This window comes from Melitaea cinxia, chromosome 30 (assembly GCF_905220565.1).
Source record: "Melitaea cinxia chromosome 30, ilMelCinx1.1, whole genome shotgun sequence".
NCBI lineage: Eukaryota > Metazoa > Arthropoda > Insecta > Lepidoptera > Nymphalidae > Melitaea > Melitaea cinxia.
The window spans coordinates 6832143-6951996 of record NC_059423.1 but is presented as its reverse complement, the minus strand read 5'-3'; the positions used below and the strand labels follow the sequence as shown (position 1 = coordinate 6951996).

Sequence of the window (119854 nt, the reverse complement as noted above, 5' to 3'; positions counted from 1 at the left end):
GATGACTGCAAGAGTAATCTTACTTATTCGCAGAGCATGAAAGCCAAGAAGTTTTTACAGCGCTACGCGAATATCTTCTCCAGTCACGAAGGGGACCTTGGAAGAACGTCGGTGGTCCAGCACAGGATAGATACCGGAAGCGAGAGACCAATTCGTCAACGTGCAAGACGGATACCAATCGCAAAGGAAAAAGAAGTTGAAGGCCTTTTGGAGGACAAGAGAAGGAATAAGATTATTGAACCGTCTGCAAGTCCGTGGTGCTCACCTGTTGTATTAGTGAAAAAGAAAGATGGTAGCACGAGATTTTGTGTGGACTATAGGCGTCTCAATGATGTCTCTAAGAAGGACAGTCACCCGTTACCTCGAATTGACGACACTTTGGATACCTTGAGTGGCATGAAATGGTTCTCAACCCTAGATCTAAAATCTGGATACTGGCAGGTGGAAATTCATCCAAAAGACAAGGAGAAGACAGCTTTCTCGACCGGTAAAGGTTTATGGCAATTTAAAGTCATGCCCTTCGGATTGTGCAATGCACCTGCCACATTCGAGCGACTCATGGAGTGTGTACTGGCAGGCTTAGTTGGAGAGGCTTGCTTAGTCTACTTAGATGACGTCATCATTGTCGGCCGTGACTTCGAGGACCATTTGCAAAACTTGGAGCGAGTTTTCGCTAAAATAGAGGGGACCAAATTAAAGTTGAACCCGAAAAAGTGTCGTTTATTCAGGAATAAGGTCAGTTATCTCGGCCATGTTATCTCCAGTGATGGAATCCAGACAGACCCGGAGAAACTGGAAGCAGTCCAAAAATGGCCTACCCCTAAGGACAAAACCGAAGTGCGGGTATTCCTCGGACTGTGCTCATACTACAGGCGTTTTGTTAAGGGATTCTCAGAGATAGCCAAGCCATTACATCGGCTGACAGAAGATAAACGACAATTTAGTTGGGATGGGACTTGTAAAGATTCTTTTCAGAAACTGAAAAAATATCTGTGTGAAACACCAATCCTGGGATATCCACAAACCGAAGGTCGATTTATAGTCGACACGGATGCAAGCAACACGGCCGTTGGAGGGGTGTTATCTCAAAAACAGGGTGAAAGAGAAGTAGTTATTGCATATTTCAGCAAATCTTATTCAAGCCAGAGAGAAACTACTGTGTGACAAGAAGAGAACTCTTGGCTGTTGTAAAGACGCTACAACATTTCAACAAGTATCTCATCGGCAGACAGTTTTTACTGCGAACTGATCACGCAGCCTTGAAGTGGCTACTGCAATTCAAGAACCCAGAAGGTCAAGTAGCTCGATGGATTGAGCAGCTTCAGGAGTACGACTTCAAGGTAGAACACCGCAGCAGAAAGATGCATGGGAATGCCGATGCACTCTCACGAAGGCCGTGTTCGGAAGACTGCAAACATTGTGTTAAGCAAGAATCTAATGAAGTAACATTAAAGCTAACAAGAACAAGTCCTTTGGGTATCTGGGAGAGTGATGCTATGAGGGAAGCTCAAGAAAGAGATAAAGACCTTCGGCACATCATCACATGGAAGAAACGGGGTGACGTAAAACCAATCTGGAGTGAGGTTGCACCCACTGGCGCTGTCACTAAGGCGTACTGGGCTCAATGGGACAGTCTGATACTTCAAAACGGAATACTCTACCGGAAATGGGAGAAGACTAACGGCAGAGAGTTCCACCTTCAGATAATTGTCCCAAGAACGAGAGTGCCAGATGTTCTCCGTGAAATACATGATGGCGTATCAGGAGGTCATCTAGGTGTCAAGAGGACGTTAACAAAAGTGCGAGAACGATTCTACTGGTTGCATTGTCGAGATGATGTACAGGATTGGTGCCGCAAATGTACTACTTGCGCTGCTGTAAAAGGACCACAGACCAGGAGCCGTGGGAATCTGCGGTTGTATAACGTCGGTGCACCATGGGAACGAATTGCAGTTGACGTAGCGGGGCCATTTCCTGTAACGGAATCGGGAAACAAGTATTTTATGGTCGTCATGGACTACTTCACCAAATGGCCCGAAGTGTTCGCCATACCAAACCAAGAAGCTACAACAGTCGCTTCTAAGTTAGTCGAAGAAGTGATATGTCGCTTTGGCGTGCCCCTAGAAATCCATTCCGATCAGGGCAGGAACTTCGAATCGCAAGTATTCCAGGAAGTGTGCAGAATTTTGGGCATGCATAAGACGAGGACCACCGCGTACCATCCACAGTCTGATGGATTGGTTGAGAGATTTAACCAGACCCTTGAGAGGCATTTGGTGAAATTGGTAGACGACAAACAAAAAGATTGGGACAAGTATATACTACTCTTCCTTCTGTCGTACCGAACCGCCGAGCATGAGAGAATAAAGCTACTCCGGCGTGTGTCTATTACGGTAGAGAATTACGAATACCAGTAGACCTATTGACTGGAGGGGCACCGGAGGGACCAAATACCGTACAAGACTATGTCAGCGATTTAAGAGAAAAAATGCGCTATATACACGCCTTGGTTCGAGAAAATGGGTTACATTCAAGCGAGAACATGAAAACCAGATACGACCGGAAATCGAACACGAGCGGCTTCAAGGAAGGGTCACTGGTGTGGCTGCATAACCCAACCCGCCGGAAAGGGAAATCGCCAAAGTTGCAGACCAAGTGGGACGGTCCATACAAAGTGGTTACCCGACTGAATGATGTGACTTACAGGATTCAAAAGCAACCAAGAGGGACATTCAAAGTGGTACACATAGACCGTCTGGCGCGTTACCATGGCAGTAACAACGATGCTCGGGACGAGCATCTCTAAGAGGGGAGTAGTGTTACGAACACACAAAGAAACTAGCGCCATCTAGCGGCAACCATTGAAACCACACAAAGGCAGCGATAGCATGAAACTCTCTACTCAATACTAGATGGCGTTAGAGGAACTACTGTGGAACTATATAAAAGTATAGTCTCGAAAACCGGGTACATGCGCGAACTTTCCAGAATGGTCTGGGCCTCGTCTCGGCCGATATAAATAGCCGCAGCGAGGCGAGCGAGTTCAGTTCAGTTTGAGCGATCTTCGAGGCGACTTCAAGAGTGAAAACTAGTGATCAAGAGTGGTACCAGCGAAACCTACGACATTGGCTACGACATAGGACATCGATAGTGCTTAGTGTTTGAACCTAGTGCTTTGTGTTGGACCTAGTGCTAGTGAATAAAGTCTTGAAAAGTGTCAGCAGGACTTTCTCTCCAAATCCTTCGAACCCTAACACGTAACACTAGCATTTAAAAAAGAAGAAGGAAGGAGATCGAGGCTTTGTATAGATTTTCGCGAATTAAATAAAATTATAGTTCCCCAATCGCAACCATTTCCGCTAATCGAGGATCTAATGGTTAAAACAAGGAAATGTAAATTTTTTTCAACATTCGATATAAACTCAGCGTTCTGGTCAATACCTCTTAAAATTGAAGATAGTCATAAAACTGCATTTGTTACTCAAGAGGCACACTTCCAATGGACTTGCTTACCTTTTGGTTTAAAAACTGCTCCCGCTATTTTTCAAAGAATATTAAGTAGCATTATAAGAAAATATAATCTGTCAAATTTTACTGTTAATTACATTGATGATATTTTAGTATTTTCTGAAACGTTCGAAAAACACATTGAGCACATATCTTTGTTATTGGAAGCAATTTTAAAAGAAGGTTTTAAATTAAAATTCACGAAATGTAATTTTGCACAGGACTCTGTAAAATATCTAGGACACATAATAAAAAACAATACTGTCACTCCATTAAAAGATAATTTGATTACTATAAAAGAATTTCCAACTCCAAAAACACAAAAAAACGTACGACAATTTTTAGGAAAAATTAATTTCAATGGAAAATCTGTGCCAAATGTTTCAAGTATACTGGACCCTTTACATAATTTATTAAGAAAAGGAGAAAAATTTGTTTGGTCAGATAAATGCCAAGAATCTTTTGATACTATGAAAAGATTACTTTGCTCAAAACCTATTCTAGCCATCTTTGATCCAGATTTGCCAATACATATATATACAGACGCTAGCATACAAGGTGTAGGTGCGATTTTAAAACAAATTCAACCCAACGGTGATGAAAAACCTTGTGCATTCTTTTCAAAGAAATTAAATGACTCCCAAAAAAAGAAAAAAGCAATACATCTTGAGTGCTTGGCAATAAAAGAGGCAGTAAAATACTGGTAGCACTGGCTTATGGGAAAAACATTCACGGTTTATTCAGATCACAAACCTTTAGAAAAAATGAATATTAAAGCCAGAACGGACGAAGAACTAGGAGATTTAACATATTATTTGTCGCAGTTCGATTTTAAAATAATATATTCTCCAGGCAAATATAATATAGAGGCAGATACTCTAAGCAGAAACCCAGTGTTAGAATCGTATGAAAATAAAGATAGTAGTTTAAAAATAGTAAATTTTGTAAAATTAGAAGACATACGAAATGATCAAGATAAAAATGAAAAAATAAAACAAAATCTAAATAAACTTATTTTAAAAAATAATATATATTATAAAAAGATAGGAAAAAATGAAAAGATTGTATTAACTGAGGAATTTAGTAAAAATATTATAAAACATGTACATCACTACTACTGTCACATAGGCAGACAACAAATGGAAAACAAGATTAAACCTTTTTATCACGCCAAAAATTTATTGGACAATATAAAAAAAGTTTGCGAAAATTGTGATGTCTGTATAAAAAATAAATCTAGAGTAAAATACAAGTTTGGATTAATGTCTCACTTAGGTCCCGCTACTTATCCGTTTGAAATAGTGTCTATAGATACCATAGGGGGATTTGGTGGTACTCGTTCAACCAAAAAATATTTACATCTTCTAGTAGATCACTTCACTCGTTACGCCTATATTTTGACATCCAAAACCCAAAGTGCGAATGATTTTATAAAAGTGGTCCAAAAAGTAACAAAAGATTATAAGATTGACATGATTTTATTAGATCAATATCCAGAAAAACAAAATATACCTATAGTTTTCACTGCAGTAAATGCACCATTTTCAAACGGATTAAATGAAAGGTTAAACCAAACGTTGGTTAATAAAATTCGTTGCAAGATTAATGAAAAGAAGGGCAAAATTGCTTGGACAACTATTGCTCACGAATGTACAGAAAAATATAACGAAACTGAACATGGTGTAACAAGGTTCTCTCTAAAATATTTATTGGAGGGAAAAAAATTTGACGTTCTACCAGATGAACTGAAGAAAAATACAACACATAATTGTCTTTTGCAAGACCGAAAAATTGCCTTAGAAAATAGTATAAAATCACACAATTATAATAAAAAAAGATTTGATAAAAACAGAAAACTTGATGAATTGAGAATAGGACCTTATGAAATTGTAGACAAAATATCCAATTCAATTTATAAAGTAGACACGGGTCACAATAAGGCAGAATCAAACCTCTTCCATATTACAAAACTTATTCCAGTAGTAAAGTATGACACTAAAACTTTGTAATTTAGAAAAAAAGGGGGGGGGGAGATGTAAACAAAGTGCGTGACACTTCATTTAAGTAGTTATTAATATAATTTGTAATTGTTCTTTGATGGACATTTGATCTGCGAATTGTTTGCTATGGAGCTGTTTTTTTCATATTAAACGATTGTAAGAATTATATTGTAATTGTAAATATTTAAATAATAGTTATTATTAAGAACTGGTGAAGCAATAGCTTTTTGTAAAATTAGTTTATATGTTAAAATAAAAAACTTCTCTTTTCAGAGCAACACAATTATTGTTTTACTGTTCATAATATACAAGAATAATTGTAAAATAAAACATTATATGAATAATAATTATAATTAATATTTAAAGCTTTTGCTCCGGCATTTGTATCGCAAGGTGTCTATCGCAGCAATGCCGGAGGTAGAAGCAGTCAAAACGCTCCGCGATCATCTTCAGCACACTGTTTTGGCTGCCCCTTACTCTACGCACAAAAGATGCGCATCGCTTACGCATGGTGGTGTGGAAGCAGTCGGTTCTTGCGTCTGCAAACATGCCTGAGGCGCTGCAGCATCGGGGCAGCCCCAAAAGTATCCTGAATGCATTATTGTAGAGGACACGGAGGTCACTGTATCTTTTCTTTGTGTAGTCAGCCCATAAGCTACACGTATAAAACGAGGTACAATATGCTCTAAAAGTGTTATCTTTACTTGGGCTGAGCAACGAGCAAACGTTCGAGCTAACATGTTCGCTCTAACTGACAGTGCCCTCCGCTCTCTCTCAATGTCTGCATCATCCTTGAGACAAGTAGTAACTATATGCCCTAAATACTTAAATTGCTCCACCATTTTTAAGGGTACACCAGAGAGAAGCATGGGTGGGCTATTCGGGGGCATTTTGTTCCGATAGCCTCAAAGACCATGCATTGGCTTTTTAAAACGTTATATTTTAAGCCATGATAACACGCGTAATCCTCACATGTCTGTACCAGCTGTCTCATTCCACTGATTGACGCACTCAGCAGTACCATGTCGTCCGCATAGCTTATATTATTTACGCATACTCCATCAACATGACAACCGACATGCCGTCTGCTGAGCGCGACGATCAGGTCATCCATGTAGAGGTTAAAAAGTGTTGGAGATGTTAAGCCCCCCTGCCTGACGCCACACTCGAGCCCATACGGATCGGACATTGTCCCCGCCCACCGAACGCTATTGGTCTGGTTCGCGTACCAATATCGAAATATATTTATAATTCCCTGCGGTAACCCAACTCGCTCGAGTTTCTTCCAAAGTAAATCATATACCACTAGGTCAAAAGCTTTAGATAAATCGAGGAAGCACGCGTACACAGGTGTCTTGCGATTTGTGTAGTATTTGACGGTGTGCTTAAGGCACAGTATAGCACTCTCTGTAGACAGGTGAGGGCGAAAACCGAATTGATTATCGTGCAGCTTTATGTGTTTTCTCAACTGCGCGTTAAGCAATCCGTCAAACACCTTGGCCATGATAGTGGCAAGCGATATAGGCCTGTAGTTATGTCTGTCAGCAAGGTTACCAGTTTTATTTTTCACGACAGGAACTACTACCGTTTTCATGAGATCATCCGGCAGGTAGGAATGACCCACGCAGAGTGAATAAAACAGAGCCAATAGCTTAAAAATAAGAGGTCCAGCGTGCTGGAGATGCTCAATGCTGAGTCCGTCGTGGCCTGGAGACTTACCTCTGTCCATTTGCCGTATAACTTTATATATATCTTCGGGAAGGAATGAGATCCTATCACCTTTCTCGTTCATGTCAGCATTGTGCACCTCCATCATAGACCCACATGTGACTTAACACAAAAATTTGCCCTAAAGATGTTAGCTATGTCCTTGGGCGCGCTTGAGCCATCAACGCTCACCGGTAGGCCAGGCCGTAAATTCGTTTTACTTGTCTCGCGCCAGAATCCACGAAAATCACCATTACAGTGTTTCTTAACAAGAATATCCATTTTTAATTGCTCCTGGTGATCTTGGCACCATTTTAATTGTGATTTAAACTTTCTTCTACTTTCAACCATCTCGTGATAAATAAGACCAGATTTAGGTTTACCACACAGCACCCATTTCGTGAAACTAGTCCTGGCCACCCTCGCTGACGTGCTTGTTCCATCCCACCACGCGCAAGCCACCACCGAACCGTCTCTTACTCCCACGACTCACTAACGCCACGTCTCTCAAAGCAGACACAATGTCCGAGTAAAAACCGTTCAGAATACGCCTGTGATCATGGCTTTTACAAAAACAGTTACAATTTAAAAGGTCCGAAGTAATGTCAATCATTTTTAATCGATCGTTGCACTCTTTTGTATACATATCCACTTGCTTCTTATCTCGAACACCCCATAAAATATTTGTGTTAATATGTTCAATGTCCGGTAAAACCGTAGGGGTGAGTGATGTTAAGTTACATGTTATAACAAGTGGATAGTGATCAGACCATTGATTGTCATATTTAATGTCTACATTTATCACAGATTGTTTAGCCGAGTAAGTTGTTATACAATGATCTAACCAACTAGTAGTTCCGTGCACGTCACTTATATAAGTGAACGTATTCGAATCCAAACCTAGTATATCTACGTCCAAACATGACCACTGTTGTTCGTTACAAATATTCGTAAGTTCATTATAAAAAAAAACTTACCCGGATCCGCATTGTAATCACCCATTATAAACACTGATTCAATTCCCTGCTCGTCAATAATGGCATTAATTACACTTAAACAATTTATAAATTCGTCCAGATTATCATCAGAATTTGTAGGCATGTAAACACAAATTATTAAAATCGGTGTGACAGTGATTATACTTGTTTTTTTTCTGTTTGAGCCACCCCTGCATTAAAGCATGCAAAATAACTAAAGAAATCAATTCATTATCAGCCAGCCTAACCATATTCAAATGCCTTCTTTTCAATTTTAACAGACTTTAAAAACGGACTTCTAATTCGCATGCTTAATGGAATACTGACTTAACTAAAAAAACTCATATTTTGGGAAATCTCAAGAGAAGATTTTGCTAAGACGACTTATCCTACTTGTTGATGCATAAAATGAATACTGATGATTAATAATCACGACTGATTGTTTTTTTTAACTTTTGATAAAATAGTGATCAAATCTGCGTGAAAGAAATGCCAAAAATATTATATTATGATATCATTTTTTTTATTAACAAAAATAGTTTTTAAGTTAAGTCAGTTTTTCATTAAAAGTAAAGCAAATATTTTTAATGCAATTGTTCTATTAACTTTTAAATTTGTTTCATTTTAAAATATTTATTTTTTATAATGACTCATTTAGTATTTAGTCTGTACATGATTAATATAGTAAAACACCTTCAGATATTGTGACACTTTTTTCAAAATGAGCAGATAGTGAATAACTAAATATCGGCCATTTTCAATTATTTAAATAAAATACATAAGTGTATATATCTATATAGTCTTTTATTGCAGTATTCTTCAAAACAACATAGAAATAGAAAATAAAAAAAAAACATAAAAAAAACTTCTAAACAGCATACATTTTTTCAGTCTTATTTATCAATATCAAAATGTCGGTTAATTACTGAATTTATAAAACAAAATTGCCTGCCCTATTTAAAAATCTAGCAGTTCTTATAAAATTACTTAAAATATACCCACATTTGTTATCTTACAAATTAAATAAAATACTAATGTCATGATCAGTCTTAATTAAATCACTAGAAAACATAAAATAAAAATTTCTAAAACGAAGATACTTAATTAAATTAAAGGACCTTTCTCTTTGGATTAACTTTGGTAGTAATAACCAATATCAATCAATATTAAAATTGCTATGTTATATAATACTATAATGTAGGTACTATTAAAGAATAGAGTTATAAAAGTCGGAATAAAAATTTGGGATCAATTTTTTTTCCAGTAACTCTCTCAGATCATTCTTCTTATTTTCACTTAGCTCTAGCTTTTGTGTGTAGACATTGGTAGGTATAATTTCACTCAGAGGCAGTATTTTCTATCTTTTGTTTCTAATGCTTACTTCCTGGTATTCGCTTTGTTTGTAAGAATTTTTGATGAAAAATGAAAAAGGTGTATCTCTGTTAACTTTTATCACCTTCAGATCATTCCATAATACAGTTCTTCCGTCTTTGATTTTATTAAAGTTGGGACCCCAATCTTCTTGAAGTTTTTTCAAGTCTATAAATGACTCGAATATCAGTTCATGTACTGAAAATTTCTTGCCAGACTTCTTTGCATTTTTTATTATGGCTATATATTGGCGAGGAGAATATATTGGCCCAGATTTTAAATTTTTTGCTATCTTTTTTTCTATGAGGCTGTGAATATTATCACCCTCATTTTGAGTATGGCCTTTTATTAGGAATTTATGAGTGATAGATTGAATGTTAAGATGAGTGACTGCAAATAGGTAAAGAGCTACTATGAATTTATTTTTATTTTGACCGAAACAATTATCTGAATATAGAATTAGGTTACACCTATTATCATTTGATGATTCAGCTGACAACTTTTCAAAAACTTTTAGTAAACAAGATCCGATTTCGTTGGCCCCGCGCTTAGCATCAGTCTCATTCCAAAAGAAACATTATACATCATCATACGAATCTTTCAGCTGGCCGTCAACCTTTTTGTTTAAAGACGTGACTGTGAAGTTATAACTATTTAATTTTGATCTGTAATAAAATCCTGATGTATCTCCTGTAGGATACTGCAGAACAGCTTGCAAATCGAATACAAAAACTTTATTTTTATTATCTATTTTACAGCGATCATTGTATTTTTCTCGGCGGCTTAATGTTTTTTCTTCTAAGTGGGTATCATACGACTCATTAAGTAATAATTTCTGTTCTGGCGTAGAGTTCGTATATTGTAACCACAAATCGCATTGATCTTTTCTTGGTCGGAAGAATGATATATTATAATCATGTGTAAATATTTTATAAAATGTACAGTATTTACCAGCTGCTTTATTATTTTTATTTTGAGCTTCTACAAAGTTCCTGAAAAGATCTGAAATTGTTTTCCATCCATCAATGTACTCATGAGTAGAATATTGCCTAATATAATGGGATTCAATCCTCGGTATCCCATCTATGAACTGTTTAATATCGGAGATTAGTTGTTCATCAACCTTTATATGATTGCTGTACTGTCCTCTCTGATCTTGTGCTAAAATTCCGTGTTTATCTATTTTCTGTTTTACAGTACGTATTGACACGATCCGAAATATCTAAAGTTTTAATAAAAAATGTTTTACAGATACGTACTGATTGCCCGTTCACTAAAAAGTGGAATGCTTGATTGCAATTCCTGGGATTTGTATATTTATCATCATTACAGCCTAAACAGTCCACTGCTGGACATAGGCCTCCACAAGTTTACGCCAAAAATAACGTGAACTCATGTGTTTTGCCCATAGTCACCACGCTGGGCAGGCGGGTTGGCGACCGCAGTACTGGCTTTGTCACACCGAAGACGCTGCTGCCCGTCTTCGACCTGTGTATTTCAAAGCCAGCAGTTGGATGGTTATCCCGCCACCGGTCGGCTTCTTAAGTTCCAAGGTGGTTGTGGAACCTTGTTATCCCTTAGTCGCCTCTTACGACACCCACGGGAAGAGAGGGGGTGGCTAAATTCTTTAGTGCCGTAGCCACACTGCACATGTATATTTATATCTTTGGGTTATATTGCTCATACAAGACATAATAAAGGATCTTTGAGCATTAACCTGGCCGAGATTCCAGTACATATCAAGAATTATCTGTCTTTGTTCTGCAGTTATTTTTTCATAGCATTTGAGCCTACATTTAACACCACAAGGTGGTTGAACAGATCGAGATTTGATTGTTTTATTTGTCTTACTAATATATTGTTTTCCAGTATTTCTTAGACTTTTTGCTTTATTCGGTTTCCAGTTTTCTTCATTTCGCTTGCGTTTTCTTCCTTTCTTTGTTTCTTCTTGTGATGTATTATTTGCACTGAATTTTTGATTTATTGAAATATCTGTCGTTATAGATGCATCGGTGTTTCTTTGCTCGGATTCCTTTTCTGCGGTTAACTGAGTGATGTTTACTTGTGTTTTACTCTGTCCATTAAAGGATTCTGTATCGGAACTATCACTGTAAGATTTTGAAGACGTTGAGGACGAGGAAGAAGAACGAAGAAGATGATGAACTACTTGATGACTTTAACGGACTAGGGTGTACTGGTATTTTTTTTTTGTACTTGGAACTTCGTATGTTAGATCTTGATCACTTAAATCGATATCGCTTTGTTCAGAATATATTATCTCGCCAGTGCAATCATGGACTAATGTTGTGTTATGAAGGTGATTTTCATTATAGACTGAATGTGAAGTTGCCGAAGAATGCATCATAATATCAAAATAATTCTGAAAGTTTGAGTAACACTGATTTTCGGGCTTGTTTGTTATATCACGTAACATCTACAACAAGAAATAAGTATTTTAGTATAAAAAAAAAAAAAAAACAAATATCATACACACAATTTTTGAAGTCTTGAAGTCATTTAAGATAGTTACCGTAACTTTAGTTGTTGGCATTGATTCGTGTTCTTCAGATTGTGTTGCATGATCTGAATGATTTTGAGCCTCAACAAGCTCTATCATCTTTCTGGACCTATTGAATGTGTCATCCTATAACATAAACAGTAATATTATAAGTCTTTTGATATACTTTTATCGTAATTTGTTTTTAATAGTACACAGACTTATTATAAAAATTTGCAGGCAATAAAAAAAAATATGCATTACAATTCATTAGTTTTATTCAAACAAAGACTCAACTAATATAACGGCTCCTAAATAACAATAACTTTTAGTAGTAAACAGACTTATACTTGAATGTCACAAAGTATTACATTAAATAATGGTTACATTTTAATAGCAAACTGCCTCAAGTCGTAATGGGCCACGAAAAATATAATAAAGTTTAATGATAAACTGTCTTAATAGGTAATGTTCCATATAACTTATAAATAAAATTAGCAATAAAGTAGGCTAAAATTTAATTCGTCAGTACTAAATTACGAAATTTGATATAACTTACCTTTAAATTTAGTAGTAAATACGCTCAAGAACGATTCGGTCTTCGTTCAATAAAATAATAACAACCTTGTTCCGCAAGAGCCCGACACAAACTGGCATGAATCGTTGTTCCGCGCAAACACAATGAAAAATCCCAAAGAGTGAAAGAGACGGATATATCTACGGAGCGTTGAATATTCGTAACTTCGACATAATTCAAACGGTAGACGATAGATGGCGTTTACAGAAGCCTGTCACTGTACATAACTTAATTCTGACCTATGTACTAATAAGTCAATTTTCCATTAAGCATGCGATATATATATATATATATATATATATATATATATAAATTATCTTTTTGTGTGTTGTTAACTCATAACTTTTTACTAGTCTCTGGTCTAGTCTGGTTACTCATATATTAATGTCATGAAGCAAGTATAATTAAGATTACATCACATAAAAATTTTAAAAGTAAAAAGTAAAAATTGTACTTATTAACAGTTATCCAACTGAGGTAGGGCACAGCAGGAATTTCCTGCTCAAAATATGGAGCAGCCCGACTGGGGTAGTACCTCGACCTTACAGAAGATCACAGCAAAATAATACTGTTTTCAAGCAGTATTGTGTTCCTGTTGGTGAGTAAGGTGACCAGAGCTCCTGGGGGGATTGGGGATTGGGTCGGCAACGCGCTTGCGATGCTTCTGGTGTCGCAGGCGTCTATAAGCTACGGTAATCGCTTACCATCAGGTGAGCCGTACGCTTGTTTGCCGACCTAGTGACATAAAAAAAAAGTTATTAACAATAAAATTCATTTTAAAAGATCATGAATCAAATTTATATAAAAAAAGTCAAAGGTAAGTCAAGAGAATATTAATAATCAAAGAGAATCTAGAATTCAATAATAATAAATTCAATAATAAATGGATAACTAAAATTTAAATAATTATATCAACATGTAAAAATACAATAATTGCTATTTGTAATTATTTAAAAAATCAAAAGGAAATAAAATGTCATTGTAATATCATTGTCAAATTCATTATACACAAATTGTCTATCAGGTCAAAAAAAAAAGAAAGAAAACAAATTGGTTATAAAATGGGTTTATTAGGACAAAGAGGAAAAAAGAGGGAAAAATATATCTAATTACAGCCCGCTATTGATTTCAGTATTTGAAATTTAAATTTACGCAAAAATCGCTAAAAATGTCCACATCTGGCGCCCGGCTGCACAGCTCGCCATATTCCACGCAAATTCTGTTAACGGGAGAATGGCGTCCTAGATTGGTCCTATTACGAGAACATTCAAAAATGTGAGAGAGAGGCTTGCGAGGAATATTATAAGGGACACATAGATTCACCCGAGACAGAATACCAGCAGAGTCCATGGAACCATTGATTACCTTATACAGGAACAGAAGGTCGAGCAGTTTGCGTCTGTCTCTTAACGTAATTAAGCCAAAGTGATCTAAGTGCTGATCATAGGAACTTCTATGTGAAATTCCTGGAGACGTGAAAGCCAGGTATCTAGTGAAAGCTCTCTGGATACCCTCTAGCCTCTGCGAATGCACAACACACGACGGGCTCCACACAACACTACCATACTCGAGGTGACTACGAACCAGGCAATCTCCAGCATTTCTCTTGACAAAACCCAACATCCTAGCAGCTTTACAAGTTACACTGTTCACATGATGTCTATGTTGATGTCTTTGTCTATAATGTCTAGTTGTTTAAAAAAAAAGTTATGATTTGTTATTCAAACATATTGAAAAAATACACACAAAAAAAACAATTTATTTAACAAATAACTATATCCAATTAAAAATCTTGAATATTTATATCTTATAAAATAAGATACGCATATAATTTATATACGTATCTCATTTTACTAACACAATGTACAACTTTTAATGATTTTAAAATATATATCTTTTCTTTTTGTAACATGTGATATAATCTTTACAACCAGTAATGCTATTTTAAGCAATGTATATAAATAAACAGGAAAGACTAGATAATGTATATATTTTAAAACAGTCTGCTTGCTTTGAGCGTACTTTCTTAGTTTGGTGTCATCTTTGACGATGAATCTTCCTATGCCATAGGCCCATATATAATATAGTTCACGTGCATTTACAGACGCTAAGTCACAATTGTAAATCAATTTGTCCGTCTGTGACAAGCTGTTGGACATGCTGAGGGTGTTAGTGTCTTGAAATACCCAGTCATTATTAAGGAAGTACTGGAGAACCGATGACAGTGAGGACACCTTTTTGTACACTTGGATTAATCTGAAATTTTAATAACGATTGTAAATAGTTCTTTCTAAAAAAAACGAAAAATTAGCATACCAGTACCTTGGTTTCTGTCCAAATAACCTGCAGATTCCATCGACCATGACAGCAGGCATGTAATGCAAGATCCACGTTAGTATTCGATAAATGAACTTGTAGGGCGTCCCAATTCCGAAACAGTACCAAATAGTTTTACTCGTAACGATATTCCTCGCTTCATTACTCAGAGCTGCGTTAAATACACCTGAAGTAAAAAAAAAAAAAAATTTTTTTCTAGTATTTGGGGTCGTCCATAAATCAAGTGAATTTTTTTAGAAAAATTTTGACCCCTTGCTCCCACTGTGATAGTCCTCATATATTTAGTCCCCCCCCCATTCAAGTTATTCTGTCTTCTAGTATTTTGATCAAGTATTAAAAGATAAAATAATTCTCACCAAAAGGAACCGGAGTTCTAGATTTAGTTGCAGCATAAATATTTATTTGACGTTTGCCCGAAGCGTATTTATTTTGCGTCTCGTAAGCCGCCACAATGATGATATTGTTAACAATGTCAACTGGTACAAAATCTACATTAACACTGTTTTTCACCAAAAAAGTATGCAGAATACCTAGAGTAACTCCGAGCACAAGCTGAAATTTAGAAAAAGGTACATATAGAAGTTTAAGGTACGTCACATCAGGATATGGATATGATGTAGGATATCCTGCTCAAAATCTGAAGCAATTGACTGGGGAAGTACCTCAACCTTACAGAAGAGAACGTCAGGATTATTGTAAACGTGTTGCTGAACCTATCTTTATCCTTTCCACAAGCTATGGCTTCATCTTACTCACTACAGGGACACAACACTACTTGAAAGCAATAATATTTAGCACTGTGTGTATTCTTCTGGAAGGTTGAAGTACTTCCCCAGTAGGGCTACTCTAAATTTCATCAAGATATTTCTTCTTGTAATATTACTAGTAATATAACTAAGTAATATTTTGATATTTTCTTACCCCGCTAGGACCATACACATTTTTGACGTCAACCCAACCAGGACATGGTTCTCTGTACGATCCTACCACTGGAAATCATGGAAACGCAATATATTATATCTGTTTTACTATTATTCTACGATCGTCAGATGATTTAAATACAAATCAAAAGAATTGAAAATAATGTTATCTTGTACGATTTTTTTTTCGTGTTACCATCATCATCATATCAAAATCGACCAATCGACCGTTCCAGCGGGGATCGAACCTGCATCTCCGACTGACCGTGTCGGTGTTCTAGCCAATTAAGCTATGAAACGATGTGTTACCCGCTAGATCGAAATTTTTGATATGATGATTTTATATTCGGTCTAAGCGAAAATTGTTATCGTTAATTCGTTGTTTTAAAATTAAATTCAAAACATACTTTATTCGAGTAGGCTTCAAAAGCACATATGACTCTTACAAATTAAAATTTTAAATATTGTTAGAAGTAGCTTCGGAATGTAGATTCTGCAGACAAGAGTCAGGAAGAAACTTCGCAATAACTCTTTTAAAAAAAGAAATTTTAAATCTCGACCACACAAATAAATATGGTATATCGTAAATTATTACTAGTTTTTAACACATAACCCAAAATACTACCTATGGCTGGTCGAATAATGCAGACAGGCAGTCCTCTTCCTTGGACTCTTATGAGCTCTTCCGCGACTGCTTTTGTTAATGTGTAAGTATTAGGCCATTCTTTGAGGAGTCTGAAATACATATTGCAGTGCTAAATTTACAGACGCGACTTTGTATCGCCTAGAAGATCATAGTTAAATTATCGTAAACTCATAATTGTTTACGATACGATACGACGAAATAATTGAATAGATGAGGTAGGCCACAGCAGGAAATATCCTGTTCAAAATATGGAGCAGCCCGACTGGGGCAGTACCTCGATAGACCTTACAGAAAATTTTATTTTATTTTATTTTATTTTTATTTTATTTTTTTATATTATTTTTTATTCGGAAAACAAACAGTGTTTTATTACAAAAAAAAAAATATCCAAATTAAAACTAGACACCAATTACATGTTTTCACAATTAAGTTACAAAAGCTTGTTCACTTGATACAGTTGTATTAAAATAATAAATGCCACCTACGGATCAGTTCGAGAGCCGTCAAACCAAGTGTTCGTCAAAGTAGTTTTGAAATGAAGTGTTGAAGAAGTAAAGAGATCAAGCTGAGTGGATTAAACTTTTAGCGGCACGAATAAAAAAAGAGTTTTGTCTATAATTTGATGCGGACTGCGGAATGTCCAAACATAAAGGTTCTAGATGTTTTATAAGGCACCCTCAAATTAATCTTTGAGAGTAAATGTGGAGAATCTACACGGTTTTGAGCAATTTTGACTAGGAAGACAACGTCGGCAATTTGTCACCGTTCCCGTAAGGGTAGTAAATGGTGTCTACGGCACCTTGCCTCATAATTGCAATCGTTGATTTCCAGCCTGTACTGTAGATATTTCAAAAATCTACGCTGTATGGACTCAATCCTATCAATGTAGACATTATATCGTGGATTCCAAACCTGTGAACAATACTCGAGAATACTACGCACCAAGGAACAATAAAGGACCTTAATTACCTTTACTACCTTACCTTTACCTTACTATTAAATTGGGAACTTGACCGGCAACACGCTTGCGATGCTTCTGGTGTTGCAGGTGTCTATAAAAAACTACACATTCTAAATCACAGAAAGAGTAAGACAAGCGCGCTGCTGAAATTCTACTGTCGACACTTGGGAACCCTGAAAAGGCATCAAGATCTCGGGGTACTTTACTCACCACAAGAACACAATACTACTTGCTTATTTAAATGATATCTCCTATAAGGTTGAGTTCCCTGCTGAAAGTTCCAGATAGTTGAAAATAAAAAACGATGATTGATGGGAAGTTTTTTTTTTATGTCACTAGGTTGGCAAACAAGCGTACGGCTCACCTGATGGTAAGCGATTACCGTAGCTTATAGATACCTGCAACACCAGAAGTTATTGTAATACTATGGTTGAGGTATTTTATAATCAGCTACGGATTCTCATTCGAAAACATATGCCATTATTTAAGCCCAGAAATCACAAATATCCATTTTGGTTTAGTCAAGGCCTAATAAATTGTATAAAAGAGAAATATAAATACAGAATAAAAATACGCTAATATAACAACCCCCGCGATGTTTTGGTGTTGGAGCTTTTGAGAAAGCGATGTGCCAAATTACTAAAAGAATCCCACACTAAATACATGGAGCGTTTAGAACTATCGCTGCGATCGAATCCGAAGTTGTTCTGGTCCTACCTAAAGAAGCAAAAAGAATGTAATTTTTATCCAGCTGAAATGTAGCTTAATGACTCAGCGGTTGCCCGGGGTGCGAATATATCTAACCTCTTCACTGACCACTTTTCAAATGCTTATTCCACTACACCATTCTCTTCTTTGGGTGTTTGTGGGTATAATCCTCCTGAATCACAGCCATGTAGTTGTTTGAGCTCACTATCTTTTTTCCACCGGCCAAGTCCTTCGAGTTTTAAAAAGACTTGATGTCTCAAAAGGAGCCAGCACAGATGGTATTTCCGCTTTGTTTGTGTCAAGGTGTAAAGTAGGTTTGAAAAAGCCGCTCACGGTCATTATTAACCGTTCCTTGAGCACAGGTGTCTCTCCCACAGCCTGGAAGGAAGCTCTAGTGATTCCACTTTATAAAAGCGGTGATCGAAGTCTTATTAATAACTACAGACCCATATCAATAATTTCAGTGTTCGCGAAGGTATTTGAACTTCTTTTGTACCCGATCTTCTTTTCACAGTTTAAGACAACTATTGCTCCTGAGCAGCAAGTGTTTTTGAAAGCTAGATCTACTACGACCAACCTCACATCATTTGTTGAAGACCTTACTGAGGAAGTTGATGGTGGCGGCTCAGTTGACGCTATCTACACTGATTTCAGTAAGGCCTTCGACAAAGTTAATCACACTATACTATTACAGAAGCTTGGGATGATTGGTGTGACTGGCATTTTGCTAACGTGGTGCAATTCGTATCTTTGTTCCAGAAAATCTGTCGTTGTTGTTAACGGATACTATTCTAGTCCTTTTCTTTCCTATTCTGGGGTACTCCAAGGATCTCACTTGGGGCCTCTATTCTTTAATATTTTCATTAATGACATCAGCAAATGCTTCATAAATTCCAAGTGCCAGTTATACGCCGATGATCTGAAGCTCTATAGAACTGTTTGCACTGATTCAGATGCCATCTGTCTTCAAAATGACCTTAACAGCCTGGCATTGTGGTGTCAGACAAATTGCATTAGTCTTAACACTACAAAGTGCTTTGTAATTAGGTTCAGTAGGAAAAAGACTACAGTTAATAGAACGTACTCAATAGAGGGTATACGCTTGCAGAGGTTGAATATATCCGTGACATTGCTGTCACACTGGACGCCAAGTTGAGATTTCACCTTCACGTAGATGACATGGTAAACAAGGCGTTTAAGACTCTAGGATTTGTTTTGCGCAACTGTAAGCACTTCAAAAATGCTCAGACTAAAATTGTGCTATTTACATCACTAGTGCGCAGCATCCTAGAATACGGTAGTATAGTCTGGTTCCCTCACTACGAAATTTATAAAAAAAGAATCAAAAGTGTACAAAAAAGGTTTCTATGGCACTTATCTTATAGTCTCAACCTGGCCAAAGAACTACCAAGCTATGAAAAAAGGTTATCTTATTTTAGGCTTCTTTCTCTTGATAGAACCGCAGACGTATATTAGACAACACTTTTCTCTTTAAGCTCGCTAATGGTTTAATAGACTCTTGTTATTTATTGACTAGAATTATGTTTCGGGCTCCAGTGAGATCCGTTAGAAAAGCAACTTATCCACCGTTTATCGAGAGATTCACGTTACGGTCGTCACTCGCCAATAAATAGAATGATCACTAATTATAAATAGCATGTACAGACATGTGAATGCTTCAAATGGTAAGAATAAAAACCGTAAACATTGCTCAGCAGACGGTTTTGACCTCGACATTTTTGGTGATAATTTAAGGTATTTTAAGAAAAAAACAACAATGTATTTTATTAATAACAATGACATATAACACTTTGACATGTAATTATATTTGTATAAAATTACTTTTTTATGTACTCAGACTGAAATCTGAATATTTGCAATATTGTAACTTGATAATTTTATAGCTTACTAGCTTAATTTGAATTAATTTATTTTGTAAAGACGTAATTTATATTTATGCACTCGCACTAAATGTTAACAAACTTTGGATGTTTTTGACTTTTTGTTTTAATATTGCTCTCTGACATTAATGTTGATTTTATTTTGTATATTTATATTGATGTGTATTTTGAATTGTTACTGTTTTTACATGGTCGGTTGTTTGTTCGGTTTATTTTGCGTTTTTAACATTGTAAGTAATTTACGAACACCTGTAAATAAAATTAGACGATCTTCTAAATTCTGTTGATGCTAACTTTTGCTATATTTTTCTTAAATGTTTTTGACGTCAGTTTTTTTAGAATTTGCTTTTCATAATTTAGTTTTTGACAACAAGTTCTGAATTTAATCTCGAATATTTATTACTGTAAACTAAATGGACAATTTTTAATTTGACTTATTTTGATTTTGACGATATTCTTAGTAATTTAGGAACACCTGTAAAAAAGTAGACAATTATCTAGATACCGATGTTTACAACTTCGTATTTGTTGTTGTACTACTTGTTGGTGTTGACTTATGAATAAATAAATAAATAAACTATTATTCATTTGAAACAGGGAGTCCAAATACTTTATTTTTCTTTGATACGTTAAAATACAATTTTTATCTCGGCATTTTTCGATCCAGATAGATCTATCAGGATCCTCAATGGAACTTAACATTTTATATCTGAGTTTTTCCACAGGGTTACTTTCCCAACAAAGCTGTTCCAGATTTTTTGCGAAATATTTCCTACTTTGCCCTACCTTAAAAGCCTCTACCTATCTTCGGTCTTATTTCGGAACTTCTTATTGACGACAGCTCTTGTGTAATGGTGTGCGTGACGTGTGGGTAGCGACTAAGCACCGACGGTCACGGGTTCCATTCCCACTCTGAATGAATATGTTGTTAAGTGTGTTATGTATGTTAGTCCTTGTGGGTCTCCCCACCGTGATTCGGAGTGCAAGTTAAGCTGTCGGTCTCGGTTGTTATCATGTACAAGTGATAGCTATAGTTACTCATAGTAGGTATATCTGCCAACCCGCATTGGAGCAGCGTGGTGGATTAAGTGCTGATCCTCCTCCTACATGTGGAAAGAGGCCCAGCAGTGGGATATTACAGGCTTAAGGGTAAGTGTAAGACTAGAGGCTAGATAGAATGATCAGTGACTAATAACAATGACTTACGGCCAGTTTCAATTTCCTATATATCTCCGAACTTGCTTACTAGAAAAAGAATTTTGACGTAAACGCCATGCAAATTGTGTCCAAAATATATTACTGCTAAGAAGCAAAACCAGAGATCGATAGATTATTGAAAACGGCCATTCGACAGTTATCAAAATTCTATAAAATTGTCGACCAAAAATTGTCTACTTTTTATATTGGTAATATACTCGTATAACAAATTTGAGGCATAAGTGTCTTACTTTGAAAAGAAGTCCCAAAGAATATAGAAACAGACATATTGATAAAATTTAAATAATTTTAGACGTTTACAATGTCTCCTGACTTACGGAGCTATCATAGCGGCGAGAAGCTCCTTATCCATGGTCTCAGCCAGTTCTATCAAGATGTCTGGTGATATTGGACTTCCGTAGAAATCGTCTTCAACCATTTTTCCGACGCGACTTCTTGTAGCGTGCGAGTAAGCTGTTGACAAGTGCACCAGAGATCTGAAAATATTGATTGAAATATTATATATACATATTTACAATTCATAACTTAAGAATTAAATATTTACAGATAGATATGCTATAAATCATGTCCGCGTGGAATCGTGCCAAGAATGCTGGCAGCATTTCCCCTTTGATTGACTTGATTGAATTAAAGGCATTTTTTATATCTATCGTTGCTACCAGGCAGTACTTCTTCGTACCTCCCTTCCATCTGGTTCCAGCGATTGCCTCCTTAACTGTATTAACGACAATGCTAATTGCATCCAAAGTAGAGCGTCTTTTCCGAAAGTCGTATTGGTTGCTAACAAGAAGCGGTTCAACTGCTGCTTCAATCCTTCTGTGTAGTCAAGTATAGTGTGTACGTTCAAGTATATTGCTAAGTTAAGTTAATTTTTTTTTAAGTTATTTTTTTTTAAAGTTAAGTTTATTTTTTTTCTGTAGTATCTCACATATATTAATTTATCTTGCATATTGTCTCATTTTGATAAATATAGCATATTTTTTTTATTTATTATATTTATATTTATCGTTAATGGATAGCGACAGCAACAACTCTTTCTATTCCTTCTCTTCCTCCTCTGAGGTACACAGTCTAGACTGTAGTTTTCAAAGTATTCCATCTCTTTCCGATAATCTTGTTTCTCAATTTCTCGATGTTCCTAACAATCTTAATGTCGTACACATAAACGCACAAAGTATTCCTGGTCATTATCCTGATCTTCTATCTAATTTTCAAATAGGGAATATTCATGCAATCATGGTATCAGAATCCTGGCTTAAACCTTGCTTAATGTCCACGTCCTATTCCCTCCCTGGATTCCATCTCATTCGCAACGATCGTGTTGGACGGGCAGGTGGCGGCGTTGCCATCTATCTCCGTGATCACATCCCATATTCAGTCGTTCATAAGTCTCTTTCGAACGATGGATGCGGGCCAGATCATCTCTTCCTCGAAATTTCGTTATCACGTACCAAGATTCTTCTGGGCGTGTATTACAACCCCTCATTGACTGTTGACTATTTCTCGTCTTTTGAAAATCTTTTAGAGTTGTTTACTCCTTTATATAGTCATACTGTAATCATGGGGGATTTTAATACGTGCCTTCTAAAATTCGACGGGAGATCTTCACGTCTACGCTTCGTCATTAATTCTGCCAATATGCACATCCTCCCCCTTCAAGCCACTCACTCCTTTCCTAACTGTGTTCCATCTCTTCTCGACCTTATTCTTGTCTCCTCACCTGACCACGTTGAAAAGCATGGCCAGTGCTCTGCGGATGCATTCTCATACCATGATCTCATTTTTGTTTCTTATAAAATAAAACCCCCTAAAGCTAAGTCGAGAATCCTCCTGCAACAATTTTGGTGGTATGGACATGAACAGACTATGCGAAGATGCTGCTAAGATTGACTGGTCATCAGTACTTGGTGCGACTAGTGTGGATGATAAAATTGCCATTTTTAATTCCCTACTTACCCATCTTTATGATGCTCACGCCCCGGTTCGTCCCGTGCGTGTTAAGCATCTTCCAGCTCCATGGCTTACAGCTGATATTAAAGCTCTGCAAGACCAGAAAAACAGGGCCAAAGCGAAATACAAGTCCAGTACAAGTTCGTCTAATTGGGAAAGGTATAAGATAGCTCGTAATCGCTGCAACAGGGCATGTAGAGACGCACAACGACGCCATATTCAAAAATCTGTACTCGAAGAAACAGACCCTGCTAAGGTATGGAAATTTTTAAAATCACTTGGGGTTGGCAAAATCAAAGAGACCTTTTAATTCTTTCGACCTCAATGGTCTTAATAATCATTTCACTAATTCGTGTACTATCGATTGTACCACCAAGTCAAATACTATTGCACACCTTTCAGCCATACAAACTCCATTTGAATTTTCTCCCTTTAATTTTTATCAATTATCCGAGTGCGGTGTTCAGGAGAACGTACTAGCAGTTTGTTCTAGTGCAGTGGGCTGTGACGCCGTCAGTCGTAAAATGATTATCCCTATCATTGATCACATCATTCCTATCATAACACACATATTTAACGAATCCTTCTCTTCCAGTACTTTTCCTTCCTGCTGGAAAGACGCTCTAGTAATTCCCTTACCCAAAAAACCTAATCCATCTGAGTTTTCCGAATTTCGCCCCATCTCCATCCTACCTTTCTTGTCCAAGGTTTTAGAGTATCTTGTACATCAACAGCTAACATCATTCCTTTCCTCGAACAACCTCTTAAATCCTTTCCAATCCGGCTTTCGGAGGGGTCATAGCACGGTTACTGCTCTTGTCAAAATTTCTGACGACATTAGACATGCTATGGATAACCGAAGTCTTACGGTGTTAGCATTACTTGACTTCAGTAATGCCTTCAACACTGTGGATTTCGATATTTTGCTTTCTGTCTTGCGTTCCTTTAATATATCTCCACCGGTCATTGATTGGTTTCACAGTTACTTGTATGGGCGCCGGCAACGGTTGCGAGTTCAAGATACTTTCTCTGACTGGGCTAACGTCGTTGCCGGCGTACCGCAAGGTGGCGTGTTGTCTCCTCTCCTATTTTCTTTATTTATTAATTCAATCAGCAAAAACATTTCTTCTCTCTACCACCTGTATGCGGACGATCTTCAAATTTATACCCATTCTAAGCTGGCTGACTTACCCTCAGGTATCAATCAACTTAATAATGACTTAAATAACATTTACAAATGGAGCAACTCGTTCGGGTTAAAAGTCAATCCTTCAAAGTCCCAGGTCATTATTGTGGGTAGTCCAAAGTTGATTAGTTGTATAGACTGGTCACTTATACCACCTGTAGTATTTAACAATACAATTCTGAACTACAGCAAGAATGTTAAGAATTTGGGAGTAACTCTAGATCAGTTTCTCTCCTGGTCACCTCAATTAACAGAACTTAGTAGAAAGATATTTGCAGCCATCGGGTCACTTCGTCGTCTTCAGTTCTTTCTTCCTTTGCCTACTAAAATTGCACTAGCCCAATCACTCCTTTTACTGATTCTTGACTATGCAGATACATGTTTCTTAGATCTTACAGAGGAGCAACTGAATAAGCTTGAGCGACTCCAGAATCTTTGTATAAGGTTCATATTTGGGCTTCGCAAATACGACCACGTCTCCGATTTCCGCAAGAAACTCAAGTGGCTCCCGATTCGTTTTCGCAGGAATACTCATGTACTTTCCCTACTTTACTGTGTACTTTTCAATCCTGATGCCCCTCAATATCTTAAAGAACGGTTCGCGTATCTTTGCAATTCCCATGAGCGATCCCTTAGATCTGATTCCAATTTACTTCTAAAAGTTCCGTCCCATAAATCCTCCTTCTATTCTAATTCCTTCACTGCTAAAGCTGTCCGCCTTTGGAATTCTCTTCCGCTTTCAATAAGACGTGCTTCTACTCCAGCCTGTTTTAAGCAACGTCTAAAGAAGTACTATATGTCCCTTAACATATAATAATATTCAGAATTTTAAAATGCATATTTTATATTATCAATATATATTTTACATTTATACACGTATATTAATACTATTTTGATTATTTATGTATGGATATTTGTACTTATATGTGTATTTATATGAATTAATGAATCTATCATACACTATTTTTATTCATCCTTAAGAATATTGTACACTTCCTATCCGTCACTACTATTTCATGTCCTGTGCCCAAAGGTTATCTGGAAGAAATCGCTCTTCAGCGATAAGATCGCCGTTGTACATCTTTTTTTTTTGTAATTACTACTGTTTATTTATATTTTGGTGTACAATAAAGAATATATTATTATTATATTGCCCACTGTATCCATCATGCAGAGCGGACGATACGATGTTGGTTCTTCCGAAGGTTACTTTCCTTTGGGGAGGAGGACTAACCTCTGCTGTTCCCACATCGGTTCTGTGAGGCATTTATTATAAACGTCAAAAAATATTGTAGGCACTGTTTTAATGTCAGCTTTCGTGCAGTATTTGGAATTCTATCTAGGCCCGGAGCTTGCGTATTCCCTACTTTAGAACATACTTCGAACAGCGGATTTTCTGTGATGGGTGGAAATTCTTCTGTTTCATATTACTCTTTCTGGTGATGTAATTGCATTTGTTGAGGAAACAGCGTGGGAACGACCTTGTCTAAGAGTTAAGGACAAGTGGGGGAAGGCATTGGTTGGCTTTTCAGAGGAATCATGACTACTTTATACGGCCTGCCCCATGGGTCGTCTTCTACCTCAAGAATCAGCTTATTCCAACATCGTCTTTTGCTGTCTTTGATGACTTTATAATAACAACGTCACAGGGTCGTCGGGTAACCATATCTGACGAGCTGCCAAAAAACTGGGCGTCTTCTCGAAGGTGAGACAGTACTTCACTCCGGAACAGCTTCTAATTTTATATTAAGCGCAAGTTCAATCATGCATGGAGTACTGCTCTCATCTTTGGGATGGCTCAGCTAAGTACCAGCAGGAGCTTCTAGTTAATTGACAGGCGAACCAAGAGAGGTTCATCGGTGATGATGCACTGGTCGCTGCAAAGCTGCAAAGCTTGCAACATCGGCGTAAGGTGGCCGGCCCGTCGGTTTTTTATCGGATATACTTCGGAGAGTGTTCGCAGGAACTGAATGACCTGATTCCCCCTTCCCCCTTCCATCATCGTACAACCAGACGCTCTGTGTTACGCCACCCTTATATGGTTGACATTCCCCCTACATGCACTAAGCGATTCACTAGTACATTCTTGATCCGTACGGCAAAGAATGGAACTCTCTACCAGCGTCTGTGTTTCCGGAAAGCCTGGGGATATTTAAGTCGCGAGTGAATAGGTTACTTCTAGGTAAGCGTGTATTTATGGGTACTGCTGTGTAGTTACGCCAGTAAAGAATATAGCCACCCCCTCCCCCGTGGGTGTCGTAAGAGGCGACTAAGAAATAACACAGTTCCACTATCGCCTTGGAAAAGCCGACCGATGGCGTAATAACCATCCAACCGCTGATTTTGAAATACACAGGCCGAAGACGGGCAGCAGCGCCTACGGTGCGACAAAGCCAGCTCTGCGGTCACCAACCCGCCGGCAAAACACATGAGTTCACGCCATTTTTGGTATGAACTTGTGAAGGCCTTTGTCCAGCAGTGGACTGCAATAGGCTGAAGTCTGTGAGTGAAGTGAAGTAAGTGTTTAGTCTCACATAATTAAGGAAATGGAAATTACAGTGGTATTTTAAACAATGTTTAAATAGGTCAAAGAAAGACCTTGTCGGCGTTTACATATGCATTTATTTAATTAACGTAACCGTGTGAACTCGTGAATATTTTTATATGATAAAAGTAGTAAACAAGTGTACGAAAGGACTGATGGGAAGCGGTTACCTATAGACGCCTGCAACACCAGAAGCATCGCAAGCGGGTTGCTGACCCTACCCCCGACCCTGGCCAGCAGCTCACCCTACTCACACAGGAACACAGCACTGCTTGAAAGCAGTGTTATTCAGCTGTGATCTTCTGTAAGGTCGAGGTACTTCCCCAGTCCCGCTGCTTCTGATTTTAAGCAGAATATTTTCTGCTGTGTCCTGCCTAATAATAACTTCGTACATATTTTTAATACTGACACTAGCTGACCCCACAAACGTTGTTTTGACATATATATTATTAACCCCCTTATTCCCCCCCCCTTATAATTTTCAGATATGAAAAATAGATGTTCGATTATCAGACCTACCCAATATGCACACGAAATTTCGTTTCGGAGGAGTTTAACTACAAACACCGTGACACGAGGATTTTATATATTAAGATTACGAATTTATTAATATTATAGGCACAAAAATAACCTTGTGTTTGTTCTTTTTTCTATTTTTTTCAAAATATGTTCGAGATTTATTATTTATTTATTTATTTACTAAATTACGATATATTTTCCGAGTTCCATAAATTTTGCGAAAATAATATATAAGTAAAGGTTTTAATATTAAGTTCATTTTATTTATGAAACTAATTTTAACATTTTTAATTATAGTTCTCAAATAATATAATAATTCGCTTACCTTAAGTTTTTGCAAATTTTTGCTAATTTTAGTACTTCTCTTGCTCCCCGTACGTTGATTAAAGTAGCCGTTTTAACTGTTTCCTTAAAGTTTACCGTAGCAGCGGCGTGGACTATTACATTAACCTAAAACAATAGTCAGTATTAATAAAATCTAGTTAATTTATTACAATGTAAAATTAGAATAAATATAAAATTAGACGCCGCATTGGCGCAACGGTTACAGCCATGGATTGTACCCGTTGCGTTGTCGGTTCGGGTTCGATCCCCGCACATGACAATCATTTGTATTGGCCACACAGGTGTTTGCCGTAGTCTGGGTGTTTGTGCAGTCCTTGTGGGTCTCCCCACCGTGCCTCGGAGAGCACGTTAAGCCGTCGGTCCCGGTTGTTATCATGTACACCTTATAGCGATCGTTACTCATAGTGGGGAATATATCCGCCAACTCGCATTGGAGCAGCGTGGTGGATTAAGCTCTGATCCTTCTCCTACATGGGGAAAGAAGCCTATGCCCAGTAGTGGGATATTACAGGCTGAAGCGAATGTAAAATTCATTAAGTATTTTAGACTTTAGCTGAAAAATTCTAAACTTTTTCAATGCTTCAAGGATGGCAAACAAGTAAACGGGTTGATGGTAAGTGTTTACCGTTTTTAGTACCGGTTTCTTAGTACAGGAACACAACACTATTTGTGCCGTTTTATCTGTCTGTAGGCTGAAGCCACAAAGTAAGGTTGATGTATTTCGCGAATCGGGTTGCGCTAAAATTTGAGTGTAGAACATAAAGGCTACTTACTAACCGGGACTATTAAAATGGTACAAAATTAAAAAAAAATTGAACAGAAGATTGACGATGATGATCTGACATAGTTTAATTGTTTTGTGTCTCCGAGCCCCTTACACAAAGTTTCAAACGTTTAGAGTCCGATTAGTGTGAAGCGCAACGTGTATTTACAATGAAATAAATAAAATAAAACAAGAATCGAATGAATAATTCTCAAACTTGCCGCCACAAGTGAAGCAGATGTTGTGACAAATAGATTCACATCTTTACCTCCTCGGCAAGTGTTTTCCAATTCTCGTCATCAATTCCCAATTTCAGAGACTCACTATCACCTTCTATTGGAACTATTTTATATACAAAGTTAGGTTGTTCCTTATGAAGGTCGTCATACACCTGAAAAAATGCATACAAATACAAGGTGTTCGACTCCTAACTGCGTTGCTTACTTGTGGAACGAGTCTATCAAAGTAGCGCATCTATTTGAGCGAAGTCAAATTTAAAATTGGGCTAGGATTTTTTTTCAGGAGGAACGTGATTATAACACCCATAGAACCCCCCATATGTAGGAACACAATTAGGAGTCGAACGACCTATGACGACTTGATTCCCAGGAAACGAGAGTTATTGTGGACAAATCCTGCATGGACATGCAAGCTCCACTTAATGTCAAGGAAACATCATCAGGAGTGGGAGCCGCTGCTGTAAACTCTTAAAAGGCTAAATGATATAGTTTAAGATCAAAACGGTATAACGTCAATATGCTACGGTACGGTATGGTCGTAAACGGTAGTTTGAAGTTTGCGTACAGAATAAACTAATGTTCAAATCTTTTTAAAGCCTTTTTTGACGTTTAATAAATCAGTGAACTTCGGCAGCATGTACGAAAAAAGATGACTCATTGCGTTACGCTTATTCTCCCGTTACGCTCATTGATAGTATATGGAATATAAATAGATGCAGCGTCATTATTAATTGTTATCTCTTTAAATTATAAATTATAAAACATGATTAATTGTCTGTTTTATATGTAATTAATTATACTTTATAGCATGCTTTTATTCTTCGAAAAGTAAAAATCCAAATAATATTATATTATTTAATATTATAAATTGTTAATTTTTTTGTGTCATTATCATTATTTAATATTATAAATTGTTAATTTTTTTGTATGTCATTATCATTATTTAATATTATAAATTGTTAATTTTTTTTTGTATGTCATTATCATTATTAAATATGTTTTGATACTCTTTCAAAGAAATATTATACGTGTTAATAATTCACAACTTAATAACTAAATATTTACAGATAGTTACGGTACAAATCATTTCCGCGTGGAATGGTGCCAAGAATGCTGGCAGCATTTTCCCGTTGAATCGCTTTGCCGGTTATCTGGGTAAAAAATGTACCAGCTTCCTTGTCACCAGTGGAGGCAATAAGGCGAGGAGATATCTTAAAAAAAAAATAGCACTGCTACTCCAAGGTCCAAGCGTCTCGACTGTAAACGGCACAAAGATGTAATTTGGAGTTAGTGAAGAATATTTGTGACGTTTAGTTGTTTCAGCTTTTTCCGTAGCGTTGTTAAATTTTACTTTGTCTTTTTATAATATGTACTAGCGACCAGCCCCGGCTTCGCACGGGTGCAATGCTGATACTAAATATATACTTATAGCATAGTTATTAATATAATAACAACAACATTGAAATATGCATCGTTAGATTACACGTTGTTACAGAATGCGTTGAAGAAATAAAGGTTCACTGCTCGTTCCGCGTAGGCGATAGCGTGATAATATGTAGCCTATATGTTGACACGACTTCTTAATAATATTCGTGACAAATTTGAAGTAAATCCATGCAGTACTTTTTAAGTTTATCCCGGGCATACATACAGACAAACGGAAAAACAAACAAACAGACAAAAATTCTAAAAATTATATTTTTGGCTTCGGTATCGACTGCAGATCACATCCCAAGTATTCTTTTAAAAGAATATTCAATGTACAGTTTTGACTTTCCTACCATTTTATTATATGTATAAATTTGCTTGTCTGTCAAAGGTGAAATGTCTGAAATGCTCTGTAACTGTACGCATTATCTGTAAAACGACATTTCTTGTAAATAAATAGTTTGTTATTATTTTATTATTAGTATTGAAAGTTTTTTTAACTACCAATCTGTAGTCGAGCGTGTTACAGATTGAGCTAGATTTACTAGAATTGAAGATAACGAGAAGAGACAGACCCTTTTGCCGTGAGACATTTTAGTTTTTCTATATTTTAGCATATATACCATTACGTACCGGATCGTCCAGAAGAGCCTTCAGTCTCTCTTCAACCGTTTTATTCTTCTTCACTCGTAATAAAATATAAATTTTCATTATATTACATGACCTGAAAACCAATAAACAAATCATGACAAAATTTCTCGAAAGTTAAAATTATGTTTCTTTGCTAAAGTCGTAATAACTCTTCTCATCAAGTGTCAAAAAATCATACAGGTGTTAATACATAAAATTGAATGGTATTAAGACATACAGTAATACAACGCCTACAGAAACATCAAGCTTATTATACTTTATTTATTTACTTGGAAAACCAACAGTTTATATATACAATTTTTGTCTAATAATATAGCCAATAAGAGGTTCTCTTAAGGTTAATAAATTGGTGTTATAAAGATTTCGTTGAGAAAAAACAGAACAACAGACACAATCAGTGCATTCTGATACATGAAATATGCTTATAATAGAATTTTTATGTCGAGACAAAGTTAACTAACACTTAGCAATACAGATAAATAAATAACATATGTAAAACAGATATACTAGATCGTTCAATAAGTCCCGAGACTAACCTGGAAATGGCGCATATATTACAAACTCTTTTGATTTTTAAAAAGTACTGGCTAGCAATACGTGTCAAATTTTTAAAAATGGAACAATAAAATTATTGATTTTGAAACATTTAAGTGACGCTACGGTTGTAATTTCGATACAATGGAAAAAAACGAGTTTCGCGTGTTGATAAAACATTGTTTTTTAATGGGAAAAAATACCGTTGATACACAGCAATGGCTTATAAAATGTTATGCAGGATCAGCTCCCTCTAAAGCAACCATTTGTCGGTGGTATGCCGATTTCAAACGCGGTCGCATGGACACCAATGATGGGGAACGCTCAGGTCGTCCAAATGAAGCAGTGACTCAACAAAATATTAACCAAGTCCTCAAAATCGTATTGGAAGATCGGAAGGTAAAAGTGCGAGAGATAGCCGAGATAGTGAAGATTTCAGCTGGTAGTGTTTTCACTATTTTACATAAAAATTTGGCCATGAAAAAGCTTTTTTCTAAGTGGGTGCCGCGTTTGCTTACAACTAATCAAAAGGAACAACGTATCAATGATTCAGAGCGATGTTTGGCGCTGATGAATCATAATAAAAAGGATTTTTTACGTCGGTATGTAACAATGGATGAAACCTGGATATACCATTTCACTCCGGAATCCAATCGGCAGGCAGCGGAGTGGAGAGCGGCTGGTGAAAGCCGCCCGTAGCGTCCAAAGACTCAGAAATCGGCCGGTAAGGTTATGGCGTCTATATTTTGGGATGCGCATGGAATACTTTTCATCGACTACCTTGAAAAGGGGCAAAATATAAATAGTGACTATTACATGTGCTTATTGGAGCGATTGAAGTACGAAATTGCGGATAAACGGCCTCACATGAACAAAAAGAAAGTGGTGTTTCACCAGGACAACGCGCCTTATCACAAGTCCGTGAGAACGATGGCCAAAATTAACGAATTGGGCTTCGAATTGCTTCCTCATCCCCCTTATTCGCCAGACTTGGCCCCCAGCGATTACTGGCTGTTTGCAGACCTCAAAAAAATGCTTCAGGGTAAGAAATATGACTCAAATAGTGAAGTTATCGCAGCAACGGAGGCTTATTTTGAAGCCAAAGACAAATCGTTCTACACACATGGGATAGAAAAGTTAGAAAAGCGTTGGAGGGACTGTATCGCTCTTGGAGGAGACTATGTTGATGAATAAAAATTAATTTTATAAAAAAGACCTTTTTTAGTACTTAGTCTCGGGACTTATTGAACCACGTGTTACATATATTTAACTACACGTCATAAATGTACAAATACATATTGACTTATAGCTTATATATTGTTACGGTGACACAGATAGTATTTTAAAATTATTGGTTTTAGTTTATTTTTTTTTTTTAGAGTTTGTGAAGATGTCGTCGTTTTTAATAATATACGTATGAGGAAGTCTCAGTAACAGGGAAGTTTCTTTTAATATTTCGAATAATGTTGAAGAACTTGTAACATTGACGTATTACGGGTACGATATTTAGGAGTTCCAAAACTTATTTTAGATACTAGATACGGGCAATCAATCTTACTATTTATTATATCGTAGAGCAGATCCACGTACAAAAGAATACGTCACTGCTCTAGCGAAAGCATTTTATGTTCCGCGCAACGATAGTTTAAATGTTTAATGAAAATGGAGAATGCTAGTAAATATTTTCTAATGAAATATCATTACAGCCTATACAGTCAACTGCTGGACATAGGCCTCCACAAGTTTACGCCAAAATTAACGTGAACTCATGTGTTTTGCCCATAGTCACCACGCTGGGCAGGCGGGTTGGTGACCGCAGTACTGGCTTTGTCGCACCGAATACGCTGCTGCCCGTCTTCGGCCTATGTATTTCAAAGCCAGCAGTTGGATGGTTATTCTGCCATCGGTCGGCTTCTTAAGTTCCAAGGTGGTTGTGGAACCTTGTTATCCCTTAGTCACCTCTTACGACACCCACGGGAAAAGAGGGGGTGGCTAAATTCTTTAGTGCCGTAGCCACACAGCACAATGAAATAATAAGCACCGAAATCGCTACAGCGCACTGAGATGGTGATGAGATGACACACACCTAAAATCACAGTCATCTTTAGAACTTCCGCCTTTTTTGAATCCGATTAAAAAGGGAATATGAACATGGTACCGAATTCCCTACTCAGGCCTGGTTCGTTTTCAGGAGCACCAATACCATGCACTGTATTCTATCAATCAATATACTTCCAATTTAAAATAACACGATTATTTCTTGGGCTTTGCCAATAGTTTCGGTCACAAAATCTTTTTTTTTCTTCATTAAAATAAAAATATTTATTTGTTACCTCTATGTAAACCTAGACGTGCACCAAAGGGTACTAAAGTAAAATAAAATAATTGTGTTTGCTCGCAAACGAAAAAAAAAACCGACTTCAATTACATCGACGAGTAATACAACGTATATCGACGAAAAAATAGTCAAGCAACTACGCGTTATCAAAGATTACTCAAAAAGTAGTTATCAGATCTCGATAAAATTTATATGTGACCACATGATAAACATCAGCTTTCGATTAAATTAAAAATTATTAAAATCGGTACACCCAGTAAAAAGTTATTCCGAATTTTCGAGAGTTTCCCTCGATTTATCTAGGATCCCATCATTAGATCCTTGTTTCCTTAGGGTGGGTGCATGGTATCAAACTAGGGATGTCCCCTTTCCAACAAAAAAAGAATTATCAAAATCGGTACATCCAGTAGAAAGTTATGCGGTATAATACAACGTAGGTCGACGAAAAAAGCGTCAAGTAAAAACGCATTATTAGATATAACTCGAAAGTAGTAGTTAGATCTCAAATAAATTTAAATGGGACCAAATGACACACACCACCTTTCGATCAAAAGAAAAATTTTCAAAATCGCTCCACCCAGTCAAAAGTTCTGAAGCAACATACATAAAAAAAATACAGTCGAATTGAGAACCTCCTCCTTTTTTGGAAGTCCGTTAACAAAACGTTCATTCAGTCAACTATTAAGGTTCGATAGATTTGTTTTGGATTCTATGTATTACACGATTTTGTAAGATGGTTTAAAAGATTTTGCATCGTCCTATTTCATGTGTCTACTGCACAATACTGTAACAAGTTGATTTAAGATAAACAAATATAAACTTACCTTAGAAGTTTTTCAATCAGCTGTTTGCCAATGAATCCTGATCCGCCAGTGATGAACACTACAGCGTTATCATAAAACTTCTGCACATTAGAATCACCACTTAATATCGCCTGTTTGATCGCTGCATTCTCGTTCAGTGCTTCTGCATTTATCTCATCGATGTCTCGCATTGTGTTTGAAGCAGATCTATCCATGAAAAACATTAATAAAGGACAGAATTAGTTGTAATATCATAGTAAATGTAGCTTGGTAACACAATGTAAATTTACGATTTCATTTTAAGCTACTAACTAGCTAACTCGGCAAACGTTGTCATGCCGCTAAACGCTATTTTAAAATAGGGGCTGGTGGTAGAAGGGTGTGGGTTGTATGTATTTTTCAACGCCAAATCATGATAAAATAAAAAATAAATAATTTATCTAAAAATTAAAAAAAAATTTGGGGTGGACTTAACATTTAGGGGGATGAAAAATAATAATTAATTGTAATAAAAAAAATAATAATTGTTCGATTCTCAAACCTACCCAATATGCACACAAAATTTCATGAGAATCGGTCAAGCCGTTTCGGAGGAGTTTAACTACAAACACCGTCAAGTCAAACGTCAGATTTTATCGTATATCATTTTATTTTAATAATGAAATTTAATAAAAATCAAGCGTCAATCAAGCGTTCCACAATGAAGGATTTTTGGTTCAGCTATCTTAATAATTTGAATCAATGATTTACCTTTTACAATTTTATTTTATTTTTTATAAATAATATCGCTAAGAAAACGTAGTGCTTTGAATCGCGGAGGTTAGGAGAATAACATAACCTACGCTTTAAACTGTACAGTAAATAGGTAGTCTAAATTAAAGTAAAAAAGTTATACATTGTGTAAAATTAAAGGTTATGATAGTTCAAATAAATGTAATATTCATAAAACACGTTAGTTAACGATTATTGATTTTAAATGTAATGTTCGAATTAAGAATATTAAAAAATTATGTGGTGTCATGGGACACCAGGTAGAAACGAAGTTCCTTCGGATAATATAGAAGCAAAACAATTTGAAAAAAAATTTTTTTTGAATTTTATATATATTTTCTAGTTCTTGATTTTTTTTTTAATTTTGTTGATTGGTTTTTATTGAGTACATTAAAGTATTTAGGAAATTTAGTATTTTAGAAAATAATAATAATAATAATAACGCCGCCTTGGAGGTTCAGGGACAATGCGCTCCCACAAGAAATCCCGCTGCCGGTGGTGCTGTGCGCCGCATGAGATGGACTCAAAAAATGAATGAGAGTGTCATGCGAGCGTACTATGAGGCAACAGGTGGGGGAATTAACCTCACTGCGTATCGTTCAACGATGTTGTCTGTTTCAGGCGCTTGAACCAACCGTCACCGTAACCGCACAACGACTATCGGATCAAGTACGAGCCATTCAGCGTTGTCACCTCCTGGATGAATCAGTACTTGAGCGGCTGCGTACAAATTTACCACAACTTAATACTGTTAGTCACATTCGTGATATACAAACATCACAAAAAGAACAAAGCGAGGTAATAAATTTTAATATAAATCATATATCTCCTAACAGTGTTGATTTGTCGGTAAACGAACAGGATAATGAGCCTATGAGGAGAGCTTTGGAGGATGCTATTTTGAAATATAGATCCTTGCCACCAAATATTAGGCCACAGCTACCTCGTTTGCCTATTCACAGACGTAATTTGGCTTTAGTAGGTGTTATGGATAAAATTTTACAACAATATTTAGACAGCACTCAAAATTTATCCGATACTCACTCACTTCTGTACTGTGGAGCTGAAGCTGTTTGTAATGTAGCTAATGTGAAGTTTAAATCAAATAAAATTACTTTACCATCCCATACAGCTCCAGCTTAGCAGGCCAGAATTGAAAAACGAATAAATTTAACCAGAAGACTAATAGCCAAATTAACATGTTTCAGGGCAGGTAACAGGCGTCCAAAAATCATGCGGTTTGTACACCAGGCTTTTGCGGGTACAAATATAAGATCTAACGAGTACATAAAATCAGTCTCAGACCGCATAGATTTTCTGAAGCAAAAACTCTGTGCATGGGCAAAACGTATTAAGAGGTATAAAAAACGCAGGGATCGACATCATCAAAATAGCATATTTCAAAGCGACCAACGAAAGGTATACAGGAATTGGGAACAGTGCACTACTAATGTGGTCAATGGTAATTTACCGACCCGAGAATCGATAAATAATTTTTGGCGAAATATTTGGTCGAACCCCATTGACCACATTGAGGGTGATTGGATGGATGTTGTCAGGAGGAGGTGCAGCTCACTTCCACAAATGGAACAAATTAAAATAAATTCAGAAGATATAAGTTATGCAATCCGTTCAACGTCGAATTGGAAATGTCCTGGACTGGACGGATTGCATAACTTTTGGCTTAAATGGTTTCATAGTTCGCACCCCATCCTGGCATCACAATTTCAAAATGCAATTTCAACTAATACTTTACCAAAATTTATGACGACTGGTACCACATTCCTGTTATACAAATCGGGATGTACCGCTGATCCTAAAAACTACCGCCCTATAACTTGTTTACCCACCATCTATAAGCTACTTACATCTGTTCTCGTCACAAAAAATACAAAATATATTACTACAAATAATATTTTGGCTACGACTCAGAACGGATGTAAGTCTGGTAGTCGCGGTACCAAGGAACTTCTCCTCATAGACATGACCATATGCCAACAGGTACGTCGAAACCGGAAAAATCTGGCTGCTGCTTGGATTGACTACAAGAAAGCGTATGATTCAGTGCCTCATACATGGCTTATGAAAGTAATGGAGCTATACAAAATTGATGCTGCTTTGTGCTCTTTTCTGAGTACGTGTATGAGACAGTGGAACACTTTTTTACGTCATCCGGGTGCGGTTGATGTTTCAGGATCGACTGAACCGATAAGGATTATGCGGGGTATTTTTCAAGGTGATAGTTTAAGTCCATTGTGGTTTTGTCTAGCCTTGAACCCTTTAAGCACTTTATTAGAGGATTCAAGGTTGGGCTTTCACCTTCGTAAAGGAAGCAAAGCAACCTACTTTATATGGATGATTTAAAGCTTTTCGCATCCAAACTACCAGACTTATACAAGTTGTTAAAAATAACAGAAACCTTTAGCACTTGTATAAGAATGGAGTTTGGTGTGGATAAATGCGCTGTCATCCATGTAGAAAGAGGTAGAACTGTATCATCACAAAATTTAAAACTTAACAACTCTTTGTCTTTTAGATCTCTCAACGAAAGTGAAACCTATAAAAATCTCGGAATGTCAGAGGCATTGGGCGTTGATGACGGAACCATGAAACAACTGGTAAAGGAACGATTCTTTGGCCGGCTGAGGAAAGTTCTCAATAGCTTTCTTTCGGGCGGTAACAAGGTACGTGCCTTTAACATTTGGGTTATGCCCTTAATCGTCTATACCTTTGGCATTTTGAGATGGACTCAAACGGAATTAGATACCCTTGATCGCCAAGTCCGTAAACTGTTAACAACGTACCGAATACACCATCCTCGATCGTCTGTGATGAGATTATACATCCCACGAAAATGTGGGGGTCGTGGCTTTTTAAACGCTAAAAATCTCCACAATCGTGAGGTGTATAATCTCAGAGAGTACTTTTTAAATATGAAGAGCGATATGCACATGGACGTTGTTGCAGTTGATAGGGGCTTTACTCCGCTGTCCTTAGGCAAAGAGAAATGGCGTAAGCCTATAGTAATGCGTACCGTTGACCGCGTGGCCGTATGGAAGAGCAAGGAATTACATGGCCGGTTCTACAAAGTTCTGACAGACCCAGATGTAGACCAGCCCAGCTCTATATCCTGGTTACAACACGGGAACCTCTTCGGAGAAACCGAAGGTTTTGTCTGTGCAATTATGGACGAAGTTATTAAGACGAATAACTACCGGAAACATATCATGAAAGACGGAACTCCAGACATATGCCATAAGCCTGGAGAATCCATTAGACATGTTGTTTCCGGTTGTAGTCATCTTGCTAACGGTGAGTACTTGCACAGACATAACCAAGTAGCCAGGATTATACACCAACAACTTGCTATTCGATACGGCCTCGTTGAAAATGAGTTGCCTTATTATAGGTATAGCCCAATGCAATTTCTTGAGAATGGTCGTGCATTGCTCTACTGGGATCGATCTATTGTCACTGACAGGTTTATTGCAGCCAATAAACCTGATATAGTGCTAGTAGACCGATCAGCGCGCCGAGCAATTATTGTTGACATTACAGTTCCACATGACGATAATCTCGTAAAGGCCGAAAAAGAAAAATTAAATAAATATTTAGACCTTGCCCACGAGATTACCGGCATGTGGAATGTAGACTCAACAATAATTGTTCCTATTGTTGTATCGGTTAATGGTCTATTGGCGAAGAGTTTCGACCAACACCTTAAGAAACTCTCACTTGACTGTTGGATCAGGGGTCGGATTCAAAAGGCAGTGTTGCTTGAAACGGCCCGCATTGTGAGGAGGTTCCTCAGCCTGGAACCTTAACTACCGGTGGCCTGGGTCTCAACCTGCCACCGGAGGACTACTATTTTTATATTTTTAAATATTTTTATTTGTCTCTTTTATAAATATATTTAAAAATGTAATAATAAGAAAATATATTGAATAAAAGAAATAATAATAATAATAATTTTATTTCAGACAAAGTCCATACAATGAAACAGCAGTATACAAACATAATTAAGACACAGAGAAAAAACCAAAATAAAACCTAGGAAAATAATAAAACATAGGATAATTATATCAAAATACACACACATATACAATATTCATAACCGATTAAATAAAATTCATGTCAATAATTTATTAATGCCAATAATGAGCAAAGTCAACCTATTAAATTAAATAATTAATTAATAAACAAAAAAAATAATAATTTTTAATACATTCAGATATTATTTAAAACACAATGCAATGTCAAATACATAAAAGAACAAGAAGTCACCTTTTTAATCGACTTCCAAAAAAGGAGGAGGTTCTCAATTCGACTGGATTTTTTTTTTATGTATGTTACATCAGAACTTTTGATCGGGTGGACCGATTTCGACAATTTTTACTCTAGCTCACCCCGTTTGTTTTATTTTTTATTTATTATTTATTCTTGGGTCAAATTTAGTAATTCAAATTTCACCTTTTCTTCCTGTCAACCGATTAATCTGAAATTTTGTATACACTTTGGATTTTGGTGACAATACAATTATGTTTATTCATTATCATTATAAATTCAAGATGGCCGCCGCTACAAAATGGCGGATAATTTATGTTTTATTAATCCCATCAATATGGGTATCAAATGAAAGGGCTCAACAAGCAGAATACAATACACTATAAAAAATTGAAATCCAAGATGGCGGCCGCTACAAAATGGCGGATAACGTAGGTTTTATCAATCCCATCAATATGGGTATCAAATGAAAGGGCTCAACAAGCAGAATACAATATACTATAAAAAATTGAAATACAAGATGGCGGCCGCTACAAAATGGCGGATAACGTAGGTTTTATCGATCCCATCAATATAGGTATCAAATGAAAGTGCTCAACCAGTATAATCAATGTACTATATAAAATTAAAATCCAAGATGGCGGCCTCTACAAAATGGCGGATAACTTAGGTTTTATCAATCTCATCAACATGGGTATCAAATGAAAGGTCTCAACAAGTAGAATACAATTTACTATGCAAAATTGAAATCTAAGCTGGCCGCCGCACAGTGGGACAGAACCGTGCGTACCGTCTCAAAAATAGCTTTTCGTAATGTTCTATATTGAATATTTTGTTAATGCATATGTCTAGCTGAATGTTCAATGCATATTATATAGCAGTTGAAATACACTATTCCTCATTTTTTGTATTAGAATAAGGCTTGCAAGTTGACGCTCAAAATTATGTCAATTATGTAGAACACAATTCCGCCAGTTTACATGGTCATATTTGCATTACTTTACCAGCAAATTTGTAAGTGTGATATATGGTTAGAATGGTGATGAAGTACTCTATTTAAAAATAATTTAAGTGAACCATTATGTGAAACCTGGGGAGGTAAAGAATTTTTATTTCAGGACCTAATATTCTATCCTTATTAGAAACTTTGCATAGACTTTTGACAGTTAGCGGTGTCTGCCCATGTCGTAATTTTTATAGCATCGTATAGAGCAGCTAATGTAAAGGTCAAGGCAAAAAAAATTGAGTGACCGAATCTGCCCCCCTTGAAATGAAACGAAAAATGGCTAATGGGGAGAAAATACAAAATATTCCAAAAATTATTTTAGTTCTGATTAATGAGATTTTTGTATATTAAGATCACTTTTGACCTTTTTTTATTAAACAATATTATCTATTTACTCAATCTTTAGGTAAAGTGGGAGTTTTGGGTGATGTATTAGTATGTAGTATATTTTTTTTATCGTGCGGTCAGATGTGGTTAATGTTTTGTTATCACTGTGTGAATTACACGTTTCTCATATAGTTTATGTATTTCTCTATCGTGGTGAAGGAAAAGGGAGCAAGTGGTATCTAGTTATAGTTGTTAGTGTACATTATCAGTACCTACCTACGACTAACCACCTTCATAGATAGTGGTTAGGAACTTGATAATGACACTAGATAGTAATATTTTTTCACACGAAATTTCAGTATAAAAGTTATTGATTTACGTGGTCATTTACCAGTAGGTACTTTAGTGTGCTTTAACGTAATATAGTCTTCACCATTTATTCAGATTGCATCAAAGCCAGATAATATAAATGCTTACGAATACGGTTTTTCTACGTTACACGCGTGGATCTGGTGCATAGAGCTAATTTTACATATTTCATATAACCTTTCATTTCAAAAATGGGCTGCGAGAACTTCGGAAGATAAAAAAAGTAAAGAAGACAAGAAAAAGCTTGTACAAAGTTTGTTTCGAAAGTGGATGGGATTGCACGTTGATAAGCCCCGACAAGGAAGTGGAAACAGTAATGACGGCAATACAGCTCGGCGTTTTTTTGAGAACTACTACTGCGCTTCAGAAATTACAGGGGTTGACGAGGAACTTATTAGAAGGTTCTATGTTATTCTGCAAACCATGGTATTGCTGTAAATCCAGAAAAATTTGGTGAATATACTCGTGCAACCGCACAACTGTACGTAACAAAATATATGTGGTATAATATGCCTTCTTCAGTACATAAAATCTTAATACATGGGGAAAGTATAATAAGACATTTTGCTGTTCTGCCCATTGGTCATTTATCTGAGGATGCCCAAGAATCGCGTAATAAAGATTACAAAAAATTCAGATTGCGTCATGCTAGAAAATGCTCTAGGTCCGCAACAAACGAAGACGTATTTCACGGTCTTCTATTTACATCAGATCCTTATATATCAAGTATCAGAAAACTATCAGTCACTATATCCAAGAAATTGTTAGAGGAAGCTAAGAACCTCTTAGCTATTTAAATCGAAATAATTTCGTACATTATTTGTAAAATATATTTTTGGAGTGGGTTATTATATATTTGTCATTTGTTTTAAATGTAAGATTCATATGTAATATATGTGTATGTATTCTTTCACTTCTCTACTGCGTACTGTTTAATCCAAAGACGCCTTCCTATTTAAAAGAGCGCTTTGAGCTACTATCAAACTGTCACGATCGGTCTCTTCGATCGGATAATAATCTTATTCTTAAAATTCCTTCTCATACTTCTTCTTTTTATACTAACTCTTTTTCGGTACAAGCTGTTCGGTTGTGGAATGCTTTACCCGTAAATATAAGGCGGGCACAATCACTAGACACTTTTAAAAGTTACTTAAAGAAACACTATTTAAACTGATGAGTCACATTATAAGTTTATAAATTTAATTTACTACAAATATTACTGACAATGACTTTAGCCGGTCCTTCCTCTCTTCTGTCGTATGTATATTTGTATTTTCATATTCTTTATATATTATGTTTATATATATTTGATATATATATGTGTATGTATATGTGTATGTATGTGTGTATGTGTATATATATATATGTATGTATGTATGAATATGTGTATGTGTATGTATGTATATTTACGTATTATATGTATATATTATGTATGTACACCTCCATGCCGTCTAATTCTTTAGTCATGTCCTTTTCATGCTAGAGGTTGTCTGGAAGAGATCGCTCTTTTAGCGATAAGACCGCCTTTTGTACATGTCTATATTTTCTTTTACGGTGTAAAATTTTTCTCTGATAGTGTACAATAAAGAGTATTTGTATTGTATTGTATTGTATTGTATTGTATGTAATTTAAAATAACATAAAATAGGTTTATTAATATCATAAAACTGTAAAATTATAATTCAATAAGTTAACCAAACCATGGTTTAATATTAAAATAATACATTTTTATTTAGTTTTATTTTATTTTATATTATTTATTAAACATTTGACAATGGTACATTAATTATTGGATTGTATGTACTCTGGAGACACTACATACCAAATTTCAGCGATTTACTTCAATCAACAAAAAAGATACAGATTTTTGAGACGGTACGCACGGTTCTGTCCCACTGTGCGCCGCTACCAAATGTCAGATAACAATTTTTTATCAATCCCACCAATATGGGTATCAAATAAAAGGGCTTGACAAGAAGAATACAGTGCACTATACAACCTCAATATTTAAGATGGGCCTTGCAATAATGAAGCACTAAATGAATTAAACAGAATGCGAAATAAAAACTAAAAACTATAAAATAAAAATAGGTAAAAAAACTTTTTAAATTAAACGGTTTTATGTTAAACATACATTGCAATGTTTAAGATAAATGTACTAAAAACCAAAAAATAATAAAATAGATACAGTCGTGGGAATTATGAACATATGCATAGACTAGACTAAAATAAAACCGTGGGGCACGTCAATTGTCTACAAATTATCGACTTAATGTGCGATAGAAGAATCGTTTAATTCGTCGTTAAAATAGGCAGTTGGCCCGCAGACGGTGAGGAAATTACTTACTATTTTCTTGCTCATGGAAATTCAAATAGTTATACACTCCATGTAAATAAAAGAGATGTTTCAACTAGTTTATCGTTGGACATTCACACTGCTGGCTGGCGAGGAATCGTTTCACTGCTCGTAGTTTGTCTTTAATCGACAAAACATATGATAAAAGTACTACTCGCTCACCACTATGAAACCCTAAAATTCGCTTATAATCGAGCTTGCTATCTTGTTTCCACATTCTAGCCCTACTTATCACACGTCCATCTTTGTCGGTTGAACAACTGCCTAATTATAGTGTAACATTACAAAACAAACATTTTAATCAACGATTGTAGACAATTGACGTGCCCCACGGTTTTATTTTAGTCTAGTCTATGCATATGTTTATAATTCCCACGACTGTATCTATTTTATTATTTTTTGGTTTTTAGTACATTTATCTTAAACATTGAAATGTATGTTTAACATAAAACCGTTTAATTTAAAAAGTTTTTTTACCTATTTTTTTTAAATCGAAAGGTGGTGTGTGTCAATTGGTCTCTCTGAAACTCTCGAAAATCCGCATAACTTTTTACTGGGTGTACCGATTTTGATAATTTTTATTATGTGGTCAAATTTAAATTTTATTGAGATCTATTAAATACTTTTGGAGTAATCTTTGATAATGCGTATTTACTTGACTATTTTTTCATCTACCTACGTTGTATTACTTATCGATATAATTGAAGTCGTTTTTTTTGTTTGCCTGCAAACACAATTAGTAAAATAAAAATAGTTTGAAATTCAAGTTTTTAGCGACTTTTTTTTTGGTTTGAATTAGCCAGTACAACGAAACGGCAATTTCATAGTTTAAGACCTAATATATATAAATGTAGATAAATTTCTAAAATAAAAGTAGCCTAAGTTACTCCTTGCTACATCAGCTATCAGCCAGTGAAAGTCCCGTCAAAATCGGTCCATCTTCAATAATTTATAGCAATTACCTGCTTTTTGAACTTAATTCATTTCTATTGATGAGAACTTTGCACCTGTATGAGTTATAAGTGCCATTACAGTCTGATGATGAAGACAAAAGATGGTCGAGAGAACTCTTTAACGATTTACAGAAATTACCTGCTGTTTAAACTTAATTTGTTTCTATTGATGAGAACTTTGCATATATATAAGTTGCAAGTGCCATTTCAGTCTGATGATGGAGACGAAAGATAGTCGAGGGAACTCTTCAACGACTTATAGCAATTACCTGCTGTTTGAACTTAATTCGTTTCTATTGATGAGAACTTTGTACCTATATGAGTTACAAGTGCCATTACAGTCTGATGATGGAGACGAAAGATAGTCGAGGGAACTTTTCAACGATTTATAGCAATTACCTGCTGTCTGGTCATCTGTGTCGCAGGACCAGGTTTGATGATGGAGACCATAAACACTCGAGGGAATTTCTCAACAATTTACAGCAGCTTTGAAATACACAGGCCGAAGACGGGCAGCAGCGTCTTTGGTGCGACAAAGCCAGTATTGCGGTCACCAACCCGCCTGCCCAGCGTGGTGACTATGGGCAAAACACATGAGTTCATGTAATTTTTGACGTAAACTTGTTGAGGCCTATGTCCAGCAGTGGACTGTATAGGCTGTAATGATGTAATGATTACAGCAGTTACCTTTTGTATTGGCCATATAGATTTTTGTCATGATCTGGGTGTTTGTGCTGGTGTATTGTGTATGTTTCCGAACCCCCGACACAAGAGAAAAAGCACCCTTGTTAGGTCTACCCATCACTAAAAATTGTAAAATAAAATAATTTTTAACAAAAAACCGACTTCAAACAGGAAACTAAAGAGTGAAAAATAAATTTACTTAGTGCAAAGTAATTCGTATTTTGATTTAGTTAATCAGAAATGATTAAATAAATATTTTATCATTTTGAAGTCGGTGCCAATAAGGCTGATTTCAAGGAAAAGGATTCTGCTGTTTCGGAATATTGTCTTGAGGAGTAGACAATTTTGTATGGAATATTAGCTCGCAAATAAAAGAAAACTCCGCCACCTCTCTTTCCAATTCTGTCATTTCTTATTAAAGTAAAACCAGGTAGGGTAAATCAAATAAATAAGTAAATAAGAAGGCAAGGGCTTAGGTAAGTTTCGGAAATTAAAATGGCGTCAAAGAAGATCAGAGTAATATGCAGGGATACTTTATGTGGATAACGTATAAATTAGGAGGTGTAGTGTAGTAACATTTAGTTTATAAGACATGTATTTTCATTATATGTAGGCAGAATAAATCAGAGCGTTGTCCGGAACACTTGTGCGCCTTTTACTGTATCTCCCCGTACCTCACACCTCATGGCGACCCTGCCATGCCGTGGCGGTTGCGAGTGTCGGGTGACCGGCGCAAAACGCAAACGCGACGGATTCCAGTGTGCCTCGGTGCAACTTTTAAAGAATTTATAATTTATAACGAGCAGTGAATAAAGTGAGACCTTCATTAAAACTATATCTAATTAATAAATAATATGGGGAAAAATTACTCGAAAAACGAAGATAAGGAAATATTAATAACGCAGAATGCCGCTGCAGGGAGTAACACTGGAGGAATTACAGAAATCGAAAGTAACATAAAAACGAGTAATATTTTAATCACCGTGGCCCTAATAATTTTTATTTGTACTATGGTTTACTTGGCATGGAAAAGCTGGAGAAATAAAGAAAGAAAATGGATAGAAAAAAGAATGCAGTCTGAATTTTTTACGAGAATTCGGCAGAGGTTTTCTGGCAGATTCAACCCTACAAACGCTGACGGAGGAGATACGGTATAGTGAAAAGTGAATAGTGAAAGTAAAAAGTTAAAAAATTTCATACCATATTTACGTAAAATATGTAAGAACTATGTGTAATATTGACTGTAAGTTTAAAACTATATGGAAAAAGAATTAGAAATTATTTTAAATAAGTTAAGTGAAATTCAAATTGATTTAAGGAAATTAGGTCCCACTAGAAGATTACAATATACAGGTAATGTGAATAAAAAAATTGTAAAAGCTGAAAAACTATTTCGTGAATATAAAGATATTATTAATATTTTTAACGAACAAAAATGTAAAGTTGAATTAAAAGATTATGTTTATGGAATATTAGAACGCATTGAATTAGTATATAATAAAATTTTAAGTTACAAAATTAATTGTGTGGATAGTATAATGGAAAAATCGGAAATAACAAAAATGGATAGGTTCGACTTAAAAACTGCTACTTCTTTAATTCCCGTAATGGATAATACGGAAGAAACTACTGAAAAAATTATTGACGGAATTGAAATGTATGATGAATATCTTGTAGATTTCACACAGAAAAAATTATTAATTTCATTTGTATTAAAAACCAGGTTAACTAAATGTGCTAAATTAAAATTAAAAAGCGAATATAGTGATGTAAAGAGCTTAATCCATGATATTAGAAATTCTTTATTAACAAAAAAATCAGCAAATGCGATACTTAGCCAATTAAATAACTTATCTCAAAATAATATGTCAATTCATGAGTATGGAGATAAATTATCTGAGTTATTTGTAGGCCTCACTATAGCACAGAGCAACGGAAACCCGAAGGCTTGTGAGATATTGAGACCTATTAATGAAAAATTAGCGATTAAAAGATTTGCAGATGGATTACGTAATAGGCGACTCAGCACAATTATATCAGCTCGAGACTACTCCGAGTTGAAGGATGCAGTCCGTGCTGCTGAAGACGAGGAGTTGGGACAACCTTCATCGTCTAACAATATATTCAACGCGCAAAGAAGAGGTAATCGAATTCCCTACTATAGGTCTTCCCAAAGAGGCAGAGGCGGACGAACCAATAAAACTAATTTTTACTCGCATCGTGGACGGAACAACAATCTCAATAATACCCCTCGTACAGGTATGTATGTTAAAAATAATTATAATAATTCAGGATATTATTCTAACAAAAACCACTCGACCCCGACTCGAGGTCCCCGTCGAGTTTACAATAGTAGCGGTAACCGTAGTAAGCAAAATATTTGTTCGGTACAACTTGAAGAAGAAAAAACTACTGAACCGAAACAGTTTTTTCGGGACTAAAAATTATATTTTAAATTACGAAAACAATGTAAAATACATATTCTTAAATATCTATAGAAAAAAATGTTCGTGGTTACTAGATACCGGTGCATCTTTATCGGCTATTCGTAGTAGTATATTATCGAAACATACACCGATACATAAAGACCCTATAGTCATTAACGGTATAGGTGGCAAGACATATTCAGAGGGTTATGTTTATTTAACTTTACAGGCGTTAGATGGAACTAATTATGAACACAAATTTTATTTGTTTGAGGAATTACCTTGTAAATCAGATGGAATAATTGGGTTAGATTTTCTAAACAATTTTTATTCGATTATCGATTTAGAGAAAAATATATTAATGTTAACAAATGAAAAACAAAGCCAGATACCATTATATACTTCACCTAAATTATGTACAGACTATATAACGATACCAGCACGATGCGAAACTATTCATTATATAAAGTTAAATTCAGATGTGAAAGAAGATAGTGTGATTGTACAGGAAGAATTACAAGAAAATTTATTTTTAGCTAGTTTAATAGTAAAACCAAAAAATAACATAATACCTATTAGATTAATGAACACTAGTGACAAAGAAATTATTATTCCAATTTTTCAACCTCAGCTATTACCATTAAAAGAGTATAATGTTTGTTCTTTTGATAAGTGTACTTCGAACTCTACACGTGCAAAAACATTGTTGCAATCTTTGAAACTTGATCACTTAGGTACAAGTGAACGTAACAGTATAGAGAGTATTTGTTCAAAGTATGCTGACATATTTTATTTACCCGGTGATAAGCTTACGACTACTAACTTGTGTGAACAATCAATTAATTTGAAACGAAATGTAAATCCAGTTTATATAAAACCATATAGATTACCACATAGTTTAAAACCTGAAGTAGATAAACAAATTAAACAAATGTTAGCTGATGACATAATAGAACCATCACAAAGTGAATGGTCCAGTCCGATATTGTTAGTACCCAAAAAATCAGATGACAAAAATAATAAAAAGTGGAGATTAGTTATAGACTATCGAAAGTTAAATGAAGTAATACAGGATGATAAATTTCCATTACCAAACATAACAGAGATATTGGATTCGTTATCAGGCGCAATTTATTTCTCTCATTTAGACCTAAGTCAATCATATTATCAATGTTCATTAAAACCCGAATCTAGACCAATCACATCATTTACAACTAGTACAGGTCAGTTTCAAATGAAACGTCTACCTATGGGGCTAAAGATCAGTCCCAGCGCTTTCTCTAGAGTCATGTCAGTAGCTATGTCAGGTCTTAACTATATAAATTGTTTTATTTATTTAGACGATTGTGTTTGCTTCGGAAGAAATTTAGAATCACATAATAAAAACTTAATAGAAATTTTCGAACGCTTACGTAAAGTCAATCTCAAACTAAATCCGAGTAAATGTCAATTCTTAAAAACAGAACTATTATATTTAGGCCATACGATATCCTCTAAAGGAATTCAACCAGACCAAGACAAAATTAAGACTATTCAAAATTACCCAATACCGACGAACGTCGATGAGTTGAGACGTTTTGTGGCAATGTGTAATTACTATAGAAAGTTTATTAAAAATTTTGCTGAATTAACTAATTGTTTAAATAAACTTTGTAGGAGGAATGTCAAATATGAGTGGACTGAACAGTGTGAGATATCATTTAATATTTTGAAAAATGCTTTAATAAATCCACCCATTCTACAATACCCTGATTTTTCAAAAGAATTTATATTACAAACTGATGCTTCAGGGACAGCAATAGGTGCAGTACTTTGTAATAATAACATGAGAGCTGTAGCATATGCTAGTAGACCTTTGAATAAAGCTGAATTAAATTACCCAACTATACAGAAAGAACTACTTGCCATAGTTTGGAGTGTAAAATATTTTCGACCATATTTATTTGGACGTACTTTTACTATTATGACGGATCATAAACCCCTTATATACCTATTTGGACTAAAAGACCCTTCAAGTAGACTTTTAAAATTTCGGTTAGCACTAGAAGAGTATGATTTTAAAGTAGTATACGTGAAAGGTAAAGAAAATGTAATAGCGGACGCTTTATCGCGAATAAGTATGACTTCCCAAGATTTGAAAGCTATGAATGAAAGGTTATTAGCAGTAACAACAAGAGCACAGGCTAAGAAAGTAAAAGAGGCAGAAAGAAAGAATGAAAGTGGAGATGATAGAATGATAAGCGATATTCCAAGTATTGACCCGAACAATTGGCCTGATCAACCAAGTGTTGTGGAAATACTTAGAATACCGAGTGGATCAGTTGAGTTAAGTTTAATACAAGGGAAAGAACTAAGAAAAATGAAAGAGAAAAAATATATGGATGTCGAATCTGAATGTTTCGCATTCAATAAAAATAAAAATATATTATATGTTAACCTTGATTTTAAAGCACATTATACGCGAGACGTTTTTGTGGAAAAATTGAGGAAAATATGTGAAAAGTTAGAAATTAGAGAAATATGCATTATAAAGAAAGAAGATAACGCGTTATTTATAAGGAGTCTTATAGAAGAAATAAAAAGTAAAAATAAATATAACGGTCCAAGGATTTGTATTTTGAAAGGTATAAAAAGAATAGATAGTGACGAGGAAAAACAATTTATTATGAACGACTATCATCTGCTACCCACAAGCGGACATGCTGGGATTCGCAGAATGGTAAATAACATAAAACGTAAATTCTACTGGCCAGGAATAGAAAATGATGTTAAGAGTTACGTTAGAAAGTGTGAAAAATGTCAAAAAAGTAAACATTCTAGGCATATTAAGGAACCCCTACTTATTACAACCACAGCTAGTTCTGCTTTGGAAAAAGTTTTTCTAGACATAATAGGTCCATTAGATAGAGATTTAGAAGATAATAAATATATATTAACAATACAATGTGAATTAAGTAAATTTGTAGAGGCATATCCTCTTAGAAATAAGGAAACGGTAAGTATAGCTAAGAATTTTGTGAATAATTTCATTTTAAGGTTCGGAATCCCAAAGGTCATCACTACGGATCGTGGAACTGAATTTATATCGGATACAATGGAACAGGTTTGTAAGTTACTAAATATAGAAAAACTAAGTTCTACTGCATATCATCATCAAACTATTGGTTCTCTTGAAAATGCACATAAACATTTAGGTTCATTTTTGCGCATACAATGTGATAACCATCCAGAGACATGGAGCCAATGGCTACCATTTTGGTGTTTTACATATAATAATACAATTCACTCAAGTACAAGATATGCACCATACGAGTTAGTTTTTGGAAAATCATGTGAAATACCTAGTAGAATTTCTTCTGACATTGAACCTTTATACAATCCAGACAATTACAGTTTAGAATTAAAGTACAGGTTACAGACAGCTAATAGGGATGCGAGAGAAAATTTGTTAAAGTCTAAAGAGAAAAGAAAACAGAAATATGATAAAAAGGTAAATAAAATAAAATACAAACCAAATGATATGTTATTAGTAAAAAATGAAACAGGAGGAAAATTAGATACCTTGTATAATGGCCCGTATTTAGTTATTGAAGAGCAGGAACCGAATGTAAAAATTTTGAGAAATAATAAAATTGAAATTATTCATAAAAATAGAACAAAACTTTTTGTAAAAGATAAATAATTAATGTTTATTTCTAAATCATTTCAAATTATTGTATACTATATTTAGATACATACTAATTGTTTTATTACTATTACTTTTACTTATTAAAACTTTTCATATTTACATTATATACTTATACAAAAAAAAAAAAAAAACTTAATTATGTAATTAATTTTTATTTTTTTTATTTTACCCCGGTGGTGTAGTGTAGTAACATTTAGTTTATAAGACATGTATTTTCATTATATGTAGGCAGAATAAATCAGAGCGTTGTCCGGAACACTTGTGCGCCTTTTACTGTATCTCCCCGTACCTCACACCTCAGAGGAAAAGGTGCAAAGAGAACGACAGAATCATTCTGAAATAGTCGTCAGAATTTTGTTATTACTAAAATTATTTTACTAGCCCGTTGTTAGCGCAGTTTGTAGTGGCCCTGCTTTTAGTTCCTCAGTTCGCAGGTTCGATTCTCGCCTAAGTCTGTGTAATATTTGTATTTATATATTTATATATGTAATATTTCTATGTATATTTATAAAAAAAACAAAAACAAATATATTTAGTTTTATCTGTCGGCTATTACCTATAACACAAGCATTAGGTTGCTTACCATAGGAACAGACGATCGTGTATGTGTGACGTTATAAGATATTTACCTATATTCATTTATATTTATTCAAAAATGGGTTATTTACCATGTTTTTTATTTTAATTTTGTGGAGTTCCATCTTTAAATATAATCTACGAGTGTCTCGTGAACAAGACATTTCACTTTGCCATTAAGAAAACATTTATTCTCTGATGATAGCAAACTGAAATACACTGAATGACCACAACACACACATACACAAATCACAGAATAAATTTTAAATTTTTCATACTTTGGGAATTTGATTCATTCTTAGCCTAGCGTTGGAAAGTTATTCAGTCTACTAGTGCATTGATTAAGTTGAGTTGAGAGAAAGTCATCATCATCATCATCATTTCAGCCTATTACAGTCTACTGCTGGACATAGGCCTCCAACAATATACGCAAAAAATTGCGTGAACTCATGTGTTTTGCCCATAGTCACCACGCTGCTCAGGCGGATTGGGGACTACAGGGCTGGCTTTGTCGCACCAAAAATGCTGCTGCCCGTCTTCGGCTTGTGTATTTCAAAACCAGCAGTTGGATGGTTATCCCGCCATCGATCAGCTTTTTAAGTTCCAAGGTAGTAGTGGAACTGTGTTACCCCTTAGCTACCTTTTACGACACCCACGGAAAGAGAGGGGGTGACTATATTCTGTAATGCTGTAGCCACACAACAGAGATTGAAAGTGTAAAAAGGTAAATAACCTCACCGTAAGAAGTACTGTGTGGCTACAGTACTAAGGAATATAGCCACCCCCTCTCTTCCCGTGGGTGTCGTAAGAGGCGACTAAGGGATAAAACAGTTCCGCTACCACCTTGGAACTTGAAAAGCCGACCCGTGGCGGGATAACCATCCAACTGCTGGCTTTAAAATACACGGGCCGAAGACGGGCAGCAGCGTCTTCGGTGCGACAAAGCCAGCCCTGCGGTCACCAACCCGCCTGCCCAGCGTGGTGACTATGGGCAAAACACATGAGTTCACGTTATTTTTGGCGTAAACTTGTGGAGGCCTGTGTCCAGCAGTGGACTGTATAGGCTGCAATGATGATGATGATGATGATGAAGAAAATAAGACTCCACAAGCATCGCAATATAAAAAGCCACAAGGGCCAGGTCTGGGAAATACGGTGGCTGAGGGAGTAGATCGTACCACCATAATGCCATAAAAATCGTAAAACTAATATACATAGCCCTCGGAAATTCAAAGTTCGAGATACAGATAGTTTTTTAAAAGACGATCTTGTAAGTTCCATTAAATCTGAAGGTGGAATGTTTATATCTCACTCGAAGCTAATATTTGTATCTGTACAAATTATTGTTTTTAAAAACATTTTTGTAGGCAAACCATGGGAGCTTTTTTTAGATTTCACGAAGGTCCAAAAGAATTTACTGTTACGTTTAATATTATGTTCTGCATTGGAAATGTAACTATCATAACAAGTTTGTTGTACTCGTTTCTCGCGTTCACGAAGCAGGCTAAACGTAACATAATCACTGCTTCTGCCGTAAGTATTCCATTTTTTATGAGCTTTTAATTTTGCTTTGGCTATTTTTATGAGTGCCCTAGAGTACCAAATAGGGTAACGGTTATTATTCTCGTGTGAGAACACGTCGAGTCGGAATACTGTTCGAAATTACATTAATAACAATGTCATAATAGTAGATTATTAATCAAGAGGATAAAGCAGTGTCTTCTGTCGCGGGTGACGTAAATCGCGAGCGTAACGAAGGACTCGAGGTTTAATCCCGAGCGTAGCGAGGGTGTTAAAAACTTAAATCACGAGCGAAGCGAGAGATTTAAGACGAGTCCTGAGTGTAGCGAGGGATTTAAGTTCACCCAAGACTAAGACAGCTTTACTACTGGGGAAAATACTCTACTTTTCGTACTATTTGCGAAAAAATTAACACAATATGTAACGTTATACGTACATTATTTATACTAGTAAATTAAAATATGCTTAAATTTAATATTTAAAATACGTGAAATCATTTTTTTTTTAAAAAACCTTTATTTTTTATAATTAAATCTTGCATGAAAATCTACAGTAATTGATAAAACACAATTTTATCATAAATTTTTTTTTTTCTACAAACAAATAATATAAATTCATCAACCGGCATTTATATTTCTTTTTAAAAATTCAAATAGATCTTTTGTCTCGGGTTATAAAAACGGCAGTACCGGTCGACGCCGCGTCATTCATTTTTTGAATTTTGGCTTGAGAAAATTAGTTAACGCACATCACATTTTTTTATTACGGTCTCTTATACGGTGTCGAATAATTATATATTTAAGCATCGTAAGCGTAATCTCTAAAATTAGTGTGATCCTTGCTTAGCGTTGTCTCGATTAAACAAATATAATTATAGTGTCAGTGTTCATCGCCCCCAAACTGGGTAAGTGGTATTTTTATATCGCAGGCAATTTATGTAGTTGTAATGCAAGTAATCATGCCTAATGTAAAATCTAATATTTGTATTCAGTAGCATAAATCTCATTTAAATTATTTTCTTAGATTTCATCATCTTTCAAATTCTACCCTCATATTTAATATTTTTTTAAAAATTGTAAATTTCATTATCAGTTAACCTTCTTTTTAAAAATATTACTCTCCGCTTCTGGCTTTATGATTCCACGGCACTACTGCTACAATTTAGGTGCTTTCTTTTATAACGCAGTGCCGTGGATATTTGCAAATAGTGCTGGAATGCTTATTGTTATATTTTGATGGCGCGTTCCAGGGTTTGACGTTTAGGTCACCAATTCGGACGTTTTCATCCAACCCTTTCACCCAACAACGAGAGTGCTCTCCGCCGGGTTTTGAATTACCCGTTCCTGCCGCCTCCGGTCGATAGCGGAATCTTGCCACGCGACTCCTGGATTATCACCTGCACGGCGAGACAGGAGAGTACCTGAGCCGAACTGCATTAGAGCTTGTGTGAATTAAGTGCTCAACCCCGCCCATATATATATTTTTTTATCTAGCTCACTGGGTTGAATAATATAACAATTTTTTTTTTAATTCATGGTATCCTGGTTTCATTTACGTCCTTAATAGACCAGGGGAACCGTGACAAATAATAATATGAGATAAGCATTTATTAAAAATAATAACAATTAAAAGTAAAAGTTAACATTCGAAACATTGGTCCAATTTAATAACCATAACTGCATAATAAATGCGTATTCCTTTTTCAAAAAGATGTCTAATGCTTTATATCCAAACTTAATGGTGTAAGCACAGATGTAGTTCAGTATAAATTTCGGTAAGTATTTAAATCACATTCTCCCCCTAGAGGATGAATGAAATTCAGTACATCTTTCTTTCCCTGTTTTTAACAGATTAAAAATGACTATTGTTATGTTCGCTTTTTGTAGCATAGAATGTCACTTTTTTCAGCAAGTGGTACGAAAAATGATTTTACACATTGGTCAATATCATTCGAACTATAAACACGGCTCCACTCAATTTTCGACAGAGTTTCATTGATGGCTTCGTAATCTGCTCGATGATATAAATGAATAAGACGAGGTTGAGATGATAACGAACTATTACAATAGGCATGCAATGTGACCTCCAGGGTAGGATGATGACTATCTTCCGGAACCATTGGTCTCTCAGAGCGAGCAACCTCACAAACGGTATTACTCATAACAAGGTCGAGTTGTTTTTGGTTGACATTGCGAGTGGTAATGTATTGTTTGAAATTTGTGACACAAAGAAAATTATGCAATAAACTTACTGAATCCGCATTCTTAGATTGATTTACCGAGAGTAAATTACCAACAGAGGACCACTTTGCAGCTGAAATATTAAAATCTCCAACTATTAAATAGTCATCATCTAGCTGATTGAGAAAAACATCTGTTACCTGATCAAAAAACTCACCCAGAGCAACAGTATAATTTTTACTGAGAAAAACATCTGTTACCTGATCAAAAAACTCACCCAGAGCAACAGTATAATTTTTACTTTGTGGAAAATATGTACAGACGATACGGAGACGGAGGCTTTATTTGATATTACAATTTTAAGCGCCTCTGCTGTACAAGTGGTGAAAGGCAAACAGACTGAACTATGGACCTCGAATTCCTGACGCACAGCCACTAATACGCCACCACCCAGCTTATCTCCACGATTGTCGTAATCTCGATCACATCGATAAATCAGAAAGCGATCATCAAATAATTCAGAGTTAAATATGCCAGGAAGAAGCCATGTCTCTGTTAGACAGATTATGTCATAGTTATTTAATAAAAGATTTCGATAAAAGACTAGTCTTGGTTCGCAGTCCGCGTACATTCTGATAATAGACGAGAATGTTTTTAAGTGACGGCATTATATATATATATAGATATTTATATGTTAGCAATAGCCCCTTTGGATATGAATTAATTATTAGAGCGCTCCCAAACGAGAATAAAACATTAAGGTTTAAACTATTATTATGTAAACTAATTAAGTTAAAATAAAGCGACAACTATTACCGGGCTCGAGTCATTTTTTCGTGCGAAGATAGTGCAATTTTTAACCCAAACGGAGGCAAATAATTTTTCTTTGGCTACAGATTTAGTACGATGTAGTAAAGCCTTATTTGCGCCATCATTACAGCCTATACAGTCCACTGCTGGACATAGGCCTCCACAAGTTTACGCCAAAAATAACGTGAACTCATGTGTTTTGCCCATAGTCACCACGCTGGGCAGGCGGGTTGGTGACCGCAGTACTGGCTTTGTCGCACCGAAGACGCTGCTGCCCGTCTTTGGCCTGTGTATTTCAAAGCCAGCAGTTGGATGGTTATCCCGCCATCGGTCGGCTTTTTAAGTTCCAAGGTGGTAGTGGAATTATTTTATCCCTTAGTCGCCTCTTACGACACCCACGGGAAGAGAGGGGGTGGCTAAATTCTTTAGTGCCATTTGCGCCAGTCAAGTGCTTATTTATATATATCGGATTTTGACACTCGGTAAATCCAATATCGCTAGCTTTTAGTTTAAGCTGTTTAGCTTCAGAGAGAAAGTCATTCGATTCTTGTAGCGTGCCAAAAAACGTACCACGATAGGCTTTATTCTTTTATTTTTATCTGATTGCTTCGGCGATACTCTTGTTATAAAATCTATATCTGTTGTTGGGTCGATCTTGCAACTAGTACGTACTGAAATATTGTTAAGGATTCGGAACAGGTTTTCATTCTTCTTCTCAGGTATGCCATATATCTCAACATTGGATCTTCGCAACCATTGGTCATTGATGTTATTTCGGCTTTCCAAGGTCGATACTGTTGCCTTTAGCTGATTCAATTCGGAAGACATCGTCTTAAAAGATTTCAATTCAGCTTCATCCTTGACAACTCGCTTTGTTAAGTCCTCAGATTGTTGGTTGAAAAAACTGAAGGATTCTTATCTTCTATGATTGTGACCGCTGCGCTAACGCGGCGTTATGCGCCAACGCGGCGTCAAAGCCGCATAAGCCCTTAAATTCAACAGGCCCAACAACACTTCTTTTTATTTCCAACAGCATACGATAACAATAAAAAAAGTATTCCACTATTGTGGATATTATGTTTTATGTCCTAGGCATTTTGCAATGGGGCAATGCAGATAATATTAACGCTGTATTTGTTCTGCAGAAATGGCCAAGCGGGCTATCCGTTATATAAAATCCGTATATAAAATGGGGTGTAAAGAATCTCTGACAGAGAATAATAAAGATAACAATATACGAGTAGACCTTTGCATCTGTGTATATGTATGAAAATATTATGTGTATACGTAGAAATAGGCATTTGTTTGTTAGCCGTAGTGATCGACATACCTTAAGTAATGTAACACTCAGGTATCCCACATACTAAGATTTCCTAAATGCCGACTTATAAAAAATGTCATTATTTTATAGGAATGTCTATTTTGATATACCTATAATAAGGTTCCGGCTGCGTTTCAATCTCTGCTTTTACAGATGTTTAAAAAAAAACTACTACACTTTTTTATACAAGTACGCACACACTACTACGCTTTTTTATACAACTTACTACTTGTATAGAAGTAGTAACTTGTATAAAAAAGCTTATACGATATCAATGAATACCTTAACTATGAAAAGGTATGGCTTTAAATTAGGCTTGACCAGGCTTTCTCTATATACCGCCGGGGCGAGGTGGCGAATGCTAGCGCGACCCCATCTCGCCCCACCCAGGCGGAGGGCTCACACGTGATGGTTTTTTAGTCAGTAGGAGTCCGACATAACCCTCTGGCACCCCCGCGCCGGAGGGTATCCATGATGGATTTTCCCCGCGTAAAAAAAGGCTTTTTCTATATCCCGCCATGTCATTAGATATATTTCCAAATAATGTAAGCGTTTCGTGATTTCGGCTCACACGATTGGCTGTCTCGTGTTTGTCCTAGTCATTTAGGAAAATTATAATAGAAAAATTTAGGAAATATAGGCGATGTGTCGTCACGGCAACTCGCTGATGCGCTGGCAGGTACGGATTAAATCGGGGTTAACGTTCAAGTACAAGCTGTTTAGTATTCAACATTTATTTTATGCGCATCTATAATTCAATTATAAATTTAATCAAATACCTTTAAACGACGAATACTTTATACATATATTATATTATATAATCTGAAAATTGGAAACGGCTCCAACGGTTTGCATGAAATTGAGTATGCAGGGTGTTTCAGGAGCCATAAATCGATCTAGCTAGGATTTATTTTTAGAAAATGTCGTTTGTTTGTATTTTCAGGCAATAAAAAACTGCCACAATATTGTTAGAATACGAAGGTAAATTTTGCCATTGTTTTCAAAATAGCTGAGGTGGGCAATCGGCCGGTACCGTAACGAACCAACTTTGGTTCAAACCCATGTCTCCAGATCGTTTTCTTTCCCTTTTTTTCTTATTGCACCCGTGATTTTTTATTTAAATAACCAGTTCAAATTTTTTATTGTTATTTCGGTAATATCGAAAAATATTATTCATATTTCATCAGTATGATATTCGTTTTTAAATATGATTTCCAAAAAACACGAGTTACTAAAAAACCGACTGAACCAAGTTACTACACACAGTCACCCAGGAACTAATCTTAATTCAAATATTACATTTACAAGTAATAATCGTTAACCAATGTGCTTTATGAATATTACATTTATTCGAACTATCGTCACCTTTGCATTTTGTAACATGGCGTATAGAATGTTACTAAATTTTTAATTACCTCTTTATTTCATAGTTTAAAGCATAAGTAATGTTATTCTTCTATGATCCGTGATACGAAAAACTACATTTTGTAGCGATATCATAAGGTGAGTCATTTATTAAAATTATTAAAATAGTTGAACCAAAAATCTTCCCTTGTGGAACGCTTGATTTTTATTAAATTTTAGCATTAAATTAAAAGAATTGACGATTAAATCTAACATGAAATAGTAAATTTATATTGTGTTACCAAGCTACATTTACTATAAAATAACAAAACTACGTTGTGTTGCAAAGACACATTCAGTCCTTTATTAATGTTTTTCATGGATAGATCTGCTTCAAACACAATGCGAGACATCGATGAGATAAATGCAGAAGCACTGAACGAGAATGCAGCGATCAAACAGGCGATATTAAGTGGTGATTCTAACGTGCAGAAGTTTTATGATAACGCTGTAGTGTTCATCACTGGCGGATCAGGATTCATTGGCAAACAGCTGATCGAAAAACTTCTAAGGTAAGATAATATTTTTTTATCTTTTAAACCACCTTACAAAATCGTGTAATCCATAAAATCCAAAAAAGTCCATCGAACCTTAATAGTTGACTGAAAGAACGTTTTGTTTTATTTTACTTTAGTACCCTTTGGTGCACGTCTAGTTTATCATAGAGATAACAAATAAACAAATTAAAAAATATAACAATTATTCTACTTGCAACTATCTATGTGCGGAGAGTTATAAAAACATAGTAAAAAGTTATGAAAATATAGTTAAATGCACCACAAGTTTTAAAAATTATTTTCTACTTTTTAGTTCGATTAGCTATAAAATCGTAGTTTTTTAGTTTGTTTAAACTTTTTTTTAGGTCGACTTTTCAATTAATTATTTGCGGACATGGGATGCGCAGATAGTGCGCTAGCTTTAATCTCTCTTACTTCCTTACAGAGGATCCACGAATGAATTTATTAATCCTAGCGGTCCTAATAAGGATGTTGGGAAACTGTTATTAAATTATTGGATTGTCATCGATCCTTGATACGAGTGCAAAGTTTCAAATTAATAAAACTTCTGGAAATTGGTGAATATCGTGCTCTGAAGATTCCATTACATACAACCCAAGCTAATAAAAGCGTGGTAAAAATGATATTGTGACCGTCAATCTTGAAATAGACAGACAAAGCGCTCAACGTACGACTTAAATTAGTGAGATATAACGTACTCGTAGGCTGAAGATTTTCTTCAGACCTAATAGGGAAACTATGTGCAAAGGCTAAGAAATAATGGTGTTATTTTAAATTGGAAGTAGATTGATTGATAGAATACAGTGCATGGTATTGGTACTCCTGAAAACGAACCAGGCCTGAGTAGGGAATTCGGTACCATGTTCATATTTCCTTTTTAATCGGATTCAAAAAAGGAGGAAGTTCTAAATATGACTGTGATTTTAGGTGTGTGTCACCCAAGTGTCGCCTCATAACATTGTACTGGGTGTGCCGTAGCGATTTCGATGATTTTTATTTCATTTGAAAATAATTATTAAGCATTTAAGCTTTCGCCGTCGTAAATTTTGTGAGATTCATGAAGATGGTTGTACGGAACATAAAATGCTTTCGCTAGAGCAGTGACGTATTCTTTGGTACATGGGTCTGCTCTACGATATAATAAAAATAAATAGTAAGATTGATTGCCCGCATCTAGTATCTGCAATAAGTTTTGGAAGTTCCTCCACGTTATTCAAATTATTTAAAAATCTCGCTGCTACTAAGACTACCTGTTGGTTTTCTAAATAAATAAAGTATTAGCTGTATTAATACCTGTGTGATTTTTAACACTTGATGAGAAGAGTTATTACGACTTTACCAAAGAAACACAATTTTAACTTTCGAGAAGTTTTTTCATGATTTGTTTATTGATTTTCAGGTCATGTAATATAATGAAAATCTATGTTTTATTACGAGTGAAGAAGAATAAAACGATTGAAGAGAGACTGAAGGCTCTTCTGGACGATCCGGTACGTAATAAATAGTAAATGCTAAAATATAACAACAGTAAAATAAATTCTCATGTCTAATGGGTATAGAGTTATTCTCCTATAAAGTCCCTCTCTCTTCTCGTTATCTTGAATTCTAGTAAGTCTAGCTTAACCTGTAACACGTTCCACTACAGACACAGAAGTGGTTAAAAAAACTACAATTTAACAATAAAATATGAAATAATAATATTTGAATTTTTTCAGGTATATGACGACCTTCATAAGGAACAACCTAACTTCGTGCATAAAATAGTTCCAATAGAAGGTGATATTGAGTCTCTGAAATTGGGCATCGATGACGAGAGTTGGAAAACACTTGCCGAGGAGGTAAAGATGTGAATCTATTGCTCGCAACATCTGTATCACTTGTGGCGGCAAATTTGAGAATTATTCATTCGATTCGCGTTTTTTTTTTTATTTCATTGTACATACACGTTGCGCTTCACACTAATCGGACTCAAAACGTTTGAAACTTTGTGTAAGGGGCTTGGAGACACAAAACACTTAATGCCAGATCATCATCGTCAATATTTTGCTGTTCACGTATAGCTTCTGTTTAAATTTCTAAATTTTGTACCGTTTTTAATAGTTCCGGTTAGTAACTAAGTACCCTTTATCTTCTACACTCTACAGTGAAATATCCCTAATCGAATTGCTTCAAGCTTTGCAGAAGGTTACAGACAGATAACATTGCTCACACAGCCGTTTGCCAGTTTGTCATCCTTGAAACAATAAAAAAATTACAAAATATTTCAGCAATTTCGGAATTTGTCTAAAATTCTTAATAAATTTTCCATAGTAATAAAGTTGTTAGTTTTTATTAATACTATTGTTTCAGGTTAGTGTAATAATCCACGCCGCTGCTACAGTAAACTTTAACGAAGCAGTTAAAAAAGCTACTTTAACCAACGTTCGGGGAGCAAGAGAAGTACTAAAATTAGCGGAAATATGCAAGCACTTAAAGTAAGCCAATTATTATATTATTTGAAAACTATAAATAAAAAATTAAATATATAAAAAAGAACACAGCTAAATAATAATGCTCTCAAGCAAGGTCGTGTTCCTGAGGTAAGATAGAGAAATTCTGGGGAGGATCGTGGGTAGGGTCGACAACACGCTTGCGATGCTTCTGGTGTTGCAGGCGTCTATAGGTAACCGCTTCCCATCAGTCCATCAGATAGTTAATTAAACGTGACATCTAAAAACATATCTGTTTACGCTACAACGTTTCGATCGACGGTCTGCGGTCTGCGGAGTGCGGGGCGAGGAACGAGCCTAGCGACGCAGGCGGCGGCCACGGCGAGACACTCCCAATCTGACACCGCGGCGAGGAACAACACGAGATTTTTACTCTTCTCCCAATCTATTATCACGGCGAGGAGCAACAGTGGTCCTTCAAATCTTATATATATAATAATAATAATACTCTTTATTGCCATGAAAGACTAATACAATGAACTTATTTCTAACGGCATCTGCACTAAGCACAGCTTGTATCGCAGAAGCCAGGCATGCAATTACCAGAAGAATAGTTCTTTAGGCACAGCACGAGCCGATATAAACTATTTTATATACAATTACTAAACAAAATAAATTAAAATAAAATAATAAAACCATAATATTAAATGAAATAATAACTTATTCTCGTTGTGTCCGTGTATTTTGCTACGTGTTAAAAATTGCTTGCCGGGTCAGAGAGACACCCACAACTCCTAACACGAGACACAAGAGAGAGAGTAAAAAAAAAATCCTACAGAAACTTAATCCTCTTTTTCAACAACTCACAAAATCAACTTACACTTAAGCAAAGCTTATAACATAAGAAACTACAATGACTCACCCACAACCAATTGCACTCAGATCTTAAGACGGCGAGAGAATCCAACCCAAAAAAAGAAAAAGAGCAAAGAGCAAAAAAGGCCCGCAACACACGTCCTGAGCCTTATATACAGCAAACCCAGTGTGTCGCGACACCACTACCCCCTAAGGTGCACCGCAACGTAATACGATACGAGGGTATTTCAAAAAATTAAATCAGTCGCCTAGAAAAAGTAAATAGCAACGCTAGTGCATAACTGTGCTATTATACATCAGCAGGAACGAAACTATGTGCTAATAAAAATATATGCTACAGTGAGAGCGTGTACGTGTGTGTGCGTGTGTGTGGGTACAGAAGTTTTCCCCATTATTTTTTATAGTAAGTTTTCTGTTTCTGCATAACCCAGCCCCAACAACCAGTGTTCAAGTACTTCTTTCAGTTCGTCAGTTGTGAGGGCATTTATTTTTATTTTACTGTGTACGCGGTTATATAGGCGCGGTAAAAAGTAGTGAGGACAGTGTTGCCAACTTTATTTTTACCAACCCACCAAATGAAGCCGTGTAAACCACCAGAAACCACTTAAACTTATTGGCCTCTCAAACCACCAGAATTCCATAAAAAAATCAAAGACAACGGCTACCTACCTAAATATAATTTGAAAATACAGCAACAGCAACGTAATTATCATCATGAAATAAAATAATAATTATTTAAGTTACGTACTACAGGAAACAATAATTAATGTAACTACAGAAAAAAAAGAAACAATTATGTAAGTACATAACTACTAAAGAAGATCGTCTTCTGATGAATCAGCTTCATCTCCAATTTGTAATGGAATTACTTTCTGCTTTAGTAACAAAAAAGTAATATAAACAGATAAAAAAGTAATTTTAATTACATGCTCCGATTCATGCTTAAATAAATTTTGTTAAATGGATTCCAGAAAAAAAATTGTTAGAAACAAATCACAGAGAATTTAATTATTAATAACATTGCTCTCTTTAACAATCTTGATAAAGTTAATAGTTTTTAAGATAAATGATAAATAATGATTCAGGACACAGAGAGGCTGGTGCAGCGAATACTTGTGAGAGCGCGAAATTAACAATTAAAAAACAAGTATACACAATGAAATTTCTTAAAATCTCTATTAAAAATATCATTAATTATTGTATAAAGAACTTTTAAAAAATATATATTTTATATTTTAGTTTTTTCTTTAATATATTTTTCATCACCAAATTTAACGCCACCCAAACCGTGCCCGAAAGCTAGTTACTAGCGACGACTGAGTAAATAAATAACAACTTGGTCTTTCGAATCAAATCAAACTTAACCCAATAGTTGAACATATAAAGTTTACGTTCATTCAAGAAATTCATAAACAACTTTCCTTTTCGTGTTGCCTACACAACAAAAATATACCATTTTTGCCTTTTGTGTGTGCCTGTAAAAAAAACCTAGAAAAATACTAGATCATTCTTTAGTGGTAAGCTATGAAGCTTACCACTAACTGGAACAAACCTAAACCACTGAAAAATCCACTAGCCACTAAAACCAATTTTTTCCCGCCAAAAGGGGTGTCTAAACCACCAGATCTAGTGGAAAATCCACTAAGTTGGCAACACTGAGTGAGGATGTCGTTTAGTAAAGGTTGTTCGTGAAGAGGGAACCGGAATTCGGTATACTCGCTGCTTAAGTCTGTGCTCGTGATATATATATATATATATATATATATATATATATATATATATATATATATATATATATATGAAAGCGAAAGGTCACTCACTTAACACGAAATCTCCGAAATTATAACACCTACAAACTTGAAATTTGGCAAGTAGGCTTCTTATAAAACGTACGCATCCGCTAAGAACGAATTTTACGAAACTCGACCCCTAAGGGGGTAAAACGGGGGTTGGAAGTTTGTATGAAAGTCCTAAGTTTTTGAAGTAAGAGACTTGAAATTTAAAATTTAAGCTCTATAGATGGTGAAAAGGTGTCCAAATAATGTAACTTTAAAAATCAACTCCTTTTTGGGGTTAAAACGGGTAATCGTAGGTAGACTCACTGATCATGAAATCTCCGAAACTATAACACCTACAAACTTGAAATTTAGCAAGCAGGTTCCTTATAAGACGTAGACATTCGCTAAGAATGGATTTTATGAAACTCGACCTCTAAGGGGGTGAAACGGGGGTTGGAAGTTTGTATGAAAGTCCTATAATTTTAAAGTAAGAGACTTGAAATTTAAAATGTATGCTCTTTAGATGGTGAGAAGGTGTCCAAATACTGTATCTTTAGAAATCAACTCTCTTTTGGGATTAAAGGGGGGGATGGTAGGTTAACTCACACATCACGAAATCTCCGAAACTATACGCTTCAGCCTGTAATATCCCACTACTGGGCATAGGCCTCTTTCCCCATGTAGGAGAAGGATCAGAACTTAATCCACCACGCTGCTCCAATGCGGGTTGGTGAATATATTCCCTACTATAAGTAACGATCGCTATCAGGTGTACACGATAAAAACTGGGACCGACGGCTTAACGTGCTCTCCGAGGCACGGTGGGGAGACCCACAAGGACTGCACAAACATCCAGACCATAACCGAAACTATAATAGCTACCAACTTAAAATTTGGCAGGTAGGTTTCTTATAAGGCGAAAACATCCGCTAAGAACGGATTTTAGAAAACTCGACATATATATATATATATATATATATATATATATATAAGAGAAAGGTCACTGACTCACTCATCACGAGAACTCAAAAACCGCTGGATGGTCCATCCATTATTTGGCAGGGAGGTAGATTATAGTTAGTAGACGTCCGCTAAGAACGGATTTTGCGATATTCCACCGCAAAGGGAGTTTAATTGGGGTTGATAGTTTGTATGAAACATAAACAGCAGCTATTAGTTCGCCTGATCGGTTATTTATACTGCAGCCTGAAAATAAAACTAAAAATGTGGTGTATAGAGAGGTTTTATAAAAACTATTAAATTATACTAAATTGTGCCTTTTAAAAAGTTCTCAGTGTGATTGAGCATTTCAAGTCACTGAAATAAAAAAATAATTTGCGTTAAACATCTTAATAGTAATGCATATCTTCATAACCACGCGGACGTAGTCGCGGGTAACAGTTAGTGTATTATAAAACAAAATACCCAAAAATGTGATCGATTCCCTTAAAATCTGCTTAACGGATTTTCATGCGGCTTCACCAATGAAGACAGGGCTTCAAGAGGAGGGTTTACGGAACGGCTAAGCCGATTTTGATGAGAGTTTCACTGGAAGTTTGCCGGCGAAAATTTGTGGTACACTGATTTCAACGCGGGCGAAGTCGCGGGCACAGCTAGCAATAGTATAAATATATATGTACTACATGGGTGAAACCGCATGAAAATCCGTTCAGTAGATTTTGAGCGAATCGATCACATACACTTTTGGGGACCTTGTTTTTTTAATACACTAACCGTCGCCCGCGACTACGTCCGCGTGGTTATGAAGTTATGCATTACTATTACTATAAAGATTTTTAACGCAAATTATTTTTTTTATTTCAGTCATTTGAAATGCTTATCACACTGAGTAACTTTTTCAAAGGCACAATTTAGTATAATTTAATAATTATTTTTATAAAACCTCTCTATACACCACATTTTTAGTTTTATTTTCGAGCTGCAGTATAAATAACCTGTCACGTGAACTTATAGCTGCTGTATATGTTTCATACAAACTATCAACCCCAATTAAACCCCCTTAGTGGTGGAATATCGCAAAATCCGTTCTTAGCGGACGTCTACTAACTATAATCTACCTCCCTGCCAAATAATGGATGGACCATCCAGCGGTTTTTGAGTTCTCGTGATGAGTGAGTCAGTGACCTTTCTCTTTTATATATATAGATTACGATGCATTATTTGGACAACTCCTTACCATCTATAGAGCATATATTTTTAATTTCAAGTCTCTTACTTCAAAAACATAGGACTTTGATACAAACTTCCAACCCCCGTTTTATCCCCTTAGGGGTCGAGTTTCATAAAACCCGGTCTTAGCGGATGTCTACGCCCTATAAAGAACCTACCTACCAAACTTCAACTTTGTGGCTGTTGTAGTTGCGGAGATTTCATGATGAGTCAGTCAACCTACCATCCCCCGTTTGAACCCCAAAAGGGAGTTGATTTCTAAAGGTACATTATTTGGACACCTTCTCGCCATCTATAGAGCTTAAATTTTATATTTCAAGTATCTTACTTCAAAAACATAGGACTTTCATACAAACTTCCAACCCCCGTTTTACCCCCTTAGGGATCGAGTTTCGTAAAATTCGTTCTTAGCGGATGTCGACGTCGTATAAGGAGCCTGCCTGCCAAATTTCAAGTTCGTAGGTGTTATAGTTTCGGAGATTTCGTGATGAGTGAGCCAACCTACCATCCCCCGTTTTAACCCCAAGAGGGAGTTGATTTCTAAAGATACATTATTTGGACACCTTCTCTCTATCTATAGAGCATACATTTTAAATTTCAAGTCTCTTACTTCTAAAACATAGGACTTTCATACAAACTTCCAACCCCCGTTTTACCCCCTTAAGGGTCGGGTTTCGTAAAATCCGTTCTTAGCGGATGCTTACGTCTTATAAGGAGCCTACCTGCCAAATTTCAAGTTTTTAGGTATTATAGTTTTGGAGATTTCGTGATGAGTGACCTTTCGCGTTTATATATATTACTAGCTGTGCCCGCGGCTTCGCCCGCGTTGAAATCAGTGTGTCACAAAGTTTTCCCGGCACACTTCCAGTTAAACTCTCATTATAATCGGCTTAGCCGTTCCGTAAACCTTCCTCTTGAACCGCATGAAAATCCGTTCAGTAGATTTTGAGGAAATCGATCACATACACTTTTGGGGACTTTGTTTTATAATACACTAACTGTTGCCCGCGACCACATCCGCGTGGTTATGAAGATATGCATTACTATTAAGATGTTTAACGCATTTTTTTTATTTCAGTCATTAGAAATGCTTATCACACTGAGTAACTTTTTAAAAGGCACAATTTAGTATAATTTAATACTTGTTTTTATAAAACCTCTCTATACACCACATTTTTAGTTTTATTTTCAGGCTGTATATGTTTCATACAAACTATCAACCCCAATTAAACCCCCTTAGCGGTGGAATATCGCTAAATCTCCCTACTCTACTACTATTATCTACTAACTATAATCTACGATGGACCTTCCAGCTGTTTTTGGGTTCTCGTGATGAGTGAGTCAGTGACCTTTCTCTTTTATATATATATAGATTACGATGTATTATTTGGACACCTCCTCACCATCTATAGAGCATATATTTTAAATTTCAAGTCTCTTACTTCAAAGACATAGAACTTTCACACAAATTTCCAATCCCCGTTTTATTCCCTTAGGGGTTGAGTTTCGTAAAATTTGTTCTTAGCGGATATTTACGCTCTATAAGGAACCTACCTATCAAATGTCAAATTTGTAGCTGGTATAGTTTCGGGGATTTCGTGATGAATGAGTCAATGTACCATCCCCCGTTTTAACTCCGAAAGGGAGTTGATTTCTAAAGATAAATTGTTTAGAGACCTCCTCACCATCTATGGAGCATACATTTTAAATTTCAAGTCTCTTACTTCAAAATCATAGGACGTTCATACAAACTTGCAACCCCCATTTCACCCCCTTAGGAGTCGAGTTTCGTAAAATTTGTTCTTAGCGGATGTTTAAGCCCTATAAGAAACCAACCTGCCAAATTTCAAGTTATTGGCTATTGTAGTTTCGGAGATTTCGCGATGAGTGAATCGACCTACCATCCCCCGTTTTAACCCAAAAAGGGAGTTGATTTCTAAAGATACATTATTTGATCACCTTCTCACCATCTATAGAACATACATTTTAAATTTCAAGTCTCTTACTTCAAAAACATAGGACTTTCATACAAACTTCCAACCCCCATTTTATCCCCTTACGGGTCGAGTTTCGTAAAATCAGTTCTTAGCGGATGTCTACGTCTTTATAAGAAACCTACCTGCCAAATTTCAAGTTATCGGCTGTTATAGTTTCGGAGATTTCGTGATGAGTGTATCGACCTACCATCCCCTGTTTTAACCCCAAAAGATAGTTGATTTCTAAAGATACATTATTTGAACACCTTCTCACCATCTATAGAGCATACATTTTAAATATCAACCTTCTTACTTCAAAAACATAGAACTTTCATACAAACTTCCAACCCCCGTTTTACCCCCTTAGGGGTCGAGTTTCGTAAAATCCGTACTTAGCGGATGTCTACGCTCTATAAGAAACCTACCTGCCAAATTTCAAGTTTCTAGGTGTTATAGTTTCGGAGATTTCGTGATGAATGACCTTTCGCTTTTATATATATTATAGATATTATAGATTATAGATAACATACACACATGATAGTCTGTTCATAAGATAAACTATTTAATGCTTGTAATATAGGTAACAGCCGACTTATATTATTTTTATACTATTAGTAATTGTACCTAAGTACACGAGATGTATGTATAAATCCAGATGTCACCCCATCTTCATATTGTTACGAACACACAAAGAAACTAGCTCCATCTAGCGGCAACCATTGAAACCACACAAAGACAGCGATAGCATGAAACTCTCTACTCAATACTAGATGGCGTTAGAGGAACTACTGTGGAACTATATAGAAGTATGGTCTCGAAAACCGGGTACATGCGCGAACTTTCCAGAATAATCTGGGCCTCGTCTCGGCCGATATAAATAGCCGCAGGGAGGCGAGCGAGTTCAGTTCAGTTTGAGCGATCTTCGAGGCGACTTCAAGAGTGAAAACTAGTGATCAAGAGTGGTACCAGCGAAACCTACGACATTGGCTACGACTTAGGACATTGTTAGTGCTTAGTGTTTGAACCTAGTGCTTTGTGTTGGACCTAGTGCTAGTGAATAAAGTCTTGAAAAGAGTCAGCAGGTTTTTCTCTCCAAATCCTTCGAATCCTAACACGTAACAACTGGTGTCGGAAGTGAGATTTGGAGATGCCATTGACTCCGAGAGAAGACTTTAAGGACTTCAAGGGCGTCAGGACAAGGGCGCAACGAGCTGCGGAGGCCACACCTACTGGGGACCAAGCTCCGCCTACCGCGGACCAAGCCCCGCCCACTGACCCCACCTATCATGCCCCGCCCACTGACCACGCCCACCAGGCCCCGCCCACTCGGGCTCAGGCCCCGCCCACTCGGACGCAGGCCCGCCTACTCAGGCTCAGGCCCCGCCCACTTTGTCTCAAGCCCGTCCACTGGATCCGCCCACCTTACCACGTCCACCAGCGACACCGTAGCTTCTACAGACTCTCAAGTGGTTCTTCAATTAGGAAGTTTAATTAAATTAATGGAGCAACAAAAGGCTGAAATTCGTGGTGCTTTGCAAGAATTACAAGAGCAAACAAGTTTAAAATTGCAAGAATTACAAGAGCAACAAAAAGAGCTCCAAGAAAAAACGCTTTGGGCTATAAAAGATGTTAGTGACGCGGTGACTAAGCTTCGAAAAGACGTCGACGTAGTGGAAGAACGAGTTACCGGGTTAGAATTGGATCTTGAAAATGTGAAAACCGGCCTCACTGAACTACAGAAGAGAGTAGTACGCCTTGAAACCATGGGAATTGCAATGTCTAGTGGAACTACCGGACTGGCACAAGGACCAAAAGTGAAAGTGCCTCCATACGACGGCACTACTTCGTGGAATACTTATCGTCGACAATTCCAGGCTGTTGCTACTGCCAACGGATGGACGGAAGAACAATACCTGACCGCTCTCACTGTTGCGCTCAGAGGGCAAGCTTTGTCGGTTCTGGAAGCACCGCCACATACAGGAAATGGGTTCCAAGACTTGATGGAGGCACTTGAATCCCGATACGGGGATCGACATCTGGAGCACGTGTTCCGTGCCCAACTGCGTGACAGAGTTCAACGCCCAGGAGAAGGACTACAGCAATGGGCGTTGGAAATCGAAAAACTCGTTAGGAAGTCACACCCAGGAGCAGACACCAAGATGGTAGACACGATTATTGTTCAAGCATTTGTCGACGGAATCAAAGACCTGGAGGTCAGAGCTGCAGTGAGGCTTCGTCACCATACATCGTTAAAGGAAGCATTGGCGCATGCTTTGGAGGTCGAGGCTGTTCGCCATGACATACGGCATAAGATCCGCGAGGTTTCTGAGGAAGTCAAGGTAGTTAAGGCTCCTACGAAGAAAAGTTCTGGAGTCATGTGCTACAAGTGTGGCGAGAGGGGCCATCTTCAGCTCAACTGTCCGCAGAAGAAGACCCAGATAGCAAGGATGAAAAGGATCGAGGAACAAATAGAGGAGCTGAAGAAGCAAGGGGTTTCGCCTCCTGCCCGGGGTCAGGAGTATGACTTCAAGACGAAACACCGAAGCGGAAAGTTGCATGGGAATGCCGACGCACTCTCACGAAGGCAGTGTTCGGAAGTCTGCAAACATTGTGTTAAGCAGGAATCTAATGAAGTAACATTTAAGCTAACAAGAACAAGTCCTTTGGGTATCTGGGAGAGTGATGCTATGAGGGAAACTCAAGAAAGAGATGACGACCTTCATCACATGGAAGAAACGGGGTGACGTAAAACTAATCTGGAGTGAGGTTGCACCCACTGGCGCTGTCACTAAGGCGTACTGGGCTCAGTGGGACAGTCTGATACTTCAAAACGGAATACTCTACCGGAAATGGGAGAAGACTAACGGCAGAGAGTTCCACCTTCAGATAATTGTCCCAAGAACGAGAGTACCAGATGTTCTCCGTGAAATACATGATGGCGTATCAGGAGGTCATCTAGGTGTCAAGAGGACGTTAACAAAAGTGCGAGAAAGATTCTACTCGTTGCATTGTCGAGATGATGTACAGGATTGGTGCCGCAAATGTACTACTTGCGCTGCTGTAAAAGAACCACAGACCAGGAGCCGTGGGAATCTGCGGTTGTATAACGTCGGTGCACCGTGGGAACGAATTGCAGTTGACGTAGCGGGGCCATTTCCTGTAACGGAATCGGGAAACAAGTATTTTATGGTCGTCATGGACTACTTCACCATACCAAACCAAGAAGCTACAACAGTCGCTTCTAAGTTAGTCGAAGAAGTGATATGTCGCTTTGGTGTGCCTCTAGAAATCCATTCTGATCAGGGCAGGAACTTCGAATCGCAAGTATTCCAGGAAGTGTGCAGAATTTTGGGCATGCATAAGACGAGGACCACCGCGTACCATCCACAGTCTGATGGAATGGTTGAGAGATTTAACCAGACCCTTGAGAGACATTTGGCGAAATTGGTAGACGATAAACAAAAGGATTGGGACAAGTATATACCACTCTTCCTTCTGTCGTACCGAACCGCCGAGCATGAGAGCATAAAAGCTACCCCGGCGTATGTCAATTACGGAAGAGAATTACGAATACCAGTAGACCTATTGACTGGAGGGTCACCGGAGGGACCAAATACCGTACAAGACTATGTCAGCGATTTAAGGGAAAAAATGCGCTATATACACGCCTTGGTTCGGGAAAATGGGTTACAGTCAAGCGAGAACATGAAAACCAGATACGATCGGAGATCGAAAACGAGCGGTTTCAAGGAAGGGTCACTGGTGTGGCTGCATAACCCAACCCGCCGGAAAGGGAAATCTCCAAAGTTGCATACCAAGTGGGACGGTCCATATAAAGTGCTTACCCGACTGAATGATGTGACTTACAGGATTCAAAAGCAACCAAGAGGGACATTCAAAGTGGTACACATAGACCGTCTGGCGCGTTACCATGGCAGTAACAACGATGCTCGGGACGAGCATCTCTAAGAGGGGAGTAGTATTACGAACACACAAAGAAACTAGCGCCATCTAGCGGCAACAATTGAAACCACACAAAGACAGCGATAGCATGAAACTCTCTACTCAATACTAGATGGCGTTAGAGGAACTACTGTGGAACTATATAGAAGTATGGTCTCGAAAACCGGGTACATGCGCGAACTTTCCAGAATAATCTGGGCCTCGTCTCGGCCGATATAAATAGCCGCAGGGAGGCGAGCGAGTTCAGTTCAGTTTGACCGATCTTCGAGGCGACTTCAAGAGTGAAAACTAGTGATCAAGAGTGGTACCAGCGAAACCTACGACATTGGCTACGACTTAGGACATTGTTAGTGCTTAGTGTTTGAACCTAGTGCTTTGTGTTGGACCTAGTGCTAGTGAATAAAGTCTTGAAAAGAGTCAGCAGGTTTTTCTCTCCAAATCCTTCGAACCCTAACACGTAACAATATTTACTATAACTAGATAGGAGTCGAGCCGACGATTACTTATCGGAGAGCAGAGTTGCTGCCAATTGCGCCGATTCTGCCAATGAATCAATCGAGTCAATTTTAAATATTTTTTCCAGGGTCAACTACTATAGTATTAGTTCTTAATATTTTTAAGCAATTTATATTTTCAGATCTTTAGTGCACTTGTCAACAGCTTACTCGCACGCTACAATAAGTCGCGTTGGAAAAGAGGTTGAAGAAGATTTCTACGAAAGTCCAATATCACCAGACATCTTGATAGAACTGGCTGAAACTATGGACAATGAGGTTCTTACCGCTATGATAACTCCGTAAGTCTGGAAACATTGTAAACGTCTAAAATAGTTTCAATTTTATCGATATATCTAAATCTTTTAGGACTTTTCAAAGTAAAACACTAATGTCACAAATATGTTATATATTATCAACATAAAAAGTGGTAGAAAGTATCCGCCAACCCGCATTGGAGCAGCGCGGTGGATTAAACTCTGATCCTTCTACCTCCTACATGGGAAAAGAAGCCTATACTCAGCAGTAGGATATTACAGACTGAAGCGAAGCAAAATAAATAAAAAATTGACAAATGTTAGTCGAAAATTTTAGAGAATTTCGATAACTGTCGAATTCGACGACTAGTCGCAGAATATTCCTTTCTAATGCCCGTTTTCAATAATTTCTCTATCTCTGGTTTTACTTATTACTAATAGATTTTTGACGCGATTTGCATAGAGTTTACGTCAAACTTCTATCTGTAGTAAACAAGTTCAGAGATACGATGTTGTAGCTGGCCGTGGGCCATTTTTATTAGTCGTTGATCATTCTAACTAGCCTCTCGAAGTCAAGTGTGGTCTTTTCGAAAGAAGACTGAAGATAACTAGGGGCTTTTAACGTAGGGCATAGGAAGAAATCTTTTTCTCAAAATCTGGAGCAGCTTTTTTGGGGAAGTACAATTATCTTACACTTACATCAATCTTACATAAGATATCAGTTAAATATATCGTCTCTCAATTATTATTGTGTTCCTGTGGTGAGTAAAGTAGCCAGAGCTCCCGATGCTATCTCAGGGTTGCCTTGCTTGCTTTGATTTAGAAGGTGTATAATTCTTCTCTAAGATCTTATACGCGATATAAGGTCGCGTTTGCAAATTTAGTGCGATATATATTTCAGACTCATGAAGGACTGGCCTAATACTTACACATTAACAAAAGCAGTCGCGGAAGAGCTCATAAGAGTCCAGGGAAGAGGTCTGCCTATCTGCATTGTTCGACCAGCTGGTGGTATTGTTTTGGATTATGTGTTATAACTAGCAGTTTCTTACGTTATACCATCTTTATTTATGTAGTCCATATTATCTAAAATCTCTTTTCTTTTAAGAGTAACTGTCGAGTTTCTTGCCAATTCTTTTCAGCAGAATCAACATTCTGATTCGGTGGCAGAAGCTACTTTAACGATAATGGTAAAAAAAAAATATTCAGGCTATGTCGTTATAGCAGCAAAGAATATAGCCAGCCCCTTTCTTCCCGTGGGTGTCATAAGAGGCCACTAAGGGATAATACAGTTCCACTACTACCTTGGAACTTAAAAAGCCGACCGATGGCGGGATAACCATCCAAGTGCTGACTTTGAAATACACAGGCCGAAAATGGGCAGCAGCATCTTCGGTGCGACAAAGCCAGCCCTGCGGTCATCAACCCGCCTGCCCAGCGTGGTGAGTATGGGCTACACACATGAGTTCACGCTATTTTTAGCCCAAACTTGTGAAGGCCTATGTCCAGCAATGGACTGCGATAGGCTGATGTGTGTGTGTGTGTGTGTGTGTGTGTGATGATTCAGAGATGTCTTTGTCTTTGACTTGAGTGAAGTTACTTTGATTTTGATTTTGAAACAACGAATTAACGATAACATTATTTTTAATTTTTTTGATTTGTTTTTAAATTAACTGAAGATCGTAGAATAATAAATAATAAAACAGATATAATATATTGCATTTCTATGATTTCCAGTGGTAGCATCGTACAGGGAACCATGTCCCGGTTGGGTTGACGTCAGAAATGTGTTTGGACCTAGTGGGGTAAGAAAATATCAAAATATTTTTTTAATTACTTATAACACACGCAACACAAGGCACAAGAATAAATATCTTGCTCGAAATTCGGAGCGACCCGACTGAAGAAGTACCTCCACCTTTCAGAAGAATAAACACGTAGCTAAATATTATTGCTCACAAGTAGGATTGTGTTCCTGTGGTAAGTAAGAAGAAGCTATAGCTTTTGTGAAGGGTCACAATAGGTTCAGCAACACGTTTACAATAATCCTGGTATTGCCTTCTGCAACGTTGAGGTACTTCCCCACTCAAACTGCTCACAATATTGAGCAGCGTACATTTATCCTCCTGTGCCGCACCTTAAACTTCTATCTACCTTGTCTTGTACCTTTTTCTAAATTTCAGCTAGTGCTCGGAGTTGGGTTAGGTGCTCTGCATACTTTGCTGGTGAAAAATAGTGTTAATGTAGATTTTGTACCAGTTGACATTGTTAACAATATCATCATTGTGGCGGCTTACGAGACGCAAAATAAATACGCTTCGGGCAAACGTCAAATAAATATTTATGCTGCAACTAAATCTAGAACTCCAGCTCCTTTCGGTGAGGATTATTTTATCTTTTAATACTTGATCAACACACTAGAAGACAGAATAACTTTAATCTTCGACGCAAAAATAGGTGTGTTATAAATTTGACACCAATCTTGAATCCTCACCTTGTACATTGCATCGCATGTCATCATCTAAGAGACGGTCAAAAACATACGATATGATTCAGCGTGTAACATGCCACTGCTTGGCATAAGTCTCTTTCTCCACGTAGGAGAAGGATCAGCTTAATCCACCACATTGCTACACTGGGGGTTAGATATATTCCTTGCTATGAACATCGATCACTATCACGTTTATATGACAACAACCGGGACCGATACCTTAACGTGCTCTCCGAGGCACAATGGGATAGCTCACATATAAAAACATACTTTAGATAAATATTTTTAAATAAAAAGCAATAGCGATAGTTGAGTTAAAACTATAACAGTGTCGAAGGTGGCTCATTTCAAAGAGTATAGAGAAATGTTTAATACGGCGGTGGAGGGATATAAAATCGTAACTTAAGTAAAGGTAATAAGTTAAATTTTACTTCGAGGTTTTAAATTTTCATTTCTGTACTAGGCATATTCGGTGTTAGTCATTTTTAGCTGCCGATATTTCAATACAATTCAAAGCGCCATTCTTACGGGAGTAGTGCAGGTCGTGACCTTTCAATAAATATCCAGTTTTGCGTTTATATCTTCAAGGGACGTCCATAAATCACGTGAGGCTCTAAGTCAAGAAACAACAACAAACACGCTGCAACCTTAATGCTAGTCTAGAAAATTTGCAAAATTTAATCAGCTTATCAGTCAGCGTCAGGTGTATTTACAGATAACATTTTTTGAAATTTTAATTTATTTTACACAAAAAAAAGTAATTTTTGGTTATGGAGGGGAGGGGACTGTACAAGTGGGGGTAAGGGATCAAAAAGTTGCTAAAAAAATCACGTGATTAAGAGCCATTCCACAAAAATCGGTAACAATCCGCGAAATTGTAATATTTTGACGTCGTTAATCTCAGTGTTGGATGCAATAATGTAATTTATATTCTTGAAATATAATAGAGCAACCTTTGTTGCAGTCCATAGTCAGATCAGAATTTTGATTTATATTATGTGTATAAAATTATTAATCTTTTTATCAGCCTCCTCCTTGGGTAAACGGTCGCAATGTATACTTTGAAGTCCTACTTTTCAATAACCTCTACGTTGAAACCATTTTAAAAAAATACGTAATATTTGAAATATAATTTTGTTGAATAATAGAATAGTTTTATTCCATTTGTATCTCTATTAATCGATAAATAAAATTAAAGTTACGAATATTTTCCAAATAAGTACAATTTTAAAAGCGATATTTTTTTTAGAAAACTAAGAAATTTTAACGAACTATCTTCATCAAAGTAAACTTACATCATTAAGAAATACAAAAAAAATATTAAAAGATGTAATCATTTTTAATACATTTTATATTAAATAATAAAAAGATAGTATATATTACCACACATCAAGCCCAGTAAATCAGTCGAGCGCTAGCGCTCTTAGAGGTAAGGTCCATGCCAAATTCTGCGCAGCCATCTCTTTCGCTCACACGCGCCAAGCGCCTTTGTTATAGTGGATAAACCGCATTTGATACTTTCATAATAAAATATAAATAAAATAAACACGAATTTACGAAAATGACTGTAAAATAATATAATGATAATTTCTGTAAACAAATGTATAATTTAATTTTCTTTTCTCACATTATCAATACAAATAGGCATTTCAATCTGTTTGTCTTGTTATTTGTTAATTAATATGTTTGTCGGTGTCGATGTCATAAAATGCTATTTCATTCATATCGTAAATATTAGATTCATTCGTAAACTGAAAAAACTAAATCAATTTAAAAAAAAATTGTTTCATAAAATTGATTTTTTATTTTAAATTTATTGACTATTGTTATATAACACACTTGAAATTTTTAACAAATTAATTATGTAAAAAACATTTTATACCATAGTTATTCATTTTTATTGTACATTAGAAAATGAGCAAGATGGTCTTTTGGTTGTCACACTATACTTACTAGCACAAAGATCGCGCGGCTCGTACGACTCGCGCGATGCGACCAAATTTACCTAAACTTGCAGAGCGTAAAATTGTGAAATGGCTCTTAATGGACGACCCCTAATACGAAAACACAAATTTTTTGCATTTCAGGTGTATTTAACGCAGCTCTGAGCAATGAAGCGAGGAATATCGTTACGAGTAAAACTATTTGGTACTGTTTCGGAATTACGACGCCCTACAAGTTCATTTATCGAATACTAACGTGGATCTTGCATTACATTCCTGCTGTCATGGTCGATGGAATCTGCAGGTTATTTGGACAGAAACCAAGGTGAACTGACCAACTGACATGCTTATTTTTTGTTCTCTTTTAGAAAAAAAACATGTTTTTTACTAGACAATTTACAATCGTTATTAAAATTTCAGATTACTACCAGTTTACAAAAAGGTGTCCTCACTATCATCGGTTCTCGAGTACTTCCTTAAAAATGACTGGGTATTTCAAGACACTAACACCCTCAGCATGTACAACAGTTTGTCACAGACGGACAAATTGATTTACAATTGTGACTTAGCATCTGTAAATGCACGTGAACTATATTATATATGGGCCTATGGCGTAGTAAGGTTCATAATTAAAGATGATTTCAAGCTAAGAAAGTACGCTCAAAGAAAGCAGACTGTTTTGAAATACGTTCATTATCTAATCTTACCTCTTTATTTATATGCGTTGCTTAAAATAGCATTGATGGTAGTAAAGATTATATTACATGTTACAAAAATTGATAGCTATATATTTTAAAATGTTCAAAAGATGTACATTGTGTTAGTAAAATAAAACACAAACAAATGTTCTTAATGTTAAGTGGAGGCGGTTATTTGTTTAATAAATTGTGTTTCCTGTGTGTTATTTCATTATGCGTTTGTTTGAAACGTTATCAACATATTTTTTACACAACTATGTAGTTCAGCAAATAAGCGTACGGCTCACCTCATGCTAAGGATACCGTAGCCTATAGACGCCCGCAACACTACAAGGAAGCGCGTTGCCGACCCTACCCCTGACCCTCCCCAGGAGTTGTTTTCAACTCCTCTAAAATCCACACATAGACAACTGTATGTCTAATTCGATGAGATGGGGTATACATGAACCACACTCGTTTTATTTTATCACCACTAACACGTTTACGAAGTACCTACTCGAAAGTCCTGAACGAGCCCAGAAACTGGTCACCTTACTGACCACTGGAACACAGCACTGCTTTAAAGCAGTATTATTTAGCTGTGATCTTCAGTAAGGTCGAGGTACTACCCCAGTCGGGGCTGCTACAGATTTTGAGCAGGATGTTTCCTGCTGTGGCCTACCTCAGTTAACGTGTAGTGAATTACGCATTGATTACTAAGATTCGGCCTGGAACTTTTTCCGCCTGAATTTACTCCCGTTAAAATATAGCCTCTGTAAATCAGTAGTAACTACGAAAATTAAAGATTTTACATTTATATTCATGTAAAAGTTCCGTTTCAAATCAGTCTAGAAGCTTTTGAATTATCCATTGCTAACGAACAAATAATTAAGTTTTTCCGTTTATTAAATTTGTATAGATTAATATAAATAAGTAGCTGACATAGTGATTCCTATCTTCATATTCTATTGTTGCTTTTTATTTCATGAAATAAAAGATAAATTAAACGTTACTTTTATAACTAAGTAAAAAAGTCTGTAGTCGGCTAAAGTGAGTGTTCCACAAGGATCAATTGTAGGTCAGTCTCTTTTTCTAATATATATCAAAGCTAATGGTGGTATTCCGTTGTTTATTGATAATATATCGCATACATTTTATAAAAAAAAATATCACTTCACGACCAACAACTTTGTTTTAGACGCCAAGACAACTAAACGTGTTGTCTGTAAAACGAGACACACTTTTTATAACACTTTTATTCCAAAATTTTTGTTGATATAAAAAATATTTGCTTTAATTAAATTTTTTGCATTAATTAATTTTAATTACTTCCATATATTTGTGTTATAACTCACGCTTCGCGCTTCAGCCTGGAATAAAGCTTCAGCTTGAGCATAGGGCTCCTTCTCCATGTAGGATAACGATTAGAGCTCAGTCCACTACGCTGCTCTAATGCGTATTGGCAAACATATTCCCTAATAGGAGTAATGATCGCTATCAGGTGTACATGATAACAACTGGGACCGGCGGCTTAACGTGGTCTCCGAGGCACGGTGGGGAGACCCGCAAGGACTGCACAAACATCCAGACCAAGACAAATATCTGTATGGCCAATATAAATGTTACAAAAGTATTTTATTAAAGATTTAAAATTTGACCAAAATATATAAATACACACACACACACACACACACGTATGTATATACCTAAATATATATATATTATATATATATATATATATATATATATATATATATATATATATATATATATATATATATATATATATATATATATATATATATATATAGTGAAATGATGTGTGTGGCTACGGCTTTAAAGAATTTAGCCACGCCCTTTCTTCCCGTGGGTGTCGTAAGAGGCGACTAAGGGATAACAAGGTTCCACAACCACCTTGGAACTTAAGAAGCTGACCGATGGCGGGATAACCATCCAACTGCTGGCTTTGAAATACACAGGCCGAAGACGGGCAGCAGCGTCTTCGGTGCGACAAAACCAATACTGCGGTCACCAACCCGCCTGCCCAGCGTGGTGACTATGGGCTACACACATGAGTTCACGCTATTTTTAGCCCAAACTTGTGGAGGCCTATGTCCAGCAGTGGACTGTGATAGGCTGAAATGATGATGATGATGATGACTTTCTTTCAACTCAACTTAATCAATGCACTAGTAGACTGATAACTTTCCAACGCTAGGCTAAGAATGAATCAAATTCCCGAAGTATGAAAAATTTAAAATTTATTCTGTGATTTGTGTATTGGTCATTCAGTGTATTTCAGTTTGCTATCATCAGAGAATAAATGTTTTCTTAGTGGCAAAGTGAAATGTCTTGTTCACGAGACATTCGTAGATTATATTTAAATATGGAGCTCCGCAAAATGAAAATAAAAAACATGGTAAATATTCCGTTTTTAGCCGACTTCCAAAAAAGGAGGAAGTTCTCAATTCGACTGCATTTTTTTTATGTATGTTACATCAGAACTTTTGACCGGGTAGACCGATTTCGACAAATTTTGTTTTAATCGAAAGGTGGTGTGTGCCAATTGGTCCCATTTAAATTTATTTGAGATCTAACAACTACTTTTCGAGTTATATCTAATAATGCGTTTTTACTTGACGCTTTTTTCGTCGACCTACGTTGTATTATACCGCATAACTTTTTACTGGGTGTACCGATTTTGATAATTTTTAATTTAATCGAAAGCTGATGCTTATCATGTGGTCACATATAAATTTTATCGAGATCTGATAACTACTTTTTGAGTAATCTTTGATAACGCGTAGTTGCTTGACTATTTTTTCGTCGATCTACGTTGTATTACTTGTCGATGTAATTGAAGTCGGTTTTTTTTTCGTTTGCGATCAAACACAATTATTGAATAAATATAAACAAATATAAATATAATGATAAGCAATCTAATGCTTGTGTTATAACTAAATATATTTGTTTTCGTTTTTTTTTTTATAAATATACATAGAAATAATACATATATAAATATATAAATACAAATATTGCACCGACTAAGGTGGGAATCGAACCTGCAAACCGAGGAACTGAAAGCAGGGCCACTACAAACTGCGCTAACAACGGGCTAGTAAAATAATTTTAGTAACAACAAAATTCTAACGACAATTTCAGAATGATTCCATCGTTCTCTTTGCACCTTTTCCTCCTAATTTATACGTTATCCACATAAAGTATCCCTGCACATTTCTCTGATCTTCTTTGACGCCATTTTAATTTCCGAAACTTTCCTAAACCCTTGCTTTCTATTAGGTTTACCCTACCTGGTTTTACTTTAATAAGAAATGACAGAATTGGAAGGAGAGGTGGCGGGGTTTTCTTTTATTTGCGAGCTAATATTCCATACAAAATTGTCTACTCCTCTGCAAGACAATATTCCGAATCAGCAGAATCCTTTTCTTTGAAATCAGCCTTATGGGTGTCCTTTACAGTACTTTTATCCATACGATCCATTTACATTCTGAAATTTATTTATTTATTTATTTATATATACATACATATTTTTATTTTAACAGTAATAATGCCATTAAACCCTTATTGGGTTTGTCTTGGCATTTACATTCGAAGTTCTATATTTTAACACAATAAGAAAAGAAATATATTAAAATATTTGTGTGCGCTACAATCTAGAAGTCAAAGTTGCTCTCAGTATTAAGTACAGGAATACAAATCAAAATATAAATAAACAACAATTATGCAGTATATAGGGTAGGGTAACAAAACATTTGAGAGATGCAAGCATAATGTTTGTGCGCAAAATGCGGGTACATGTTCAATACCGAGCGGACAACACGCTCACTGACAGGTTTATAACCATATACAGTCTGTTTACTGATTCGATATAAGTTAAAAATAAAAATAAAATAGCTGTGTAAATTAGTTTTTTTTAATATGTTATTTTTTTGTTTATTGTATATATTTATATATAAAGAGATACATTAAATATTACAATTTTACAATACGGCAAACTAGAAGTAATAATATATAAAAGTAATAAATAAAGTAATAAATATTTTCACCTTTTGTGAATTTCTTACTAGAACCCTTGATTTTTGGATACTTCACTAATAATGACTGGGTATTTCAAGGCACAAACATTCTTAGCGTGTAAAATAACTTGTACGAGGGAAAAATTTACAATTGTGACAACGTCTATTGATGAACGTGCGCTTGTATATGTTACCGGCCAAACCCGATTTCAGGACAAACTAGTTTGGCCTGGCTTAAACTGGTCTATCCTATCGGGCTTAGGACAAATTAGTTTGGACTAGCCTAAACTGGTTTATCCTATCGGGTTAAGGACAAACTAGTTTTGCCTAGGCTATACTAGTTAATCCTAACACGTATAGGAAGAACTAGTTTAGCCTAGGCAAAACTAGTTTGTCCTGAAATCGGGTTTGGCCGGTAACATATACACATATATGGGTCTATGGCCTCGGAATATTCACAAGCAGACTATTTTAAAATATGTTTATTATATTCTTTGTTAAAAATATCATTGATGTCTTATAAGATTGTAAAAAAATAATAAACCCACCTGCGTGAAGAACAACTAATAGAAAATCAACTACAAAAGCTGGAAAAATTTAATAATCAAACAAAGCCAGCGAAATAAATCGAAACAATATCAAACATTATGTACTGTACACTTAAAAATATCAATAATCGGTAGTCCTTCGAAATTTTATGCAACAGCGTACATAATATGCAACAGCGTACATAATATGCAACAGCGTACATAATATGCAACAGCGTACATAATATGCAGTTGGAGCATCTATGAATCGGAGGCATGAAATTGAAGGATAAGTTGAATCATTCTTTATTTCATTCATTTTTCATTTGATAAATTGTGTAATTGGCGTGGATTTCGTTACATGTGTCCGAATTGTTAGTTATAAATTGTTATAAAAGTCGAAATTGTTGATAATTGCAATAAAGATCTAGCTGACGCATTGATCATAGAATCTCCGTGACTTCTTTAATATTTTAACTAGCCATAATAAATTTCAATCAACCTTCTTACTTGATCTTCAATTTAAAAGTTACCATCATTACATTTTCTATTTACTTTTAGTTTTACTAATAATTTCATTAGTTTTAACTGACATCGGACTGCCCTCTAGTGTTAACAAAAATAATGATGTGACATTTTTGTTTCAATAAAATCCTGTCCGTATTGCGTTTAGACTCCAAACAGTTTTGTAACATGACACTAGATGGCGGGAATAGTTTAAAAAAATACGTATAGAAGGAGTGGGCTAATATTATTAAATTAATAGCATTACAATGATTATACTTGTTTTTTTCTGTCTGAGCCACCCCTGTATTAAAGCATGCAAAATAAATAAAGAAATGAATTCATCATCAGCTAGCCTAGTTATATTCAAATGCCTTCTTTTCAATTTTAACCGACTTTAAAAACGGACATCTAATTCGATAGTATTTTTTTTTTTATTTTGTAATATATTATATTATTTTTTGTATATAGGTTATAAATTATCTTTTTGTGTGTTGTTAACTCATAAGTTTTTACGAGGTGGACCGATTTTCTTTTCTTATTTGCAAGCACGATTTACATTTAATCAAGGTCCGACGAGTACTGCAATTGTCTGTGTATAACTTATGACCTACTTGTCATAAAAAACTTATGCTACATGGTACACTCATGAGATAAGTTTAAAAATGTTGAACTATATAAAAACACACAGAAACAACACACCTTGTACTACTAACTCAATATTTATTAAAACTGTCCCGTTCATCTATAAAAATAAATTTTTAGTGTCTGTTTGTAATATTAAAATAACCGCTTTTACTTAATGCTGATAACTGAGGTAGGGCACAGCAGGAATTTCCTGCTCAAAATATGGAGCAGCCCGACTGGGGTAGTACCTCGACCTTACAGAAAATCACAGCTAAATAACACTGTTTTCAAGCAGTGTTGTGTTCCTGTTGGTGAGTAAGGTGACTAGAGCTCCTCCCTCCCCCCCCCCCCTATACATGATGGCAGCACAGACTACGCAAAGACTACCTCAGGAGGGTACCGGTCGCAATAGCACCGGAGAATCCCTCTCTGGACTTCTGGGCTCAGGACCTGCACCTGATTCCAGAAGCCTAGGCAGCCCCGCGAATTCTGGGGGGGGCAAATCTGTGCTCAAAACATTAACTGCCTGGGGTAAACGGAGCAGACGGCAGAAGTCTCCTACCACTATGACTGTGGATTTCTGTAACATCAGAGGGCTTCATACTAATCTTAACGCCGTCCACTACCACCTCCAGACGGCGAAGCCGGCCTTGCTCTTTTTGGCAGAGACGCAGATATCCTCTCCAGCTGACACCTACTATCTCTCCTGCCCGGGGTACAAATTAGAACACTTTTTTGTACCGCGGGCTGGAGTTTGCGCGTACGTCAGAGAGGATGTCTGCTCTCGTCGCCTCGGCAGTCTTGAAGGTGGGGACCTTTCCATCCTGTGGTTGCGCATAGACAGCGACGACCATCCCCGCGTCTATGCCTGCCTATATAGGTCCCACAGCGGTAACGACGAAACTGATCGACTCATGGAGCACATACAAATGGCTACAGACACCGTGCTACAACAGATCCCATCCGCAGAGATCGTGATACTTGGTGATTTCAACGCCCATCACACCGAGTGGCTCGGGTCGCGTACAACCGATCATGCGGGAAGATCTGTTTACGACTTTGCCTCAGCATATGATCTGACACAATTAGTAGCATCACCAACGCGTATCCCTGATGTGGAAGATCATACGCCTTCCCTGTTGGACCTTCTGCTGACGTCTCACCCGGACAATTATGTAGTTTCCGTGGACTCTCCACTTGGCTCGTCGGACCACTGTCTGGTCCGGAGTTCTGTGCCAGTCACACGCCCACCATGGCCCCGCTTTGCGGGCAGCCGACGCGTTTGGCACTATAGGTCAGCTGATTGGGATGGAATGCGATCCTTCTTCGCATCCTACCCATGGGGGCGAATCTGCTTTTCGCTGGATGATCCAGACATCGTTGCTGATTCTGTCGCCGAAGTGGTTCTGCAAGCCATGGAACTTTTTATTCCGTTCTCTGCGGTGCCTATAGGTGGCAAATCCAAGCCCTGGTTTGGTCGACCTTGCAAAATAGCTGCTCGCCATAAGCGGGAAAGATACCGAGCTTGGGCTAATGCGTCGATGTCCCAGGATGTTAAGACCAGCGCATTAAAAAAGGAGTATAACTTTGCCTCCAGGTCCTTCAAAAGAGTCATCGCTGAGGCAAAAGCGCAGTACGTGGGCAGAATTGGGGAGACATTGGTTCGACTTCCTTCGGGAACTCGTGCATTCTGGTCACTCGCCAAAGCTGTCCAAGGGAATTTTTGTAAGCCATCCCTACCATCATTGCACAGGAGGGACGACTCGTTGGCCCACACCGCGAAGGAGAAGGCCGATCTTTTAGGCTCTCTTTTTGCGTCCAACTCGACTTTGGATGATAGCGGAAAAATACCACCGACGATCTCTCGGTGTGATACAATAATGCCGGAAATAATTTTCCAACAGAGCTCCGTACGCAAAGCCCTTTTTTCGTTGGACATCAATAAATCGAGTGGGCCCGATGGCGTCCCTCCGTTAGTGCTACGAACTTGTGCTCCTGAGTTGGCACCCGTCCTCACGCGTCTTTTCCGGCACTCTTATTCTTTAGGCGTTGTCCCACGCTCGTGGAAGATGGCTTTGGTGCACCCGATCCCTAAAAAAGGGGACCACTCAGATCCGTCCAATTATAGACCAATTGCTATAACTTCCTTGTTCTCAAAGATTATGGAATCCTTAATCAACTGCCAGCTCCGGCGGTATTTGGAGGAGCACCAGCTGATTAGCGATCGCCAATATGGCTTTCAACGGAGTCGCTCGGCTGGTGATCTTCTAATATTCTTAACTCACCGATGGGCGGAGGCGGTTGAGAGCAAGGGAGAAGCGCTGGCGGTTAGTTTGGATATAGCGAAGGCCTTTGATCGGGTGTGGCATAGGGCACTTCTAACAAAGCTACCATCGTATGGGCTTCCCGAGAAACTATGTAAATGGATCACCAGTTTTTTGACAGACAGGAACATCAAGGTCGTTATTGACGGTGCATGCTCGGACCTCAAGTCTGTCAATGCTGGTGTTCCCCAAGGCTGTGTACTATCACCTACTTTGTTCCTTCTGCATATCAATGATCTGTTACAAACTAGTGGCATTCATTGTTATGCTGACGACAGCACCGGGGACGCCTTATACACAGGCCGTCCTAATATTTCTCGGGAACAAGTCGATGAGTGTCGGAACAAACTTGTGTCTGAAATCGAGTCTCTTTTAGCCAAAGTCTCGCAATGGGGACGACATAATCTGGTCCAGTTCAACCCTAATAAGACACAAGTTTGCGCGTTTACCGCAAAAAAATCACCCTTCGTCGTTCCTCTCAAATTTGAAGGCACTCCCCTAACAGCCTCGGCCAGTATTGGGATACTAGGCGTCGACATATCGAGCAATGTGCAATTTCGTGGTCATCTGGAAGGAAAGGCTAAACTAGCCTCGAAGAAACTTGGTGTGCTCAGTAGGGCGAAGCAGTATTTCATGCCCTGCCACCGCCTACAATTATATAAGGCACAGATCCGGCCCCACATGGAATACTGCTCTCACCTATGGGCTGGGGCGCCCCAGTACCAGCTCCTTCCATTTGACCGTGTCCAACGCCGAGCGGCTCGAATCGTTGGCGACAAGATTCTCTCCGATCGGCTCGATTCTTTGGCGCTGCGTAGAGATGTCGGGTCACTCTGCATCTTCTACCGTATTTACCACGGGAAGTGTTCTGAGGAATTGTTCGGACTAATACCTACAGCAGAATTCCACCACCGGGCATCGCGTCAAAATTCAAAATTTCATCCACATCACCTCGATGTCTGGAAGTCGACGACAGCTCGATTTTTGCGCCATTTTCTGCCACGCACGACCCCTCTTTGGAACCAGCTACCACCTACGGTATTTCCGAACAAATACGACCTAGGGACCTTCAAAAAAAGATCATATTCCTTTTTGAAAGGCCGGCAACGCGCCTGCTAATCCTTTGATGTAGCGGGTGTCTGTGGATGTTGTTTTCACTTACCATCAGGTGAGCCAACTGTCCGTTTGCCCCCTCTTCTGTAAAAAAAAAAAAAAAAAAAAATGCATATAGATGTATACAGATGGATGATTTGACGGGACTTTCACTGGCAGATAGCTGAGTTAGCAAGAAGTAACTTAGGCTACTTTTATTTTAGAAATTTATCTACATTTATATAGGTCTTAAACTATGAAATTGCCGTTTCGTCGTACTGGCTATTTCAAAACTAAAAAAAAAATCGCTATGAACTCGAATTTCAAACTATTTTTATTTTAGAAATATGGAATTCTTTTTTGTAATTAGTCGTTTGTTCAATCGTATCGTAGCGTTCTGTTTACATCGCACTTGTACGTTTTTCGTCATCATGGATATGTTAAAAATTCGAGTGATTATGGAGTACGAGTTCCGTAGTTCCAAAGCGGCAAAACTACAGCTGAATTAGCAGCAGCTTTCGAAGTAAGCATTAAAACAATACTGGTCCATTTGCATCGAATTGGTAAGGTAAAGAAGCTCGACAAATAGGTGTCTCACGAATTGAATGAACGCCAGCGCGAAATACGCGTCGAGACGTAACTTGCACTGCTCAACAGCCAGACAAACGAAGGCATATTGAACCGCATTGTTACTTGTGACGAAAAATGGATTCTATTCGACAATCGTAATTGCTCAGCTAGTTAGTTAGATCCTGGTTCAGTACCTAAACAATGCCCTAAACGAAAAATGACCCCTAAGAAAGTGAGTACTGTGAAGAACTAAAAATACTGTGAAGAACGAAAAATGACCCCTAAGAAAGTGTGTACTGTGAAGAACTAAACATAATAATGGGGAAGCTACGTCTCCAACCAGCTTTGTCAATCACTCGGCTCCGCTGCTCTTGCACGACAACGCGCGACCTCATACTGCACAGCAGACGGTCTCCATGTTACAAGAGTCTAGAGTACTGCAACAGACTACTAGTACAGAGAGTCTCCATCATCCACCCATAGATCAAGTAAAAAAAATAGATAACGCACTTAGAACAAAAAAGTGAAGCCACTTTCTCATACTGCACAGCAGACGGTCTCCATGTTACAAGAGTCTAGAGTACTGCAACAGACTACTAGTACAGAGAGTCTCCATCATCCACCCATAGATCAAGTAAAAAAAATAGATAACGCACTTAGAACAAAAAAGTGAAGCCACTTTTTAAAATATGTGTGAGTGAGTGAAGTGTTGACACTTTTTAAAAAAAGTCCCTGAAAATTTTGTTAAGTGGGATTAAACACAATTAATTTAATATAGGTAAAATGGGTATGCGAAAATAAAAATCTGTTTATAGTTTCAAATATATTTACTCCTTTTTTTGCTTCAAATTGTTAAATAAATCTATTGCAGCCATATTTTGATTTAATGAATTATATAAATCTTTGTCAATAAAAATTGCGTTTTTAAGTAATTGATGATTCCTCTGAAGGGCAAGTTCCTGTTTTAAAGACGTCTAACTCTTTACTGTAATGATTTAATTTTTTTACGTTTTTTTTTTAAATATAAAGTTCCTGTTTTTTTAACTGTTCTCTTAGTTTATGTTTTCTAGGTGTATCAAAGATTGAATCTTGGTTAACGACTAATTTTAGACTCATCCGGTAGGTCCTAGAACAAAAAATACAACATTAAAATACCTAGTAGTAAGTAGTAGTATATACGTGATGGTACTCTGCGAAGTCCACGTTTTGTACCGTACATGTCAGCTTTATCAAAATGGTTTGAACAAACCACACTAGATGAGGATGGCTTTCGTTGTAGTTCATTTCAGCTCAGTCGCACAGCAGCTACCTATTCTATCTATCTCCTATTAAAATATTCGTTGGAAACCTAAAATCATGATACTTAGTAGTAAAATATGAGTAGTTAATTCACAAATTTAAACAGGCACAAACGAGTTAAAAATTCATATTTACTTCAATTTAGGTAAAACATAAAATCACACGATAAAAAAAAAACAATAGATAATGATGTCCACTTTCTACTTAATTATTTTTCTATGATTGCCTACAATTTACTTACCCGCATTTTGGGCTAATGGAAATAAGAATTACTGGTAACACTCCCTCGGTACGTCATTTCGGGGCATAGAAATTATAAGTTCCGAATAACCTCAATATTATTTTGGAATAACAAAAAATATAAAGTTTTGTATGGACTTACGTGTGAAACGATATTTCTTCAGACTTTTTGTTTACTTTGGTATTGTTTTTGCACCATTTAATTACAAAAGAACGGCATTTTCTAGGCAAAGTTACTGTACGAGGCCCCGTGAGATACTAACGAAAATGAGCGTAGTTTGATGCATATGTGTGCGTGAGCGCGTGTGTTTACTTGCAGGAGCCGAGTTTTGTCGCTTCAGTAACAACAAAGGCCGCGCATTATCTACTTTTTTTTACTTCATCTATGCATCCACCGTACTCGCCAGATCTTGCCCTCACAGACTTCCACTTTTTCCAGAATTAGGATAACTCTTTGGCGGGAAAAAAAATAATACCCGAGAGGCAGTACAAAATGCCTTTGAAATGTTTGTTGCCTCCTGGCCAGCAGAGTTTTTAAGAAAGATATCAATAAGTTACCACTACGTTGGCAACAATGCATTGATTCCATGGGTAATTACTTTAAATAATAAAAATAAAAAATATAGAAAAAAAGTGCGTTAACTTATTTCATCAAAAACGGCAATTTTATAGGTAAGGTAGTCCTATTACTCGTGTATGAGATTTTCACCTATATATTGACTCATCACGACATCTCTGTAACCATAAGGCGTAGAGACTTGAAATTTGGTAGGAATATTCCTTTCGCCGAGTAAAGGTTAGCTAACAACGGATTTTAGAAATTCCACCCACAAGAGGGGGTTGCGGGGGCCTTAACAATGGAAAATCCCCGTTTTTAAACTATAGCTCCTATCGACTCCAAATTTGGTAGGAATCTCCTAAATGTGTAGAAATGATCAAAGAGTGGATTTTATGATCTCACGTTCCCAATAAGAATTTCGGGAGGGAGAAGTGTCAATGAAAATTTTAAATGTATCTAACTCCGAAACTATTGAACCAACTCTTATAAAATTTTGTAAGCTATGTAGTAATTTATTCTAACTTGAGAGATAGGGTGGTTTTTGTCTCAATTGAACCTGGTAGGTGGCGCTGCTATCGGTATGTAAGCTATCAAATTTGGTAGCTGTTTTCTTGGCAGGACAACGTCTGCCGGGTCTGCTAGTGTATATATACTAGCGTACTATACATTCAAGTATAATCAGCATTTATTTTTTACTTATTTATTTAATATTTTTAATTCGAACATTACATTTAAAATCAATAATCGTTAACTAACGTGTTTTATGAATATTACATTTATTTGAACTATCATAACCTTTGATTTTTTACAATGTATAACATTTTTACTTTAATTTCAACTACCTATTTACTTTACAGTTTAAAGCGTAGGTTATGTTATTCTTCTAACCTCCGCGATTCAAAACACTACGTTTTCTTAGCGATATTATTTATCAAAAATAAAATAAAGTTGTAAAAGGTAAATATTTATTCAAGATAGCTGAACCAAAAATCCTTCCTTGTGGAACCCTTGATTGACGCTTGATTTTTATTACATTTCATTATAAAATTATATAGGACTAGCTGACCCGGCGAACTTCGTATCGCCTAACAGTCGATTCTTTAATTTTATTAATTTTTTTTTTTTAGAATTTTTCTCTCCGTAAGAACCACCCTTTTACTTCAAGGAATATTTAAAAAAAAGAATTAGCGAAATCGGTCCAACCGTTCTCGAGTTTTGCGCTTAGCAACACATTCAGCGACTCATTTTTATATTATAGATTAAATCTGACGTTTCTAGAATCAAACTCTTGTTAGTTGTTTAAAATGAAATAGTAAATTCACATTGTGTTACCAAGCTACATTTACTATGATATAACAAAACTCTTGCAAGGACACATTCTGTCCTATATTAACGTTTTTCATGATTAGATCTGTTTCAAGCACAATGCGAGACATCGATGAGATAAATGCAGAAGCATTGAACGAGAATGCAGCGATCAAACAGGCGATATTAATTGGTGATTCTAACGTGCAGAAGTTTTATGATAACGCTATAGTGTTCATCACTGGCGGATCAGGATTCATTGGCAAACAGCTGATCGAAAAACTTCTAAGGTAAGGTAATATTTTTTTTTTATTTTGTATCAACTTGTTACAATATTAAGGACGATGCACAATATCTTTTAAACTATCTGACAAAATCTTGTAATCCATAAATTCCAAAAAAAAAATTAAGAGGAAATCCATCGAATCTTAATAGTTGACTGAATGAACGTTTTAATTTTACTTTGTTCCTTTTTTTCACGTCTACATTTACATAGACATAACAAATAAATATTTAGAATTTTAGCTGTGTATCAACATCAAAATATTCAATTAGAAGCACTTTTGTGTATCGGAAAGTACTGATTGTGACTGTTGATTTTTTTTTTTTTTCTTAACGATATCTCCATAATACCAATTTACTAACCTCAGGGATATTGGCTGTTATTGGCTACCTATATTATTTGTTTATGCTGTGTGGTTACGGCATCAAAGAAAAAAGCCACCCCCTCTCTTCCCGTAGGTGTCGTAAGAGGCGACTAAGGGATAACAAATTCCACTACTACCTTGGAAATTAAAAAGCCAACCGATGGCGGGATAACCATTCAACTGCTGGCTTTGAAATACACAGGCCGAAGATGGGCAGCAGCGTCTTCGGTGCGACAAAGCCAGCTTTGCAGTCACCAACCCGCCTGTCCAGCGTGGTGACTATGGCAAAACACATGAGTTCGCGCCATTTTTGGCGTGAACTTTTGGAAGCCTATGTCCAGTAGTGGACTGCGAAAGGCTGCTGTGCTGTGATTATGATTATTTGTTGTATGCTATAGGTATCTAAGACAAAAATTGTATGTATAAGCCGTTGGTTTTCTAAATAAATAAAGTATAAGCTTAATGTTTCCACAGGCGTTGTATTGCTGTATGTCTTAATACCATTTTATGTATTAACTAGCTGACCCGGCGAACTTCGTATCGCCTAACACAAACTTTATCGTATGGTATTAAAGTTCAAATTGACTTTTAAGTATTATCACAAATCTTTTGTATGGGAGTATAGAAAAGTGTTGTTTTTAGACTTTTTCAGGATATTTAATTTTTTTTTTTGTTTTAGAATTTTTCTCTCCGTAAGAATCATCCTCGTACTTCAAGGAATATTTTTAAAAAAGAATTAGCGAAATCGGTCCTACCGTTCTCGAGTTTTGCGCTTAGCAACACATTCAGCGACTCATTTTTATATTATAGATAACTGTATGATTTTTTAACACTTGATGAGAAGATTTATTACGACTCTAGCAAATAAACACAATTTTAACTTTCGAGAAGGAATGTCATGATTCATTTATTGATTTTCAGGTCATGTAATATAATGAAAATTTATATTTTATTACGAGTGAAGAAGAATAAAACGATTGAAGAGAGACTGAAGGCTCTTCTGGACGATCCGGTACGTAATAGTATATATACTAAAATATAGAAAAACTAAAATGTCTCATGTCTAAAGGGTCTGTCTCTTCTCGTTATCTTCAATTCTAGTAAATCTAGCTTAATCTGTAACACGCCCGACTACAGATTGGTAGTTAAAAAAACTTTCAATACTAATAATAAAATAATAACAAACTATTTATTTACAAGAAATAATACGTACAGTTACAGAGCATTTCAGACATTTCACCTTTAACAGACAAGCAAATCTATACATATAATAAAATGGTAGGAAAGTCAAAACTATACATTGAATATTTTTTTTAAAGAATACTTGGGGTGTGATCTACAATCGATACCGAAGCCAAAAATATAGTTTTTAGAATTTTTGTCTGTTTGTCTGTTTATCTGTATTTATGTCTAGGATAAACTCAAAAAGTACTGCTTGGATTTAATGACATTTTGTAGTATATTTAGTAAAAGCATTGCACCCGTGCGAAGCCGGGGCGGGTCGCTAGTTTTATATATATTTTCTAGTTCTTGTTTTTTTTCTTCTTCATTTTGTTGTTTGGTCTTTTATAGTAGTAGTGTTTTTTGTAAAGGTTTTATTTTATATTATGAATATTTCTGAATATCAATTCCACCCTGAACACTCTTAACGCTATCTCATTTAATATGAAATAACTTAACCTTTTATAAAGATGCTTGTCTGTTTGTCTGTATATATGTCCGGGATAAACTCAAAAAGCACTGCATGGGTTTACTTCAAATTTGGCAAGAATATTATTAAGAAGTCGGGTCAACATATAGGCTACATATTATCACGCTATTACCTACGGGGAACGAGCAGTGAACCTTTATTTCTTCAACGCATTCTGTAACAACGTGTAATCTAACGACGCATATTTGAATATTGTTGTTATTATGTTAATAACCATGCTATAAGCTAGCTTCACACTAAAAATAAAGACATTCTGTAGTATATTTAGTATCAGCATTGCACCCGTGCGAAGCCGGGGCTTGTACGTATTATAAAAAGACAAAGTAAAATTTAACAACGCTATGGAAAAAGCTGAAACGACTAAACGGCACAAATATTCGTCACTAACTCCAAATTACATATTTGTGCCGTTTACAGTCGAGACACTTGGACCTTGGAGTAGCAGTGCTAAAAAAAATTTAAATGCGATAAATCCTCGCCTTATTGCCTGCACTGGTGACATTCTGTGTACCATTCCACGCGGACATTTTTGTACCGTAACTATCTGTAAATATTTACTTATATTAAACATGTATTTCTTTAAAAGAGTATCGAAACATAATTAATAATAATAATGACATACAAAAAAAAAATTAACAATTAACAATATTAAATAATATAATTTTTTTAGGTTCTTACTTTTCAAAGAATAAAAGCATGCTCTGAAGTATAATTACTTACATATAAAACAGAACAATTTTTTTTTATTTTTTTTTTTATCCCTTAATCAAAATTTAATTTTAATAATTTAAAGCGATAACAATTAATAAGGGCGCCGCATCTATTTATATTCCATATTCTATCACTGAGCGTAACGGGAGAATAAGCGTAACGCAATGAGTCATCTTTTTTCGTACATGCTGCCGAAGTTCATTGATTTATTTAACGTCAAAAAAGGCTTAAAAAAGATTTGAACATTAGTTTATTCTGTACGCAAACTTCAAACTACCGTTTACGACCATACTGTACCGTAGCATATTGGCGTTATACCGTTTCGATCTTAAACTATATCATTTAGCCTTTTAAGAGTTTAGAGCAGCGACTCCCACTCCTGATGCTGTTTCCTTGACATTAACGGCCGAACCCAATATTCAATCTAAAGATAGAGATAGGTAGTTATCATCGACTGCTAATAACTAACTATCTATCCTTCGTAGTTGTCCCAATAATTCGCATAGGGGACTACTATCTCCAGTTAGCTGTAGATAGACCGGCTACCTGAGCTCTCCCTTACATTCCAGTATACGAAGCGTCACAGACGGCCTCAGTTATGTTACATAGTTGTTTTGTAGTATTTAAATTTGTCATACAAATTTTATTCATATTAAAGTAATCTTGTTTTATAAAAATATGGACAAATTAATTTTTACACAGACTTTTTAATTTATAATAAATGATATTATTTTAATATGGAATGCACGGTAAATCTAGTAACGGAACGTTTTAACACGACACGAAAAGACGCTACGAGGCCATTACGCTTTATTGAATCGTCGTTTCGTTTATTTTTATCATTATTATTATTATTTTTTTATCATTGCAAATTATACAATCATTCACCAAATTGTTTGTTTTATTCACAAGATGAGTAAAGTAAGTATTATTTCACAAGAAACTTATTATTTTTATTCAAATAATTGTTGCAAAAGAGCAATATAACTTGAACTTCTACTTGAACTTGAGTCTGCCATTATTTTTCACTCGAAATTAATTTTATTTTAAACAAAGAAAATACTTTTGCAATTAATAAATCTTAGTTATCCCCCGAAAACTATAGATCGGATATTGTTGTTACTAAAGATAGCCAACGTTACTGACAGATAGAACTCTATTATTATTGGGACGCTTACACTGTCATTTTCATACGAACTGTTATCTCTGGTAAGCTATCCTCCCTCTCGTCGATAGATAGCTTTGAAGGATAAGTTTGCCTATCGTCGCCAAGTTTATTGGGTCAGTAAAATAAATGATAGATAGATATTTCTGTCTCTAGTAGGACATAACCAGAGATAGACTGAATATTGGGTTCGGCCGTAAGTGGAGTTTGCGTGTCCATGCATGATATGTCCACAATAACTCTCGTTTCCTGGGAATCAAAGTCCGTATATATATAGGTCGTTCGACTCCTAATTGTGTTCCTACAAATGGGGGATTCTGTGGATGTTATAATCACGTTCCACCTGGAAATAAAATCCTAGCCCGATTTTAAATTTGACTTCACTCAAATAGATGAGCTACTTTGACAGACTCGTTCCACAAGTAAGCAACGCAGTTAGGAGTCGAACACCTTGTATTTGTATGCATTTTTTCAGGTGTATGACGACCTTCATAAGGAACAACCTAACTTTGTATATAAAATAGTTCCAATAGAAGGTGATAGTGAGTGTCTGAAATTGGGAATTGATGACGAGAATTGGAAAACACTTGCCGAGGAGGTAAAGATGTGAATCTATTTGTCACAACATCTGCTTTGCTTGTGGCGGCGAGAATTATTCATTCGATTCGTGTTTTTTAACCAACTTAAAAAAGGCGGAGGTTACTAAATTCGACCGTGTGTATATATATATACATATATATATATATGTATATGTATGTATGTATATATATATATATATATATATATATAGGATAAATATCGGCTTTCGACTAAATTAAAAATTATTAAAATCGGTACACCCAGTAAAAAGTTATTGCGAATTTTCAAGAGTTTCCCTCGATTTCTCTGGGATACCATCATCAGATCCTGGTTTTCTTATCATGGTACTAAACTAGGGATATCTCCTTTCCAAAAAAAAAGAGTTAGCAAAATCGGTACATCCAGTAGAAAGTTATGCGGTATAATACAACGTAGGTCGACGAAAAAAGCGTCAAGTAAAAACGCATTATTAGATATAACTCGAAAAGTAGTTGTTAGATCTCAAATAAATTTAAATGGGACCAATTGACACACACCACCTTTCGATTAAAAAAAATATGTCGAAATCGGTCCACACGATCAAAAGTTCTGATGTAAATACATTTTTAAAAAAATACAGTCGAATTGAGAACCTCCTCCTTTTTTTCAATTTTCAACTAAAGTCTAAAATACTTAATGAATTTTACATAGTAATAAATTAATTAGATTTTATTAATACTGACTATTGTTTCAGGTTAATGTAATAGTCCACGCCGCTGCTACGGTAAACTTTAAGGAAACAGTTAAAACGGCTACTTTAATCAACGTACGGGGAGCAAGAGAAATACTTAAATTAGCAAAAATTTGCAAAAACTTAAGGTAAGCGAATTATTATATTATTTGAGAACTATAATTAAAAAAGGTAAAATTAGTTTCATAAACAAAATGAACTTAATATTAAAACCTTCACTTATCTATATAATATTATTTTCGTAAAATTTATGGAACTCGGAAAATATATCGTAAATTAATAAATAAATAAATAATAAATCTCGAACATATTTCGAAAAAAATAGAAAAAAGAACAAACAAGGTTATTTTTGTGCCTATAATAATTATTAATAAATTCGTAGTAATAATTACGTTAAATCTAATATATAAAATTCTCGTGTCGCGGTGTTTGTAGATAAACTCCTCCGAAACGGCTTGACCGATTCTCATGAAATTTCGTATACATAATTGGGTAGGTCTGATAATCGAACAACATCTATTTTTCATATCTCAAAATTATAAGGGGGGGGGGGAATAAGGAGGTTAATAACATATATGGCAAAACAACATTTTCGGGGTCAGCTAGTATCAGTATTAATAATATATACGAAGTTATTATTAGGCAGGCCACAACAGGAAATATTCCGCTTAAGATAAGAAGCAGCGGGACTGGGGAAGTAGCTCGACCTTACAGAAGATTACAGCTGAATAACACTGCTTTCAAGCAGTGCTGTGTTCCTGTGTGAGTAAGGTGGGGAGCTGCTGGACAGGGTCGGGGGTAGGGTCAGCAACGCGCTTGCGATGCTTCTGGTGTTGCAGGCGTCTATAGGTAACCGCTTCCCATCAGTCCTGTCGTACGCTTGTTTACTACTTTTATCACATAAAAATATTCACGAGTTCTCGAGGTAACAACAAATGCGTTATGTTAATTAAATAAATGCATATGTAAACGCCGACAAGGTCTTTCTTTGACCTATTTAAACATTGTTTAAAATACCTCTGTAATTTCTATTTCCTTAATTATGTAAGACTAATCACGATTACCATTTTTATTTTTTATTTTTATACAATGATAGGCTTGCGCTTGCGTTTGACCACTAATTCACCTGATGATAAGTGAAAACGCTTCTAAGATGGAGCACGCTTACCTAGAAGTAACCTCGCTCGTAATCTCGCGACTTAAAGATCCCCAGGTTATAGCTTTCCGGAAACAGAGACGCTGGTAGAGAGTTCCATTCTTTGGCCGTACGGATCAAGAATGTACTAGCGAATCGCTTAGTGCGTGTAGGGAGAATATCACCCATATAAGGCTGGCGTAACGCAGAGCCTCTGGCTGTACGGTGATGAAAGGGGGAGGGGGGAATCAGGTCATGGAGTTCCTGCGAACACACTCTGGAGTATATCCGATAAAAAACCGACGGGCCGGCCACCCTACGCCGATGATGCAAACTTTTCAGCTTTGAAGCAACCAGTGCATCATCACCGATGAGCCTCCTGGCTCGCCTCTCAAGTGACTCAAGAAACTCCAGCTGGTACTTGGCTGAGCCATCCCAAAGATGAGACCAGCACTCCATGCATGATCGAACATGCGCTTGATATAAATTTAGCAGCTGTTCCGGAGTGAAGTACTGTCTCACCTTCAAGAGGACGCCCAGTTTTTTGGCAGCTCATCAGATATGGTTACCCAACGACCATGTGACGTTGGTATTATAAGTCAGGAAAGATAGCAAAAGACGATGTTGGAATAAGCTGATTCTTGAGGTAGAAGACGACCCATGGGGCAAGCCGTATACCATAGTCATGACTCATCTTAAAAGCCAGCCAATGCCTTCACCTACTTGTCCCAAACTCCTAGATAAGGTCGTTCCCACGCTGTTTCCTCAACAAATTCAAATATATCACCAGACAGAGTAATATGAAACTGAAGAATTTCCACCCATCACAAAAGATCAGCTGTTCGAAGCATATTCTAGAGTAGGGAATACGCAAGCTCCAGGCCTAGATGAAATTCCAAATACTGCACTAAAGCTGACATTAAAACAGTGCCTGTAATATTTCTTGACGTTTATAACAAATGCCTCACAGAACCGATGTGGGAACAGCAGAGGTTAGTCCTCCTCCTCAAAGGAAAGTAACCTCCGGAAGAACCAACATCATATCGTCCTCTTTGCATGATGGATACAGTTGGCAATATACTTGAACGCACACACTATACTTGACTACACACAAGGATCGAAGCAGCAGTCGAACCGCTTCTAGCCAGCAACCAATACGACTTTCGGAAAGACGCTCTACCTTGGATGCAATTAGCGTTGTCGTCAATACAGCTAAGGAGGCAATCGCTGGAACCAGATAGAAGGGAGGTACGAAGAAGTACTGCCTGGTAGCAACGATAGATATAAAAAAATGCCTTTAATTCAATCAAGCCAATCAAAGGGCAGGCTGGCAGCATTCTTGGCACGATTCCACGCGGACATGATTCAACGCATATCTATCTGTAAATATTTCATTCTTAAGTTATGAATTGTAAATATGTATATATAATATTTCAATCAATATTTTCAGATCTCTAGTGCACTTGTCAACAGCTTACTCGCACGCTACGAGAAGTCGCGTCGGAAAAATGGTTGAAGAAGATTTCTACGGAAGTCCAATATCACCAGACATCTTGATAGAACTGGCTGAGACCATGGACAAGGAGCCTCTCGCCGCTATGATAGCTCCGTAAGTCAGGAAACATTGTAAACGTCTAAAATTATTTAAATTTTGTCAATATATCTATTTCTTTGGGACTTATTTTCGAAGTAAGACATTTATGCCTCAAATTTGTTATCTATAATCTATAATATATATAAAAGCGAAAGGTCACTCACTCATCACGAAATCTCCGAAACTATAACACCTACAAACTTGAAATTTGGCAAGTAGGCTCCTTATAAGACGTAAGCATCCGCTAAGAACGGATTTTACGAAACTCGCCCCCTAAGGGGGTAAAACGGGGGGTGGAAGTTTGTATGAAAGTCCTATGTTTTTGAAGTTAGAGACTTGAAATTTAAAATGTAAGCTCTATTAGATGGTGAAAAGGTGTCCAAATAACATATCTTTAGAAATCAACCCCCTTTTGGGGTTAAAACGGGGGATCGTACGCTGACTCACTCATCGCGAAATCTCCGAAACTATAATAGCTACAAACTTAAAATTTAGCAGGTAGGCTTCTTATAGGTTGTAGACATTCGATAAGAACGGATTTTACGAAACTCGACCCCTAAGGGGGTAAATCGGGGGTTGGAAGTTTGTGTGAAAGTCCCATGTTTTTGAAGTAAGAGACTTCAAATTTAAAATGTATGCCTTATAGATGATGAGAAGGTGTCCAAATAATGTGTCTTTAGAAATCAACTCCCTTTTGGGGTTAAAACGGGGGATGGTAGGTTTACTCGCTCATCACGAAATCTCCGAAACTATAACACCTACAAACTTGAAATTTGGCAGATAGGCTCCTTTTAGGGCTTAAACATTCGCTAAGAATGAGTTTTACGAAATTCGACCTCTAAGGGGGTAAAACGGGGGTTGGAAGTTTGTATGAAAGTCCTATGTTTTTGAAGTAAGAGACTTGAAATTTAAAATGTACTTTCTTTAAATAGTGAGAAGGTGTCCAAATAATGTATCTTTAGAAATCAACTCCTTCTTGGGATTAAAACGGGGAATGGTAGGTTGACTCCCTCATTAAAAATCTTCGAAACTATAACAGCTACAAACTTGAAATTTGGCAAGTAGGTTCCTATAAGGAACCTACTTGCGTAAATATTCGCTAAGAGTTGATTTTATGAAACTCGACCCTTAAAGGGCTAAAACGGGGGTCGGAAGTTTGAATGAAAGTCTTATGTTTTTGAAGTAAGAGACTTGAAATTTAAAATATATGCTCTATAGATGGTGAGGAGGTGTCCAAATAATGCATCGTAATCTATATATATAAAAGAGAAAGGTCAGTGACTTACTCATCACGAGAACTCAAAAACCGCTGGATGGTCTATCCATCCAGGTTGGACAAAGATAAAGTTTGGCAGGGATGTAGATTATAGTTAGCAGATGTCCGCTAAGAACGGATTTTACGATATTCCATCGCTAAGGGGGTTTAATTGGGGTTGATAGTTTGTATGAAACATATACAGCCTGAAAATAAAACCAAAAATATGGTGTATGAGGTGAGATGTGGTGAGAGGTTTTATAAAAATAACTATTAAATTATACTAAACTGTGCCTTTTAAAAAGTTACTCAGTTTGATAAGCATTTCAAGTGACTGAAATAAAAAAATAATTTGCGTTAAACATCTTAATAGTAATACATATCTTCATAACTACGAGGACGTAATCGCGGGCAACAGTTAGTGTATTATAAGTCCCCAAAAGTGTATGTGATCGATTCGCTCAAAATTTACTGAACGGATTTTCATGCGGTTTCAACATTGTAGAGAGGGCTCCACCATTGGCAAGAGGAAGGTTTACGGAACGGCTAAGCCGATTTTGATGAGAGTTTCACTGTAAGTTTGCCGGCAAAACTTTGTGACACACCAATTTCAACGCGGGCGAAGCCGCGGGCACAGCTAGTACGAGTATATTACCAACATAAAAAGTAGACAATTTTTGGTCGACAATTTTAGAGAATTTTGATAACTGTCGAATGGCCGTTTTCAATAATCTATCTATCTCTGGGTTTACCTCTTAACAGTAATCGATTTTTGTTACAATTTGCATGGCGTTTACGTCAAAATTCTTTTTCTAGTAAGTAAATTCGGAGATATACACTCATACTCATCTCTATTGTAAAATTTGTCAAAATTATCTAGTTTGCTGTTTTATTAAAAAAAAAAAAAATCTTTAAAGTAGTTCAGTTTTCTGTTGAGTTCATGCTCAAATGTTATCCAGTATTCGCATTAAGTAGTTGTCTTCATTTTGGTGATTCGGAAAACTGTTATACACACACGAAGGGGAGTGTTGATTCTTTAATCGTGCATAATAAGGACTAAACATTATTTATATTATTTAACTTACCGTTTGGCATTCGTTTTGGAGTGTTTGCAGTGAAGTGTTCTAAAATTGTTCGTCCTAAAGTCTTTAAAAGTGAATTTAGTGATATTAAGTTGGTTATTATCGATTCATCTAGAAGGTGTTCAGAAAAATTTCTTTTGAACTCAACCTGCATTAATAAAATTTATTAGATTCGATATTCTAGTGATAGATAATTTTGATGTTCTTTTTGATATATCGCTTTGGCCCATTACTTACTACGCCTGCCTAGAGATATAAACTTCTCTGGGATCAAACCCCACGTTCGAATAGTTTTTTTTTTTTCTTTTTCTCGTCTTTTTATTATTTTTATTTTTTTAATTTTAAATTTCCTTTTTGTTAGTTATATATAGGATTTTTTTTTTTAATTTAATATACGTAAAATTTAAAATTATATTATACATATAATTTTGTTGTTTTTTTTTTTTCTTTAATTTTCTTACACTATCATTATAAATATATAAAGTATGAATAAATTCGGTTGTTGCACATCATCTGAAGCTGATCGTGTAGGCACTTTAGCTTGTAACCTTTGCCGAGTCTCATATCACTACAAATGTATTTTTCCACATAAGGAAAACAAAATGCTATCTTCGGATCTGGTGTCGAATTGGATTTGCCCCGATTGCTTACAAAAAAGTCGTGCTCGAAACAATCGCAATAAAGATAATACACCTGTCCGCTCAAATCATCGTGACCCAAAGGGAGTTGTAACCGAAGATATGTTAACCTTGCACCCCAATTCAAATCAGGATGTGGTCGATCAATCTCTGCCTGTAAATTTCCAGGATTTCATAAAATCTGAGTTCCATGATATGAAACACGATCTCACCAGTATCTCGAAAGATATCACATCATTAAGGCAAGAACTACAGGACATAAGAATTGCTATGGGTTTTATTAACGATGAACACAATAAGATTAATGAAAAAATTGCGAAAATGGAATCAAAGTTTAAAGCTTTTGATGCCTTGGTGACAACTGTGGAGCACTTGAGGACGGTTAATGAGAAACTGGAGGCAGACTGTAACGCTAAAGACCAATGGGCAAGACGGTCCAACATCGAAATCTGCGGAATTCCTGAAAAGAAAGGCGAGAACCTTCTCCGCATTACTGAGGAAATTGCAAAAAAGCTGGATTTGATCTGAAAATGACAGAAATTAATTTTGTTACGCGAGTTTCCTCCACTAAAGTCAATAAACCTAAGCCTATAGTTGTCCGTTTGCAGTCTCGCTATAGAAAAGATGACTTTTTAGCCTGTCTGAGAAAATTAAAAGTTATTTGCCAGGACCTCGGCTTTGCTAAAAATGAGTCTCGGATTTATTTTAATGATCATTTGACAAAATTTAATAAAATGCTTTTACAACGTGCTAAAGTTTTGGCTAAGGAGCGCACTTATAAATATGTTTGGGTTAGAAACTGTACAATTATGGTCAGACAGAACGACACCAGTCCTGTTATTCACATTGCGAATGTTGATGATTTAAAAAAGATCAAATAGGCATCATTTACTCTCTATTTATAATTTTGTATTGTATGATTTATGTAAATTGTTGTATCTCATTTATGTATTTAATATGCTGTTATGTGTTTAGGGTTCGGCTATTTTTTCGGAGTGCTCATGTATTCAGGCTCTACTTGACATTCATAATTAGGATTTTATCTTTTACCGGGTTTGGGTGTAATAACGCTTCGGTTCTGGATGTAACGATTATAAAAAAAAATGTATATTTAATTTTTATATTGTATGCAATTACTATGTTTGATCACAATAGTTTAAGTATTTACTACCAGAATGTTCGTGATTTACGTACCAAAACTAACTTATTTTACAACAGTCTACTTCTCAATGACTTTGATATAATCTGTTTAAGCGAGACATGGTTGTTGGACTCCGTTTCTAGCTCTGAACTTTTTGATTATCGTTATACTGTATATAGGTGTGATCGTAGTTATGAGTCTCGTGGTGATAAGCTTGGTGGTGGTGTACTTATTGCTTTGCGTCGCGAGTTTCAGGTTGTTTCTTCGGAGAATATTACCTTCCATAAATTTTCAGCTGAAACTGTCACTGTTACTATTCACCTTAAACACTCTCGCCTTTTGAAGATTTACTGTTGCTATTTCCCACATTGCCCAGAACAAGAAAAATCTGAGGCTTATTTTTTTGACACAGTTTCTAATATGATTGTCGATAGACCTAATGATGTTTATTTGATTGTGGGTGATTTTAACATAAGTAATGGAATTTGGCTTCAAGTGCATAATTATTCAGAACTATGTGACTCTTTTCGGGGTTCTCTGGTGGGCACCCTGCACCACTTTCTTTGTTTTTCTGATTTGAAGCAGTATAATACTATAAAAAACTGTAATGAGCGTTTATTAGACCTGGTTCTATGTAGTACTGATTGTGTCGTTTCTAGGAGCTCTTATCCTTTACTCGATGAAGACAAGTATCATCCTGCTTTAGAAATTAGCCCACTACTGGTTAGACATAATATTTTGCATTTACCTTCCCGTATTATTCGCCTTTATCACAGGGCTGACTCTAGGGCAATAATTAAGTCTCTTGGTGAAATCGATTGGATTAATCGCTTCCTTAACCTCGATATTGAAGCCGCCACTACTTCTTTTTATGATACTATCTTTAATATTATTGATAAACACATACCATCAAAGGTTGTGCATCAGTCACGTAAGTATCCTGTTTGGTATAATGGGCCTTTGATAAAGATAATTAAGGAAAAATTAAAATTTCACAGGAAATGGAAGACATATTGTAGGATTTCAGACTATGATACATTTGTGCTTTTACGGAAAAGGCAGAGAAAGGTTGAGGTCGACTGTTATAATGCTTACATTGATAATGCTGAGAGAGAAATTAATCGAAATAGTAAATATTTTTGGTCATTTATAAAATCTAAGAGGGAGGGGTCTAATGATCTACCTAATCGTATGTTTTTTGGTGAGACTTCATCATCTGATGGCGAAGAGATTTGTGGCTTGTTTAATTCGTACTTTCAGTCTGCTTTTGAACCGGAGATGCGTGTGAATGGAGTCTTACCCGACAGTCAACCCTGTGTGGACTTATGTACAATCGAACTTACTACTTCTATAGTTGAGAAATATCTTAAAAATCTTGATGTTGACAAGGGAGTTGGACCGGATGCTTTACCCCCCCCCCCCCCGTTTTCTTAAGCAATTTTGTGATGTGCTGGCATTACCTATATTTTTGTTGTTTCGCTTATCTCTGAACACCGGATGCTTACCAACTTTATGGAAAAAATCCTTTATAGCCCCTATATTGAAATCCGGTAATAAACATGATATACAGAATTATAGGCCTATTTTAAAACTTTGTTCCATTGCAAAGTTGTTTGAGAAAATCATTTACGATACTATGTTTCCAACTATACGTTCTTATCTGCTAAATCAACAGCATGGATTCATCAATAAACGTTCAACGGAAACCAATCTTTGTGAATTTATACATCGGGTTTCTAGTTCTATGGATCAGGGACATCAGGTTGACGTCGTATACACGGATTACTCTAAAGCCTTCGATAAGGTCTCACACAGTCTTCTTCTCCTTAAGCTAAAGCGTTTTGGAATACACGGTGATCTTCTTCGTTGGTTGGATTCATATCTTCGCAACCGAAGTCAGGCTGTATCTATTAAGGGTTACTTATCATCGTTTATACCTATTACATCAGGTGTGCCCCAGGGCTCTCACCTCGGTCCTCTACTTTTTAATATATTTATAAATGATATAAGCAATGTGTTTGTGTCCTCTGAATTCCTTTTGTACGCTGATGACACTAAAATATTTAAAACTATCAAATCATTAGCTGATTGTTATGATCTTCAAACCGATTTAAATAGTCTCAAAATATATTGTAATTCTAATTTGCTTCATCTGAATATTATGAAATGTAGTATAGTTTCTTTTTCACGTAAACTCAAACCTTTAATTTATAAATATACTCTTAACAATACTTTATTAACCCGGAAATCTGAGGTGAGAGACTTGGGCGTTACACTAGACTGTAAACTTACTTTTGGGAGCCATGTTAACAACATTTCAACAAAGGCCTATAGTTTGCTTGGATTCATTATGAGGGTTGGATCTGAGTTTAGGAGACCTTCCACGCTTATTCTTCTTTACAACTCCTACGTTCGCTCTGTACTTGAGTATGCCTCTACGGTCTGGAATCCACAGTATGACGTTTATAGGAATCGGATTGAGAATATTCTTCGACAAATACTTCAGAAACTTATTATAATTATTATAATAAGTTTCTGAAGTATTTGTCGTATAAATTTACTGACTTACCAAACAAGCCATTGAGTCTGTCTAGTCGCCGTTCTGTTCGAGACCAAATATTTTTATTTAAAATTGTTAATAGTCACATAGACTCTTCATTTTTACTCGGCAATCTACTTCTGAACTGTCCACGGTCTGGTTCACGTCATCCGAGGTGTTTTCATACTCCAACCTGTCGTACATCCTATAACGCTAATTCTTTTTTGATCAGAGCTTGTCGTGAATACAATGAGCATTTTGAGAATTTTGATTTATTTCATTTATCTTTGCCTGAATATAGAAAGCAGTTGTCGAATTTCATTGAAACAATTTAATGTAGAATGAATTTTATATCGTTCATTTGAGCTTTTTTTTTTGAGTTTTTGATGTTGATTAATTTATTAAAGCTTATCATTACTTTGGAGTGCTTTTATGAAATAATAATTGGTGGAAACTTTGCTGGATTTTGTAAAATTAATTTGTGTTAATATTTTTTTATTATGTATATCTGTTAGTTTCCCAAATATTAAATAAATAAATAAATATATGGGATATTGAAACTGGTCGTAAGTCATTGTTATTAGTCACTGATCATTCTTTCTAGCCTCTAGTCTTACACTTACCCTTAAGGCTGTAATATTCTACTGCTGGGCATGGGCCTGTTTCCCCATGAAGGAGGAGGATCAGAACTTAATCCACCACGTAAATCTAATGCGGGTTGGCGGATATACTCCCTACTATGAGCAACTATAGCTATAAGTTGTACATGATAACAACCGGGACTGACAGCTTTACGTGCTCTCCGAATCACGGTGGGAAGACCCACAAGGACTAACATACATAACACACTTGACAACATATTCACTCAGAGTGGGAATCGAACTCGTGACCGTTGGTGTTTAGGCGCCACAGACACGACAAGCGCACCATTACACAGACCAGAAGATAGGTAGAGGCTTTTAAGGTAGGGCAAAATAGCAAATATTTTGCTAAAAATCTGGAACAGCTTTGTTAGGAAAGTAACCCTGTGGAAAAACTCCGATACAAAATGTTAAGTTCCATTGAGGATCCTGATAGATCTATGTGGATCAAAAAATGCCGAGATAAAATTCTATTTTAACGTATCAGATTTGAATAAAGTATTTGGAATCCCTGTTTCAAACAGTAGTTTACAATAACTTCCTATCAATCATCGTATTTTATTTGGAACTATCTGGAACTTTCAGCAGGGAACTCAACCTTACAGGAGATATCATTTAAATAAGCAAGTAGTATTGTGTTCTTGTGGTGACTAAAGTAGCCCAAGCTCTTGATGCCTTTTCAGGGTTCCCTTGTGTTGACAGTAGAATTTCAGCAGCGCGCTTGTTTTACTCTTTCTGTGATTTAGAATTTGTATTTTTTTATATAACCAGGTCAGCAAACAAGCGTTCACCTGATGGTAAGTGGGTACCGTAGGTCTCTAGTCGTAGTATCGTAGGCTCTATAGCTCCGCAGAAGCATCGCAAGCGTGTTGCCGACCGATATTCAATTCCCCGTAGGCGCTCTGATCACCTACTCACCAACAGGGACAAAACACTGCTTAAAAACAGTATTCATTAGCTATAATTTTCTGTAAGGTCTACCGAGGTACTGCCTCAGTCGGACTGCTCCATATTATGAACAGGATATTTCTTGCTCTGGTTGACCTCATCTATTTAATGATTTACGTAGAAGATCTTACACAATTATGAGTTTAACTATGATCTTGTAGACAATAAAAAGTCGCGTCTGAGCACTACAATATGTATTTCAGACTCCTGAAAGAATGGCCTAATACTTACACATTGACAAAAGCAGTCGCGGAAGAGCTCATTAGAGTCCAAGGAAGAGAACTGCCTGTCTGCATTATTCGACCAGCCATAGGTAGTATTTTGGGTTATGTGTTAAAAACTAGTAATAATTTACGATATACCATATTTATTTGTGTGATCGAGATTTAAAATCCTTTTTTTTAAAAGAGTTATTGCGAAGTTTCTTCCTGACTCTTCTCTGCAGAATCTACATTCCGAAGCTACTTCTAACAATATTTAAAATTTTAATTTGTAAGAGTCATATGTGCTTTTGAAGCTTACTTGAATAAAGTATGTTTTGAATTTAAGTTTAAAACAACGAATTAACGATAACATTATTCGCTTAGACGGAATATAAAATCATCATATCAAAATTTTTGATCTAGCGGGTAACACATCGTTCCATAGCTTAATTGGCTAGAGCACCGACACGGTCAGTCGGAGACGCGGGTTCGAACCCCGCTGGAATGATCGATTTTTGATATGATATTAAAAAGTGTTTATAATTCCCCAATGTGTGGGTAACACGAAAATAAAATCGTACAAGATAACATTATTTTCAATTCTTTTGATTTGTATTTAAATCAACTGACGATCGTAGAATAATAGTAAAACAGATATAATATATTGCGTTTCCATGATTTCCAGTGATAGGATCGTACAGAGAACCATGTCCTGGTTGGGTTGACGTCAAAAATGTGTATGGACCTAGTGGGGTAAGAAAATATCAAAATATTACTTAAAACACACGCAAACACACAAGGCACAAGAAGAAATATCTTGATGAAATTTAGAGTAGCCCAACTGGGGCTGGGGCTGGGGCAGCTTACCTCAACCTTCCAGAAGAATACACACAGTGCTAAATATTATTGCTTTCAAGTAGTGTTGTGTTCCTGTGGTGAGTAAAAGGAAGCCATAGCTTGTGGAAAGGATAAAGATAGGTTCAGCAACAAGTTTACAATAATCCTGGCGTTCTCTTCTGTAAGGTTGAGGTACTTCCCGAGTCAATTGCTTCAGATTTTGAGCAGGATATCCTACATCATTTCCATCATCATATCCTGATGTGATGCACCTTAAACTTCTATATGTACCTTTTTCTAAATTTCAGCTTGTGCTCGGAGTTACTCTAGGTATTCTGCATACTTTGCTGGTGAAAAACAGTGTTAATGTAGATTTTGTACCAGTTGACATTGTTAACAATATCATAATTGTGGCAGCTTACGAGACGCAAAGTAAATACGCTTCAGGCAAACGTCAAATAAATATTTATGCTGCAACTAAATCTAGAACTCCAGTTCCTTTCGGTGAGGATTATTTTATCTTTTAATACTTGATCAACACACTAGAAGACAGAATAACTTTAATACTCGACGCAGTAAGAGGTGTGTACGCAAACGAATATGGTTCTTTTATAATAATGCAATGTCAATCTGCGTACTGTCTGGATCGAGCGTACTATACACTCGCCGGTAAATAAACGGTACACGACTGGAATAGATACAAGAGATATCATGCACAACTCAACATTTTCAGCAGGAACGGAAGACGGAGTGGTTCTTGAAAACATTATTTTGAACTTTAGAATATATGCCGGCCGACCTCGTTTTATGTATGAATAGTCCACTAATCACGCCACACATAAACTTTACTCAAGAGGGATTATATATAAAACAATCAGGTTTAATTTTCGGTTTCAACGGCCGCAATGGCGACGCGTTGGTTGGCGTTGCTTTCTTCGTGAGTCTCGATTGCGCAGACGCGCCGGTAATTTGGGCGTTCTCATTGGTCAAATACACAAGGGTGCACCATTTGAGACGATATTTTGACATTATAAGTTCAGCCTATTGCAGTACACTGCTGGACATAGGCCTCCCCAAGTTCGCGCCAGACATCCCGGTTTTTCGCAATCCTCATCCAGCTTACACCGGCAATCTTACGTAGATCGTCAGTCCAACGGGCCGGAGGACCTCCCACACTGCGTTTGCCAAGACGCGGCCTCCACTCCAGGACCCGTCTGCTCCAACGGCCATCGGTCCTGCGACACAGATGACCAGCCCACTACCACTTCAACTTGCTAATTCTGTGGGCTATGTTGATTACTTTTGTTCTCTCGCGGATAGTCTCATTTTTAATCCTATCTTTGAGAGAAACCCCAAGTATAGCACGTTCCATTGCACGTTGAGCGACTTTAACTAATATATTTTTTGAAAATTTCAACTTACTATATTGTCTTTATGTCTCTGTTTGTATTACTTGTTGTCTATATTCGGTGTTAGTCATTTTTAGCTCCCGATATTTCAACACAATTCAAAGCACCATCCTTACGGGAGCAGTGCAGGTCGTGACTTTTCAATAAATATTCAGTTTTGCTTTTATATTTTTAAGGATCGTCCATAAATCACGCGAGGCTAATTACGTTTACTGCAGCCGATGGATCGAAAAAAAACCAAAATGACTTAAAAAATACTTTAATTAATTAAAATAAAATTACAATTAAGAGAGGTGAAACCTATTCGATGCGAGAATTAGGAATGACAAAATTTTGTATAAAAATTAATAATGAAATTAAATTTAAAATATGACGAAATCGCTGCGTCGGCGGCTCGTGGCTGGACGGACGTTGCGACATGGGCTGCATCGGTTTTCCGTTGTTTATTGAATATGGATATTAAATGCATGCTCGGCATTTTCATGGATGAGCTTAGGGTACTGTATGATAGATAGTACGGTTCCGTACTTAACACCTCCACCCGCAGAACAGCAACTATTTTGTCAGCTTCAGAGAAAATGTTGCTGGAAGTTCATCTCGTCTCTTGATGCCTTTATCCACATCTTCATATACTGGTGTCTTAGGCGTTTGCTGCTTCTCTTCATTTTCTGATTTTAAGGGCCAACATCTATATTTTCGGCTTACTAATACAACGATAACTACTGATACACATAAAATTAAGATATAAAATGGTATCGTTGTATGGTATAAAACAATTGATTGTGTCTTGTCAATCTGTATAGGGGTTTCTAGTAACAATTTATCTTGGATGCTGTGAAGATCATCTAGACTAATCATCTTGGAACCGGTATGGGTATAGGTAGTCGTTTGGTTAATTTGGTTGTATGGGATCCTTGATAGCTTCAGCGGCTGGCCTTTTATCTCATCATTTTCGTTGATAACGGTGAATTCTTTAGTTCGCAACAGGCAGTTCATGGGAATAGTGGCCAAATAGCTTCCTTGTAGTATATTGAATTCTTTTCTCTCACAGGCTAACTGTACTTTCTCCGGCTTAGGTAATGAAATAACATAGTGTTGATCATCCAGTTTATCTATTGCTACAGCAGACAACATAACCTTCGTGAAGTGGCAGGTTTCCTTAAGATTTTGGTTGGTAATAAGCTCTTGAATGCAGTCTGGTTCTGTACGAATTTGATGACTTATTTTTTGGTCACAGAGATATAATATCCTGCTATACTTCGGGCATTCAGCCTCTATGTACACGAATGCTTTTTCGTTTGTTGCTATATAAGGAAAGGGAGGAATAAGGGCTAGTTGTTTTTCATTTGGAACGATGGATAGTTTGTACAAGTTATACCTGTCTATGTATATTATAGGAAATTTGTAAACTATAACTATTGTTCTATCATGATAGTATGAACCTGGTTTGATTAAGTCATAATATTCCCGTAATTCTAAATCAGGAATTTGCTCCTTACTGTATATAGTTATTAACTTATCTAGCATCGTTTTTAATACTCCTATATCTATCATAGAATGATGAGTGCTGGAGGCACGAATAAAAGCCATTATATTTTCTAATCTAATTATTTCTAGCACTAAATCCTCTACATTATTACTTATAATTCCTAATAATTGGGCAAACTGAGCAGACTGGACTAAACTGTTGTCTCTACGAGTATTTACTTCTATAAGAAATTCTAATGTGTTATTAATTTTTTCTTGATTTATAGTTAACTGATCTAAAATACCTTTATGTTGTAACATCCATTCTTTACTAAGACTAATATGACTATTGAATTCGGAAATAATTTTATTCTGGTTGTTTTGCAATATTTGAATAGCCTCATTATACTTTTGAGCATCAAGATAGTCTAAATTACCAGTAACACTTTTTATTAATGATCCAAGACTATCTACAAGACCTCTTTTAACTCTAATGGGTTCTAAAGATTTAACTTGACTTAGTACCTTGTTTAGCTTGTCTGTAAGATAATTAATCTGGTACTCGTAAAGAATGTAAGTTTCATTGTTCAGTCTGGTCTTAAAAGTGTTAAGTTGTGTCTGTACAGAATTTATCTTATCTTCAATATCAGTCAATTTTACATACTGTATAAAGGAGTGGTAATGTGATATTAGTCTGGTCGGTCCTAATTTGTAGGGCAAAAGTCCAGGTCCATCGGCTAAGCTCTCAAGTCTTATGGTTTGAGGATGCGTCACGTGTATTGTCAGCAGTAGCAGAATCCTGCAACAATCGGTTATTTTTAGGGGCGCGTTTTAGACGTGACTTAGCTACGGGGCCTCGCTTTTTTGACGTGTATATATGAATTGGTAAATCAGCTAAGACTGTGTCTTGTGTGTAGCGAGGTGCAGTTTTCTGACGAGAAGCAAAGGGATTTTTAATAAAAACTTGTTGTCCTGGAACATATTCTACTTCTGGTTCGCGAGATTTATTTCTATTTTCAATTAAGGCTGTTCTATTGCTCAGTGAGGACTCATTAATTATGTCATAAACCTACGTTTCATTAGTTGTTTATGATTCTGAGCGTATTGTTGCAAAAGATGTTCGGTAAAATCTATGTCAACGGGATCTCTAGGATCGAAATGTCCGTTCAATAAATCAAAAGGTCTACACTTTGTAAAACTGTGAATAGTACTGTTGTATGCTATAATAGCGTATGGCATTAATCTAACTACTGGTTCATCTTTGTGTTGTAACTTAAGAATTCTTATGTGTTCTAATAGGGTCGAATGAAATCGTTCAATGTTACCGTTATCATTAGGGCTATGAGGTAAAGTTTTATGATGGATTATCTTATGGAGACGAATAAACTCTGAAAAAAGCTGATTAGTAAATTCCGTACCGTTATCGGTTATTATAGTGAAAGGTATTCCGTGGTGAGTACTGAAAAGTAATAATGCTTGTAAGATGCTAACAGCGGTTCCATCTCGTAAATGATACGCTTGACCGTATTTAGTAAAGACATCAATGAAGGTGACATATTTTTCGTTTTGAACTGTAAAGAGGTCCATGTGGATAATTTCAAATGGCTTGGTAGCAGGGGGTACTATATTAAATTGAGGTTTAATGGGATTTCTGTCGTATTTACTTTGACCACAAATAGTACATTCATTAATGTATTTAGTGATCTGCTCTCTCATTTTCGGCCAATAATATTTCCTAGACAGAGCGAGGTAACATTCGTTAATACCACGGTGGTTCGTTTTACCGTTATGATAATTCTGAATGATGTCTTGTTGTTGAAGATAATCTTTAACATTTTCGAGCTCAGTTTTACTTAATACGAGGTTAAGAGAGGAGCTTTTAAACTTTTCTTGTAAAATTGGTATTATCGAATACATTTCTAAGGGAGGATCTATCAATATAGCTGTTTTAACTTTCGGGTTAACGTATTCATTAATAGAATTGATAACATCGTTTTCTAAACTAGATTTCGACAACTGAATAGCTATCCGCGTATGGTTTTCAAATGGCTTAGTTATAATCGGTCGTCGTTTTACATCACTAACTACAGTAAAGTAAATTTGTCTGTGAAACTTGTTAAGGGGAACGTCAGTGATCGGGACTTCTAATATAGGTTGTTCATTACTAGTGTGTACGGTGTCAGTTGAAGAGTTTCTATGTTGAGATGGGGGTGTTTCTGATGGGTTATTAATCATTGACTCAAGCTCTCTAATACTATCCATTACCGATTTAATTTCGTCAGTTTCACTGATGTGAATTTGAACACGAGATAGAGCGTCTGCGTTGGTATTAAATTTACCTTTCTTATATATGACCGTAAAGTCGTATTCGCTCAGTCGAAGTCGCCATCTTGTTAGTCGTGAGTTAGGTTCTTTTAGATTCATCATCCACTGTAATGGTCTGTGATCAGTAACTATTTTAAATGTTCGGCCAAATAAATAAGGTCTAAAGTATTTCGTTGCCCATACTATTGCTAATAATTCTTTCTCTATTGTACTATAGTTGAGTTCGCTATCATTTAATGTACGAGACGCGTAACAAACAGGCTTGTCAGAACCTATGGGTCCCTGAGATAATACAGCTCCGATGGCTACATTTGAAGCGTCTGTGGTGAGATTGAACTCTTTGTTAAAGTCTGGATACTGAAGGATGGGGTCGTTAATTAAAAGAGTCTTACACTTATTAAAAGCTTCTATAAATTCTTGACTGTGGACTACCTTACTACCTTTTTTTAAACATAACGTGAGGGGCTTAGTAATACGGGCAAAGTCAGGGATGAATTTTCTGTAATAACCAAGAAGACCTAAGAATTGTTTTATTTCCTTGGGTGTACTAGGTATAGGGTATTTTTCAATAGCTAATATTTTGTCAGGATTAGGTTTAACACCTTCTCCGCTAATAATATGACCGAGATAGGCGGTCTCAAGTTTTAAAAACTCGGACTTGTCCATCTGTATTTTAAAGTTGGATTCTTTAAGACGTTGAAAAACTTTTTCTAGGTTTTCCATATGTTCCTGAAGGGATGTACTGTAAACTATTATATCGTCCAAATAAACTAGACATATGTTATTTTGAAGACCTTTAAGGACATTGTCCATGACTCTTTGAAATGTAGATGGTGAATTTTTTAAACCCATTGGCATTCGAAGAAACTCGAAATGGCCATGTTCCACATTAAATGCGGTTTTAGAAATATCCTGAGGGTCCATTTCGACCTGATAGAATCCACTAGCAAGATCAAGGGTTGTAAAATATTGACACTTGCCTAACTTGTCAAGGACATCGCTGATATTCGGTATAGGATACTTGTCGTCTATTGTTTTTTCATTAAGTTTTCGAAAATCGACTACAAGACGCCATTTCTGTTTACCGGATGCATCTATTTTTTTAGGGACTACCCATATGGGTGAACTCCATGCAGAGTCTGATGGTCTAATTATACCTTGTTGTAACATTTTTGAGATTTGGTCTCTAACCTCTTGTCGGTGAATAAAAGGATATCGATAGCTTTTAGTATATACAGGAACTTCGTCCTTCGTTCGTATGCGATGTTTAATTTTGTTAGTAAAAGTTAATGGCTCCCCATCTATATAAAACACATCTGCATAACGAGCACAAAGTGTTAACAAGTTAGCCTTTTCTTCTTCATTAAGATGATCGGTACGTAATCGCGACAATACTTCATTTACTCGGTTTGATTTTCCTAATGGTTTGCAATTAAAATTGAATATCTCAGCGTAAGCGGGTTGATCTAATGAAAATATGATGTCGTTAGGTGAAGGATTTTCTATTTCTACAAATCCGCGACTACCGGTAACAGTTGTAAGACATTCGTGAATAATGCAATTACATAGAACTTGTTCGTTAATAAAAACTTCGCCATCCGGGGCGTTAATGGGTATTTTTACTAATTTTGAACTTCTACCTGGGATAATATCTTCGTATAAATTAACGTTACGGGAATTGTAAACCTTAATAAAGTTTGTTGCATTTCGTGTAATTAATTTGAAATCTTTTAAATCTATTTTAGCTTGCCACTCAGATAATAAATCTAACCCTATTAAACCATCGAAATAATCATGAAAACGATAAACGAATAACTTTATATTATTATCTTCATTGAATTCGTTAAAACAGGGCAGAGTTACGGAATAATCATTTCTACTAATACCATGTACGTTTGTAACTTCGAAGGGGTCATAATTTAAAGGATAATTAGGATAAAAATTTTGTACGGCCTCGGGGCTAATAAACGATTGGTTAGCACCTGTATCTATCAAGAACTTTAAAGGTGGCTGTGAGATTTCAATATAGGGCAACTGTCGTTGAGTCTGTAAATTAACGTCTATCCTTGCTCTTTTGATTTTTTGTCTACTTGAAAATCCTGAGGTTGGGATTCACCGCTAGGGCCTGGCTGAGATTCTAACTCATTTACTATTTCATTGTCATAACTATCGTTACAGTAAGTCGGGTTGGCAGCATAATCATAGGGGTTGAAGTAGTCATTCGGGTCTGTATAATAGTCATAGTCCGGATAGTCAGTATGGTATGAACAGTCGGGTGAATAAAATTCATTTAGATTGACCTCGCGTGTTTTAAAATAATTAGTTGGTGGTGGGTTCCCAGATTTACGCCAATCATGACCTGACATCATAGGCTTAGGAGTATAATGTTGAACTCCACTCATTGGTTTCGCATTAAAATTTTGTGGTGGATTTGATCGGGGTGGTAAGCGAAACACATTACTTTGGGGGTTGTAATTCGGTGGTGGTGCGCGAAACATTTGTTGGGTTCGACTAGGGAAACGATTTTGTTGACTATTGAACTTAAAAGCTTGGGGCTGTGCGATAGGAGAGTTAAATCTAAAACCTTGGGGTTCCGGCTGGTAATAACGCGGTCCTACTGGAACGGGCCAGTTAGGTACGGGTCGCATAGCGCTGGGCGTATTTAATACTATGTTATGTGACGTAGCTTTAGACGTATTCTGAGTATTATGCTTAGGAAGATCATTACGCTGCTGTAAATAAATTACATTTAGTTCTTCTTGAACGAATTCTAAAGCCTTTTCAATAGTTTCCGGGCGCATGCAACGGATACGTGAACCTAGGGGTTCTTTTAAACCTCGTACGAAGGCCTGCATTGTAACCTTTTTATAAAGTGTCCGCTTAGCTTCAATTGTCGTCTGTAAGCTCTCATGTAACGTTACGTATGTCATTATAGTGCTGAACAAGGTTTGACATTGATCATAAAATTCCTGAGGGGATTTATTACCCTGCGTAGCTAAAGAGAGGTCATTGTACAAAGCCGTTTCATCTCTTTGATCCGAAAAATTATTAATTAATGCTGATCTTATACCAGTCCAAGTGTCAGGGATGCCGTTGGAATTAATAGTTGACGCGGCGGACCCTGTTATTTTATTTAGTATACCGTTTAAGAGACATAAATTACTTAATTCACTACCTGGCTCGGCACTCGCATATTGCAAAACTATTTGATCACATATATTTATGAACCTAGTTAATATATTCGGGTTACCATCGAACTCTGGCACCAGGCGTAAGGCCTTAAAAATAACGTCGGGATCGTATGACATGTTTGAATTATATGAAATATTTAAATTAAAATCTAATTTACTGTCTATATTTCTATAACTATCTACTATATAACGGCGAGCCTGACGGGATGCAGGTTCCCGGGGACAAGGCTTTTCGTGATGAAAAAATCTTGAGGATAAAATGACTTAGGATAGAAGGAAGCAACACGAGAAAGATTCAAGTGTACTTACATATGTTTCATCTCTGGCTCTTTTTCGTGAATCGATGCTTGGATTCTCCACTCAGCTTGGCAGCTCCGTAGATTCTGGATACTCGTAGCGTGACTTGACAGCCTCCCGGGCGACTCGCGAACGCGAATATCGATATGAGAAAATTCTAATGCTCGCGAACCGGCCCGCGAGTATCCTACCGACTGCGCCAATTACGTTTACTGCAGCCGATGGATCGAAAAAAAACCAAAATGACTTAAAAAATACTTTAATTAATTAAAATAAAATTACAATTAAGAGAGGTGAAACCTATTCGATGCGAGAATTAGGAATGACAAAATTTTGTATAAAAATTAATAATGAAATTAAATTTAAAATATGACGAAATCGCTGCGTCGGCGGCTCGTGGCTGGACGGACGTTGCGACATGGGCTGCATCGGTTTTCCGTTGTTTATTGAATATGGATATTAAATGCATGCTCGGCATTTTCATGGATGAGCTTAGGGTACTGTATGATAGATAGTACGGTTCCGTACTTAACAGGCTCTAAGTGAAAAAACAACAACAAACACGCGACAACCTTAATGCTAGTCTAGAAATTTATATTACAATGCCTGATTTTGCAAAATTTATTCAGCTTATGCGTCAGGTGTATTTACAGATAACATTTTTTGAAAATTTCAATTTACTTTACACAAAAAATACAAGTAATTTTTGGTTATGTGAGGGGGGGGTTGTACAAGTAGGAGCTAGGAATCAAAAAGTTTCTAAAACACATCACTTGATTTATGGGCGACCCCTGATACGAGAAATTTATTTATTTTTTGTATTTCAGTTGTTTTTAGCTCAGCTCTGCGTAATGAAGCGAGGAACATCGTTACGAGTAAAGCTATTTGGTACTGTTTCGGAATTGCGACGCCCTACAAGTTCATTTATCGAATACTAACGTGGATCTTGCATTACATTCCTGCTGTCATGGTCGATGGAATCTGCAGGTTATTTGGACAGAAACCAAGGTACTGACATGCTAATTTTTTGTTTTTTTTTTTTTAGAAAGAATTATTTACAATCGTTATTAAAATTTCAGATTACTCCAAGTGTACAAAAAGGTGTCCTCACTGTCATCGGTTCTCCAGTACTTCCTTAATAATGAATGGGTATTTCAAGACACTAACACCCTCAGCATGTCCAACAGCTTGTCACAGACGGACAAATTGATTTACAATTGTGACTTAGCGTCTGTAAATGCACGTGAACTATATTATATATGGGCCTATGGCATAGGAAGATTCATCGTCAAAGATGACGCCAAGCTAAGAAAGTACGCTCAAAGCAAGCAGACTGCTTTAAAATATATACATTATCTAGTCTTTCCTGTTTATTTATATACATTGCTTAAAATAGCATTACTGGTTGTAAAGATTATATCACATGTTACAAAAAGAAAAAATATATATTTTGAAATCATTAAAAGTTGTACATTGTGTTAGTAAAATAAGATACGTATATAAATTATACGCGTATCTTATTTTATAAAATATAAATATTGTAAATTTTTAATTGGATATGGTTATTTGTTTAATAAATTGTTTTTTTTTTTGTGTTTTTTCAAAATGTTTGAATCATTAGCCATAACT

The 119854-nt window shown here is 36.4% G+C and overlaps 4 protein-coding genes, 1 long non-coding RNA gene and 1 pseudogene across 5 annotated transcripts; 3 read left to right on the top strand and 3 right to left on the bottom strand.

Moving 5' to 3' along the window:
* Positions 1-10139: 10139 nt before the first annotated feature.
* Positions 10140-11644, bottom strand: LOC123668142 (annotated as a pseudogene).
* Positions 11645-13690: 2046 nt separating this feature from the next.
* Positions 13691-15138, bottom strand: LOC123668217. The gene is made up of 2 exons (XR_006745524.1): positions 14959-15138; positions 13691-14892 (listed from the first exon to the last, which is right to left on the bottom strand). It is a non-coding gene; the product is annotated as an uncharacterized LOC123668217 (long non-coding RNA).
* A 168-nt stretch (positions 15139-15306) lies between these two features.
* Positions 15307-34819, bottom strand: LOC123668141 (fatty acyl-CoA reductase wat-like). The gene is made up of 8 exons (XM_045601932.1): positions 34650-34819; positions 30936-31026; positions 28904-29026; positions 27853-27977; positions 21645-21803; positions 16519-16628; positions 15895-15962; positions 15307-15525 (listed from the first exon to the last, which is right to left on the bottom strand). Exons 1-8 carry the CDS (start codon positions 34817-34819, stop codon positions 15307-15309), a joined length of 1065 nt encoding a protein of 354 aa, XP_045457888.1.
* Positions 34820-59646: 24827 nt separating this feature from the next.
* Positions 59647-62300, top strand: LOC123668139 (putative fatty acyl-CoA reductase CG5065). The gene is made up of 4 exons (XM_045601931.1): positions 59647-59816; positions 61222-61312; positions 61538-61660; positions 62172-62300. Exons 1-4 carry the CDS (start codon positions 59647-59649, stop codon positions 62298-62300), a joined length of 513 nt encoding a protein of 170 aa, XP_045457887.1.
* Positions 62301-72776: 10476 nt separating this feature from the next.
* On the top strand, positions 72777-79128 carry LOC123668138 (fatty acyl-CoA reductase wat-like). The gene is made up of 7 exons (XM_045601930.1): positions 72777-72826; positions 73672-73830; positions 74687-74796; positions 75523-75590; positions 75969-76164; positions 78364-78544; positions 78640-79128. Exons 1-7 carry the CDS (start codon positions 72777-72779, stop codon positions 79013-79015), a joined length of 1140 nt encoding a protein of 379 aa, XP_045457886.1. The 3' UTR covers positions 79016-79128.
* A 12972-nt stretch (positions 79129-92100) lies between these two features.
* Positions 92101-100271, top strand: LOC123668137 (fatty acyl-CoA reductase wat-like). Its single transcript, XM_045601929.1, has 5 exons — positions 92101-92270; positions 93549-93639; positions 96690-96812; positions 97527-97651; positions 100109-100271. Exons 1-5 carry the CDS (start codon positions 92101-92103, stop codon positions 100269-100271), a joined length of 672 nt encoding a protein of 223 aa, XP_045457885.1.
* Positions 100272-119854: the final 19583 nt, after the last annotated feature.

Coding starts and splice junctions, on each gene's coding strand:
- LOC123668141 (XM_045601932.1), bottom strand. CDS start 34,819: ATGCGAGACATCGATGAGATAAATGCAGAAGCACTGAACGAGAATGCA. Junction 21,804..27,852: donor AAAATTTGCAAAAACTTAAG/GTAAGCGAATTA, acceptor CAATATTTTCAG/ATCTCTGGTGCACTTGTCAA. Junction 15,526..15,894: donor ATGTGTATGGTCCTAGCGGG/GTAAGAAAATAT, acceptor TCTAAATTTCAG/CTTGTGCTCGGAGTTACTCT.
- LOC123668139 (XM_045601931.1), top strand. CDS start 59,647: ATGCGAGACATCGATGAGATAAATGCAGAAGCACTGAACGAGAATGCA. Junction 59,817..61,221: donor CTGATCGAAAAACTTCTAAG/GTAAGATAATAT, acceptor ATTGATTTTCAG/GTCATGTAATATAATGAAAA. Junction 61,661..62,171: donor GGAAAACACTTGCCGAGGAG/GTAAAGATGTGA, acceptor CTATTGTTTCAG/GTTAGTGTAATAATCCACGC.
- LOC123668138 (XM_045601930.1), top strand. CDS start 72,777: ATGAAAACCAGATACGATCGGAGATCGAAAACGAGCGGTTTCAAGGAA. Junction 73,831..74,686: donor CTTACCGCTATGATAACTCC/GTAAGTCTGGAA, acceptor TATATATTTCAG/ACTCATGAAGGACTGGCCTA. Junction 76,165..78,363: donor TAGAACTCCAGCTCCTTTCG/GTGAGGATTATT, acceptor TTTGCATTTCAG/GTGTATTTAACGCAGCTCTG.
- LOC123668137 (XM_045601929.1), top strand. CDS start 92,101: ATGCGAGACATCGATGAGATAAATGCAGAAGCATTGAACGAGAATGCA. Junction 92,271..93,548: donor CTGATCGAAAAACTTCTAAG/GTAAGGTAATAT, acceptor ATTGATTTTCAG/GTCATGTAATATAATGAAAA. Junction 97,652..100,108: donor AAAATTTGCAAAAACTTAAG/GTAAGCGAATTA, acceptor CAATATTTTCAG/ATCTCTAGTGCACTTGTCAA.